This window comes from Giraffa tippelskirchi, chromosome 12 (assembly GCF_054371585.1).
Source record: "Giraffa tippelskirchi isolate mGirTip1 chromosome 12, T2T-mGirTip1v1.2.pri, whole genome shotgun sequence".
In the NCBI taxonomy this organism is placed as follows: domain Eukaryota; kingdom Metazoa; phylum Chordata; class Mammalia; order Artiodactyla; family Giraffidae; genus Giraffa; species Giraffa tippelskirchi.
Window position 1 is genome coordinate 148,501,578 of NC_137286.1, and position 143,533 is coordinate 148,645,110.

General features: G+C 51.0%; 3 long non-coding RNA genes across 3 annotated transcripts; 2 read left to right on the plus strand and 1 right to left on the minus strand.

Annotated features, from left to right (window-relative positions):
• Nucleotides 1-19,185: 19,185 nt before the first annotated feature.
• Nucleotides 19,186-27,333, minus strand: LOC145530490 (uncharacterized). The gene is made up of 3 exons (XR_014071831.1): nt 27,163-27,333; nt 20,255-20,425; nt 19,186-19,795 (listed from the first exon to the last, which is right to left on the minus strand). It is a non-coding gene; the product is annotated as an uncharacterized LOC145530490 (long non-coding RNA).
• A 112-nt stretch (nt 27,334-27,445) lies between these two features.
• On the plus strand, nt 27,446-82,337 carry LOC145530491 (uncharacterized). Its single transcript, XR_014071832.1, has 4 exons — nt 27,446-27,574; nt 50,237-50,421; nt 81,458-81,568; nt 81,671-82,337. It is a non-coding gene; the product is annotated as an uncharacterized LOC145530491 (long non-coding RNA).
• Nucleotides 82,338-121,948: 39,611 nt separating this feature from the next.
• LOC145530494 (uncharacterized) lies at nt 121,949-125,598 on the plus strand. Its single transcript, XR_014071838.1, has 2 exons — nt 121,949-123,071; nt 123,486-125,598. It is a non-coding gene; the product is annotated as an uncharacterized LOC145530494 (long non-coding RNA).
• Nucleotides 125,599-143,533: the final 17,935 nt, after the last annotated feature.

The following is a 143,533-nucleotide window of genomic DNA, read 5'->3' on the forward strand; positions in this document are numbered from 1 at the left end:
TCTAAGGAGAGTTGGTTACTTTCCGTGGGGAGTGAAGTTTATAGACAGACTTGGGGTGTAGGAGGGCCCATCGCTCCTGGCCCTTTGAGTGGACGGGGTTAGAAGTTACATAGTCACAGATGCTGCAGCTCAAGTCCAGACCTACAGTTGTGCCTCTTTCCACGTTGTTCTTTATCATCTCTTACGGTGAGACTCTGGGTCCCCCGAGGCTAAATAAACCTCGCCTCTTTGCCCGATCGCACCACGCACAAGTTCACTTCAGAATCACTACATCAACACCACTGCCAAACACAAGTTTGTGAAGAAAAATCCCAGGTCTCTCTGCAATAACTGTTGTTACGGTAGACCTCACAAAGTGTGAATAGTCAGAGAGCTGGGGTAAAACTTTGCCTGTATTACTTGTCCTTGCTGTGAGGTTGTGTTATCAATTTGATATGCCGTTAAACTCCTTCGCTTCTGTGGGTTTCCAATTTTAGGGTATGACATTTATTACCGTATTTGATTTTTAAGAAATATGTTAAGCTTTTCAGTTCAGTTCAGTTGCTCAGTTGTATCCAATTCTTTGCGACCCCATGAATCGCAGCATGCCAGGCCTCCCTGTCCATCACCAACTCCCGGAGTTTACCCAAACCCATGTCCATCGAGTTGGTGACGCCATCCAACCATCTCATCCTCTGTCGTCCCCTTCTCCTCCTGCCCCCAATCCTTCCCAGCATCAGGGTCTCTTCCAATGAGTCAGCTGTTTGCATCAAGTGGCCAAAGTATTGGAGCTTCAGCTTCAACATCAGTCCTTCCAAAGAACACCCAGGACTGATCTCCTTTAGGATGGACTGGTTGGATCTCCTTGCAGTCCAAGGGATTCTCAAGAGTCTTCTCCAACACCACAGTTCAAAAGCATCAATTCTTCGGCGCTCAGCTTTCTTTATAGTCCAACTCTCACATCCATACATGACCACTGGAAAAACCACAGCCTTGACTAGACGGACCTTTTTTGACAAAATAATGTCTCTGCTTTTTAATATGCTGTCTAGGTTGGTCATAACTTTCCTTCCAAGGAGTAAGTGTCTTTTAATTTCATGGCTGCAGTCACCATCTGCAGTGATTTTGGAGCCCCAAAAAATAAACTCTGCTAGTGTTTCCACTGTTTCCCCATCTATCTGCCATGAAGTGATGGGACCGGATGCCATGATCTTAGTTTTCTGAATGTTGAGCTTTAAGCCAACTTTTTCACTCGGTTTCATTTTCATCAAGAGGCTTGTACATAAGCTTAAACAACAAAGCTGTATGAAAAATTGTGGTCAGAGAATTCTCACTCCCATGTACATCCCGTTTTGTTTAGTTTCTATCCACCAGCCCCTTGGGTGATAATTTTTATTAGTTTCTGGTCTGTCCTGCTGTATGTATGTATATGTGTGTGTCTATATATGTGAGTGTAGATGTATACAGTATATATATATTGTTTTTAACATTTCATTTATGTCTTCACCGTATTTCCAGCTGTGCTGGGTCTCCATGCTGTGTGGAGGCTCCTCACTGTGGTGGCTTCTCTTGCTGGGAGCACGGGCTCCAGGGCACAGGCTTTAGTAGTTTGTGGCTCACGGGCTTCGCTGTCCCACAGCACGTGTGATCTTCCCTGACCAGGGATCAACCCGTGCCCCCTGCGTTGGCAGGCAGATTCTTAACCGCTGAACCACCAGGGAAGTCCTTTATTTCTGATTTAACCTTCTTCTGTATGTACACAGAAGGTAGTATCCTGTTTTATAATCTTTTGTATTTTGCTTTTATAAAGTATATCCTGGAAATTTCTCTATTGTTGTTCAGTCGCTCAGTCATGTCCAACTATTTGTGACCCCATGGACTGCAGCACGCCAGGCCTCCCTGTCCTTCACTATCTTCTGGAGCTTGCTCAAACTCATGTCCATCGAGTCGGTGATGCCATCCAACCATCTCATCCTCTGTCGCCCCCTTCTCCTCCTGCCTTGAATCTTTCCCAGCATCAGGGTCTTTTCTAATGAGTCAGCTCTCTCCATCAGGTGGCCAAACTATTGGAGCTTCAGCTTCAGCATCAGTCCTTCCAGTGAATATTCAGGGTTGATTTCCTTTAGGATTGACTGGTTTGATCTCTTTGCAGTCCACTAGCACCACAATTGAAAAGGATCAATCCTTCAGTGCTCAGCCTTCTTTGTGGTCCAGCTGTCGCTTTTTATTGCATATAAATTATGTCACAGTTTAAAAAGTTTCCTTCACATCTTTCATTATAAAAGAATCAATCCATATTTTCTTCTAGAAGTTTTCCTGTTTAGATCACTGATCTGTTTGGTCTTTATTCTGGTATATGGTGTGAAGGATAGACTCATTTATGCCTTTTTTAAACAGCTACGCAGTGATCACAATGTTACTGAAAGTGGGGTCCATTTGACTGCTCAAAAGCCAAGAAAGAGGCAAGGCTGGTGGAGAGGAAAGTCTGCTTTATTTTGGAGGCTGGCAACTGGGGATGGGGGGCAGGTAGGGCAGACTCCTGTCTGGGGGTTGGCCCTCACCCCCACCCACCCCAATCAGTGGTCCAGGGCATTTATAGACAGACGGAGAGGGAGGGCTCCATGCAGAGTAGCACAGTCGGCTCTGACCGTCATCACAGAATCGGTCATCGGTGGTCTGCCCAGTGATGTCTGGGTCGTCTTCAGAACAGCTGGTCTTCAGGCCAGGGTCATCTTGTTTCCACTTCCTTGAGGCCACTTCCCAGAACTGCGGCAGCTTATGTCATGGCTAGAGTCTGGTCATCATGGCATTAACTTCTTCCCCCTGGGGTTTCAGCATCTACAGGCTATGGCTCAGAGTATTATCCATAGCCCTTGAGAAGGAGCTGCAGATCCTTGCTGACTGCATGGCTATTTTCTGGTCTACTTTGGCCCTTTCCCTTTGTGTCTGGGTGTTCTCACTTCTCTGGTTGAGCGTATTCTTTGGCTAAACTTTTTCCACGGACAGAAGGCAGGCAGAGGACATGGGGGAAGGACCGCGGGTGTGCTGCGTGTCAGCAGCGTCCTTTATCATCACAGACACTGTCTGTTCCCAGATCTGAGACGCCACCCTCACCAAGCACTGGATTCACATTTGACTTTGGGCCTCTGCCTGGACCCGTTGTTCAATTGGTTGGCTTGGTCATTTGCCAAGATTACGGTTTTAATTATTGAGGCTTTTTAGTACGTTTTAATATCGAGTAGGACTAATCCTCCCTCACTGCTCTGCTTTTAGAAGTTTCCTAGCTATTAGCTGCATTTGAATAATATGCAATATAATTATGTTGAAGGCTTAATTTTTCATTTAAACTGTAGAATCAACTTGTGTAAGTCCACAATAAAAACTTACTGGGAGTTTTATTTCCATTTTGTTAAATTTATATAGTATCTCTAAGGAGGATTGATGTTTTTTATAATATTGAATTATCCTCTGCAAGAACAAAGGATTTTTTTTTCATTTGTTCAAGTCACTTTTGTGCTCTTTGGGAGTAGTTTGAAATTATTTTCACGTGCATTCTGCATATTTCTTGGTAAGTTAACTCATAAGCACTAGACCCTCTTTGTTGCTTTTGTAACAGTGAGTTTCTCTCCCACACAGACACATGCTATTTGTTTTTGTGGATTCATTTTACCTTCTCCTATTTTTAAAAATTCTTTTATTGTTTTTGTTATTTTCATTGAGTCTCTTTGGTTTTCCAAGTATATTTTTACCTTGTGTGCATATAAACTTTTATTTCTTTCCAAATTTTTAACCCTGTAATGGCTTTTCCTTATCCAGTTATATTCATTGTATTTTCAATATAGAGTTAAATAGTAGTGTGTGTGTATGTGTCTGTGTTAGTTGCTTAGTCAGGTCTGACTCTTTGCAACCCCATAGACTGTAGCCCACCAGGCCCCTCCGTCCATGGGATTCTCCAGGCAAGAACACTGGAGTGGGTTGCCATTTCCCTCTCCAAAAGGAACTATAGAAAGAAAGAAAGTGAAGTCGCTCAGTCGTGTCCGACTCTTTGCGACCCCATGGACTGTAGCCTACTAGGCTCTGCCATCCATGCAATTTTCCAGGCAAGAGTACTGGAGTGGGTTTCCATTCCTTCTCCAAAATAGTAGTGTGGAGAATGGGAACTCTTGCCTTCTTTCTGACCTTAGTGGGAAATACTTCTATTGTTTTCCTATTTAGAAAGATAATAACCTGAAGGCTGACTTTACATCTGTGTATGTGGAGTTGCAGTGAGCCGGACAGAACTGAGCAACTAACACTTTCATGTGTATACATGTGTATGTGTGTTCAGTTCAGTTCAGTTCAGTCGCTCATTTGTGTCCGACTCTTTGCGACCCCATGGACTGCAGCACGCCAGGCCTCCCTGTCCATCACCAACTCCCAGAGTTTACCCAAACTCATGTCCATTGAATCGGTGAACCATCCAACCATCTCATCCTCTGTCATCCCCTCCTCCTCCTGCCCCCAATCCTTTCCAGCATCAGGGTCTTTTCCAATGAGTCAACTCTTCGCATGAGGTGGCCAAAGTATTGGAGTTTCAGCTTCAACATCAGTCCTTCCAATGAACACCCAGGACTGATCTCTTTTAGGATGGACTGGTTGGATCTCCTTGCAGTCCAAGGGACTCTCAAGAGTCTTCTCCAACACCACAGTTCAAAAGCATCGATTCTTCGGCGCTCAGCTTTCTTCACCATCCAACTCTCACATCCATACATGACCACTGGAAAAACCATAGCCTTGACTAGACGGACTTTTGTTGGCAAAGTAATGTCTCTGCTTTTAAATATGCTATGGTTAGGTTGGCCATAACGTAGATAGTGATGACCTAGCAGTTATTTTGGAGCCCCCCAAAATAAAGTCTGACACTGTTTGCACTGTTTCCCCATCTATTTCCCATGAGGTGATGGGACCAGATGCCATGATCTTAGTTTTCTGAACGTTGAGCTTTAAGCCAACTTTTTCACTCTCCTCTTTCACTTTCATCAAGAGGCTCTTTAGTTCTTCTTCACTTTCGGTCATAAGGATGGTGTCATCTGCATATCTGAGGTTATTGATATTTCTCCCGGCAATCTTGATTCCAGCTTGTGCTTCTTCCAGCCCAGCGTTTCTCATGATGTACTCTGCATATAAGTTAAATAAGCAGGGTGACAGTATACAGCCTTGACGTACTCCTTTTCCTATCTGGAACCAGTGTGTTGTTCCATGTCCAGTGTATGTGTGTATTTAAGTACAAATGCGGGCTTCCCAGGTGGCTCAGTGGTAAAGAGCAGCTAATGCAGGAGACACCGACACGGGTTCAATCCCTGGGTTCGGAAGATCCCTCGGAGGAGGAAATGGCAACCCACTCCAGTATTCTCGTCTGGAGGATCCTGTGGAGAGACGAGCCTGGCGGGCTTCAGTCTTCAGGGCTGCAAAGAGCTGGACACGACTGAAGTGACTTAGCACAGATGCACACAGATATGAATGGAGATGGATCTGCACGCCTGTCTAAGAGTCTGTCTGTGTATTTAGAGAAATATCTGTGAATTCTTATTGAAATTGCTGAATTTTATTGAAGGCTGTTGTAGTATTATGGAGAAAATCATACCATTTCTTCCTTATAGCTGTTACTAATGTGGCAAATTATATTAATGGATTTTCTAATATTGATCCAGTCTCACGTTACTAATAAATTCTACTTACACATGATGTTTTATTTTTTAATCTGCTTTTGGATTCTCTGTGCTAGTAAGTTTTGTAGGATGTTTTGCGTTGATACTTATAAGAAATATGGGTCTCTGGTTTTCCTTTTGGGCTATCTTTATTGATTTAGATATCAATGTTATAGTTGCTTCAAGAAAGAATTTGAAGGTTTCTGTCTTTTTGTATTCTGCAACAATTTAAATAATGTTGAGATTATCTTGTATTTATATAATAGAGTCCCAGTAAACCTTTGAGTTTTTTTTCTTTTTAAAGGAATAGTTCTCTTAGATAACTTTCTGTACTTTGTCTCTGGGAGTAGGCCTGCTTAAGCTTTCTATCTTTATTTGGGTCAATTTTAGAAAATTGTGTTTTCCTAGGATATTATTTTGGAGAAGGAAATGGCAACCCACTCCAGTATTCTTGCCTGGAGAATCTCGTGGACAGAAGAGCCTGGCGGGCTACACTCCATCACGTCACAAAGAGTTGGACACGACTTAGTGACTAAACTAGGATATTATTTGTTTCATCTATATTTTTAAAGGAATTTGCATGGAGTTGTATAAAATAGTTCTTAGTTTTTTATGCTCATATTTTTCTTTGTTATTTCTCCCTTTCTTTTTTTCCTTATTTTCTTGTTTAGGCAAATTATAGAAGTATGTGTTCATTTCTTCTAGGGGAAATGACATTTTGATTTAATACTTCTGCTTAATTTTCTATTATATTCTATTAATAGTTATGTTCAGAATTACTAAGCAAATATTAAGTAAACATGAAATTGGTTTCTATTCTGTCACATTTACTTTTAGCTTTGTTACTTTTCCCTTTTGCTTTTTCTTGGCTTATTTTATAGCTGTCTTTCTAGGTTTTGAGTTGGGAACTTAATTCCTTTTATTCTATTGGTATAATTTTTTAAACTTACACAGTTTTTCCTGATCACTGTTTTAACTGTATCCCATACATTCTGGTATGCAGCACTTTTATTGCCCCTCAGTTCAGTTCAGGTCAGTTCAGTCACTCAGTCGTGTCCGACTCTTTGCGACCCCATGAATCGCAGCACGCCAGGCCTCCCTGTCCATCACCAACTCCCGGAGTTTACCCAAACTCATGTCCATTGAGTCGGTGATGCCATCCAGCCATCTCATCCTCTGTCGTCCCCTTCTCCTCCTGCCCCCAATCCTTCCCAGCATCAGGGTCTTTTCCAATGAGTCAGCTCTTCGCATCAGGTGGCCAAAGTATTGGAGTTTCAGCTTCAGCATCAGTCCTTCCAATGAACACCCAGGACTGATCTCCTTTAGGATGGACTGGTTGGATCTCCTTGCAGTCCAAGGGACTCTCAAGAGTCTTCTCCAGCACCACAGTTCAAAAGCATCAGTTCTTCTGTGCTCAGCTTTCTTTATAGTCCAACTCTCACATCCATACATGACCACTGGAAAAACCATAGCCTTGACTAGAGGGACCTTTGTTGGCAAAGTAATGTCTCTGCTCTAATTTTTAGTAATTCTACAATTTTTATTTGTATTTTTCAGCTAATGACTTTTTTTTATTATAGAGTTTTTTTTTTCCCCCCAAGAAAAAGAAAAAAGGTTTTTGGTACAGTACTTAGATTCTGTGTTATAGCTTTTTGGCATTCCTAATGGAGATTTATGTTTGTATTTCATTATTAAAGACTTACTTGTGGCTAAATGTGGTATGTCTCTGTGACTATTTCATGAGCGTTTAAGAGGGAGCGTGTCCTGTGTCCAGAGGTAAAGTTTACTGCGTCACCACGATCTCCGTTTCCTTCCTGATGCTTTGCCCTTTGCCCTTTCTTGGACGGAGAGGAGCGGTCTTCCTGGAGCTGAGCGGGTCCCTTCTCTGCGTCTTGTCGCTCCTGCATCACAGCAGGTTCCTGTGCTCCACGAGGGTGTTCACAGCAGACACGGCATCACGAGCTGTCGCTTTAGGCACCCAGGGTGTCCTTTCCGTCTGTCTTAATGCCGTTTCTGCCCCGGAATCCTGCACTGATCCTTCCCAGCTCTCCTCTCCTCCTGTGCATTGGCAGAAACCGTTTGCCCTTTTGGTAAAAGGAGACACGTTGTTCTGGCCGCGTCTCCTGGATACATGTGGGGTTTGAATTTACTGTGTGTATTGTTGTGACACGTTCTCTTTATTTCATTGTTTGCTTTCCTTCCTGTCTGCTTTTTCTCCATTAACCAGGAGGCTTGCTTCTTTGCGCCGATGGTCAGCGTCTGTGTGGACAACTTTATGAGGCCTTCGTCTCCCCCCACCCGCCCGATCACCCCCCACTTTTTCAGTAGCCTTCGCCGTCTGCCGACTCCTCTCCGTCTGACCTCCCGGGTGAGCTGGGCCTCGGTTTCTCCCCAGACAAGCTCGCTCGCCCAGGAGGTGTGAGTCCACCCCTGCCCACCCCCCAGCCAAAGAGAAATTCTTCCTCTTGGGGACAACTGTCCTGTCCTCCAGAGGAGCTTTCCTTTCCTCATTTGCAAGGTGTGGGGCTGACCTTGACCCCAGCCCTGGGGTGCAACATTCAAGACCCAGAGGGGGAAGGTGGATGCCCCAGGCCCCCATTTAGGACATGGGGGGGACAGGCCTGCCCCCAGGCACAGCCTCCCTCTGTCCTGGGAGGCGGGAACCACACCCCAAGAAGGCCCAGCTCCTGGGGTCGGGGGCAATCTCATCACCCTTATCTGCACTTTTTTTAAAAAATTCTAATTGGAAATAGGTATTACAATTAGTGAATCAATCTTTGAAGTTTTTCTCTCTGAACTTTCATCTCTGTCTTTTTCATTACCCAGACGATTTTCTCTATTTCTATTCCTTCAATTGAACAGGAAAGAAAGTTTAGTATTCTCTGCATTTCCTCAACAATATGTCTTTTATGGCATGCTCTTCTTGTCCATAAAATCAACGTCTCTTATCTCTTTGACGTTAGCTGTACTTTAAAGAAGCTTCCCTGCCCCCTTTATTGTTTCTGTTTCCTGAGTTAATTCTTCTCTCCCTCCCTTTCCCACCTTCCTGCCTCTGGGTTTTGTGTTGGGGACTTTCCCCAAGTTCCCGGAGACTCTGACAGCGGATATAGGTCTGGACACGGTTTCTGGGATGAGGCCTGTGGGCTGGAGCGCAGTTGGTGGAGACCCCTGAGCAGCAGCTGGCGTGTTGGTTTTCTGAGACAGCGCTCCTGCCTGATGAGACCTGGCCGCTGGGGCTGGGGGGCCCGTCGAGAAGGATGCTGCGTCCCCCGTGTGCCCACCCTGCTGCTCTGGCTGTTAGGACCGCATCTCAGCTCCACCCCCGGCTGCGCCTCTGGTCCCGCACCGCAGAGTTGACTGATCTCGCCTCCTCAGAGACTGCTGCAGTGGGCGGGGGGGGCCGCTTCCTGCCTGCGGAAGCTGGAGGAGGGGCCTGGGGTCCAAACGAGCCTCAACAGACCCTGCTCTCCACACCCCATGTCCCCCCACCGGAGTCTTGGGTGTCTCCCGCCCCTGAGCCTCTCGGGGGTCCTTGGGTTGCTGCAGCCAAGTGTTGCTGCGTTCTCCACCCTGACGGCGCCCAGGTTTCATCACTGCTGTATTTTCCCTGTCAGTGGCCACTGTGTATTTGCTTTCCATCCTCCAAAAACGCACTGACGCCTCGAGTCTGCCATCGGTGCCTCTACCGTTCCGCTGGGGAGCACCACCTCTGTTCCGTAGGGATGACCTCAGTGCTGGGGAGCAGGGAGAGAGGATGTCGTCATCTCCTGAGCCACCCGAACCTGCCTTCTCTGCCTCCGTCCAGCGCGCCTGTGCTTCATACGTTTACCTCCCCCGCCCTTCCTTTCCCTTTTTCGACTGTCCATAAAGAAGCCTGGGCACCGAAGGATTGATGCTTCTGAACTGTGGGGTTGGAGAAGACTCTTGAGAGTCCCTTGGACTGCAAGGAGAGCCAACCAGTCCATCCTAAAGGAGATCAGTCCTGAGTGTTCATTGGAAGGACTGATGCTGAAGCTGAAGCTCCAATACTTTGGCCACCTGATGTGAAGAACTGACTCATTTGAAAAGACCTTGATGCTGGGAAGGATTGAGGGCAGGAGGAGAAGGGGACGACAGAGGATGAGATGGTTGGATGGCACAGGGAGGCCTGGCGTGCTGCAGTCCATGGGGTCACAAAGAGACACAACTGAGCAACTGAACAACAACAAAGATGTTTACATTTGAAGAGTTGTCATTTGTTGTTACAAAAATGCCTCCTACCTGGAGAATTTAGACCTTTCTCAGTGAAAACAAGAATGAGTTGGTAGAGTTATTTCTCGAGGCATGAGTGTGTGTGTGATTGTGTAAGTGTGTGTGTGTGTGTGTGTGTGTGTGTGTGCGCGCAAGGAGTGGTGGGAGGCAGACGAGAGCAGAGTGTCCAAGTAGAGGGACAAGTTCACAGACTGCCCGCAGCCCGGCTGTAGCTGGGTGCTAATTTGCTCAGAGGCGTGCACGTCACTGATAGCGAGCTGTGCCCGTGACATCCTGACACTGTCTCCCGGGAAGAGAAGGACCTGGAGGATGCTCGTGGAATCAGAGAGCCAGCTGAGACCCGGGTGGCTGGGGATGGGTCGCCGTCTCTCTGCACAATGGCGCTGGCGGAAGGTTGTGTATAAGGTGGCCTTATTAAAGTGACAAGGCAATTTAATTTCTTTGTGCGCGATGATTCTACTTCATTGATTTACAATGGGAAGGATATAATTTTGCTAGTGTTGGCAAAAAGCTCAAATGTCAGCCTTTTCAAATTGCCATACTTGCCTTGTTCAGGATGAATAATGAATAAGTCACCTTTTGTCTCCAGTTAAATATTCTTGAATAAATACAAAGAACATAAAAGACATAAATGATTGCCTGATTTATATTTAAAATAAAGATCAACATTGTGATAAATGGTTGAAAACGCTGTGTGTGCAGCGTAGGACTTTCCTGCTAATGACATTATCCATGAGGAGCGCCAGGTGTAGACTGTGGCCGGGGACCACGCTTCCCTGGGAGCCACCTTCAGCATCTCCATGAAGGAAGCTCGGGTCCCCACGGGAGGGCCTGGGCTCCGCAGACCCCTCCACATCCACTAGGGCAGGGCAGGGCAGCCGGGGACCGGACCTCGGGAGGGCTGGTTCCCGCTGGGCCACGTTGGAAGGGGTTTTATGAGAAACACGGGTGAAGGGTAGTAGGCGAGCTGCCTCATCTGGAAAATCAGCAGATCTTTGGCTGAATAACTGGTGTTTCTGTACAATTCTATGCAGCTGCTGGAATGTGCGGGGCAGGGAGGACTGTAGTGATGAACAAATCTATCCAGGTGGCTCTCAAGTGAGTGAAACCAGGGGTCGGTCAGGATGAAGATAAGAGTCGATGTTTATTAAAAATGTGTGTAAATTCACATATCAGTCAGGGACTAATTTTCTATAGTTTTCTGGAGGAATAAAACAATAGAATGTGTGGGGGGGGTTATGCATGTTTGTCTACAGTTATATATATATATATAATATTTTGTTTAGGGAGAGAGAGATTCAGTTTACAGAGTTGGCTCTCCTGACAGTGGGGCAGGCACCCTGGAGACCCAGAGAATAGCTGACATGACAATTCACCTCCAAAGGCCGTCTGGAGGCAGAATCCCCTCCTCCTCAGGGAATCGCAGGCTGTTTTCCTTAAAGCCTTCAGCTGCTTGAATGAGGCCCACCCACATTTTGGAAGGTGGTCTGCTTTGCTCAAAGTCTGCTCATTAAAATATTAGCCACATGAGAAAAATGACTCCATAGAGGCTTCCAGGCTGACTGACTTTTGGGCAAACATCTGAGCACTGTGGTCTGGCCAAGATAACACATAACATTAACCATCATTTATATATATATATATATATACACACGTGCACACGCACATGTACGTACATACATATAAACCCATACATATGCAAACATATACACACACATACATACGCATAGGTACACACAGATATACATAAACATATACACACACATACATACACATAGGTACACACAGATATACATAAACATATACACACACATACATACACATAGGTACACACAGATATACATAAACATATACACACACACGTACACATAGGTACACACAGACAGATATACATAAACATATACACACACACGTATACATAGGTACACACAGACAGACATACATAAACATATACACACACACGTACACATAGGTACACACAGACAGATATACATAAACATATACACACACACGTACACATAGGTACACACAGACAGATATACATAAACATATACACACACACAGGTCCACACAGACAGATATACATAAACATATACACACACACGTACACATAGGTACACACAGACAGATATACATAAACATATACACACACGTACACATAGGTACACAAGACAGATATACATAAACATATACACACACACGTACACATAGGTACACACAGACAGATATACATAAACATATACACACACACGTACACATAGGTACACACAGACAGATATACATAAACATACACACACACACGTACACATAGGTACACACAGACAGATATACATAAACATATACACACACGTACACATAGGTACACACAGACAGATATACATAAACATATACACACACATATGTTGTTGTTGTGCAGTCACTCAGCTGTGTCCGACTCTTTGTGATCCCATGGACTTTAGCACACTAGGCTTCCCTATCCTTCACCAACTTCCCTGTCCTTCACCATCTCACCATCATCCACATATACGCACATAAATATATATATGTACACCCACACACTGTCATATATATACACACACATATATATATACTCACACCCATGCACGTACACACATATATATACACACACATACACACATACACACACACATACATATACACATGCACACACACACATATACAGACATACACACACATATACACACAACCATATATACACACACACACATACACACATATATACACATACAAATACACACATATATACACATATACACACATATACACACGCACACACGTATGCACACATGCACACACATGCACATATACATGCATACACATATACACATATATGCACACACATGCACTCACACACACATACACACATATACATACATACATACACATGCACATATACACACACATATATATACGCACACATATATACACACACACACATACCTTGTCCTGGGTAGGACCAGGGGAGCTTCTCCAACAGAAGGGAGTGCTGTCACGTGACTGATCTGCTCCCCCAAGGAACGAAAATGTGTCCTTGAAAATCAGAGACTTTAGGGCCCTCTTTTTTTCTGACCAGAACTACGTCAGAAACGAGAGGAGTGATGGATGCGTGAGAGCCTCTCTGGGGGAGGTCAGCCCGGTGGTCAGTCTGCTCAGCTGTCAGCAAGGATGGCGGTTTTGAGTGGTTGCCCATGGACCTGGGGACCATCATATGATGCTCGGGTGAGTCCACGTTAGACCGTGGAGACTGGAACCCAGAACTCTGGCTCTACTCACCGCTCCTTCTTGAGGGAACCAAGCTTTCTCGCCCTGAAGTCTTCTGCCCCCGGGATGCGTGAGTAGAAGCTGCTGTAGGCTGAGCTCAGACTTTGCCGCAGAGAAGATGAGTGACTTTAGAATTCAGAGTGAGCGGATGCTGCGATGTCAGGTCTCCGGACATGGCCACGTGCACTTTCAGCCACCTTCTCAGCTCATCCCAGATCTGCGGGAGCGGCTGGCAGGGTGGGGCCTGGTCTGCCTGCATCAGGAGTTCAGGAGGAGAGAGGCTCGAACTGGGCCAGGTGCTCCCGGGGGACCACCCATGGTGAAAGATGGGTTCTGATTGTTTCCGCTACAAACAAAAAATTTGAGCCCGCCACACAGGAAGATGATCCTTTCTGCTTGCATGGCTCCTTTTCCCCCAAATGTCAAACTGCTGTGCAGATACGCTTCCTCCTGGCTCTGTCTCTGGGAAGACAGGTCTTTGGCAGGAATGGCGGTTCTTTCACAGATGGAGAGTTTGGGACATAAAGAAGGGTGGGTGCACTCTGCTCCTCCCTTCAGCTGAGTGGAGATGGGAGCTAGGTGTCCAGGATCTGGGGGGACTGAGTCTGTCTGCACCATCCCTGGGGTGCAGCAGGTGCGGAATGGGGCGGTTCCAGGCTCTGACCCCAGCTGGGGTTCTGGGTGCCGCGGCCCACCTGAGCGTCTGGTGACGGAGGGACGTGTCTAGTGGGAAAGGCATGCCCGAGAAACAAAGCAGAGGGTCTGAGTGGACCCACCGTAGAGGCCGGCCAGGGGGGCTGGTCCGGGCTGCTGTTGGCTGAAGGAGAGCGCGGGGTCCGGGGGACGGGCTGCTCTGGCAGTCAAGCCCTGGGGGTCCTGTCCAGGCTGTGCTGTGGGTAAGGAAGGAGGTTAAGCCTGCTGATGAAGGTGAACGGTTAGGTGGGGCGAGGAGAGGCTCAGGGGGCTGGGCAGCTCCCTGGGCGTGGGCCCTCTGACTCCAGACAGCACTGTACGCTGACCCACTGTGTGTGTGTGTGTGTGTGTGTGTGTGCATGCGCACGCACGCTCAGTCATGTCCAACTCTCTGCAACCCCATGGACTCTAGCCCTCCAGGCTCCTCTGTCCATGGAATTCTCCAGGCAAGACTATTGGAGTGGGTAGCTATTCCCTCTCCAGGGGACCTTCCCTTTCCAGGGATTGAACCCCTGTCTCCTGCGTTTGCAGGCGGATTCTTTACTGCTGAGCCACCAGGGAGGCCTGGATGGAATTTTATGGCAATGGCCTCAGGGAACCGAACTGAAAAGGCAAACGCATGTTGCCAGGGGATGTCCTGGTCACGTGTCCTGCTGGCGGGGTCCCAGGTCTGGGGACCTGGCGGAGCAGTGGTGGGCCGAAGCGCACAGCTGTGCGGCTCCTGGGCTCTGGGCGTCTCTGGGCTTCCGGGTTCTGCTCTGCCATCCAGAGGGGCTGTGCTCTTTACCTAGGGGTCATTAAAAGCCTAATAACCCCCTGCATGCCCTCATGCCAGCAGGGTCCCGACTGCTCTTAATTTTTTTCCTACACGAAATGGTCAACCTTTCATTACACTAAATGCATTTTAAAAAATCTGATTCATTTGGACTAGACAGAAAACAAATGAATAGAAGAAGGTTGTTTTATTTAAAGATAAAGGAGCATTGCCCGCTGTGGAGGGCTTCTGGATTCACTGGGATGAACGGGAAGCCAACAGCCCTTTCCTTGGGCCCGAGCAGGATCAAGGGGACCCCGAGCGCCCCGTGTGCCTCTTGGCCTCAGCCGTGGGTCCTTCCTGGTCTTTCGTGCACCCAGCCCTTTTTCACTGTTTAAAGACTCCTCACCCAAATGCCCCTCAAATGTGACCGCATTACATATAGACACCTCCTCTCTCAGTCATCTGCAGGGCTGTGCACAGAGGCTCTGCCAAGTACGTGCAAACCCAGGGCACAACCTTTGAAGGCCTTATTTCAAAACATGGGGGAAAATCACTCCCGGATTCAGGTGATTTCATAAATAAGTAAAAAAACAAAATAACAAATATATGAAATGAAAATTGACTCCACTGGCCTAAGCTTTTATTCTTGCTCTCCAGGCAAAAACACCCAGAAGAACGACCTCTTCCCAACTCCCTCCAGGGCTTTAAATTGAAAACTGAATGGCTCTCCAAATCAGGCCTCCCCGCCTCTCTCTGGCCCCGTGGAATCTGGAGGCTTTGGGGACATCTTGGGTTTTCTGTGCTTTTTGGCGGATTGTACCACGCTTGTCCTGCCACCAGGGCTGGGGCTGTTTCCCCTCCTGGCGCCTGGGCTGACCCTTGGTTGGCTGTGGCCGCACACGAGGGGGACTGTCCTCATCCTTGCCCTGAGCCCAGTCCTTGAATCTTCCTGTCCCTCCTGGGGCTGCTGCTGCCCCGTAAGCACGCCCAGGCCCCCTGCTGGAGGCTGGTGCCGGGCACCCCAGACACACCAGCAGAAGCAGCGCCAGCTGATGACCGCGGTCTGCAGAGCTGAGACGTGCCCCAGCTGAGCCTTGCACAGAGCGCTGGCTCCCAGAACTGAAATCTCAACCGGCAGCTGCCGTGCAAGCCGCCAGCTTTCGGTGCTGCGTTTTGCATAAACTCGTGGTCACGAGTCGTGTGTGGTGCTATCCCCGTGTGAGGGCCATGGTCAGCACACAGAAGAGGTCCTGCAGTGGTCAGTGATGGACCCTCCCTCAGGGCCCCGAGTCCCCTCTGCCACCAGCCCTGGTCCCCGTGGCCATCAGTGGGGGGTCACGACCAGCAGGTCAGGGCTCCCAGGCCCCTCTGTTTCTACGATGCTGCCCCTGTCGGATCGCTGGCCCTCTGCTGGGTAGCGGTTGAGTGTCTTGATCATCACTAGTGAGTGTGAGTGGGTGCTGTGTGCAAGGCGACTGGCGGTGTCCTGCTGGGCCGCCACCCCTGACCTGGGGGGTCCCCACACATCCTGAGCCCAGGCCTTTGTCCCCCTCCCACGTTCTCTGAAGTAGCCCACGTATGACACAAAGGACAGGGTCTCCAAAGGAAGCCCCTCACGTGGGTGGGGCACAGGGGTGAAGGCGGGCTTCTCAGGGGCCGCGTGTGTCCCCCTGAGCCTGGGGGTCGGAGCTGGAGTCGTGCTGCTGGGCTGTGGCTCCAGGCCTTGCTTCCCCATCTGTGCAGGGGTGACACTTCTGTCCCCGGCGCTCAGGCGCGGGGCTCCCTGCGGACGGAGAACGATGAGGCGGGTCGGCTGATGGTGATGAGCCAGCAGGTGGAATTTGTCTGAACCCCTCAACTGTCCCTCCCTCACTTTCACTGGGCTCCTGGCCCTCCAGCACCATTGTGCCCGGAAGGTCTTGGAGCGGCTGAGCGGGCTCCGCCCAGTCCTCCCGACCGCCGCGGAGGCCTGCGTGGAGGCGGCCCCCCCCTGCGTTTTCTCGAAGCCCCTTCCACACGCTTGCCGCCCGTGGCTGCTGCCTCCACGGCCGTCTGTGAGCCGCCCTGGGCCTTGCCTTTCGCTCCTGGTTTCCCTGGGTCTCTCCGCTTTCTCCACATCGTGAAGCAGCGCGGTGCTCTCACACACGCTGCCCACCCTCCCCACCTTCAGCCGTGCTCATTCCTTGCTTGGATTTGGACACACAGGAGCATGCCTGGCACCTTCTAACCCTCGTGTGTGTGCACATGTGTGTGAGTGAGTGTGCATGTGTGCATAAGTGAATTTGCATCCATGTACCATTCCCGCTGGTTCCGCACCAGCTAACCATCATCTCATGGCTTGCTTACTGGAAGCTTGGCTTACGAGGGTGACCTTGACTTTGGGGTAATACTCTGGTTTCCGCAGGAGAAAGATGCTTTCGTCTTGGAGCGCTGCCTCCTCCAGCCCCTCCCCCCGAGGTCGTCGCCGCGTCCTCCTCCCCCGGGCCCCCCCATCCCTGGTCCCCAGCAGCTCACCCACCTCCCCCGGCCCGTCCCCTCCCACCTGTGTCACCTCCTGTCCTCGCCCGTGTCTCCTTGTATCCGACCCTCGTTTCTCTTTGCCTCTTCTTTCCGCATCGTCACCGCTTCCGTTTCCCTGGGCTTTGTATCTTATCTAGATTTTTCTTTTTTTCTTGGTGAAAGAAAACACCTGTAGCTGGTCCTGATGCCCCAGCTGGTCATTTTCAGAGGGGATGTATATTTAGACACAAGGAGATTCAGACCCAGGCGTGACCTGCAGGACTGGGCGTGTCGAGGACGAGGGGGGTTTCTGGAGGAGGTGAGGCCCCGTGGTAATCGGGAGGGAGGCTCGAGCAGGATGGCGTCCCTCCGGGTGAAAGAAGGGAGGAAACGCAGGTGCCGCCTGACATGCCCGGGCCAGCCCTGGAGCAGGGCCCCCGGACGGGCCGCAAGGGGACACGTGGACCCTCTCCCCGCGGAGCAGGCCTGGCTGTGGGTGTGCCCGGGCCGCAGGGCCAGGCTCAGGGTGGGCTGTGTCTGCCGTGGCCGCCGCTCCCAGCCCTGCTCCCGGACGGAACACTCGCTGCGCCCGCACCCGGGACCCGTCCACACAGCTGCAGAGGGCCCTGTCCTCACGCCAAACCAGACCCCACAGTCAGACACTGACCCCTCCCTCCTTTCCCTGAAGCCTGTGGGCATCTCTGGGCAGCTTGACCTGACCTCAACTAGACCCCCTCTCCCCTGCCCCTCGGCCAGCACAGCCTCCCCCTCCCTCTGGACCAGCTGCCCTCTCCTCCTGCTATGGCTGGCTGCGCCCACCCCAGCCTGCCTGGCCACCCGGGCAGGAGCCGCCCACCATCCATGGCGGGAGTGAGGCTACAGGAACCCTTAAGACCCAGCGTGTGTGCTAAGTCACTTCAGTCGTGCCTGACTCTTTGCGACCCTATGGACTATACTCTTGAGGGTCCCTTGGACTGCAAGGAGATCCAACCAGTCCATCCTAAAGGAAATCAACCCTGAATATTCACTGGAAGGACTGATGCTGAAGCTGGAACTCCAATACTTTGGCCACCTGATGTGAAGAGCTGAGTCATTGGAAAAGATCCTGATGCTGGAAAAGATTGAAGGCAGGAGGAGAAGGGGTCGACAGACGATGAGATGGTTGGATGGCATCATCAACTCGATGGACATGAGTTTGAGCAAGCTCTGGGAGTTGGTGATGGACAGGGAAGCCTGGCGTGCTGCAGTCCATGGGGGTTGCAAAGAGCTGGACAGGGCTGAGTGACTGAACTGAACTGGACTGTAGCCCACCAGGCTTCTCTGTCCGTGGGATTCTCCAGGTAGGAATACTGGAGTATTTGGGGGGTATCGGGCTCCCTTTGCGGTGAGAGGGTGCAGCTGGCCTTTGAACTTATTGATGGCCATGGTCCAGCACGACCTGAGAAGACTTGGAAGTCATAATGCTCATCCCTGGAGCAACACTTCTGGATCAAGTTCGGAAGATTCGCATCAAAGTCCAGAAGGATTTTAACTTGAGATTGCCTGCATGAGGCAATTTGTCCTTTGGGTTGAGTCTGGCTTGTTTTCTTGCTGTTTTATATATGGAAATAGAGGCTGAAATGGCTCATACCCATCTGGATTCTAATTTTTAGATGTGCATTGATTGTAAGAACTTGTAAGCCAAGCACATGAGGCCAGTCTCTATTTTTTGATAATCGGAAGAGGGGAAAAAAGAGGAGAGTAGAGGGGGGAGGAAATTGAGAGCGTCTGGATTGTAATTTTGAAACATGAAGTAGAATAAGATAAAAACTGGACAGTGATAAAAAATGGAAAGTGATTTTTATCCTGGTGTGGCTCAGTGGGTAAAGAGTCTGTCTGCAACACAGGAGACACAGTAGATAACTATTTGATCCCTGGGTTGGGAAGATCCCCTGGAGAGGGAAATGGCAACCCGCTCCAGTATTCTTGCCTGGAGAATCCCATGGACAGACGAGCCTGGCAGCTACTGTCCGGGGGGTTGCAGAGAGTCAGACACAATTGAATCACTACACAATTTTTAGATTTTCTTCTTGAGCAGCGGATGGTCATCAAGTTAAAGACAGTGTCCCCTGCTCCTTAAATGTCCAGTGACAACAGAGAGCCTCCTCTGACACCATCAGACTGGGGGGAAACACCTTGGTGAGGTCCTCAGAGCCGTGGAGGAAACCTGAGCTCTCTTATGGCAGCTTTTACCAATGGCGTGCACACCGGTCACCACTTGTCACTGGCCGCCCAGGGCTGAGCTCACAGGTGAAATTTCCCGCTTGAACAATGTGGTTCTTCTGCTTCCATGGCCTCCTGACTTAGACTCTGGTCCAGAGCTTTGCTTCTCGGGGGACTGGACTTGGCTTAAAGGACGAAGCCTGAGGACAAGGTGTCACGGGCCATTCGGGGCCCGGGAGACCTGATGAGCCTTCCTGGAGCTGGGACCACACAGTCGTTGATTTCAGATTGTTGCAGGCCTGATCACGGGGGAGGCGCTGTCTCGCTGGGCAGGGCTCCTGTATGTTCATGGCTGGACCCCAGCGGTCAGCTGGAAGTCTTCAGTCGAGCAGGATCTCGTGGGTCCGGATGATGACGAGGGAGGCAGGAAACAGACTCAGTACGGCTGAAAGTGAAGAGAAAGTGTCAGTCTCTCCATCGTGTCTGACTCCGCGACCCCATGGACTGTACCTGCCAGGCTCTGCTGTCCATGGGATGTTCCAGGTGGGAATACTGGAGTGGGATGCCTTTTCCTTCTCCAGGGGATCTTCCTGACCCAGGAATTGCACTCCGGTCTCCTGCATTGCAGGCAGATTCTTTACTGTCTGAGCCTCCAGGGAAGCCTCCCAGTGTGGCTGAAAGATGTTCTAAATCGTGTGCAAAGGTGGGTGGGCCGCCCGGTTCTAAAGGTGCCGTTGTCTCTGGTGAACAAGCTCGGAGCACGGAATCCACGTCGCCCTCCCCGCTGACGGGAGTTCCTAGCATGTGACCTTGGCTGACGTGTGATGAGGCCCTGGGGTTCCAGCCCTGCTGACTCTCCAGTGAGTCGTGAGTAATGCTCACGGCGTCTCACGCTAATACTTACTTGAGCTCCTACTGTGTGCAGCTGCGTGAAGTCAGGACAGGTGAGCAGCCCTGCTGATCTTCGAGGAGCTCGGAGGTTATTGGAGAGACTGAGAAACTGGCCCCCGAGCAAGGGCAGGTCGGCCTGACGCCAGAACTGGACCTTCGCTGGCTCTCTGGTCGCTGCCACAACCTGGGGAAAAGCTTTATTGTCAGCATTTCCTCTGTTTACTTTTCTCTTTTTACTTAAAAAACCCCATGTAATTGGAAAGTAAGTGTCCACTTTTAAACGATGGGTGTATCTAAGAAGCCGTAAACAAGGAAAATTAGAAAATATTTGTAACAGAATAAAAATGGAAAGAGAATTGACCAGAATTTGTTGCATGCAGCCAAAGCTGCGCAGTTCAGCTAAATACCATGTGGAACCTTGAATAAGGTATGAAAGCAAATAAAGGACACGAGAATAAAATTTTGTTAAATTTGAACAAAATCTGTGCTTCAGTTAATACCGTATCACATGTCAACTTCCTTATTATTTTTGTTTTTTACATCATGGTATTTCTTTATATTCTCAGAATTGGATTAGAAGTTTCAAGCCTCATTAAAATTTTTTTTTTAAATCATAAGACAACAAACTTTCTAGTCTTTTAGCAGTAATATTAGATGCCATCTCTGTGTTTACTTTGGAAGAGAATGTCATTTCTGCCCATTCTATGGGTTCCTTTGTTCCTCGAAGCTGAGACTTGTTCAAGGTCCAGAAACGCTTTTCCTGGTTAAGCCTCGGCAAGCGTACCCGAGGGCAGCTTCCGGAGGCGCGCGTGGCTGTGCACGCGGGTGTGCAGATGGCCTGGGCCTGGTCACACCCAGGTGGGAGAGCTGCGGCTGCCCAGGGCTCGCTCCGAGGCCCCATCCTGCTCTGCACGCTGGGTTCCCTCAGTCCTTCTCCAACCGGCTCACTGATCGCGGTATTTTTCTGACTTAATGAGGATGGGGCTCACCTGGGCAGGTGAGGCAGCGCGCAGGCTCCATGGGCCCTACAACGGGCCAGACCCCAGACTTCCGCTTCTGAGGACGCTCGGCGGTGTGACGGCGGTCGTGATGTCAGGGCTCCCAGGCCCACGTTTTGAGAAACTGGCCCCTGGTGGGTGGGCCCCGGGGCTCCTGCAGGCCTGGCTGTGGCGGGTGTGTCCCCTGAGCTGCGGGCTGCCGCTCCCACCCCCTCGGGGTCTCGCTGAAGCCCCACGGTCTGCGCCTGGAGCTGATGGACAGCAGACACTCACTCGTGGGTCTCGGTGGACTGCAGACAGACGTCTCTGCCCCGGTTCTCATCGTGTCTTCGTCCGCTCAGGCTGTCATGACAGAGCACACGCCGGGTGGCTTAAACACAGGTATGGATTCCTCCCAGCTCTTGAGGCTGGAGGTGTCGGGGGCTGGTTCCTCCCGAGGCCTCTGTCTGGCTTGCAGTGGCCACCCGCTAGCCGTGTCCTCTCAGGCCTTCCCTTGGCTTGTGCGCTGAGAGGCAGAGTTCTCTCTTCCTCTTCTTAGGGGGCCCCCGGTCCTAGAGGTCTGGGCCCCATCCTTCTGACACTGCCCACCAGGCTCCTCTGTCCATGGAATTCTGCGGGCAGGCATACTGGACAGGGTTGCCATTCCCTTCTCCAGAGGATCTTCCAACCCAGGGATTGAACCTGCGTCTCCGGCATTGCAGGCAGATTCCTTACTGTCTGAGCCATCTATGAAGACCTTCTGACCTCACATAACCTTTTCGCTCCTAAAGGGTCCATCTCCAAATACAGTTACATCAGGGTTGGGGCATCAACACTTGCATTTTGGGGGGACAAATTCAGCCCATAGCTTTCTGGACACAACTGCAAACGGCCTTGCGTCCAAAAAGAAACAGTGAAGGTGATTCTCATCCGTGAGTCTGTGTCTGTGAATTCGCCTGTTGGCTCACATTTATTTGTAACCTCAGAGCCATACGCATGGTCCTTTTGAGGTCTTTCATGGATGGATGTGTGGAGCATGGCAACAAATATGTATCAATCAGCGTACGTGTCCCCAGCTCAGGTCAGATAAGACGGTAGCGGATTCTTGATTTGAGTTTCTCACTGTGACCATGTGGCCTTTTCACAGTCTTAGAGCCACACGTTTCAAGTGTTTGTGGGTTTCGGGTGGTTTCTGCTGTCTTAAATGGCCCCCAGGCACAATGCTGGAGTGAGCATGGTGTTCCAAAGTCTGAGAAGCCTTGCTGGGCCTCTCGGGGACAGTACGTACGTTAGAGGAGCCTCCTTCAGGGCTGGGTCACAGGCTGCGGGCTGCAGGCTCCATGTGAAGGAAGCATGGACACGTATCCTGTAAGGTGTCTTTAACAGAAACACACACAAAACAAGGTCACGTGCTGATGGGTTGGTGGACGTGTTGTGGCCAGAAGCTGGCCGGAGCCTCCCTGTTCATCCCCAGGAACCGGGGTCAGCGTTTGCTAATTCAGAGTTCATGGTGACTTAACAGGACACAATTACTGTGAATGTTTGACCTTAGGTCTTACAGTCAGGAAACCCCGAGGAAGGTGCCACTGGCATCAGTTATTTGGACTTTTGTTGTCAACCGAATTCTGAACGCTCAGGTGTCTGTAAGGACATGAATACTTGGCAGAAGCTTGGCTTTTTAATTATTAGCTTTGACATCATCAACCTCCACTGTTGATGGTCATACACGGTGATGACAGGAAGGTCATGGAAAAAGACTTATTACAAGTGGAAACCATTGCCCCTACTGGACAGTGAAGCTCAGAAGCCTGACTTGGAGAGAGGAGAGAAAACCTTTGTATCCGTGTTTGAGTTCAACAGTCTTTGAAAAATGTGGTGGCCAATGGGGGGTCGTGTTACTCTCTGGTTAGTTTGTTTTAAAATATCAATACCGTTTTCCAGTAAAACATTGAGCATGACACATCCTTTACCTGTAAACTGGATGGTGCCGGGTAGACAAGTGAAGGGGGTGGCCTGCTGACTGGCCAGTAGATTTCTTGGGGCATCTGCTCAGTTTTGGTTGGTGCGATCCCGCCGGAGCCGTCCACGTGAGCCGGCCGTGGCCCCAGCACCTCCAGAGCCAAGTTCTCACACCACAGACTCTATTTGCATAATGTCAAGCGCAGGTTCCTTTGGCAATCCTGCCGCTTAGGCGTTATTACTCGAATTTTAATGAAAAGAGGAGTGCTGTGCATGTGGAGAGAGACATTTTAGCAACAACAACCTGTGCTATTTAAACACTTGCCTCCAAACCACTCTTGTGAGCCACTGAGCCCTTGCAAACTTCACGTGTCCCGGAAAATGGAAGCGACAAGCCCACAGACATGCCCCCTCCAGGGCAGCCCCAGGGCGGACGGCCCCTCTCGGAGCAGGCGTCCAGCCTCCAGGACTCTGGGCCATTGTTCCCAGCTGAAAGTCTCTTCCGTTTTAAATGCTGAAGATGGACAAATATTCCGGTGTGTGTGTGGGTGAACATTCTCCCGCACAGAGCCCAAATCACGGCTCTACACACTAAGAGCTCATGGAGCCTCTTCCCAGACACCCGGCTGCCCTCCGCTCCAGCCCGAGAGGCGACAATGTCTGCCTGAACTCTGTCCCTGGGTGTGTGTTTTTGGAGCAGGCTGGGGTGACATTCAGCCTCTGCACTCGTTTTTATGATAATTCCAAGTAAATTGTGGTGCAATAAACTCTTCAAGCCTGTCTTTCTTGTGAAAGCCGTGAATCAATCAGCTGTGGCTTTTTTGGGGGCTTTTCAATGTATGGTGATCATTTAGATTTGACGTGCATTGTGAGACCTGGGCTCGCCGCCTCTTTCTGGTCTGTCATTAATTCCAGCCTCTGCTATTCTGAAGTACAGTGAAGGATGGCTGAGAAATCATTGCCCTCTTCAGCTCCGTGCTTGCACAAAATAGCAGCCCAATAATTTTTTGTCAATGTTTTACTCTAAAAGCTTTCTGCGTCAGTTTTGAAAAGGAAGCAATAAAGCCCATTCAATGGTATGAATAAAAATCCTTTGAGGGTTAGGAGCGGAGCGTCTTTTCTTCAGCTGGTAATCAAATTGGAGCTAAAATGAAATTGAGTTTTCTTATGAAAATAGCCTTTGTTGCTGGGAAGGCTGGTAATTCATAAACAATAACCTGCTCTTTTGTGTGGATAATAATATATTCATGTTCTTTCAATAGGGTAAAAGCCAGACCTAGTGCATTATGGTACAGTAAAAGCAGCAGAAGGAGCCGGCGGGAGCCATCCGAGGAGGAGACGCAGCGTGCGGTGCCCAGCTCTCGGGAGCCTCCAGAAACTGCCCTCCGCTCGGTTTGCTTGTTGGTTTGTTGCCGCCGCACAGCATTTGGCTCCTCGTGGATGGACTCCAGCTGTGCCCATTGGCGCCACGGCCACAGCAGCCGGGAGACCCTGCCTGCCGCCCCCGACGCCCAAGAGGCTCCGAGCCGCTTCGCGGCCCCTCGAGGATCTGGAGCCTGGAACAGACAGCTGCTGGACGTCCGCGCGGGAGGTAGGCTCTGGTCCCCCCTACAGGAGGGGGTGTCCTGGGGGGGTGGGGGCACCGAGGGCCGGGCCTCTTCTGCTGAGCGCTGGGGCTGGAGGCAGAGGGTCGGGTCGTCTGAACCACGGTGGCCATCGCTGGGTCGGGGGTCCTGGGGAGCCACAGCAGCTCTGCCCTGGATCCGGCGTGGAGGGAGCCAGGCCGGGTGTGCTGGCCACTGGGGCTGAGCTGGGGTCCGCAAGGGCACGCTGTGAGCTGGAGGCAGAAGGGCTGACTCTCGTGGGCAGGAGGGACCTGCTGCTAGATCGCCACTCACATCACTGTTGCCACCTGGGCAGCTGGGACATTCGCTCTCTGTCTCAAGTTGGTGAAAAGTTCTGTTCTGGGGATTGCAAAAACGTGTGCCAGCCCCACCCTTGGTGTTCGCTGTGTTTGTGGAGATGGCCCTGGGGCTCCCGGATCCAGACTGGGGGAGGGCGCTGGGCCAGCCACGGGGGGAGATGTTCCCTGGAGATCGCTTTCTGTCCCCCTTTCCCAGGGACTGTGAGCACATCCCTTCTGATAGAATGCCCTCACTGTCCCCGGGGAATCATTCCTGGCTCTGAGTATAGTTCCCAGGAGAAACAGGAAGAGAGGAAGACCCTCTGGGTGCTGAGAAGCGTGCAGGGTGGAGCGGGCAGAGTCTGCCCGGGTTGGAATAAAGTCCTTCTCGCTGGGTTTTGACTGTGTGATGGACGGTGGCAGTCTTTCTCAGGGTAACCTTTATTTTGAGGTGAGGGTCCTGCGGAATAATGAGTATCTTTTGGCTCGCCTGAGTGCTTTGCAGACCATCCTTGGTTCAGAACAGCGAAGGGAGACACTGAAATGAGACCATGGCGTGTGATTTTAAACGACTAAACTTTGAGTTTTGGGGAAACGGGATCAATAAACACTGAGCCTGCCTCACAGAAACGAACAGAAAAACGGCAGCAGCGCAGGGGGTCACTGGCTCTGAGATAAGGCGGGGCGTGTGCTAGGTTCAGGGCTGGCTCACAGGTACTTTTGCATTGTTTTGGTGTTTTAATGATGAAATTGTGTGCTTAACAAAAGGAACTTTTAAAGGCACAGTGGAAGCTGACAGTGGGGATAATATATGTCATTATCCAATTAGTTTACAGGAACATATGTTTTGGTGCTTTACTTAACACACCTCGATGTGTTTTCAGCTCTAACAAATATTACTTTCTTTGGAGTCTTTCAAAATGAGGATTCTAATTGTATGTATTTTATTCTGCTGCGGTTAGTGTTCTGTGCTTTTCAATATCATGAGCAGCTAAGTAAATTCTGATTTTTAAAATCTCTTTCACATGCATTTTGGGGGAAAAAAGCCAGGGTTCTTCTGGCTTTTATTATGTACTTCGTCAGAGAAACCCTGACAAGTTCCTTCTTACTTTCCCCCTCTGACAGCTGCATTGAGTGGGGCTTTATTCTTAATGCTAAACTTAAATTGATGCAAAAGAAAAGATTGCTAATTGTCAAAGAATTGGCTTTCGACTTCATGCAAAGGAAACGATAAGGAAAAGTTCGTGGAGTATTTCCACTGTGGGAGACATGGTGCAGAAAGAGATTTTATTCATGATGGAAACTATTGATCATATATCACAGCACGTTTTCAACCTGAAAACTCTGATTTCCTGTGTTTTAACTATTTGCTGGCCTTGATGAAAAGTTCTCTGTAATTGCTGTTGTAGCCTGCGTGGCTTTGTTCTCTCCACCTGAGAGGTGTCCGCTGAGAGTGGGGACTGAGGGGTGTCTGATGGGGAGGGCGGGGGGCCTGGCCACCCAGCGGGCAGGCACCTGGGCCCTGCCTTGAGCCTGGTTTCTCTTCAGTTCCTTAAAAACTAGAAAAGCGAGTGGTCTGTCTCAGCCCCCGCTTCTGCGGCCAGTGCATCTCCTCCGCATCCCCCTCGAGGGGCGCTGTCAGGCCTGCAGGTCATGGGGGACACCCCCGGGCACTGCTGCTACCCCAGCCCCTCCCCTGCCCGGGGCACCTAAACGGAGCCCGATGAACGTTTGGCCCGAGAGGGCCTTTGGGTGGGAGGCGGAGACCAGGTGTCCCCGGAGGGGTGGGCGCCCCCTAAGACACAGCAGAGCGAAGGCGCCCTCCCCCCACCCAATGGGGTCACCGGGGTCAGGCCCTCTGGCCACCTTGCACCCACCCTCCCAACTTGCTCTGACTCCGGCTTCGCCTCGGCCCACACAGTCACCTGCCCCTTGACCCCGTGGCAGCCTCGAGCCCCAGGCGGCGTGCCCTTCACTTCTCTCTGAGGGTTCGGGCCTCCGGGGTGAGGGGGTGAGCAGCTGAGGGACGCAGGGGGCTGGCCAAGCTCTTCTTGCAGAGCTCGCGCAGGCCAGGCCCCACACCTGTCTCCGGCAGCGGCAAGGGTCCAGCTCGAGCCCCGCCAGCTCCCCCCGGGAGCCGCTCAGCTCCCGCATCACGACCACGTCACCTCCATCCTGCCTTGCATGGTGACGCGGAGTCTTCAGTCTCCCGTTGGGAGAACCTCCAGGGTCGAGTGTCCACCTCAGCCTCAAGGTCCAGTCTTGCTGGGACTGCCTCCTGACCAGCTTCCTTGGTTTCCATGGAGACAGGGAGGCAGACTTCCCCACCCCCACGGGAGCTCACCTGGAACCCAGGTAGCCGCTCGCCTTGGACGACCCCGCGTCACTCTGGGCAGATGGCTGGATTCTGGGCTGGGAGACCCCACGGCCTGGTCCCATCACGCAGTCTCTGCCAGGCATGAGATGAGTTTCCTCTGACGGTATTTTAAAAACTGTAAGTTGAATATGAACGTGGAGGAGGGGGAATGAAGGGAGGGGGGATGTCCACTGAGGAAGGGTCAGTGTCCCACATGACCTGCCTTGTCCACACACGTGACCTAACACAGGCGAATGGATTCTGTAAATGAGGCAAATAACCTGGATTTACACTGAGGCGAATGTCAGTGGAATCAAAAGGAGACCTTTTTCCCTCCCATCAACATCACTTCAGCCTTTTAATTTTGGATTGTCGAGTGGCTTGTGGTCACCTCAGCCATACTAGGTTTTCCACAAGGCAAAGAAATATATATTCATCTGGGTAGGATTGGGGGCAGGAGGAGAAGGGGACGACAGAGGATGAGATGGTTGGATGGCATCACTGACTCGATGGACATGGGTTTGGGTAGACTCCGGGAGTTGGTGATGGACAGAGAGGACTGGCGTGCTACAATTCATGGGGTCACAAAGAGTCGGACACGACTGAGTGACTGAACTGAACTGAATAGGGATGTTTGAATGTATATTTTTTATTTTTCAGGGAAACAGAATGTAGATGAAAACAAATGAGTTTTGATCATTAGAAACAGAGACAAGTAAAAATTGGCTTAAAAAAATAGGCTTTTTTTTTTTTTTTTTTAGTGCTGGCAGCCAATGTCAACCATTTCAAAGGGCATCATGCAGACAATTATCTGTCAAGAATTGCATTGCGAGTGTTTCTTTTTTTCTGTTTTAGTTTGTGCTACTCGACTTTCTTCTCTAGAACATTGGGTGAAGTGCTTTTCTACTGCTGTGTGCAACCGCCTTTCCAAGCTCACTGGCCTGGGATGAGGCCATCATGACTTGGGACATCCCCTTTGGTCTTCTGCTGCGGAAAATTAAGAGATTGCTTGCAGATGGTTGTTTCTTGTTCATGGCAGACATGCAATGTTTTCAGATCCTACTTATACTGTGTTCTTACCCCGAGCATACATCTCAAAAACCTAATGCCTAAATCTTCCTCCAGCTAGTTCTGAAAAACTTCGTAGTACTGAAAGATAAACCTGAAAATATGCAATTTTATATTTTACCTCAGTTTTAGTTTTTCCTTAGTGTATATTATTCAGAGGGCCATCTGTCAGGTATCTGAGATATTTTATCTTGACAGTGAAGAAACGTCTCTAGCATTCTTTGGAAAGTGTTAGATAAATTCTCAAAATATCATTTTTATTCTTTTTGAAAAATTAAAATATAATGTAAAATATAATAACCAGGACAGTATATTAAAAAGCAGAGACATTAGTTTGCCCACAAAGGTCCATATAGTCAAAGCTACGGTTTTTCCACTAGTCACATACAGATGTGAGAGTTGGACCATCAAGAAGGCTGAGCACCGAAGAACTGATGCTTTTGAATTGTGGTGTTGAAGACTCTTGAGAGTCCCTTGGACTGCAAGGAGATCCAACCAGTCAATCCTAAAGGAAATCAGTTCTGAATATTCATTGGAAGGACTGATGCTGAAGCTCCAATCCTTTGGCCACCTAATGGGAAGAGCCAACTCATTGGAAAAGACCCCGATGCTGGGAAAGATTGAGGGCAAGAGGAAAAGGGGGTTACAGAAGATGAGATGGTTGATAGCATCATTGACTCAATGGACATGAATTTGAGCAAACTCCAGGAGATAGTGGAGGACAGAGGAGCCTGGTGTGCTGCAGTCCATGGGGTCGAAACAGTCAGACACAGCTTAGCGACTGAACAACAACAATAAAATATAATATAAAATATAAAAAGATATAATTATTACATCAAAACTCCTGACCCTGGGAGAAAGCATTCAGTTGGTGGGGGTCTTAGCATTCTAGAAACATTCAGTGTGTTTCCAACACGGAGAACATGTCTCTCCTACATTGTGGTTTTGATGTCCTTTAGACGATGTTTGAGGGCTTATGAGTTTACTTATTTCTGGAGATAATAATTGGGATTATTAGAGCTAGTTTTAATTCTTTTCTCAGTATTACTTTATAATGAAGTTATCTTTAATTTTAAAGAAAATGTATAAAGTATGTTTCATAACATGAATCATCTATACAATCACTCTTACTTAAATAATTGTAGTCGAGTTCTGCTGGACAATGTTTTTGCTGTTATTCTTGGGTTTAAAGCAAAGATTTTGAAGACATAACTTTACCGGAAAAGGAACTGAGGGAGGCCTGACAGTGGCCCCAGTCACATCTCTGGGTGTCAAGTAAAGACCATGCGTTGGTTACCCCATGTCATGCTCTTGCTTTAAAATGGATGATTACCTTTGCATAAACACATCTGCTTTTCCTCCTCTTGGATTTGTGGATTATTTGAATCCACCCACCGCTGCCATTCCTGATCCTGGCTACTTCTCTGGGCCTTATATCCTTCAGCTGAAAATAAAGGGGTGACTTGCTTCTGGGGTCATTTAAATCCTTACATCCTTTTTTTCTGGGCTTCTCTGGTGGCTCAGAGGTAAAGAACCTGCCTGTCAATGCAAGAGACAAGGGTTCTATCCCTGGGTTGGGAAGATCCCCTGTAGAAGGAAATGGCATCCCACTCTAGTATTCTTGCCTGGAGAATCCCATGGACAGAGGAGCCTGGCGGGCTACAGTCCATGCGGTCACAGAGTGTTGGATACGACTTAGTGACTAAGCCACCACAATGACCATGCTTGATTCCCAGGGTTAAGCACTCAACAAGCATACAGCCAGGCCCCAGGGCACGCGGGGCTGGCTCCCCATTTCTAGTATTTATGGGGCCAGAATAAGAGAGCCAAGGCAGCCCCCCAGGCCATGTGTCTCAGTGTTTCAGCTATAAATCAAGCCACCAAATGTGGGTCCTGCCTCCTCCTTGAGAAAATGCCCTAAGGATCACTGCAGGCCTGGTTTGCACTTACAGGTCTCACCTTCGGGGGCCTGGCAAGGGACCTGGTGGGTGCAGGTAAGTTGGCTCCAGAGCCATGGCCGTGCACCCCACTCCTGCCCCATGGACCCACCGATCGGCACCCCACAAGTCGCTGCCGCTTCTCTCCTCGGGAAGGCCAGCTGGGGAAGCGGCCCACGCAGGCCTGGGCTGGGGCTCGTGGGTCCCTCTGCATGCGGGACTCCAAGGTCTTAACACCTGGTGTGGGGCGTGGGTCGAGCTAGTGGGCGTGTCCCCGGTCACTGTCCACTGGGGTGGGATTGCCTGGGGTGGCTCGGCAGGTGCCCTGCAGCCCTGGTCCAAGGGCAGAGGACTCAGTGGCCCCTGGTTGTGCCGTTTTCAGAACATGGGTCAGGGTGTGGAGGCATGCACTGCATCTCTGTGGGCCAGCGCAGCCCAAATATTAGGGTGTGCCAATATTTATTCAACTCCTGGCAAGTACTGCCCTCAGCGAGGGCTATTGCTCTTTACAATGGAGTTTAATTCAAGTTAGCCAACAATCGGACTTCGCTGAACCTTAATGGGGCTTCCCAGGTGGCGCTAGTAGTAAAGAACTTGCCTGCCAATGCAGGAGACATAAGAGAAGCCGGTTCGATCCCTGGGTTGTGAAGATCCCCTAGAGGAGGGCATGGCAATCCACTCCAGTATTCTTGCCTGGAGAATCCCAAGGATAGAGGAGCCTGGTGGGCCACAGGCCATAAGGTCGTAGAGTCAGACACAACTGCAGCAACTCAGCATGCACGAACTTTAATTAAAACTGGAATTTATGTCCAATCTGCCTTTAGAGGGCGGATGTACCTTCAGGGGGAGGCAGGATGACAAAGATGAGGCTCAGGGGTCCCCCTGCCTAGATACAGCAGGCATTGGCCACCCTTGCCTCCTCAAGCCTAGCTCTCCCCATCTGGGACGATTGGACAATGAGATCCACCCCCTCGGGCCGTCCTGAGGATGAAATGAGCTAACACTCCTGGTGCTGGGAGTTCCCTGAACACATGAAGAGCTCTCAGTCCACGCCAACTCTTACTCCTGCACCTCGGCTTCTAACGTGAACCTCCTTATACTTCAGCACCTCTGATTTGGTGGGTCACGGTATTTAATCTGTTCGACTCTTCAATAATTTGGGAATTATCTGCGGATTTGTTGACTTTCTGAGGAGGGAGGGATATCTGGATTAATTATTGATGAAACTCCTAGAATCCTTCTCCCAGAGATGCTCGAGGAAGGAGGAACCACAGTGAGTCTGTTGGGGTTGATGTCGGTCAAGTCTCTCAGACTAAGATGTGGGACACGCAGCATCTTGAAGCAATAAAGCCACATAATCACCCCCAGAACACTGGATGTTCAGAAAGACACAAAATGCTGCATTCTGAAAGGGACAAAACATTTTGTCTCGTATTCTGGGCACAAACAGTCTTTACAAAAAGAAGATAATTGACTTGAAATCTCTCGCCCTTCCCTTGGAAGGAGATCATCTCTACTCAGGATCCAGCGTCAAATCCAAACCAAACGTTTTCTCAGAACCGCCGTCTTTCCCGTTACATTTGCAGAACGCCTTTCGTCCTAAGCCGCTTCCAGACGCGTGACGCCCAGGCCGGACCCAAGGGCGGCCCCGGGCCGTCAGCGGCCTCGGGCGGCCCTCGCCCAGGCGCTCAGCCCCGGCACGGCCGGCTCTCGGGACCTGCGAGCCCTCCATCTCCCGCCAGAGAGGCAGACCACGCTTGTCGGGTGTCTGCTCCTGCTGCCCTGGCGTCATCAGACAGCCTGGTTCCTTCCTCCAGAGAGCCGGGTTCTGTGACCAAGGATGCTCCAAAAAATGGTCTGTGCAGAGACGAGGAACGGGTGCTCCCAGACGGTACCCGAGGAAGGAGGGTGGCGCCACCCTGTGAATTCGCGGCAGGACTCTGCGGCCGAGGACGCTGGCCACACTACCGGGGAGAGGCCCTCACGGGGTGGGAGTGGCTCCTCACGGGGTGGGGGCGGGGTCCTCACGGGGTGGGAGCGGCTCCTCACGGGGTGGGGGCGGGGTCCTCACGGGCTGGGGGCGCCTCCTCACGGCCTGGGGGGCGGCTCCTCACGGGCTGGGGGCGGCTCCTCACGGGCTGGGGGGCGGCTCCTCACGGGGTGGGGGGCGGGGTCCTCACGGGGTGGGGGCGGCTCCTCACGGGCTGGGGGGCGGCTCCTCACGGGGTGGGGGGCGGGGTCCTCACGGGGTGGGGGCGGCTCCTCACGGCCTGGGGGCGGGGCCCTCACGGGCTGGGGGCGGGGCCCTCACGGGCTGGGGGCGGCTCCTCACGGGGTGGGGGTGGGGGCGGGGTCCTCACGGGGTCGGGAGCGGCTCCTCACAGGCTGGGGCGGCTCCTCACGGGCTGGGGGCGGCTCCTCACGGGGTGGGGGGCGGGCCCTCACGGGGTGGGAGGGGCTCCTCACGGGGTGGGAGGGGCTCCTCACGGGGTGGGAGGGGCTCCTCACGGGGTGGGGGCGGGGTCCTCACGGGCTGGGGGGCGGCTCCTCACGGGCTGGGGGCGGCTCCTCACGGGCTGGGGGGCTGCTCCTCACGGGGTGGGGGGCGGGGTCCTCACGGGGTGGGGGCGGCTCCTCACGGGGTGGGGGGCGGCTCCTCACGGGCTGGAGGGCGGCTCCTCACGGGCTGGGGGGCGGGGTCCTCACGGGGTGAGGGGCGGCTCCTCACGGGCTGGGGGGCGGGGTCCTCACGGGGTGGGGGAGGCTCCTCACGGGGTGGGGGGCGGGTTCCTCACGGGCTGGGGGCGGGGTCCTCACGGGGTCGGGGGCGGCTCCTAACGGGCTGGGGGGCGGGGCCCTCACGGGCTGGGGGCGGGGCCCTCACGGGGTGGGGCGGGGTCCTCACGGGCTGGGGGGCGGGGTCCTCACGGGGTGGGGGAGGCTCCTCACGGGGTCGGGGGCGGGGCCCTCACAGGGTGGGGGCGGGTCCTCTCTAGGGTGGCATTCAACCTCGGTGTTGGGAAAGTCCCCTGGAGGGCGTGGGGCCCAGTCTCCTCCTCAGCCCTCTCCCTGCCTGCCAGGTGGTCCGTGGGGGCTCTGATGTGCCATTAAACTCTTTTATTGTCATATAAAATTTACCCTGTAATCCTTAACTTTCAAAAGGCTACTTTGTTTATAAGGTAATACAAGCTCGTTAATGCAAATTTAAAAATGCTCAAAGAATAATAAAAATCACCCCAAAGCAGTTGATCTTAATATCTGATGTGATCCTTATAGTCTCTTTTTTTTTTTTTTTTTACCTGAAATCTCTTTGCTTTCATATGAGAAAATTATGAATAAGCAGATATTCATTCTATCTGGATCTCTTTGGGCCCGGATTTCCTGAGCGCACAGATCTGTCCTGTGTCTGCTGACCCTCCCTGCCCTGTCCTGCCTTGAAACACGCTGACCCGTGCAGCCGGGTGTACCGACGGATGGCCCCTCCTGACCATGTGTGCGTGCTCAGTCATGTCTGACTCAGTGTGATACCCTGGACTGTAGCCCGCCGGGCTCCTCTGTCCGTGGGATTCTCCAGGCAAGAGGACTGGAGTGGGTTGCCATTTCCCCCTCCAGGGGATCTTCCCCACCCAGGGATTGAACCCGTGTCTCTTACATCTCCTGCATTGGCAGGCGGGGTCTTTACCACTAGCACCACCTGGGAAGCCCATGCTGCTGCTGCTGCTAAGTCGCTTCTAGCCAGAAGGAAAACATCCTCACCCCGTGATGAGGACTGAGACTCACACCGAGGGCTTCACGCCTTCCACACGACCTGCCACACTCGTCACTTGCAGGTTTACATGGCGAGTACGGCATCTTTGCAATACCTGCTTTTGCCTCAGGGAAAAGTGAAGTCACTGTGAACAGATGCACAAGCTAAAACATGTGGCTACTGACTGTTGGAGCAGGTCATCCACTGGCCAACCCCCTGGACGTGGGCAATCAGACGCCCCCACCCCTCCCTGGCCTTGGCAGGCAGGCTCTGCCCAGGGTTCCCGTAGTGTAGTCTGGAGAGGTCACGATGTGCCCAAGACCCCTGGTGCTGTGCCTGAACCCCGCTGAGGCCTCGGAAACATTTAGGATGCTGGCGGCGGGGCTCCTTGCCTGTCACACCCACTCCACTGATCTGGGCAGCCCCCTTCTCCCCAGCCCCCATGGGCCGGCCCGGGTGAGAACTCTTAAGGAGGAGGTGGGGAGCCCCGGACAGCGCGTTGATGAGGCCACCTTGGGCCTCTGTGCGCCTGGAAGGGACCAGGGCCCGGAGCTGGGGGGTTCAGAGTTGGTGCCCGAGCTCAGGAGTTGGGCTGAGTCTTTCCATTGTGTCTTGGTTGTGTTGCTGGCTTGTGGAATTGTTGACTTCGTATCCATGTAACGGTCATCCTGGGAGCTGGGGGGTGTCCTACCCTCTCCCTGCCCCCTCGCGGTGAGGCCCTCTGCTCTGGAGTGTCCCCGGGAAGAAGGGCACAGTCTCCCCCCTGGGGACCATGTCCCTGCATTGGGGGCACCAGCGGGGGGCCTGGCCCTGGTGAGTGTGGTCACCATCCTCACCTGCCCTCCCCAGGACACAGCTGTCCCCAGAACTCCAGCTCCATTTGGCAAAGGCTCCCCGTGACATCCACTGATGTGTATAAAGCTCAGGATTTCTCGTTAAATCTCGAATTCCATAATGGGGGCTCTGGGACGTGAGGAATGCCCCAGGAGGCAGGTTTAGATTTCCCTGGGGTGCAGACACAGAAGCTAGGGCCGGGATGCTCGTGAGCCCGTTCAGGGTGACCCCGCTGCAGGACAGGAGAGCAGATTGTGGTCAGCACAGACCTCCACTTCAAACCATGCGTCTTGAGGGGCTTTTCGGTCAGTCAGCTTTGCAGCACCGTCTTTTGTTGAATGCAAATCATCACCATTAGCAACAAATTCTTAAAATGCTACCATGAACAACAGGCTTGCGTCAATGTTTGGAAATGCTCTTCAAAAGCAGAAGCCAGCACTTAGACAGATGCCAGCGTTTGGAACAGATTGCCATTGGCCCCTGCATTGAACACAGCACCTTCCTCACAGTTGGTACTGATAACTATTTACCAGTCTGCATTCTTGCTCGTTGCTTTCCGAGGAAAACAGTAAACATTCAGGACACATGGCGCTAGCGATTTTAAACAGACGAGATGAGCTGAGGGAGAAAAATGTGCTGCAGCCGTGACTGGGTGTTAGGTCTAGAAAGAGTGGGTACTAGTTCATACTAGTGAGTGAGTGACTACAACTTTGAGGGGAGTGTTATCTACTAAAGACTGCATCATCAAGAGTTTTCAAGGGTGTTCATTATCTTCAGCCTGCGATGTATGCTTTTTGTCCACGTCAGCCAGAGAATGTACCATTTTAGGCCTTGAGGACAATTCTGGGTTTTCCATGGATAGACTAACCATGAAATTCTTGAGCAACATAAACCAACTGAAGGCAGAATGAGTAAAACATCCCACAGAGTCTCCATTTTCCTCCGACAGTAATATAATTTGAGTAAGGGAATACACTACTAGAGTTCACTTTCCGGACTTGACATAGAAATGAAAAATAAAGCAGCTGCCACCCTTTCGTAAGAAAGAGCAGAGAGAGTACTTAGGACCAAAGGAGAGACAGACGGTTCCGCACACACTCCCTTCCTCCTCTGTGCATCCAGCGCTCTCTCTGTGGGGGGATCTTCCTGCCGGAGGTTGGTTTGACAGCTGAGGGAGTCAGAAGGCTGAGGTGCTAAGACTTCCGAAGGCAACAGCACACTCAGAAGATTTTCCCATCATGCCACATTCCGGTCCCTGCCAGCGTAAACAGTGCCGGAGGAGCCTTCCCTCTGGTGGATGATGGTTGTGCGGGGGAGCTGGGTCTGGGGGGCGGGATTCCTCCTCTGTGGGAGGTGGTCTCTGCTGCCAGCCTGGTGTGTGCCGCAGAGGATAAAAGCCACCCTGCTCTCAAGGGCTGAGCTGAGAGGTCAGGACCTCTGTTGGCGGAAGCTGCCCGCAGGGCCTGAGACCCCCAGCCAACGGCCAGTGGGGAGCCCTCCCTGTGATGCCGTGTTTCCCGACCCCCGCGAGCAGGGGGAGTGGTCGAGTTTGTCTCCACTCTCTCCGTCTGCAACCTGACAAGGGACAAAGGCAAGGGGGCCTTCTGGGAGCAAGAGGAATGAATGAATAAATGAATGATAGAAGCTGGGAGGGCTTTCAGCTTCTGGGCATCTTCAGGCTGGGTGCGTGGCTCCGCGTGTCAGTCCTGGCTTGCCGCAGCCGACTGGAGGGGTCACGGGGGCTCTGGGGGCCCGTCCCTCCACACGCGGATGGATGTGAGGGGGATGCATGGACCAGTGCGCCCCACGGGACGACTGTGGTCCGGGAGACCCCTCCCGCTCTCTGCAGCCAAAGAGCCTGCAGAGGCGATTCTGGGTGCAGGTCCACGGTGCCCCGTCCTCTCACTGGGGGGCTCAGTGTGCGGCTGTGCGGGTTCCACGCTGTGTCCTTACGTCTCCACGTCTGAGGGAGGCACAGGCCTTAGCCAGGTCAGAGCCCTGGGCCACCTGCTTGTGGGGGCCCTTGGCACAGCCCTCAAGTCTCCCCAGGTACAATCCACGACCTGGGGACAGACCCGCGTGCACCTCCGCCCATGCCTGCGGCTTCGCCCACCTTTGCTTTCTGTCCAGCGTTAACTCTGGACTCGAACGAGCGCTCTTCCTGCACAAATCTCCCCACGCTTTGTAACGTTGCTTCTCAGACCGCTTGGTGCGTCTGATCTCAAAAGCAGAAAAAAGCCTGTGCAATTTTCCCCACAGGGTGTGGGGGCCGGGTGGTCAGTTCATAGAGAAACAGCAGGCTTTCTCTTCTTTATTGCCAGCAGAATAACAGGGCAGGTCATTAACGGTGTTGCGTGATGATCAGGGTGGAGGCATAAAGTGGAAATCCCTCCAGACTGAGGGCTTGCACCCCGAGCCGTCCACTCCGAGTGTGGGCTCTCGGAGGCAAAGTGGCCTCTTGTCCCAGAACCGGCACCTGCAGGATGAGAGGTCACTCTCAGTACCTGCCGGCTGCTTGGTACTCGCAGGAGTGCAGCCACTGTGTGTGCAGGTCTTTAGATGGCTGCAGACGGGACAGGTGATTTGGGCGGCTTGGCGATACCTTGTCAGGGGTGTGGAAGGAGGAGTCATGGGAGCAGTGGAACCTTTTAGGCCCTGGCGTCCCTCTCTCCCGAGTGATTACAGAACAGCCTGGTCTGCAGACATCCTCCTGAAGACACGTGAGCGCAAGCCCGCGGATGAAGTACAGGGACATGATTTACCTTCTGCACTGCTCTTCACCAGCTGCTCTCTCTACACACTCACACACTCACACACATAAGCACACATGAACACACGCGGGTACACATGCACACACACGCATACACCTTTTCAAACCATTTAAGTTGAAATCAAGTCAAGTCCCTCCACTCCAGTGTATTTAGTAAAAACAAGACATTCTTTCACAACCAAATGGTTTAATAATCAACACTGGGAGATTTAACCTTGACCCCTGGAATGTCATTAATCCGATGGTTGGTTCTCCAAGTGGGGTCCCTGCACCATGTGTAGCCGCAGCGTCTTCTGGGAACTCCTTAGAAATGCAGATTCCCAGCCCTGCCCCCCCAGACTCTCTGAACCAGGAATCCAGGTGATGGGCAGGAAGCTTCCGCAAGCCCTCAGCAGGCGTGGGGCACCACCGCCAGGTCCCTGGAGCCGCTGGTCTCATTCCCAGACTGCCATGTGCTGCCAATCGACTCAGCAGCGTCCTTTTCAGGCGTTCGTTTCCCATCAGAGGCTGATCCTGGTCGGGAATGACGCTGAGGGTCACATCTCCATGGTGTCCTTCCGTCTGGAGCAGCTCCTCAGTGCTTCTGGTCCGTCCTGACCCTGACGTCTTTGAAGAGGCCGGGCAGTTGCTTGGACTGATCAGTGGTGAAGAATCCACCTGCCAGTGCAGGAGACGGGGGTTCGCTCCCTGGGTGGGGAAGATCCCCTGGAGAAGGGAATGTCTACCCACTCCAGTATTCTTGCCTGGAGAGTCCCATGGACAGAGGAGCCTGGCGAGCTATAGTCTGTGGGGTCGCAGAGTTGGACACGACTGAGTGACTAACATTTTCACTTTTTTAACCTTATGGAGGAAGCCATACAGCGCAGGAGAGGTTGTTCTGTGATTGACTTGCTTTCATGACTTGGCTACTTTTACATATTTAAATAGTTTACACCCGCCACCATTAATTCTGAGCACACCGCTCTGCTTGTTTGTCACACACAGCACGTGGGTCCCCCCTGAGGCTGCGGCAGAGACTCTGTCCTGAGCCCCCAGCTTCTGGTGTGACTGATAACCTTCGGTTTGTAAGCACATCACCCCATCTCTGTCGCTGTCTTCACACTGACGTTCTCCTCCGTGTGATCGGGGTCACACCCCTCATGGTTTCGGTGAGGTCATCAAAACCAATGCATTAAACTGACCAGCAGCAACGCCCATCGACAGCACACGTTCAGATCCTGTCCTGTGTCTCGGTCGTGTCCCCTGCCGATATGTTTTCTTCATCCACAGTCATCTCTGCAGATCTGTAACTGTGCTTCCCACTTTTTGTCTCTCTCGATTCTCCTGAAGACGACAGGCTAGTCACTTGGTAGAATGTCCCTGAGTCTGGGTTTGTCCGGTGTGTCCCCTTGTCACATTCCGGTCACGCGCTCTGGGGAGGAAACTGTGACGTGTCGCTCTGCCCTTACCAGGATGTCCATCAGGGAAGCCCGGGGAAGAGAGGAGGCAGGGGGCGGCCTCCGGTTGGTCCCGCTGGGGTCGGAAAGGCAGGTCCTGGCCTCCCGCCTGCTCCTGGCCACAGCTCTTCTGGTAATTAAGTTTAGAGCTGAAGGTCTGCTCCCCGGGCGCTGCCCCCTGGACTCCCCGCCCCCAACCATCCCCCTGCGCCCGTGAAGACCCTCCGAGGACGCTCGCATCGCCCGTACCGACGACCGGTGCTGAACCAGCCCCAGCGAGGGTGGGCAGGGAGAGCTTCTAGGCGGACCACAGGGCAGAGCACCTCCAGCTAAAACGGACAGGCGGTCCGAGAAACAGAGTAGGTGAGAGAGACACCGGACACACGTGAGTCGGAAACAGAGCGTCAGCTGGGTGAGGACAAACGTAAGGGACGAGAGCGACGTTCTGAGTAGGCGCTGCGGATCAGCGTCAGAGACGCCGAGTTAGACAGCACTGAGGCGGCGGCTGGCCGCCGGTGTCCCGAGGCTGTGGGGAAGGTGCTGGTGCGGATGAGCCGCAGAGGGAGCCCGCATCGCTGCTGGACCCTGACCGCGGTGGGCGTGGACTGGGATTCGCAGACCGGGGGAGGGCCAAGCGCTTCGTCTTCCCGTGGGGGTGCAGCATTTTCATAAGGTGCCCCTTCCCATAAACGCACTCTCTGCCATAGTTACTGACAAGCCTGAGAAGGCTGGGCTGAAGGCCCAGGTCACCATCTAGGAAGACGTCCACCTGTACACACGCCTGGGGGAGGGGCGCACCTGGGGGAGGGGCACCTGGGGGAGGGGCGCACCTGGGGGAGGGACACATGGGGGAGGGACACACCTGGGGGATGGGCGCCTGGGGGAGGGACACACCCAGGGGAGGGATGTGTGGTTTAGCTTTGCTAAACTTAAGTATTCTAAGCCACAGGTCAAAGATAAGGCTTTATGGAATGTTATTAAGAGTATATGTGATAAATGATACATATGACTTATCACATATGTTCCTGGAACATAGTCAGCACTTGATGAACCCTGGTTATTATTACCATGATGATCGTAACACTACAGTGGAATTGAAAACAGACAAAATGAGCGACTACAAGAACACTGAACCATTAAAAATAGGCGGCTGGGTGGCCTTAGGGGCACTCATGGTTCTGGTAGGTTTGTTTTGAGTCTGGGTATTTTGTTAATTCCTTATTAGTTAAGGTAGTTTTATTATTGTAGTTGCTGTTATTGTTGATTCCCTTAAAATTACTGAGCCTATAATCATATTCATATCTGAAAATAATAGTATAATTTTCAGTTTTTAATATGGATACTTGTTATTTCAATTTCAAGCGTCATTGCATTGGTTAAAGAGTGGATTTCAAGGGCATAATCATCAACTTTGCTGAGAAGATCTCCTATTTTAAGAAACATTCAGTGATAATGTTACATAAGCTATTCCAGAGCACAGAGCAAGATGAAAAGCGCTCTAATTCTTGTTTTGTTTTATGAGTTTTAAATGCTTTTTCACCATGACTTTAAAAATTCTTTTATTTTTATCTTCTGTTGTTTAGCATGTATATGTCTCCAATTATTATTATCTTTCAGCTCTTTAAAAACTCCTCCTGTAAACATGCATTTTTTTATGATTAAAAGAATAAAATACTGTATCTTGATTCCACTTTTATCATATGCCCCCTTCCATGACTTTTCACCTCATATTTCTTTTAGTTATATAATCTGTGCTTTGAGACTGAAATGACTGTTCTTAATTTATAATTCTTTGAAAACGTGACCCATGTGGTCTCATCTCATAGAAAACTTGAGGTCAAAGGAAGGCATCCCACCAAAGAAAAATTTATTTGAAAGTAACCAAAATTCCTACTCAGACTTTTCAAATCCATGTTGTGGCTGTGTTCAGTTCAGTTCAGTCGCTCAGTCGTGTCTGACTCTTTGCGACCCCATGAACTGCAGCACGCCAGGCCTCCCTGTCCATCACCAACTCCCGGAGTCCACCCAAACCCACGTCCATCGAGTCAGTAATGCCATCCAACCATCTCATCCTCTGTCATCTCCTTCTCCTTCCGCTCCCAATCCTACCCAGCATTAGGGTCTTTTCCAATGAGTCAACCCTTCGCATGAGGTGCCCAAAGTATTGGAGTTTCAGCTTCAACATCAGTCCTTTCAACGAACACCCAGGACTGATCTCCTTTAGGATGGACTGGTTGGATCTCCTTGCAGTCCAAGGGACTCTCAAGAGTCTTCTCCAACATCACAGTTCAAAAGCAGCAATTCCTCGGCACTCAGCTTTCTTCACCGTCCAACTCTCACATCCATACATGACCACTGGAAAAACCATAGCCTTGACTAGATGGACTTTTGTTGGCAAAGTAATGTCTCTGCTTTTAAATATGCTATCTAGGTTGGCCATAACCTTCCTTCCAAGGAGTAAGCGTCTTTTAATTTCATGGCTGCCATAACCATCAGCAGTGATTTTGGAGCCCAAAAAAATAAAGTCTGACACTGTTTCCCCATCTATTTCCCATGAAGTGATGGGAACAGGTGCCATGATCTTAGTTTTCTGAACGTTGAGCTTTAAGCCAAATTTTTCACTCTCCTCTTTCACTTTCATCAAGAGGCTCTTTAGTTCTTCTTCACTTTCTGCCATAAGGGTGGTGTCATCCGCATAACTGAGGTTATTGATATTTCTCCCAGCAATCTTGATTCCAGCTTGTGTTTCTTCCAGCCCAGCGTTTCTCATGATGTACTCTGCATATAAGTTAAATAAGCAGGGTGACAATATACAGCCTTGACATACTCCTTTTCCTATTTGGAACCAGTCTGTTGTTCCATGTCCAGTTCTAACTGTTGCTTTCTGACCTGCATACAGGTTTCTCAAGGGACAGGTCAGATGGTCTGGTATTCCCATCTCTTTCAGAATTTTCCACAGTTTATTGTGATCCACACAGTCAAAGGCTTTGGCATAGTCAATAAAGCAGAAATAGATGTTTTTTTGGAACTCTCTTGCTTTTTCGATGATCCAGCGGATATTGGCAATTTGATCTCTGGTTCCTCTGCCTTTTCTAAAACCAGCTTGAACATCTGGAAGTTCACGATTCACGTATTGCTGAAGCCTGGCTTGGAGAATTTTGAGCATTACTTTACTAGCATGTGAGATGAGTGCAATTGTGCGGTAGTTTGAGCATTCTTTGGCATTGCCTTTCTTTGGGATTGGAATGAAGGCTGACCTCTTCCAGTCTTGTGGCCACTGCTGAGTTTTCCAAATTTGCTGGCATATCGAGTGCAGCACTTTCACAGCATAACCTTTGAGGACTTGAAATAGCTCAACTGGAATTCCATCACCTCCACTAGCTTTGTTCGTAGTGATGCTTTCTAAGGCCCACTTGACTTCACATTCCAGGATGTCTGGCTCTAGGTGAGTGATCACACCATCGTGATTATCTGGGTCGTGAAGATCTTTTTTGTACAGTTCTTCTGTGTATTCTTGCCACCTCTTCTTAATAGCTTCTGCTTCTGTTAGGTCCATACCATTTCTGTCCTTTATCGAGCCTATCTTTGCATGAAATGTTCCTTTGGTATCTCTAATTTTCTTGAAGAGATCTCTAGTCTTTCCCAATCTGTTGTTTTCCTCTATTTCTTTGCACTGATCGCTGAGGAAGGCTTTCTTATCTCTCCTTGCTATTCTTTGGAACTCTGCATTCAGATGGGAATATCTTTCCTTTTCTCCTTTGCTTTTCGCTTCTCTTCTCTTCCCAGCTATCTGTAAGGCCTCCTCAGACAGCCATTTTGCTTTTTTGCATTTCTTTTCCATGGGGATTTTCTTGATCCCTGTCTCCTGTACAATGTCACGAACCTCTGTCCATAGTTCATCAGGCACTCTGTCTATCAGGTCTAGTCCCTTAAATCTATTTGTCACTTCCACTGTATACTCATAAGGGATTTGATCTAGGTCATACCTGAATGGTCTAGTGGTTTTCCCTACTTTCTTCAATTTAAGTCTGAATTTGGCAATAAGGAGTTCATGATCCGAGCCACAGTCTGCTCCCGGTCTTGTTTTTGCTGACTGTATAGAGCTTCTCCATCTTTGGCTGCAAAGAATATAATCAATCTGATTTCGGTGTTGACCATCTGGTGATGTCCACGTGCAGAGTCTTCTCTTGTGTGTCTGTGTAGATGTCGGCAATTTTTAAAAATTGCCCCTTCATCTTCCATCTACTTGCCTCCCAGCAGCCTCTCTGCTATCTTTTAAATTATCTGAAAATTCATGTTTTCATTCCCAACCTTCACATCATTTTTCCTTCTGTTTCTTCCCCTGGACTTGCTTTTGCAAGTACTACCCACTCACCGAAACCCATGCCAGTCTAACCCATGCCAGTCTAACCCATGCCAATCTTACCATGCCAGTCTTCATGGGAGGGCGAGGGAGAAAGATAAAAATTAATGGGCATAACCAAACTTGTTCCTTGGTTTACTCCTTTGTTTTTCTGGAACATATTCTCAGCTTGTTGGCTTTTTTTTTTTTTAAGAGTAGACACCAAGGTAAAGTTCTTTATATTTACATTTATATTTCCATGTGATTGTAGCTCAGCTGGATATGCAAGCCTAGCCTGAAGGAAACACGCCATGGCTGACAATTTTGTCTCCGTTGTTCTCTGATATCTGGTGGTTGTAAGAAGGCGGGCAGCGGTTTCTTTCCTGGACATTTTGAGGATCTTTTCTTTATCTTTGACCTTCTGACAGTTCACTCTCATTCTGCTGGCACTTGGTGGGGGAATGCACTTTCTGAAATGTCCTGAGGTGTTTTCTTGTGTTAATATTATTTCTTGGGTGGTTTTCGTTTTTCTTTCTTAAATGCGCATTTATTTGACTGCACTGGGTCATGCGGAATCTCTGGTCTTTGTCTCCGCACCTGAGCTCTTTAGTTGCAGCATGGGGGATCTAGTTCCCTGACCCGGGATCAAACCTGGGCCCCTGCGTTGGAAGGAGGAGTCGTAGCCACGGACCCCCAGGGAAGTCCCTGGACGCCAGGATCAAACCTGGGCCCCTGCGTTGGAAGGAGGAGTCATAGCCACGGACCCCCAGGGAAGTCCCTGGATGACTCTCTCTAGTCTTCCTTTCTGGATCTACTTGTCTAATACAGATTATTCCTCATTTTTTCTTTAGCTTTCGAGTTATGATTCTTTTTCTTATTGCTATTGTTCTATTTTCTAGAAGAATTCCAAAGCTTTACCTCCTTAATGTTCTGTGTTAAGTTTTTGCTTTTAATTTCTGCTTTCGTTTCCACTTTTAAAGGCTCTTTCCTCCTGTTCAGTACTTTCCTTATAATATCCACTTTCCTCTCCCCACCCAGGGGCTCAGTGTTATACTGAATCTTTTTGAAAATAGAAACTTTTAAAGCCCTGGTATTTTTTTTTCTGAGTTAGCTGTGTCCGCTAATCGCTCGTTCTCCTTTGCGCTTATCTGGCACTTTATCTCTGGTGTGGCTGGATCTCCTCAAATATCCGGGGATCCATGGGTCTCCCTTTGCTGGGTGCTCCAGGGGGCCTCAGGCGCATCTCCTGTGAAGCTCAAGGATGCCTCCCTGCTCTCCTCTGGCTCTTACACAACCACGTGGGGGCCCAGGAGGGACCCCAGGGAGGAGCGGGGACCTGCAGGGGGCGTGGCTTCTCTGTTTCCCCCATTTCGGGGTGCAAGAGGTATTCTTGTCCTAGGCCTGGTTTTCTCTCCTTTATCTCTTCTCACCCACCAAGCGGCAGGTCTAGGACAGTGGTCCTCAGTGGAGGCAGCTCTGCCCCAGGGACACTTAGCAGTATCTGGGGTCACTTGGGGCAGTCACATCAGGGATGGTATTGGCACCCAGCATACAGAGGCCAGGGCTGCTGCTATGATGCACAGGACAGTCCCAGCCAAGGGCCACCTGGTCCCGGATGTCAGTAGTGCAGGCACTGGGAAAGCCTGGTCCTGAGGATGGAGGTCTTGGTTAAATCGTGCACCCTGAGTCTGGTCTCCAGGCCAGAGGAGGAAAAGGGCATCTGTGCCTCCGTGTGCCTCTCCAGTGCGCGCACACACACACACACACGCAAATACAGACTCCACACACAGAAACTTTCAGACACAAACACACAGATGCATATATACACACGTACAAATACACACTCAGGCACACACAAAGTACATACATACACAGAAGCTTTCAGACACAAACATGCACAAACACACAGGTGCACACATACACACAAGTACATGCAAACACCCCCAGCACCCACACACACCACGTCCAGCGTCTGACAGCAAGTCTCCCAGGACGGCCCCTCGTCAGTTCTGCTGGTGCAGACCCAGCGAAAGCTGGGAGTGGCGCACAGGGCAGGTGGGCAGTTGGGCCTTGGGCCTGCTGTGTGGCCCCCTGGCAGAGGGTCAGGGGTCTGACAGCCTGGCGTGTGGTAGGCCGTTCCTCGGGGGTCCCTGTTGGCGCAAGTGGGTCTGCTCCACTCGCCTCCTCCTGTGCTGATCTGGGAACTGGATATGAGAGAGGGGCTGGCTCTCCAGGGCCCAGAAGAACTAATTAGGTTTCTCTCTGTATCTCATCATATCCGAGTCATTTGTCTCGAAACGACAGAGAACTTCTTTTGTGCATTCTGCTTCCATCCCAGACGCTAACTAACCCGTGTGCAAACAGAGAGAACGCTTGCCATTGTTGTATCAGAAACAACAAAGGTTCTGCCAGCAGCCACCCAGCAACACATCCAGAGGCCGCTTGCATCCCGTATTTTCTGGCATAAAAACCCACATCCCACACTCAGGCTTTGTTCTTTCTGGGCGTCGGTTCCAGAATGTTTTGTGTCTCTGCATTCAACAGCCCAGGAGCTGCTTGCCAATCTGTTTGTCCCTGTTTGATCTTGAAAACGTGCTGTGGTTTCTCCAAAGGCCGATACCTGACATCCCAGAGCCGAGAACGGCAGGGTTCTGACCCTGAAGACCATGGGACTGGATTCCCAGGGAATGTTTTAGAACAGAGTCTGCAAGAAGCAGTGTCTCTTCTGCTGCTATGTGTTAGTCACTCAGTCGTGCCAACTCTTTGTGACCCCATGCACTGTAGCCCACCAGCCTTCTCTGCCCATGAAATTCTCCAGGAAAGAATCCTGGAGTGGGTAGCCATTCTCTCCTCCAGGGCATCTTCCCAACCCAGGGATCAAACCTGGGTCTCCTGCATTGCAGGCAGATTCTTTACCATCTGAGCCACCAGGGAACCAGACAGGCTGCCAGGATGTCACCAAGCAAATGTTTCTTGAGATGCCGTGAGGGAGGGAGGGCCCTGGTTTGGGAGGTGAGAACCTGCTGGACATGGCGAGGCCCATGGTTTGAAGCGCATGTTGGTGTCTGTGTCCGCAGACCTGGCTTCGGCCGAGTCTCTCTGGGGAGGCGTGGGGGGCCCTTCAATAGCTCTGTATCCCTCTGGTGGAGCGCGCTTGCAGTCGTGGGAAGGCTGATGGCGAGCAGGAGCTGTCTGTGAGCAGAGGCTGCAGGGGTTCTGTCGAGATCGGCCCTGAGACTGCGGCCTGAGTGAGCATCCCTTGAAAGCACCCCGTGGTCCTTCCCTCCAAGCTCCGTATGTCCCGGGCTCTCAGAGCGGAAACACTCTCCGCCAGGGCGGCCCTCCTCCAGCAGGAGGGGTCTGGAGGCTCTGATGGCAAGGCCCGGCCCTGTGGTCTCCAGAGCGCTTGCCTTCTCCGCCTCCACTCGCTGGTGGTCCTGTTGGTCTGGTTTCTCAGGTCCAGTCTGGTCTCATACGCAGGAGCACACGGATGTGGATAAGCCCCTCTTCCCAGGTGAAGCATGTTTCCTTTAACTCTTGTTCGTACAACACACCGGGATGGTTTCCATGGTGACCCACCTCCAGACGTCTCCCTCTTGCCCACGTTTCTCCTGAAATCAGGGGCCTGGCCGGGCGTCTGGCTCCAGACATGGGAGAGCAGAGAGGGCTGTGTGAGCCGAGGTTCAGAGCCTGTACTTCTCTCAGCTTAGCCTGTGGCTTCCTGTAACTCCCCTAGGCTCTACTGATGGTCGGCAAGCCCCACGGGACCTATTCGACAAGAACCACCACCGCGTACGACGCTGACACCCAGGCTGAACTTACGGAGTGGATTTCTAAACCTAACATCCATATTTTATGTTTGTTCCTAATGAACGTGCGCTCCTTAATTTTGGGCTAGCATCCTCGTGTAGTGAGATGATTCTGAATCATGATCTTGAGCTGCCAGCTGTCGTTATGTGAATTGTCTGTGAATTTCTCAGAGCACGTCTGCTGTGTCAGGACCTGAGTCATTTCAAGGCAGGAGAAGACGGTCGAGAAGACAGCCTCTGCCTGTCCTTGACCCGGTCTCCTGTGATCACCTCCTCACTCCACCCCCCGCCCAAGTTTCCCACCAGAATCTGCTCAGGGTTGAGCAATACTCACGGCCCCTCCTTTCTGACCCTGTGAGAAGGCGACGGTCTCAAGGGCCTCGCTTCCCTCCCAACCCCTCTGTCCTCTCCCTGGAACTCCATGTGTTTGGGTCAGTGGAAAATTTAGTTCCAACTTATCAAAGGATTTTTTAAAAGCAACTTCTTTTGAGGCTTGATTCATAAAAAATAAAGTGTACATGTATAAATTGTAGTCTTTGATAAGGTTTGACAGATATATAAATGGGAAACCATCACCACGAAGAATAGAAGGAATGTATTCGCAGCTCCCCAAAGTTTTCTGGCTCCCCTTCATAACACTCCTCCCCCCCGCCCCCACCAGCGCCCTGTGGCTATAGATTAGTTTATATTTACTAGCATTTTATGTAAGTGGAATAATAGTCAGTATATGCTCCTTTCAGTCTGGCTTCTTTCATTGGGATTCCGATGGGATCTATAAAAACAGCTGTTGGAATGACTCAGTGAGTGCAGTAAGGCTGATAGGATACCACATCAATACGCAAAGATATATTGGATTTCTTTGAGCACATAAATTGAAACAAAAAATACTATTTACAATAGCATAAAATACTATGAAATACTTGGTGATAAATCTGACAACTGAAAATTATAAAATATAAATGAGAGGAATTAAAGAAGGCCTAAATAATATGAAAGATGTGCCATGTTTGTGAGTCAGAAGATTCAATATTCCTAAAATGTCAGTTTTCCCCAAATTGATCTGAGAATTCAATATGATACCAATCAAAATTTGAACAGATTTTTTTTTTTTAATAATTGACAAGATGATTTCCATGAATCTGCATTTATGCGAGTGTCAGGAAGCAACAGTTAGAACTGGACATGGAACAACAGACTGGTTCCAAATAGGAAAAAGAGTACGTCAAGGCTATTTATTGTCACCCTCCGTATTTAACTTATATGCAGAGTACATCATGAGAAATGCTGGGCTGGAGAAAGCACAACCTGGAATCAAGATTGCCAGGAGAAATATCAATAACCTCAGATATGCAGATGACACCACCCTTATGGCAGAAAGCGAAGAAGAACTAAAGAGCCTCTTGATGAAAGTGAAAGAGGAGAGTGAAAAAGTTGGCTTAAAGCTCAACATTCAGACAACTAAGATCATGGCATCCGGTCCCATCACTCCATGGGAAATAGATGGGGAAACAGTGGAAACAGTGTCAGACTTTATTTTTCTGGGCTCCAAAATCACTGCAGATGGTGATTGCAGCCATGAAATTTAAAGATGCTTACTCCTTGGAAGGAAAGTTATGACCAATCTAGACAGCGTATTTAAAAGCAGAGACATTACTTTGCCAATGAAGGTCCGTCTAGTCAAGGCTATGGTTTTTCCAGTGGTCATGTGTGGATGTGAGAGTTGGACTATAAAGAAAGCTGAGTGCCGAAGAATTGCTGCTTTTGAACTGTGGTGTTGGAGAAGACTCTTGGGAGTCCCTTGGACTGCAAGGAGATCCAACCAGTCCATCCTAAAGGAGATCAGTCCTGGGTGTTCGTTGGAAGGACTGATGCTGAAGCTGAAACTCCAATACTTTGGCCACCTGATGCGAAGAGCTGACTCATTGGAAAAGACCCTGATGCTGGGAAAGATTGAGGGCAGGAGGAGAAGGGGACGACAGAGGATGAGATGGTTGGATGGCCTCACCGACTCGATGGACATGGGTTTGGGTAAACTCTGGGAGTTGGTGATGGACAGGGAGGCCTGGCGTGCTGCAGTTCATGGGGTTGCAAAGAGTTGGACACGACTGAGTAACTGAACTGAACTGAAGGTCCTAGAAGACACCAAAAAACTGAGAAAGAGAAACAAATTGCAGGCCTAACACTCCTTGGTTTCAAGACTAATTATAAAGTTACAGTGATCAAACCTGCGTGGTTTTGGTATCCAGGTAGACAGATAAATCAATTGAACAGAACAGAGAGTTCAGAAATAGACACACACATATACAGATAATTGATTTTCAACTAAGGTACAAAGGCAATTCAGTGCAGAAAGGATAGCTTTTTAAAAATGGTGCTAGAAAAAATCTGGGTATCCATATGCCAGAAGGGAACTCAGTCCATACCTCACATCACAAAGATGAACTCAAAATAGGTACACACCTAAGTGTAAAATATAAAATGATAAAACTTCAAGAAGAAGACATAAGTTAAAACCTTCATGATCCTGGATTAAGCGAAGATTTCTTTATATACATCATCAAAACACAAATGTAAATGAAAGAACTGATCATTTGGCTTCATCTTTAGAGGTTCTGTTTTTCAAAAATTCCTTTCAGGCAATGAAAGGTCAAGCTACAACCTGGTAGAAAAACGCACAACTGGTAAAGAGCTTGACTCCAGAAATACAAAAAGAATTCTTAAAGATGTGCAAATGGAAAATGGGTAGTTTCTCAAAAGGTTGTACATATTCCTACCATGTGGTCGGGTCAATTCCGCATCTCGGTATCTACTCCAAATTAAAAAATCATATGACCAAAGACTTGGATATGTTTGCAGCATTTGTGATAATCCCCAAAGTGGGAGTAACACAAACATCCCTCAGAGGGTGACTGGCTGAGCCCACCCACTGTGTCATGGGCACAGGACACTGCTCAGCAGAGGACAGGGACGAGTTCCTGACGCACACGACGCCTGGATGAGTCGCTAAATCGTCCTGCTGCGTGAAAACGGCTGGACGGAAGGTAAGTCCTTTATGATTTCATTCAGATAAAATTCTGAAAAGTGTGAGCTAGTCTACGGTGATCTAGACACAGAAAGTAGAGGTAGACTTTGGGGGGAGATGGGGGAAGGCTTACAAAGGAGAATGAGGACATTCGGGGCGATGATGCATGCGCCGTGTTCATGGCAGTGAGGGCTTCACGGGTGTGTATTGATGTGAAAACTCATCACGTTGTCACTTTAAATATGTACATGCAGATCCCTGTATGTCAGTGACAAACTTCAATAAAAAACAAACTATGTCCTCTCCAAAGAAACCCCCAACCGTGCGTAGAGAAAAGCCTGTAGACAGAACCTCAGCGAGGCTGTGTGTCTCTTGTCTAGCCCGGCGCCCAGCGGAGCGTGCGCTTAGTGAGTTACTTTGCCTTCCGCCTTCTCCACCCGTGATAGAAGCTCAGATTGCGTACAACTAGCTACATCATCAGCTTGACATGTCCCCTGTGTGGCTGATGGTGGGGCAGGGTTTTGTACAAAGACACTTGGGTCTGGGAAGAGCCCACGATGCTGAAACATTCAAACGCTTCCATGTTATTTGGAACAAGGCGTGCTTGTCAGACAGACAGGTAGTTAAATGCTGAAATTCCTGTCCGAGTGAAATGTACTCGCATAAGGTTTTAAAGGTGTGGTCATATTTGTGGGAGTCCACAGGGAGGTAATCTCAGCCCATGAAGTGTTTATGGAGACTCCCCTGAGGTCCCTGTGAGGGCCCGTTGACGCAAGAATGACGGCCGGGACCACCTGCATCGACCCGGCTCTTTGCTCTGTTGTCCGTGGTGACCCTGCTCTTTGTCTGCCTGCCGCCCTGTCCCCCTGCCCCCCACGGCAGCCCTGGACTTGCCTCCATGTAGCCTCTTTTCCAGAGAAGGCAATGGCACCCCACTCCAGTACTCTTGCCTGGAAAATCCCATGGATGGAGGAGCCTCGTAGGCTATAGTCCATGGGGTCACTAAGAGTCGGACACGACTGAGCGACTTAGCAGCAGCAGCAGCAGCAGCAGGAGGCTCTTTTCTGTCCCCATCTTTCTCTCCATCCCTGTCACCATGTCTGTGATCTCCAGGCCGGGTCACCTTTGAAGGACGTATTCATTTCATCACTTCCAGAGTCCCCTCCTCTGCGGGTGACACTGGAGGTGCTGAGAGCCCGCCCAGTGAGCCGCGTCTTAGAGGGGGCTCTGGAGGAAAAGGCTCATCCTTGGGCCCACTTGCAGGAAACAGTGTCATATTTGACTCCTCTGAACAGGGTGAGACAGGATGCAAACTGTACAGGCACATGTGGGTCTGTTTGTGAGACCTGTGCTGGGAGGGCATCCAGTCGTGACCACAATCTGGATGAGGTCACCGGCACGAATCCCCAGTGTTTGCAGATGGAGCTCCAGCAGTGTGGGGAGGATTTCCCGGAGGGAGCCGTCCTCTCCTGGAAACTGGTTGTGCTGTGGACACCACCGCAGGAGGGGGAACACTTCGGTGGGTCCCCACATCGGCTCCCAGGGCATTCATCTTCTCTCACCCCGGGAGATCAGGCTGAGGGGCGGTGTCTGACTGTGGGTGACTTAAACATTCGAGATGGATTTTATAAGCTAAAGAACCAAGTGGAATGGCCCCCAAGCCCATGACAGAACCGTCAGCAGATTGAAGCTTAGCTGATGTCCAGCTCACTTGCTGTCGACCCGCAGTGAGCCTGATTTCAGGGGGGCAGAAAGAGTTCTCTCCTTTCTCCTCCCAGAAAACACAGCTGAGAACTCCCCGGGAAACGGGGTGCTGCTCCCGTCTGCCGGGAAGCACATCTCTGAGCAGGAGGGACCAGAAGTCAGAGTCAGAACCAGGAATAATCTCCGCCGATGTGTGGGGCCAGCCCGTGCTCACGTGTGCTCCCAGGGAACTCGAAACTCTTCTGTGAAAGATGACAAGATGAGATAATAAGGCCACAAAAATACATGTTAGACTTCCCCCAATTATTTTCTTTGAAGTGACGTTTACACAACCTGGACGAGCCTCTTTGGGGTCCTCACATGCAATGAAGACCGCAGCTTACCTGCATGGAGTCGCCAGTGCCCGCAGTATGAATGGACTCTGGTGTTGATTACACAGGTATCGCTTGGTTTCATGGTTCCTAAGTAGTGCCTCAAATCACCACTCCTTCTTGACCACATAAAGTTCCCCTGCAGTAAGTACTGCTTACGTAGAAGCAGTACTGTTCTGTTATTTTTTTAAGTTGAAGAACAGTTAATTTATAAGGTTGTTTAGTTTCAAGTGAACAGCAAGGTGACTCAGTTACACATACACGTACACGCTTCCTTTTCAGATTACTTCCCCTTACAGGTTATTACGTGATAATGAGTGTAGTTCCCTGTGCTATACAGTAGGTCCTTGTTATTTACCTACTTTACAGAATGCTGTTCTTGTATGGGGAATTTCCTGAATTCTGTAGTGACTCACCATTCTTGTGTTTAATTTGTAATTTATATTGGAGTAGAGTTAACAATGTTAGGTTAGTTTCAGGTGTACGACAAACTGGCTCAGTTGTATGTAATACATGTATCTCTTCTTTTTCAAGCTCCTTTCCCCTTTAGGTCACTACAGGGAACACGAGTTCCCTGTGCGGAGCAGCAGGCCCTTGTCGGTTACCTGTTTAATATACAGCAGTGTGCTCGTCAACCCCAAATCTACCACTCTTAAACTCTTAATATTCATAGCCGTGTCTTCTTGGGTTTCCCCACATGTCGTATTGTTAGTGGCTCCCAGTAAAAGCCTGCTGCTCCCAGGTTCCTGGACCACAACCTCTGGGAGGGCAGAAGTGGGGCGTTCCCCATCGGAGCACCGTGACAGGTGCTCGGCACACAAGTGTTGAATCGATGACGAGACTGCATCTCGTCAGCACGGGGAGAGGACTCGGGTCCCAGAGGGCCCCCTGAGGACGGACCCAGACTGGTGCCATGGGCAGCTGAGTCCTCTTGGGCCCATCCCAGCTGGCTGGCTCCTCCCAAGAAGGTGGGTTTCACTGGGGTCTGGCTTCATGTGGCAGCTGGCCGGGCATCCTCCTGGGGAAGCTGGCCGGGAGCACGTGGTCCAGCCCAGAGGCACGTGGGAGCCACTAGTGGAGGCCCAGCACCTCCTCCACACTCAGGTCAGCAGCTGGCACCTCCTTGGTGACTCGGGAGCAGATGAGGGCGACCTTGCTGAGCGAGCTGGGATCTGGAGACAGGCTCCTGTGAGAGGACGGCTCTCTCCTGAAATGCTCCGGCCATGTGTGAGTGGTCACTCACGGGGACATTCAAATGGTTTCTAGAAGTGTGCTTTTATAAAACTGAAAAACAGTGCAGGCTTGAAAACATTTAACCACTTTGGCACAAATCAAGTCTCAGTTTGGTCCAAACCTTCATTCTGCTAAATGCTGCCTGGTCTGGACCTGGCTTTGCGCATATAAGTGTTCAGACTTAGTGCAGGGCAGGGCGTTTGCTGAACCACAGTTACTGGGAATACTGTGGTTCCTGGGTTTGACTCTTGACCTTGCGTATCTGTGGAATCACAGTCTCAGGGCTTGGAATTAGGAAAGAAGGCATCCTGAGTTCCCCCTCCTCCTGGTTCTGACTCGCTGTTGACACAGCCCTGGCAGAGCTGCCCCCAAACCCCAGCATGGGCTGCCATGATCCCCTGGGTGCAGGTTTGCCTGGGAAGGTCCCAGGGACGAGCGGATGGCGGGATCAGTAGAGGCTGTTTGCCTGCCCTGCTGGCTCAGGGGCCTGCGTGGCCTGGGCTCTCCCCCAGGTGAGTGGCCAGAGGATATATGGGGGTGGTCTGCAGGGGGCACCCTTTCAGAGGAGGTCCGATGTCTGTCAGCACCTGTCAGCGCAGATGGTTGGCACATTTTTTTCTCAGAGGATAGAGCTGAGTGACCAGCCTTGATCTAAGCTCAGGCCCCTTTCTCAGGCTCCCAAGTGAAGCCTGGGGGTGGGGCAGTTGGTGGATCACAGAGGATTCCAGGCGGGGCAGGGTGGAGTGGGGAAGGAGTGACAGGGGCAAAGAAGGGGGGACCACCGCAGCCTCTGAAGACGCCCCTGTAATCCACAGGCCAGATGGCCACGTGAATATTATTTCCTGGGGTTCATATTATTTATAGGATATTTTAAATTACCAACTGTGAACCATGCAGTCTTCGTAACCCAGATTTACTCGTCATGGCCACAAACAGGTCACAGACAAGTAAGATTTCCAAACTCGGTGAATTCTATGGGGAGAAAAATGCTTGCATTCATACAAGAAGCAGTGGGCGAAAATGTGGCAGGGAACAGCAAAGAGTGAAGCACCCTACGTTCTCTGCTTTCTGCCTGTGTTCTTAGTGAAATAACTCACGGATGTTTAGAGAGAAAGGAGATGGTGTGTGTGTGAGAGAGAGAGACAGAGACACAGAGAGACAGAGACAGACAGAGATAGAGGCAGAGAGACAGAGACAGAGAGAGAGACACACACACAGAGACAGAGAGAGACAGAGACACAGAGAGAAACAGAGAGATACAGAGGCAGAGAGACAGAGACAGAGAGACAGAGAGACAGAGACAGAGATAGAGAGACAGAGACAGACAGAGACAGACAGAGATACAGAGAGAGACAGACAGAGATAGAGAGACAGAGACAGACAGAGATAGAGGCAGAGAGACAGAGACACAGAGAGAGAGACAGAGACAGACACAGAGAGACAGAGAGAGACAGACAGAGATAGAGAGACAGAGAGAGACAGAGAGATACAGAGGCAGAGAGACAGAGACAGAGAGACAGACACACAGAGAGACAGAGACAGAGAGACAGAGATACAGAGAGACAGAGACAGACAGAGATAGAGAGACAGAGACAGACAGAGATAGAGGCAGAGAGACAGACACACAGAGAGACAGAGACAGAGATAGAGAGACAGAGACAGACAGAGACAGACAGAGATACAGAGAGACAGAGAGAGACAGACAGAGATAGAGAGACAGAGAGAGACAGAGAGACAGAGACACAGAGAGAGACAGAGACAGACAGAGATACAGAGAGACAGAGAGAGACAGACAGAGATAGAGACACAGAGAGAGACAGAGACAGACAGAGATACAGAGGCGGAGACACAGAGACACAGAGAGACACTCAGAGACAGACAGAATCAGACAGAGGAGAAAGGTCACTGGCGGCGGTGGGTTAGCCTGGGCCGTTAGCTCTGTGTTACAGGTGGAATCTGGTTTCCCGCCCCTGGCTGCTCCCCTCGCTGCAGAATTAGCCTTGGGATCTTCTGCGTCCCCGGCCGCGGCCAGGAGGTGCTCAGAGTGGCCTGGGGAGGGCGGCTCCTGCGGCCGTAGGCTGGGTTTTCCCGGCCGGGCTCCGTCGGAGACGGCCCAAGCCGGCAGGCAAAACGCCCCACGCGCTCCGATTCCCTGAGGAGCCGCCGGAAACCGGCGCGGGCGCAGGCGGGCCCGGCGCGCCGAGGAACCGTGCGGGGCGCGCCCTCTAGCGACGGGACGCGGGCGAGTCCGCTCCGGCGGCCGCCCCGGCGACGAGGCGCGCGTCCGGGGCCTGAGGAGACTGGGACACAGTCGCCGCCCTGCTCAGGACGCGCCGTGAGGGCGCACAGGAAGGCTAGGGAGGCTTTCTTGCCTTTTGAGACGCGAGCGGGCAGACGCTGTTGCCCGCAGGTGAGGCGAGGGTGGGCGCCTCTGAAGACGGCAAGACTGCCTGTGAAAGGCTGGGCCGGCCTCTGCGCGGGCCGCTCCCCGCCGGCCTTGATGGCAGACGGTTCACATCATCGTCACGGGAAGAGGCGTCGGGAGGTGGAAGGTGCCTCTGGGAACCGCGGCTGAGGTGGCCCTTCCCGGGGCACCCCGTCCCCCGGAGCCCGGGGGTCAGGTCTGGAGGCCTGGGGGCAGCGGCCGTGTCCCTGGGCCCACCGCCTCTCCAGCCCCGCAGGCCCGGCGGCAGTGGGCAGGGCGGGACAGCCAGGGCCAGGCTGGGCACAGGTTGGCAGGCGGACAGGACCGTGTGGGCTGCTGCCCTCAGCTTTCTCTCTCCTGGGCCGTTTGGAAACATCCAACAAAGCACAACCAACACCTAGCTATGCTTGTCCTAGATTCAGCAGTGGCCTTGGGCACAGCCGTTTTCTGTCTGTCCGTCTCTCCCTCCCTGTCATGTGTGTGTGAGCACCTCTGCCATCTGTCTGTATCAATCATCTATCATTTGTCTGCCCGCCGTCCATCACCTCTCCCCTATCTGTATCTGTCACCTGTCTATCATCTCCCTATCTTTGTCAGCCATCTGTACCTATTGTCTGTCATCTATCTTTACCTGTTATCTGTCCTCTCTGTCATCTCTGTCTGTCTGTACCTGACTTTCTGAACAATAGTAACTAGTGGATGTTCTGACACCTCACCTCTGAGAGCAACAGGCTGTGTCACCTAATAAGGCCGTGTTTCCCCGTGACCACAGGAACGTGATTGCGCTTGAGAAAGTTACTGCCAACTTCCTGATATCATCTAAGAACATGGGCTGCAGGTTTTCATGCCTTAAACTGAGACTGTCTTTGTATCTCCAAGTGGACCTGCTCAGGAGATATCAATAACCCTCACACGCATTAGGAAGGCCTCTGGTAAATAACCAGAATATCAAGTGCCGGCAAGGACGTGCAGAAAGGGAACCCTTGGGTGCTGTGGGTGGGAATGTAAATGGTGCAGCCATCTCTGTAGCCATTTACTACGGAAAACAGTATGGGGGTCCTCAAAAAATTGAAAATAGGATTACTGTATGATACAGCCATCCCACTTCTGGATGTGTAATCACAAGGACTGAAATTACAGAGATGTCTGCATTCCTGTGTCCATGCACCTGGTTCACGGTGGCCAACATATGGAAATAACCCCAGTGTCTACCGAGGGCCGAATGGAAAAACAGTTCCTTCCATTGTATTTACCAACTCACAACATTGCTATCCAGCCATCAAAACGAAGGCGATTCTGACACCTGCTGCTCGTGGATGAACCCTGGGCACACAAAGCTGAGTGAAATAAGCCGTCATAGAAGGACAAAGGCTGTCCGATTTCACTTATATTAAGTACTTAGAGTAGTCAGACTGATAGAGACGGAAGGTAGAGGGGGTGGGTGCCAGGGGCTGGGGGAGGGGTAAACAGGGAATTGGCATTGTTTAGTCACTCAATCATGCCCAACTCTGCGACCCCATGAACTGTAGCCCATCAGCTCCTCTGTCCACGGGATTTCCCAGGCAAGAACACTAGAGTGGGTTGCCATTTTTTTCTCCAGGGGATCTTCTTGACCCAGGGATGGAACCTGTGTCTCCTGCTTGGCAGGTGGACTCTTTACCCCTAAGCCACCTGGGAAGCCCAAGCAGGGAGCATTGAGTGTGAAATTTCAGTTTTGCAGAATGGAAAAGTTCTAGAGGTCTCTTGCACAACGATGTAAACATAGTTAACACTTCTGCACTGTACACTTAGAAATGGTGAAGATGGCAGATTTTATGTGTTTTTTAACTACCTTTTTTTGAAAAGCCCACATTGGCATCCGGAGGCCCCCAGCTTTGGACCGAAAAACTGCCTCTGATAGCTGTCACGGTTCACATTCCTGGTCTCAGTGTCCTCTTCCGTAAAGTAGGTACAGAAATCTCTGCCCCAAGCTCACGAAGCTGACGTGTTGAGAGATCTCAGAGCACACCTGCTCTGGGGAAGTGTGTCCATCACAGGCTGGTACCCTGTGACCATGTGCTCCTGCCGACTCCTCCATCTGAGGGGCACAGGTGTTCTGGGTTGATCTAATTTAGATGAGAGGGCCATTAAGCACCACATGGCATTTTTTCAGACCTCGGAGTCTAGAAAATCCTGATTTAAAAATTTTCAGTGGAGCTGCTGTGAGCATCTTCCTGTCGACTCAGACCCCAGGTGGAGGGGATGTCAGCGAAGCTTCAAATCAAGAGCAGCCTCAGCATTCTGGGAAAAACCAAGCACTTGTTTGAATAAACGGCTTTACCTGGAGCACCCTGCTGCATCACTCCTCAGGGCTGGGTGCTTCCGGGAGCCCCCGGGGCTGCATCAGACGAGTCCTTCAGGATGCTGAGAGGAGGCGAGCATCCCCACGAGTCCGCTACAGCCTCGGGACTCTGAGTGGTCAGGCTACCAGAACGCGTGGTCCTGACTCCGGGCTATGGTGTGTCTATTCACTGTGGAGGATGTAGGACAGAATCACGACAAGCCAGCTCGCGTCCTTGTTTCTAGAAGGTGCAAACTAAGCTCACCCTTGTAGCCTACGGACTCTGCCTCCTGCTGCATCGCTCCTGGGGGGGTCAGTGGGCGCCTGATAAGTGGTGCTTCCCATCTTCTGTTGACCAAAAAGCCAAGGTGAAGTCGACACGTATCTAGAGTCAGCGGGGGTGGCTATTTTTAGTTAAATGTGGGTGGATATATGCATACATGCGTGCCAAGTTGCTTCAGCCCTGTCTGACTCTTTGCGACCCCAGAGACTATAGCCCACCAGTCTCCTCTGTCCACGGGATTCTCCAGACAAGAATACTGGAGTGGGTACCATTCCTTCCTCCAGGGGATTTCCCAACCCAGGAATTGAACCCGTGTCTCTTATGTCTCCTGCATTGGCAGGGTCACTAGCACCACCTGGGAAGCAATTCTCTCTCTCTCTCTCTACACACACACCTATCCCTCTCTATATATTGACGTATACACCTATATACCTATGTATATATGAAATATGAAGATATATCAGTTCAGTTTAGTCGCTCAGCCATGTCCAACTCTGAGACCCATGGACTGCAGCACACCAGGCCTCCCTGTGCATCACTATCTCCCAGAGTTTACCCAAACTCATGTCCATTGAGTCAGTGATGACATCCAACCATCTCATCCTCTGTTGTCCTCTTCTCCTCCCACCTTCAATCTTTCCCAGCATCAAGGTCTTTTCCAGTGAGTCAGCTCTTCACAGCAGGTGGCCAAAGTACTGGAGTTTCAGCTTCAGCATCAGTCCTTCCAATAAATATTCAGGACTGATTTCCTTTAGGATGGATTGGTTGGGTCTCCTTGCAGTCCAAGGGACTCTCAAGAGTCTTCTCCAACACCACAGTTCAAAAGCATCAAATCTTTGATGCTCAGCTTTCTTTATAGTCCAACTCTCACATCCATACATGACTACTGGGAAAACCATAGCTTTGACTAGATGGAGCTTTGTTGGCAAAGTAGTGTCTCTGCTTTTTAATATGCTGTCTAGGTTGGTCATAACTTTTCTTCCAAGGAGCAAGTGTCTCTTAATTTCATGGCTGCAGTCACCATCTATAGTGATTTTGGAGCCCCCCCAAATATGTCCGCCACTGTTTCCCCATCTATTTGCCATGAAGTGATGGGACCAGATACCATGATCTTAGTTTTCTGAATGTTGAGCTTTAAGCCAACTTTTTCACTCCCCTCTTTCACTCATCAAGAGGCTCTTTAGTTCTTCTTCGCTTTCTGCCATAAGGGTGGTGTCATCCGCATATCTGAGGTTATTGATATTTCTCCCGGCAATCTTGATTCCAGCTTGTGCATCATCCAGCCCAGCGTTTCTCATAATGTACTCTGCATGTAAGTTAAATAAGCAGGGTGACAATATACAGCCTTGACGTACTCCTTTTCCTATCTGGAACCAGTCTGTTGTTCCATGTCCAGTTCTAACTGTTGCTTCCTGACCTGCATACAGGTTTCTCAAGAGGCAGGTCAGGTGGTCTGCTACTCCTATCTCTTTCAGAATTTTCCACAGTTTATTGCGATCCACACAGTCAAAGGCTTTGGCATAGTCAATAAAACAGAAATAGATGTTTTTCTGGAACTCTCTTGCTTTTTCGATGATCCAACGGATGTTGGCAATTTGATTTCTGGTTCCTCTGCCTTTTCTAAATCCAGCTTGAACATCTGGAAGTTCATGGTTCAAGTACTGTTGAAGCCTGGTTTGGAAAATTTTCAGCATTACTTTGAAGTGTGTGAGATGAGTACAATTGTGCGGTAGTTTGAGCATTCTTTGGCATTGCCTTTCTTTGGGATTGGAATGAAAACTGACCTTTTCCAGCCCTGTGGCCACTGCTGAGTTTTCCAAATTTGCTGGCATATTGAGTGCAGCACTTTCACAGCATCATCTTTTAGGATTTGAAATAGCTCAACTGGAACTCCATTACCTCCACTAGCTTTGTTCACAGTGATGCTTCCTAAGACCCACTTGACTTCGCATTCCAGGATGTCTGGCTCTAGGTGAGTGATCACACCATCATGATTATCTGGGTTGTAAAGATCTTTTTTGTATAGTTCTTCTGTGTATTCTTGCCACCTCTTCTTAATATCTTCTGCTTCTGTTAGGTCCATACCATTTCTGTCCTTTATTTTGCCCAGCTTTGCATGACATGTTCCCTTGGTATCTCTAATTTTCTTGAAGAGATCTCTAGTCTTCCCCATTCTATTGTTTTCCTCTGTTTCTTTGCATTGATCACTGAGGAAGGCTTTCTTATCTCTCCTTACTATTCTTTGGAAATCTGCATTCAGATGGGTATATCTTTCCTTTTCTCCTTTGCCTTTTGCTTCTCTTATTTTCACAGCTATTTGTAAGGCCTCCTCAGACAGCCATTTTGCCTTTTTGCATTTCTTTTCTTGGGGATGGTCTTGATCACTGCCTCCTGTACAATGTACCGAACCTCCACCCATAGTCCTTCAGGCACTCTGTCTATCAGATCTGATCCCTTGAATCTGTCACTTCCACTGTATAATCGTAAGGGATTTGATTTAGGTCATACCTGAACGGTCTAGTGGTTTTCCTTACTTTCTTCAATTTAAGTCTGAATTTGGCAATAAGGAGTTCATGATCTGAGCTACAGTCAGCTCCTGGTCTTGTTTTTGCTGACTGTTTAGAGCTTCTCCATCTTTGGCTGCAAAGAATATAGTCAATCTGATTTTAGTGTTGACCATCTGGTGATGTCCATGTGTAGAGTCTTCTCTTGTGTTGTTGGAAGAGGGTGTTTGCTATGACCAGTGCGTTCTCTTGGCAAAACTCGATTAGTCTTTGCCCTGCTTCATTCTGTACTCCAAGGCCAAATTTGCCCGTTACTCCATGTGTTTCTTGACTTCTTACTTTTGCATTCCAGTTGCCTATAATGAAAAAGACATCTTTTTGGGTGTTAGTTCTAGAAGGTCTTGTAGATCTTCATAGATCCGTTCAACTTTAGCTTCTTCAGCATTACTGGTTGGGGCATATGCCTGGATTACTGTGATATTAAATAGTTTACCTTGGAAATGAGCAGAGATTATTCTGTCGTTTTTGAGGTTGCATCCAAGTACTACATTTTGGACTCTTTTGTAGACTATGATGGCCACTCCATTTCTTCTAAGGGATTCTTGCCCACAGTAGTAGATATAATGGTCATCTGAGTTAAATTCACCCATTCTAGTCCATTTCAGTTCTCTGATTCCTAAAATGTTGACGTTCATTCTTGCCATCTCCTGTTGGACCACTTCCAATTTGCCTTGATTCATGGACCTAACATTCCAGGTTCCTGGGCAATATTGCTCTTATAGCATTGGACTTTGCTTCCATCACCAGTCACATCCACAACTGGGTGTTGTTTTCACTTTAGCCCTGTCTTGTCATTCTTTCTGGAGTTATTTCTCCACTGATCTCCAGTAGCATATTGGGCACCTACTGACCTGGGGAGTCCATCTTTCAATGTCATGCGTTTTTGCCTCTTCATACTGTTCATGGGGTTCTCAGGGCAAGAATACTGAGGTGCTTTGCCATTCCCTTTTCCAGTGGACCACGTTTTGTCAGAACTCTCCACCGTGACCCGTCTGTCTTGGGTGGCCCTGCATGGCATAGCTCATAGTTTCACTGAATTAGACAAGGCTGTGGTCCGTGTGATCAGTTTGATTAGTTTTCTGTGATTGTGGTTTTCATTCTATCTGCCCTCTGATAGATAAGAGGCTTATGGAAGCTTCCTGATGGGAGAGACTGACTGAGGGGGAAACTGGGTCTTGTTCTGATGGGCGGGGCCACGCTCAGAAAATCTTTAATCCAATTTTCTGTTGAAGGGCGGGGCTGTGTTCCCTCCCTGCTATTTACCTGGGGCCAAACCATGGTGGAGGTGATGAAGATAATGGCGACCTCCCTCAAAAGGTCCCACGCACGCACTACTACACTCAGCGCCCCTAGCCCTGCAGCAGGCCAGTGCCAACCCCTGCCTCTGCCGGAGACTCCTGGACACTCCCAGGCAAGTCTGGCTCAGTCTCTTGTGGGGTCACTGCTCCTTTCTCCTGGGTCCTGGTGCACAAGGTTCTGTTTGAAGATATATGGGGAGGTATATATATGTGGAGAGAGATATAGGGAAGTAGGTACATATAGGTATAACCTATATCTCCATATGGAAACACTTATATACCTGTATCTGTAGACAAATATATATATATATATGGGTTTTTTTCCCACTTCCACACTGGCTGCATTTTGTACATATCCTCCAAGTATAAGAACTTCATGGAAGTTTTTGCAAGTAGGACTTTTCTGTAGCTGCTGTCATTTATTTTCTCCTGCAGGTCACCATCCTTTCTGGGTGTCATACTGGAGAGAATTATTTTCCTCCCACTCAAGATTTCTGGAATATTCCCTCTGGGAGTTTCACTTCTGTCTGCCTGTTTTTGATTTCTCCATCTTTCTCACCTACATCTCCATGTGCCTGAATCATTGCTTTATTCATTTCCTATGTTACAGTGTTATGCCTTAAACTATTTATAATATACATTTAGTTATTTGTGTGCTTATGAATATATTTGTTTAAAGTTTTAAATTATCCCATAAGAGTTTCCAGAGATGGAACAGGCTCACCAGGGTACTCACCCCATTTCAAAGTTGCCCGGTTTTGAGGGGCGCTGGTGGACCCTGGAGAAGTGTTGTCCATGTGAGGATCATGCAGGTTTCCCTCTGGCCCCAGGCCGCACGGGGCTCCTTAGGGGGAAAGCTGTAGATGGGCTTGAGAATTGTCCACGTTCAGACACGAGTTTAATACAGTGGTCTTGCTTGTATTGTGTTTGGGATCACAGTCACAGGCATTTCAGAAGTTATAATCCCTATTTTTTATTCTCACAGATTTTAGCTTGTTACAACTTGAAATTTTGTAGAGGCTTTACCAGTAAAAGCATTATTAAAGATTATATTTTAAATAAAATCTTTCAGGATGGAGGGGACTTGAAAACGATTCTTGGTGGAGTTGACTGTCTGGGACATTCCTGTCTTGCTCCGTGTGACTGCTCTGGGGGGAGAGTCCAGATGCTCTCATGTGGACAAAATAGGAACCTGTTCGGTGGACTTGGAAAACCTGGAGATTTACTCGTTATCTTGTCTCTGCCACCTCTGGGCTTTTCCTATTATTTAGGCCCAATAATGATATATGTATGTGTGTGTATTTTATGAATACATAGGTTTTATGATGAATATGTAATTTTAAATGGGATAACTTTTATTTAGCTTTCTTTGGTCTTTTAAAGTTAAGGTTTAAAAACACAGAAGAGTTGCGTGTGACGCAGGAGAAGTAGGCGGCTCCCCACGTCCACTTCAGCCTCTGACGCTCACTCATCTCCCTGGTGCTAATGACGCTTTTCCCGTCCTTCCAACTTCCCAGCGGAGCTGTAAGCAGAGACCCAGATACAGGCGAGGACGTGGGTGTGACACACACACACACACGTGCAAGGCTTTCTTCTTTGCAGAGTTGTACTGCTGAGCGTAGGTGTGTACATACATGAAGGTGTGGGGTGTGAGTGTGCAGGCGTGTGTGCTGTGTGTGTGGTGTGTGCACACATGAGTGTGTAGGCATGTGTGTGTGTGGTGTGCATACGCACTTGTATACAGAAGTGAAGAATGACTCCGGCTCACCTCCAGAGCTCGGCTGGGAGGAGGGTGGGTGGCTGGCAGCGGCTGGCAGTGGCTGGCGGTGGACGTGGGCGAAGGCTCCGCAGAGGCTCGGGGGGCACATCCCCGAGAGGAGTGGGGAGCGTGGTGGGAAGAGTGAGACGGGCCTCGGGTCTGGGCTCTGACTTGCAGCCGCGGCTGGTCTGTGGCTGAGTGTCGGGTCCCTGGCTGGGCCGCTGGGCTCCCGGCGGGTCTGTGGCTGAGCGCTGGCGCCACCTATTGGCCACAGGCTCCTCTCGAGCCGGCCGCGTGGCAGGTGAGCACGTGGTCCAGAACTGCCCGACCAGGGGCCCCCCAGTACAGGAGCAGGTTAAAACCTGCTGTCCACACAGGCTTTGTTTTCTGCTTTTGTTCCGATAAAAGTTACGTATCATCACTGTAGACAATTTGGAAAAAATACGAATGTAAAAAGAGGAGAGTTGTCACTCATAGGGACACCTGCCAAATACTACTGGAAACATCAGTGTGTCTTCTTTGAGTGTCTGGTCCAAACATGTATGAATGAGTGTGTATAGCTTTGTCCGCTGTTTGCTTTGCCCTGTTTGTCAGTTAGGGCTTCCCTGGTGGCTCAGATGGTAAAGAATCCGCGTGCAATGCAGGACACCTGGGTTCGATCCCTGGGTTGGGAAGATCTCCAATGGCTTGAACACTTGAGAAGGGAATGGCTACCCACTCCAGTATTCTGGCCTGGAGGCTTCCATGGACTACGTAGTCCACGGGGTGGCCAAGAGTCGGACAGGACTGAGCGACGTTCAGTTCACTTGTTTGTCAGTTAAAAAGGAAATCTCTCACTTTGCACTGAAACTGCTACTTTTATCCAACTCCTCTTGCGTTTAGGGGAGATTCTAGCTGATGCCTGTAGAGCTGCCGAGGCGGGACCATCCTCTTCAGGCCGATCGTTGATAAGTGACTTGTAACGACACAGATGCTGACATCTCCACATCTCTCTGCTGGAACAGGAGGAGAGCGAGGCTCGGCCCCTGCCCCAGGGTGGCCCGGTGCCCTGGCCAGGTGGCTCTGCCACTCACACTTGCACTGTCTGTCTCTGTGACCTGGTGGGGTTGGTGATGGACACATTCGAGTGAACTCCGGCCGCTCCAGAGCCACCGGGAGGGCTGGAGGAGGAGGAGAAGGCCCAGTGGGTCAGAAGACAGCTCTGGAGGTCCAACCTGGGCCATGGGCTTGCAGAGGGTTTTGCTGTTAAGCTGGAGATGATCCCAGGATTGGACTGTTTGCTTGTCACAAGTGTTCAAACCTGCGCTCCTGGCCCCTGATTTATTTATCGTCTGGACCCCGGGGCCTGGCGCCTGGGGAGGAAGAACAGGGTTTGCCTCCCCCACTCCCTGAGTCCTCAGCTCCCTCTGGGAGCGCGGGTCTGGCTGCCACTGGGATCCAGCATCTGGGCGGGAACTGCAGGCTCTGCACACGGCCTTTTCATTCTGGACTCACAGCCCCTGATGCAGGCCGGTTAAATCTCTGCACTCGATTTCTCTAAAAGTGAGATCTCCCCAGTTGCCACCAGATGTCAGTAAAATCCCTCCTAAAATAAATGTGTAGCAGGCAGGTTGATGAGAAGCTGTGGGACGCGCCTGCTGGCAACACGTTTCGCTCCATCGTCTCCGCCTCCACACTCCCGCTGCCCCTCCTCCCATGCTGGGGGTGCAGTGCGTGGTGGTTTTCTCTGGCTCCCCACTCCCCGCCCTGACCTTTCGCAGCACTGTTTTGGGGAGTCAACCGTGAGGGATCAGAGCAGAGCTGACCCAGAGACAAGCCAGCAGAACTGTGACCGTGGCGAGGGCTCCTGAGGCCACTCTTGGGGGGACCTGTGACCCCAGGCTGGGGCTTCTGCATATCACACCCAGGAGCAGCCGGTGGGCCTGGGTGCGGGCACCGAGAACAGGGCAGGCTGGGGCCAGTGTAACAGCTCTGGATGCCCTTCACCGCTGAGCAAACACCCTGGGGACGTTGCTGGCAGCAAAAGCCCCAGAAGCACCAGCATAATGGATGGCCAGCTGCTAAGATGCCGGGTCACCCGCTGAGCCAGGCTGGCTCTTCTGCGCACCCGTCACCCCTGGACACAGCGGCGGTGACTGTGGCTAGCGGCGCTCTCAGGTCACTCTCAGACCTTGCTGGGTTGGGTTTCAGGCACCAAGTTGGAAACTGGCAGAGGTGGGGAGAGGTGGGTGGGAGGTGATGATTCCACTTTACCTGCACTGATGTCCGGGGGCTGATTCACGTCAGCCTGATCTGATGCGGACGAAGGAGCATCTCGGGTCCTCAGTCCAGGGGCCACTTCCTCTGCCTGCTCCAGACCTTGGCTTCCTGCACCCCCATCCTCGTGACTTGAATGCTCACACACACGACTGTCTTATGTCTTTGCTGTTTTTTGGGTGGATGGAGATGCGCACTGGTGCAGACAGCCAACTAATTGGAAAAGACCCTGATGCTGGGAAAGATGGAGGGCAGGAGGAGAAGGGGACGACAGAGGATGAGATGGTTGGATGGCATCACCGTCTTAATGGACTTGAGTTTGAGCAAGCTCCTGGAGTTGGTGAAGGACAGGGAAGCCTGGCGTGCTGCAGTCCGTGGGGTCACAAAGAGTTGGACACGACTTAGTGACTGAACAACAGCAACATGGAGATTACAAACCTAGACTTTTTCTGAAAACTTGAAACAACTTTGGAAACTCTCACACTGCACACTTTATGGTTTGCTGGAGTTAATCGAATGTTACTGTAGAACACTTAAGATACTTAGATTCTTGGAGATCTTGAATCTTACGTGTTTCTCGTAATACTTGTCTTGGAGCACCTTGGCTTGCTGTGAGGTTACGATGGTGAACCCTAATTCAGCTTGGATGGCCCCTCAGCAGTGCGGCGATGCAGTGCTGGGAGGCGGAAGGGGTTACCACGGGGAGCCACCGCCATCACTCGAGAGACACCGGACCAGTGTCTCAACTCGTCACAGCCTCTGTTACAAGGGGACAGCATTACCCACCTGACAGTGTGGTAGGAGAATTAAACGCAATTCTGCAAGAAAAGTGCCCAGGGGGACACCTAGATGGAACAATAAATAGTAGCAACTAACTAGTAATGGATCAGCTTTAGGAAATTGCAAGACCTAAGATCTGACTCAGGGATGTCGCTGGCGGTCCGGTGGCTAGGAGTCTGATCTCCCAATGCAGGGATGTGTTCCATCCCTGGTCGGGGAGCCAGATCGCACATGCCGCAGCTAAAGACCCTGTGTGCTGTAGCTAAGACCTGGTGCAGCCAGATAGGTTTTTTTCAGTTCAGTCGCTCAGTCGTGTCCGACTCTTTGAGACCCCATGGACTGCAGCATGCCAGGCCTCCCTGTCCATCACTATCTCCCAGAGCTTGCTCAAACTGATGTCCACTGTCGGTGATGCCATCCATCCGTCTCATCCTCTGTCGTCCCCTTCTCCTGCCTTCAATCTTTTCCAGCATCAGGGTCTTTTCCAGGGAGTCAGTTCTTCCATCGGGTGGCCAAAGTATTGGAGCTTCAGCTTCAGCATCAGTCCTTCCAGAGAGTATTCAGGGTTGTTTTCCTTTAGGATTGACTGGTTTGACCTCCTTGCCATCCAAGGGACTCTCAAGAGTCTTCTCCAACACCACAGTTCAAAAGCATCAATTCTTCAGCGCTCAGCTTTAATGGTCCAACTCACACATTCATACATGACTAATGGAAATATCATAGCTTTGACTAGATGGACTTTTGTTGACAAAGTGATATCTCTGCTTTTTAATATGCCGTCTAGGTTGGTCATAGCTTTTCTTCCAAGGAGCAAGTGTCTTTTAATTTCATGGCTGCAGTCACCATCTGCAGTGATTTTGGAGCCCAAGAAAATAAGTCTGTCACTATTTCCATTGTTTCCCTATCTATTTATATATTTCCCCATTTATATATTTTAAAAAATCTGATTCTGACTCTTGAGTTCTCTCCATTATTCTTGCCTGGAGAATTCCATGGACAGGGGAGCCTGGAGATGGGGGGTGATTACAATCCATGGGATCACCAGGAGTCAGATTTGGCTGAGAAGGTGGTGATATGGGAGGGTTTAGAGGAGGTGGGGATGACTTCTGTCCCTTCTGGAGGTGGGGAGGCTCTGGGGGGTGCAGAAGGATGTGTGGGGACTGAGGACCACCCAAGGACCTGCTAGCCCCTGGAGGCCCCGGCTGCCCATTTAGCATCCAGGTAGGGTGGCTCCTGAGGCCAGGGCATTGCTCACCGCCGCCCAGGACCAGGAGAGCAAACTTGGGGAGATGCCCCGTTCCGTCCAGATAGGAGACGGGAGGGGGGTGTGGAGCTGCCCGCCCTGATGCCCAGAGCTGGTGCCGGGAGTGCCCAGCACCCACTGTGGGGAAACAGTGGCAGGCCCTCCACATGGCCTCAGCTTCCCCTCCTGCAGCGGCTGCGGGCCAGCTCGCTGTGCCCGGGGCTGAGGTCCGCTCGTGACGTCTTCCGGGGGCCGGGCTGTCCCTCCCCGGGTGCCAACCCAGTGCTGGCTCCTGTGCCCGGCCCCTGCCCGAGGCCCAGGCTGACCTCCTACTGTGGCTCCCCACCCCTGCTGCCAGTGCGATCCGCCGGCCTGAGGGGTGGCCTGTGTCTCAGGGAACACGGCCCCCTTCCTGGGTCCTGTGGCTGGCGGGCGGCATCCAGGCTGAGCCGCGGGCCCAAGCACAGCGCAGGGTGGGATCTAACGGGGTTCATGCGGCATTGTTTCCTGAGTTGCGACCCGTCAGGCACCTCCTGCCGTCTCGTGGCGCTGGAGGCTCTGCGAGGTCAGCTGGCACGCAACAGGGAACCTTGTTCAGTCGCTCAGTCGTGTCTGACTCTTTGTGACCCCACGGACTGCAGCCGCCAGGCTCCTCTGTCCATGGGATTCTCCAGGCAAGAACACTGGAGCAGGGTGCCGTTTTCTTCTCCAGAGGATCTTCCCGACCCAGGGATCGAAACTGCGTCTCTTACATCTCCTGCACTGGCAGGCGGGTTCTTTACCATTAGTGCCACCTGGGAAGCCTTACTAGTTGAGTTCTCTGGAAAACCCCCAGACTTTTCTAGAATCCCAATTTGGGAGGAACAGACCACATATCATCACCCAGCATTTCTTCCTTGTTTTTTGGATCCTGTGTGGAGAGGGATTTGTGTGTCCGCAGGGCCCCAGGATACAAAGGCTACCGTCAGGGCGAGGGCAGGAGCTCCTGGTTGGAGGGCGAGTGTCGGCCGAGGGGTGCATGGGCCGAGGGGTTCCCTGATGGGACTGCCTTCCTGTTGTTGTGTTTCCAAATCTCATGCCGAGTTTTCGAGGACCTGCTCTGTGCTTGGGGAGACTTAACCTGAAAGCGGGTTGTGTTAACCTTTCCTTCCTCTTGTAAATCATATTGTGATTTAAATTAACTCTAAGAATGTGTCATTTACAGAAGAAGCATAGTCTTAATAATTCTTTTTGTGTAATAGTCTGGTTTCTGAGTTTACGTTTTTGGCAGCCTGGGTGTTCACTTCGATATCAGGTCCTCCCCACGCCGTGCAGGCATCCTCACGAAACGCGGTATTTTCCGGCTCTAAACGTAAACACACGGAGCGCGGGGACTGGAGCCGAGGCGAACAATGGAGTTGGAAGTGAGGCAGGCGCTGGTTCTCAGCTCGGGTGTTTCTCATTACAAGTTAAACTGTTGAAAATGATGGCTTAATAGGCACTACCTGGGACGTGGGTGAGATAATGAGGATGAAAGGCTGCGCTTCTGCATTTCCTGGCTTCTTTGTGTTGAAATTAGTAAATGCACGATCATGGCAAAATGGTTTTCTGAATTTAATTTTCACTCCTTCTACGCCCTCTGCCCTAGAGATAGACGGAGAAGAGGTGCCTTCTTAAGCGCCTTGTTTTAAAGCCACCTCGGCGGCTCTTGGGGCCCCCGCTGCCCTGGGGAGCGGTGCGATCTGAGGACAGATGGACACAAGGTCCAGCTCAGGTTGGGGGGTGAAGGCTCAGGGCGGTCAGCGCTCAGCTGGGGGCTGAGGACGCGGAGGAGGCGCTGGGTCCACCGCGAGGTGGGGCTTTGGAGGAAGGAGACTCAGGAGAGTTACAGGCAGGGGGCGGCCAGCGGAACGGCAGGGAAAGGGGCGCCCAGACCCTCCCCCGAGGCCGCCCCCCTGTCGGCCAGGCCCTCCTGGGCGCGTGGAGTCTGCGTTCGGCTGACTCGGGTTTTACGGGGCAGTGGGGTTCAGCAGCAGAGCACACAGCCACTGACCTGCCCACTGATCTGATTGGATCGGCCGGGTTCAGGGCCCGGGTCCGGTCCCTGGTGGGGGAACTGAGATCCCAGAAGCAGCGCTGCCTAAAAAAACACAACAACAGAAACCAAAGCAGCCGTCCGGGGTGACTCGCCCTGCGCTCACCTCCAGTGCCTTCAGGGGGGCTGCTCGGGCGGCTTTCCCGGGGCAGGTCAGTGTCCAGAAGGTGCCCGTCTGCCCCCGGGGGCCGGGGTCACGGGCCGTGGGGCCTGACCTCTGCCTCCCGGAGTGTCTCCAGCCACGAGGTGTCAGGGCCCAGCTCTGCTCAGGAGCCTCTGACCTCTGCTCAGGTCAGCCCCCACCAGCGGCTCCGGCGCTGGGGCTGGGGGGGGACCGGCCGTGCCTGGCTCCTCGTGGCAAGCCCTGGACCTGCCACCTCAGTTCGGTGGGGCTCGGCCTCCCCAACAGGGGGCTGGCGCAATGATGGCCACCTGGATGACTCCTGCAAGAATTCAGTGAAACAGCACCCGTAGCAGTGAAAGCCTGTGGGGCCCCTCCGCAGGCCGGCACATTCTCAGGGCTGGGCACCCTAGCTGGAGGGATGTCTGGCTCAGCCAGGGGCACAGGAGCACCTGGCATTTAAGAGGGCGGCTTTACCAGCCAAGGCGGCATCGCAGGGAGCCGTCCCACGGCCTGTCCTGCTCTCAAGGCTTATGGAGCAGAGCAGAGGGGCGATGAGCGCGTCTTAGGGGCGGGTCCTCGCTTGGGTCCCACAGGGGACTTTGTTTAGTGACCACAACCCAGCCCTCCACTGCCTCGGCCTTTGAACCTCATGTGGGCCCTCACGGAAAGGTTGTCCTTGCTGTTATCATACCCACTGGAGCCCAGGACGTGGTGGAGGGCACAGAGCTCTCTGCACAGGGAAAACCAAGTGTATCAAACAGGGAGGGCCTCCCAGGTGGCTCCGTGGTAAGGAATCCACCTGCCAATGCGGGAGAGCCGGGTTTGATCCCTTGGGGGGGTAGGTCCCCTGGGGAAGGGCATGGCAACCCCCTCCAGGATTCTTGTCTGGAGAATCCCAGGGACAGAGGAGCCTGGTGGGTTATGGTCCATGGGGTCGCAGAGAGTCGGACACGACGAAGTGACTAAATGTGCTAAGTGGTTCCGTTGTGTCCGACTCTCTGCGACCCCATGGACTGTGGCCCGCCAGGCTCCTCTGTCCATGGGATTCTCTAGGCAAGAATCCTGGAGGGCGTTGCCATGCCCTTCTCCAGGGATCTTCCTGACCCAGGGATTGACCCTGCATCCTTATGTCTCCTGCGCTGGCAGGCGGGTTCTTTACCACTAGTTGCCACCACAACAGCTAAATAGGAAACTCTCCCCGCATGATGGCCCTATTCAACTTCTGTAGTGTAGCCTGTGTGTAAGTTTTTGTAGAACAATGCATTTTAAAGAAAGTTCATATACATGTAATATCCCCCCTTCCTCCCTTCTTTCTTGCTTCCTGCTGTAGGAAAAAAGACAACTTTGGGGAACTTCTTGGATTCTATGCACCTACTCTTCAAACTTTGCATTAATATACATTTTTCTTTATATTTAATTTCTGTGACAGACAAATTGCATGCCCTTAATTGAATTAACACAAATTAGACCTGAAAGGAATTGAGGAATGAACATCTGGGATGTTTCTTGAAAGCTTTCTTATTGCTCGAAGTGCTCTGAAAAAATCCCTCTTCCTTAACGACACCAATTAAAGACATATTAGAGTTAGTACCGGCAGCGTCTTTCCAAAGCAGGTGTGATCCTGATGGCTTCTGATCCTATTATTTCAGAACTCAGAAGCCAAGTATTTAGAAGCAGGACTGGTCTCCGGGAGGCGCCTGGAACAGGAAGGACAGATGGAGTCTGGTGCCGGGGAGCTGACCGTCCTAGAGGGCGACCTAGGACGGGTCTGCCTGCCAGGGGAGGCGCGGGACTCACACCCGCGGGACTCTTGGGGCTGGGAGGACCTTCCAGGGCGACCGGCACACACCTCCCCGCCCCCTCCCAGCCCCTTGCTTCAGTTCTTCGTCTTGTCTGCAGATGACGCTTGCCCGTCTCCAGTGGCTTGTGTCTGGTCCTGAGAGCCCAGGTGCCAGTCAACAGCTGAGCCACTAAGTAAATGATTCCCTCAGAGAAGCAGGACCTGTGTCCCCAGGCCGCACCTGCTGGTCTGGGCTGCACCCGAGAAAGCTTCCTTCTGTGCCCACACTTGCGGGTCTCCAAGTGTTCGAGGGCGGGGCGCCGTCCATCTCTTCAGCTGCCACCCCATCTTCCTTACGTGTTTCTGCTCTTTCACGTCCATCGCTTCACCCTGCTATGAGACACGGGTGGCTTCTTGAAGGCGCTGGCCCTCAAGTGAGGTCTGCAGGCCAGCAGGGTTAGCAGCGCCGAGGACCTTAGAAATGCAGGTCGACTCCACTCAGGCCCGCTGAGCCTGACGGGGGTGTGGGCAGGGCTCGGCTCGGTGTGGTGACAAGCTCTCCAGGTGGTGCTGGACGCTCCGGGACCGCTGGGTTGGTTTCCTGATGGGCCTGATGCCAGTGAGTCAGGAGGGACCAGAAACGCCACCTTCTCAGGGTGCAGGGTGGGGCTCAGGAGGGCTCCGGGGAGGACCTGTGCATGCTCACTGGAGGACCAGCCGTCACCCACGGGAGCCATGTAGGACCAGCCCCCATGGGAGCCTGCACACCCTCTGTGCAGGAAGGCATATTTAATGTTAATCTCAGAAAAAATGCTCTGGGAGACCTGCTTCCCGCTACCAAGGGCCCCTGGTGGGCAGCTGTGGTGGCTCCTTCATGAGGTTGGAATTACCCTTCGTCCTCATTGGAAAATGGCACTTTCCATTTTTCTGGAGGTGGCGAGATTGAATGGAGTCAGTGACTGTGAAGTGTGCACCAGACCTCTGCATTCGTGAGTTAGGGGGAGAGGCGGGACATTTCATCCCGAGCAGAATGGGATAAATATTCCATGCAGGTTGTAAGTGGTCCCTGAGCAGATCACAGCTATGCCCTCTCCTCGCAGCTGTGACGGGGGTGTCTCCAAATCCCCGAATGGAAGTTTGACCGGTGATTTCTGTGCAATGATACACAAATGAGGGAATCCAGGTCTCTAATAAAGGAGAAGACTCCGTCTGCTTTCCTCCTCCTGTTCCCTAGGATGCTCGTTGGATAAGGGGTCTCTCCGCGGGGCTTCCCTAGTGGTTCAGTTGGTAAAGAATCCGCCTGCAATGCAAGAGACCCCGGTTCGATTCCTGGGTCGGGAAGATCCGCTGGAGAAGGGATAGGATGCCCACTCCAGTATTCTTGGGCTTCCCTTGTGGCTCAGCTGGTAGAGAATCCACCTGCATGTGCTAGGCAGACCCACTGCCAGTGTGAGGACAATTCCAGGGGAAGATGGGACCCATCCCAGAGCTCTGAAGGAAGGGGCAAGAAAATAAACAAACAAAAAATAATCTCGCAATTCAGGAGACCTGGGTTCAATCCCTGGGTTGGGAAGATCCCCTGGAGAAAAGAAAGGCTATCCACTCCAGTATTCTGGCCTGGAGAATTCCATGGACTGTATAGTCCATGGGGTCACAAAGAGTAGTCTCTGTGAATCGAGGGCACTTGAGTGGGCAGACAGGTTCCTCTCTTACCTGCCCCCTTGGCACGCAGCACCCCTACACACACCCTGCCCTCTGCTGGATCATCTTCCCCACAAGCACAGTGAGAAAGCAAAGCTGTAACCACCGAGCTTCCTGAGGATGGAGGCTGGTCTGTATAACAGGGACTCGGGAGCCCTCTGCCAGAATGTCATCTTAAAGATGTTCATCGTGTTCTAATCCGTAGAAGTACGCAAATCCCCATCTCCTAACCTTGGGATGGACACGTACACACAGCTCTATTTAAAACAGATAACCAACAAGGACCAGCTGTGCAGCACAGGGAATTCTGCTCAAACCTCTGTAACAACCTGAATGGGAAAAGAATTTGAAAAAGAGTAGGTATGTGTATTATATGTAGCTGAATCACTTTGCTGTGCCCCTGAAACTACACTCCAGTGTAAAATAAAGCTTTTAACAGTACCTGGACTGCAGCGTGGCGCTGGTCTTGGCGGTGCTCGGATGAAGTCTGACCCTTCATCCTAGCGCCACTTCTCAAAAGGATCTCTGGCTCCTCGGGGGAACCCCTCCACTTTCCTCACCCATCCCTCACCACCGGGCAGCACTAGGCTCTGCCTTCTTCACCGTCCCTTGGGGATTTGCTAGAATGTGGTTCACATGAGGCTCTGTGACCTGCTCCGTCTTCCCGGCACCTGGAGGGAGAGAGACCGAAGACCCGGGCTTGGCGCCACGCCAGACTGCCGGCCGTGGGAGAGTGAGAACGAGGGCCCCCGTGGGTCACGTCCCCCCCCCAGGACAGCCGGGCCTGGACAGCGGAGTTGCTGCCTCCTCTTCTCCACGTTCCACAGGAGAGGCACCCTGGGCGGGGTCTCTGTGCTGTGGAACATGGAGCAGAGCGGCCACGGCTCCCCTCCCTGTGGTCCCCCCGTTCCCCCGGAGGGCTGGGACCTGTGCTGGGACCCAGAACAGCAGGCCGCCATCCCGCGCCCGGCTCGCAGGAGCACGGCTCTGGACCCCAAGAAGAAGCGGGAGCCTCAGCCCGGCAGCTGGACCAGGTGATTTTTCATCCGTTGGAGGGACTGTCAGCACTCACGGTCCTGGGAGAGAGTCTTTCTCCCTGTCACGGGTGAGATAAACTCCCCCAAACGCTACAGCGGCGGCCAAGCTGTCAACTCCACATTTGCATTTTGTAGTTTAGTTACAAATCAAAGATGTTGCCAGGACACTCTGGTTCGGTTTGGGAAGGTAAATTGTAGTCATTATACGGGGGCACAGAAAGGCATACTAAACTTGAGGAGCGGCACACTGCCAAGACGGGGGCCAGTCCTTCAGGGGTGACTCCACGTATGTGCACAGCCCCAAAGGCGGCGTGTTTGCAAACGGGTGTCGTCTTCCTCCAGACGAAGGTGCCGATTTAACCAGCTCGCTGTTGATAGGGAGCTACTGTTGGCAGGGGCATCTCACGGGTGGGGGGAACTGCAACACCATCTCTAAACATTGAGGACCACAGAAGGTCCTCCAGGTCTTGCCGGGGATGTTATCGAGGGTCGCCAAGTCTTGGCCAGAGGAAGTGCAGTCTTCACGAGGGCCCCGCGGTCAGGCCGGCGGTCGATACCGGGACAAAAGAGCCCCAAGCGGGGCTTTGTCTGCTTACTGTTCAATAAAAGTGCTTTGCTCGGAGAAGACAGTGCCGCTCTCAGTTTTGAGGGCTTGATATATATGGATATTAAACTCGTCATCAGAACTGAGTGCCCACTGCTTCTGTTTCCTTTGAGAGCCGGGCAGGGTAATTGGAAAGCCGCGGCGGTCCTTGTGCTGAAGCAGCATAAATCTCCGGGGGGTGACGGGCTGACAATGGGCACCCTCCTTCGCTATCAGGGTGGCCCTTGTCTGAACTATTTATTAACCGAGATGTGAATGGACCAATGAAGGGCCAATTTATATGTAACCACAGGAGATGTATTGCGACTGCCTTAAACATCGATTTCCTTCCTGCGTTTGTTCTTGGTGGGGTATAGACGCGCAGATGTGCAATAAAGCGGGTCTGTCCTTATCAGATCTTGGATATTTCCCCAGACTGTCTGCAGCCATTAACCTTGCATATTATCTGACTTTGGTGATTAGTACCGGGCACATAAACCCGTATTGATGGCCGGTCTTGGTGGAGAACAGTCCGCTGAGTTATTGAGGGCGGATTTTGCTGACTCTGTGATGCAAACGATACTATTATGCTGGTGCCGCGGGATCGCTCATTTGTCATCTGTAGGTGTGCGGTGTGGCCATGTGCGGCTGGGCTACGAGGAGAAGCTTGTTGGGAAGCGTCAATCCCAGCTCACCGCCCTTCCCAAGGCTGCACTGGGGCAGCCGCACGTGCCGACTCTCGTGAAGACCACCCGCTGTGCTCTCGTTTCCTCATCCTAGCTCTGCTACTGCTGTTGTTGTTCAGCCGCTCAGTCATGTCCGACCCTTTGTGACCCCATGGACTGCAGCACGCCAGGCTTCCCTGTCCATCACCAACTCAACTCCCAGAGCTTGCTTAAACTCATGTCCATTGAGTCAGTGATGCCATCCAGCCATCTCATCCTCTGTCCTCCCCTTCTCCTCCTGCCCTCAATCTTCCCCTGCTTCAGGGTCTCTTCCAATGAGTCAGTTCTTCACATCAGGTGGCCAAAGTATTGAAGTTTTAGCTTCAGCATCAGTCTTTCCAATGAATATTCAGGGTTGATATCCTTCAGGATTGACTTATTTGATTTCCTTGCAGTCCAAGGGACTCTCAAGAGTCTTCTCCAACACCACAGTTCAAAAGCATCAATTCTTTGGCACTCAGCCTTCTTTATGGTTCAGCTTTCACATCCATATATGTCTCCTGGAGAAACCACAGCTCTAACTATAGGGATTAGACAGTAACAGAGTGTGGCCCTTTAAACAATTGGACCATGAGTCCATGTGGATAAGAGTTCAAAGGCATCAATTCTTTGGTGCTCAGCCATTTTTACGGTCCAACTCCCACATCCATACATAACTACTGGAAAAACCATAGCTTTGGCTCTACAAATCTTTGTCGGCAAAGTAATGTCTCTGCTTTTGCATGTGCTGTCTATGTTGGTCATAGTTTTTCTTCCGAGGAGCTAGTGTCTTTTAATTTCATGGCTGCAATCACCATCCACAGTGATTTTGGAGCCCAAGAAAATAAAGTCTGTCATTGTTTCCGTTGTTTCCCCATCTACTGGCCATTAAGTGATGGGACCAGAGGCCGTGATCTTAGTTTTTCACCTCTGTTCATCCTGCTCTATCTGCCATCTCCGCCGGGCAGACTAGTGGGGTTACACCTTGACCATATGCACTCGGACTCAGAGGATTCCTGCCCTGCTGATGATAGTCTGAGCGGCTGATTCCTGCATAGTCCTTCTTAGCCCCCAGCAACTTGGGTCTCCAGACCCCATAGAAAGTGGGCTCCCTAAGGTTGCTCATAGAAGGGAGCCCTGAACAATGGCATCTCCCCTAAAAGACACAGGATTCCACATCCTCAGTGTGGGGTGATGGCTGAGCCCATTTATTATGTGTGTGCGCTCAGTCATGTCTGATTCTTTGCCACCGGAGGGACTGTAGCTCGCCAGGCTCCTCTGTCGGTGGGATTTTCCAGACAAGAATACTGGAGCGAGTTGCCATTTCCTTCTCTAGGGATCTTCCCGACCCAGAAATCAAACCCGTGTGTCCTGCGTCTCCTGCCTTGGCAGGCAGATTCTTTATCACTAGTGCCACCTGGGAAGCCCCTGGTCATTATGATCAGGACCAAATACCCAACCTGCAAGTGGCATGGGTAAAGCCGACTTGGAGTTTCGGCACTTTAAAAGTTGGGAAGGGCTGGAATGACGGTCTTGCCCAGAAAATCATGATGTCAGCAGTGGGCCCACTAGAATGGCATCAGGTCTTCACACTTTTAGCCCATCCCTTCCCGTCGCTGGTCATGTGAAGATGCTAGAGGCAGCGAGTTGCGAGCCTACAAACCTTGTTCAAGGGCTGAGTCTGCCTAGACGGTGTTAGACGTGGCCGGCTTCTCCCTGCGCCTTGCCTGTGAGGCCACTCGTGAACAGCAGTGCTCGGACCTGGGGCAGGTGGCCGAGATTGTCCCCACTGGCAGCGAGGGGGAAAGCACCTCCATCAAGGGATATTTCGTTCTAAGATATTTTCAATTGACATAGGCATTAACTGTGCTGTATACGGTACTAATAAAACTCCTAAGTATGAAAGATAGCAACATATAAATGAAATTATCATGGCATGGTGGAAGGAGTTAACAATGATCATAGTTTGATTTTTTATTCTACTAAGGCGGATTCTGAACCAGGGAAGTGCTGCACAGTTTGGTATTTTAAACTTTGGCTTGGACAGCCACGCTGGGTCTCTTTCTGAAGTCAGAAGCCTTCTATGGATTGTGATCTTGGCTCTTGGGTGTCCCGGATGGGACCTCGGCTGAGTCCCCTCGGTTAGTCTCTCTGGTCCTTGGTTCCCTGCTGACTCCTCGGGGACTGACCTCCCGGGGTTCTGATGGCTCCAGGAATCATCTGCTGTCATCAGCACGGCCACACTGTGAAATGAGAGAGATGTGTGGCGTGCCTCCTTCTTTTCCTTCTCATTCTAGAATTCTGAGAGCTAGACTAGACTGGAGTCCAAGATGGTGAGCAGAGACAGCCCGAGGGGAGGTGAGGAATCTGAGCTGGGCCCTCCCGGGCCGGGGGGCTCCTGTGCTGTGAGGAAGGCCCCCGTGTCTGGGGGGTACCACCCACCATGGTGGTCCTTGGATGGGAGGAGCCCGGGTTGCAGAGGAGGAGTGCCTCAGAGACGCTGCCCGCGGTTTCCGGGAGGTGGAGGTGGCTCAGGCAGAGCCCAGGGCCGAGGCTGCTCTGCTTGGGCTCTGACGAGCCATCTTCCTCCTCAAGCCTGCCCAGGTCTCTCCGTCCAGCCCCAGAGGAGAGCTGGGGTGGTGACTTTTGACCACCTCGATGAGGGAGGGAATGGTTAGGCTGACCGCCTCTCCCGAGACCCTCCCGGGGGGCAGGCAGGAGCCAGCCCTGCTGGTGAAGCAGCAACGGGCGGGACGCGCCTTCTACCCAGGCTTGCACGTCATCGGGGCCGGCAGGCACGGAGGTCCTGTGGAGTCGGAGACCCGACCCGGGGAGACGCCTTCCTGACCTCCCACGTGCACGAGCCAACCTCGCTGCACGGAGGAAGAAGCAGGGGCCTGAACCTCCTCAGCCTTTGCTGAGAAGCCGGGTGCCGTCCGAGCCTCCGCCTCACCTTCCGGGTCTGAGACGGTGGCGTCAGCGTCAGCCCAGAAGACTCGGCTCCCCAACCTGTGTCTCCTCCAGCTGCCCTGCTGCCCACGAAGGGTCTGTGTGTCCCTCCGCTTGGGGGGCGCCTCGCTGTTGCAGACGTGGGGCTTTCCGTCTGCCTCCTTCCCAGCGGCACCAGGTGAGGCGCTTGGCGACGTGGCGCCTATTTCCGCCGAGCCGGCGCGGAGGCTCCCGTCTCCCCTCCGCCGGCGGCGCCCTCTTACTTTCCTGCTTCACGCTGCACCCCCCCTTGCCCAGACTCACTTAGGGTGAGAGGTTCTTTCTTTCCTTTCCACTTCAATCGGTCCCCAGGAGTTGAAAATTTCTGGAAGTGCAAGAGGTGGATAGTGTTTTCCAGAAAACGCTGAAATTTTTAAGTGTTCTGCCGCTGCTGCTGCTAAGTCGCTTCAGCCGTGTCCGACTCTGTGCGACCCCATAGACGGCAGCCCACCAGGCTCCGCCGGCCCTGGGATTCTCCAGGCAAGAATACTGGATTGGATTGCCATTTCCTTCTCCAGTGCATGAAAGGGAAAAGTGAAAGTGAAGTCGCTCAGTCGTGTCTGACTCTTAGCGACCCCATGGACTGTAGCCTACCAGGCTCCTCCGTCCATGGGATTTTCCAGGCAAGAGTACTGGAGTGTTCACCATTCATTAATTTGCTGTTTAATAGTATCTGTATTTGCACCAAACTGCTAGAGACTGCAGGTAACGCAGGGAGGGCCAATCGCGAACGTGTGTTTCTCTGAGGGAGCATGGTCCCTGGCGATGTGTGGGCTGGAGCGGCTCTCACATCCTCTCCTGAACTGCAAGCCAGCTGAAGGCCGGGGTTGCCCAGGGAGCCTCAGATGCACTCTAAACTGTGCGGAACTCCTGCGGCTGTGTCTTCCTCCGTGACACTCTGTGCTTGGGTCCCGTGCAGCGGTGCTGCTGCATTTCTGGGGTTTATCTTCTGGAATTGTCTTCGGTTTGGGCTTACAGGCACCAAGAACTTACTTTCCTTATGATTTGCTGTTGTTCTTCAGTTGCTAAGTCGTGTCCGACTTTGCGACCCCATGGACTGCAGCCTCCAGGCTCCTCTGTCCATGGGGATTCTCCAGGCAAGAATACTGGAGTGGGTTGCCATTTCCTACTCCAGGGGATCTTCCCGACCCAGGGATTGAACCTGTATCTCTTACGTCTCCTGCATTGGCAGGCTGGTTCTTTACCAATAGTGCCACCTGGGAAGCCTGACCAGGGATTAAACCCAGACCCTCAGCAGTGAGAGTGCCAAGTCCTAAGCACGGTGCCACCAGGGAATTGCCTCCCTTCCTTCTCAAGGCTGAGCAGTGCCCACTGTACAGGTGGACCACACGGTTTATCCATCACCTGCTGGCAGATGCTGGGTTGCCTCCGGTTTTGGCCGGTGTGGATGCTGCTGCCGTGAGGACCTGTTTGAGTCCCCGCCGTGGGTCCTCAGAGGCCACACCCATCCTTCTAGGCTTTCTCAGAGGCTGTCCCACATGGGGGCCAACCCTACCACCTCCCTTTCCAGGCTCAACACAAGTGTTTCCATCCTCCTGGGCCACCTGGTGGACACACCTGTGTGTTGCCACCATGCCCTAGCCCACCGATGTGCCCTTTTATTCAGCCCCGCATCTCAACCTCAAGTCACTGAAAGACGGTATTAGGTGTGAACCTTATGCGACCCAACAGATAGGTGTGTACTCATCAGATGAATGAAGAGGGACCTAGATGCTTGGACAGCTTAGAGATGACTTGTCTGTAAATTCACTTTAACCTCTGCTCTCACCCTGCCCTGCCTCAATGTCTCTCCCTCTTTTCTCTTCAGAGCCCCAACATTCACGACACCCTTATTGACAAGGAGTTGTTGGGGAGCTCCGTCTCCTGACCACAGCATCTTTCTGTGGATGCTGAAAACGTTACCTGAGTCCAGTGGTTGGTGAGTGAGCCAAGGACGTGGGGCTCCATGGGCCGGGGAGCGGCTCTGGGGTGACTGCGATGCCTTTGTTTGGAGAAATTCCAGGCTTTTCTTTTCTTGCAGTAGAATGTGAACCCGTCCACAAAGGGAGAAACTGTGCTGAAATAAATAACGAAAACCGCTTTTCATTGACTTCTCAGGTCATTGACCTGACCCCACACCTCAGTGGTCAGCCCTTTGGGTAACTACTGATGGTGCAGGGAGATTATTTTCGCAGTTTCGTGCAGAATTCCTTATTTGTCAATTTCTTGGTCTTATGTTCTCCGGTTGGCCCTGGACCCACAACAAAAGCTTGGCCCATCGGGACAAAGGCACCCATTGTCACTCGCCAAACCACATACCCAGGAGAGGAGCAGTCACCGATGAGCTTCTCTGGGGACCACACCAATCAACCCAGCCTGACAGAGATGCTCGTTTGACCCCCATTCTACCCATCCACCCGCATCTGTCTGCAAATCCTCCCATCCCACGAAAAGCAAGACGTGCAGCCCCAAAGCCGGAGGGATGCTGCCAGTGGTTATGAGAAGCCCACCCTGGTGGTTAACAACTGTCATTCCGGTTACCACTCCCACCTCCCATCCCTTCTCTCTATCTTTTACTTTAAACCCTTGAAAGCAAATAGAGAGAACTGTGCTTTTTCTCCAGCGCATCTGTGGGTGGTCGCTAAGGTGACATATTAAATGGCCTCCCCAGGAGCCAGTTTTGTAATAAACCATTTAGCGCCTCGCAAGTCTATGTGTTTCTGCTGGGTGGTTATTTGTTTCACTGAGATTAAAGAACTCTGAACTTTCAGCGTGTGCTATTTATTGTGTTGAGCTGTGTTTAAAGGAAATCTACTGCTTTGCCATTGATGGGAGGCTCTAGCTAACAGCACTTTAAAGAAGTGGAAAATGCTCAGTTATCACCCAATGTGAGTGGGATCAATAGTAGTTCAGTAGTGTCTGATAATTGGAGGAGCTGTTACACACAAGAGCTGGTGTCTCCTTGAGTGACTCTTATCAATCTGTTGTCCACCATCCTCTGATAATCAGACCGAAAATATGGTGGGGAATTTTCCTTTCTTAAAATCAAGCTTGTGAAGAACATTAGAAATATGATGGAAAAAAAAACCCCTCATTGTTCAACTCAGCAGGGAGGAAAATCCAAGAGGTGGGAAGCCTTCTGCTGGACAGACGGAAACCAGAGAGACAGAAGGTGTGGCGCCGGGAGGGCGCCTGAGAAACGCCAGCTCAGAGCCTGGCACAGCTGCTGCTCGTTGGCCCTCCCCTGGCCCTCCTCCCCACCCCCGAGCCCCGGCAGTGGTCACTCCAGCTTTCTGACCGCGCCACAGGGCTTCCACGAGCCCGCTGCCTGGGGCCCGGAAGGCCTTCAGAGAGCAGCGTTCAGACACGGTCAGGAGGCCCAGTTGCTGTTCTCGTGGTCAGTCGCTCAGCCATGACCACTCTGTGACCCCAAAGACCGTAGCCCACCAGGGCCCTCTGTCCATGGGATTCTCCAGGCGAGAATCCTGGAGTGGGTTGCCATTTCCTTCTCCAGGGCATCTTCCTGACCCAAGGATGGGACCCAGGTCTCTGGCACTGGCAGGCTGGTTTTTGACCCCAGAGCCACCTGGGAAGCCCCAGGAGGCATCAGAGCCCACGCCCCAGCCTTGTCTGGGGTGAAGACTCTCAAACCTTCTGAGCTCGTCTTTTGGTTCATCCTTCACCGAGTCAAGGGATCCTCAAGCCCTGGCCGGGGGGCGACCCTATCCGGGGGTAGATCTCAGCTGACATTTCCCGCCTCCTGGGGCCCCTGTGTCTGGCTGTGTGCCTATTCTTCCTGAGAGGCAGGGGGGAGCAGCATATGCTGCTGACTTGCTCTCCAGGCCTATGGGCAGAAGCGTGTCTGGGCCCTCGTGACCTGGGGACCCGCGGGGCTCTAGGGGCAGGTCAGCCCTGGTGGATGGACCTTGTCTGGTTCCCTCCGGTCGCTCCGGGCCAGCGTGCCAGACCCGGGCCAGCTCTGTTTTGCTGAGACTCTGTGAGGTCTCAGTATTTCACACTAAATGCCCAGTGTCCCCCTGGGGTTGACGGCCTGGTCGGCAGTCGCGTCCACACCACCCACTGCTGGACTGTGGGCTGGTGGAGAAGCAGGACTGCAGTCTGCCTCCTGTGCCCGGGACGCCTAGCACTGCTGGTGCCGGGTGTCTGGGGACGCATTGACCTCCAGGTGACGGACCTGCTCTCTAGAATCGCTGCTTTCTAGAGTGGGAATGTTTGCATCACTAAATAACCTCGTGACTGAATACCTGTCGGTTTGCGCTCACTTCTGGTGATTCCTCAAAAGACATGTCAGAGCTTCACTGGATACCCAGGAGCTGCCTCTAAGGTCAGACCCTGACCTTTGGGTTGGATGGGCCAGTCCGCTTCCTGGATCAAATCTGCCATGGTGGGGTTTGCTGAGAATTTTACCCGAAGAAGGGCTGCCTAGAGCCCTTCAAGAGGAGCAAGTTGCTGAATTTCTAATAAGACTTTCCCCTCTGAAAATCGAGCTGCATATTTCGGTTATTAGCGTGAGGGACTTCCCTGGGGCTCAGCAGTAGAGAACCCGCCTGCCAATGCAGGAGACGCGGGGTGGATCCCTGGGTCAGGAAGATCCCCTGAAGAAGGAAATGGCAACCCACTCCAGGATTCCTGCCTGGGAAATCCCATGGACAGAGGAGCCTCGTGTCCACAGGGTCCATGGACACAGTCCATGGGGTTACAAAGAGTTGGACACAACTGAACAACTCACACTTTCACTTTCAGTGTGGGGTGTACTAGGGTGAGGGGTACTTTGTGAGGGGTGCTGTTTTGGGGGAACCAGGCACCTGTACAGGCTGGTTGGTGTGCTCTCTGGGCTGGTCTAATGGTCTCAGGATGACAGTTCATTCTCTGGTGTTAATGGTCCAAGTTGAGTCACAAAGGCAGATAATGGCTGTTTTCTGACATTTGTTACTGAAAGGAAGGCTTTTTCCCAGTCTCTGCCTTAGCTTCCCCCAATCAACAGAAAATCTCGATTTTTTCATGCACGTGTGAACAGGTAAATGCAATTCCTTTTACAGATGACTTTAAAATTTATTTATTTGTTATTTGTTTGGCTGCGCCAGATCTTAGTTGTGGTACGTGCGAACTATCCACTTAGTGTCTTCAAAATGCTTTGAGGACCAATCTGTAGCCAGACCCTGAGATATCTTTCCATATCCTTCAGTGGCATTTTTCCAGAAAAGCACAGAAATTTATGAGCGTGTCTGTGTAAAATGGAACTTCCAGATGGTGTGAGCCAAAGGACGCTGCCAGCATCCACGCGCCGTCTCGGTGGAGGGCAGAGTCAGAAAGAGACTGGAGCCGGTGTCACTGCGGGTTCACGGGCAGGGCTGCTGCCCGCCCGCCCGCCTGGCCTGGCAGCGTGGCTCAGAGGAAGGCCTGCGTCCCGGCCTCCAGAACAACACACTTCCTGTTTGTTTGAGATACCCTAGGCGCAAGGAGTGAGATGAATGAGATGCGCATCCTGGTGTAATTGCTAAAATTGGCCGAAGCAAGTTGCCTAATGAAAGCAAGTGGGGGAAGCCCTTCGGCCGGTGCCGTTGAGCTGAACGGAATGGTTTGGGGACTGAGTAACGCCAGGGTTGCTCATGAGACCAAGACGGTTCAACAGGGGGGCCGGGGGTCTCTGCAGATCATTGTCCAGCACTTACGGACGGTGCTTGGGGGTGATTGTAAGCCCCCCTGCCCTCCCCTTTCTCGTCTTCTGCCCGCTTCCTCTGATGCTTCACGGGCGTCCCATGGAGAGTGAGCAGCATCAGAAGACTTAATCCAACTCTCAGTAGAAAATAAGAACGGCCACGCCCCCGCAGAACACACGGAAGGGGAGGTGGCCCCCTCCTCTCCTCTGCACGGCCGCAGACACCTGCCCGCCTGCGCCGGCTCGGCATTTCCTTCGTCTGGGCTCGGTGTCCTGTCAGCTGCATTCAAATGACCAAAATCAGTTCCGTGTTGCACTGTGCTAAGTGGCTCAGTCGTGTCTGACTCCCTGTGACCCCCTGGACTGCAGCCCGCCAGGCTCCTTTGTCCATGGGGTTCCCCAGGCAAGAAGACTGCAGTGGGTTCCCATGTCCTCCTCCAGGGGATCTTACCAACCCAGGTATTGAACCCAAGAATACTGGAGTGGGTAGCCTATCCCTTCTCCAGGGGATCTTCCTTACCCAGGAATTGAACCAGGGTCTCCTGTGTTGCAGGTGGTTTCTTTACCAGCTGAGCTACCTGGGAAGCCCTCTTTGTTGATGTTGGCAGCAGCCAAATGGGTCAGCCAGAGAAGGACAGACTGACCCCTTACATTATGTTTGTTGCATTACAAATGCAAATTTGCAGGAATTTAACAAAAATAGCAAACCAACTCCTAGCCAAGAACATGATTTTCCTGCATCATTTACTAATGAGTCTCCTGACTCATTGTCCTCTTGATGAACACAGCCCCGAGTGTCTGCAGAGGAGACCACCGTCTTCCCAAAGCAGTGTCCGTGCCCCACAAGGCAGGGCAGGTGCCTTTCCGGGTGATCGTGGAAAGCCTCCAGCTTCCAGCTCCCCCTCCCCCTTGTTGTCATCGGGGAAGGGGCTTTGTTGGCCTCCCGTCTTCCCTGCTGCCCCTCCACACGGGACAGGACGTGGGTGCGGCAAGGAGAGGTAGGGGCCCAGCAGAGGCTGCCCTTGACCTGCTGGGGCTGCGGTCCTCCTGGCCCGTCACAGCCATGGCCCCCAGGTCCTGCTTCAGTAGAGCCCGTGTGATCTGAAGTGCAGTCTTAGGATGAACTTTGAAATTTGCTCTACGGAATGGGAGGATTTTTCCAAATTAAGTTTTATTTTTTGTAATTGCTTTCTAATTGTGGTGCTGAAGAAGACTCTTGAGAGACCCTTGGGCAGCAAGGAAATCAATCCAGTCCATCCTAAAGAAAACCAGTCCTGAATATTCATTGGAAGGACTGATGCTGGAGCTGAAGCTCCAATACTCAGTCCACCTGATGCGAAGAGCTGACTCTTTGGACAAGACCCCGATGCTGGGAAAGATTGAAGGTGGGAGGAGAAGGGGATGACAGAGGATGAGACAGTTGGATGGCATCACCGACTCAATGGCCATAGATTTGAGCAAACTCTGGGAGATGGTGAAGGACAGGGAAGCCTGGCGTGCTGCAGTCCATGGGGTCACAAAGATTCAGACATGGCTTAGCGACTGAACACACACACAATTACCTTCCAAACCTATAGAAAGTGAATTGATAGACTCTCACAGATCTTTGCATTTTTCTTTGAAGTCTCTCCAATCTTAATAACATGTCAGAAGCAGGGCAGGCACTTCATTCACCCCAAAACAGACATTCCCACGTTTGACGGTTGACATCAGGTGCGTCGCACCCCCCCACAGCACCTCGTCACGACGCCTGGCTGCATTTTTCTTCCTGGTGGTGTACAAGGTGTGTCTTGTGACTGCCGGGGTTCTGCATTTAGTCGGAAATTATGATGTGCCATCTCCTGTCCCTGGAGACAACGTTGATTGCTGTCGCTCCAGCCTTGCCCTGGGCTCCCGGGACAGGGGCGGGATAGCCCGGCCTGTAATCTCCGAGGCTCACATCAAGATCCTGATCTTGTAGGAGCCAGTGTTATTCTGCAGTGTGTGTGTGATTTTTAGGGGGATCGTGCGTTGATCACCAAATCCTTTTCTGGAAGAGCCCTCCCTCCCTCATCTCCTCTCTCTCCCTCCCCCTCCCCCTTCCCTCTCCCCCCTGCCCCCTTCCCCTGGCCCCTGCTCTTTCCCTACATCCCCTGCTCTCATGCTCCTAGCTAAGCTCACTGCCCATAACAGCTCTCGTCTGCCCCTGCTTGGTCAGAATAAAATGTGTGTCTTCCGGGTGTTAAATTTGGAAACCTGACTCAAGCTCTCAGCTGCCTCCCCTTGAAGCCTGAGCTGCTTCTGCTGCTGGGTTGTTGCGGGAGAACGTCTTGCAGGCACCCCAGCTCCAGCTCCCTGTCTCCTCAGGTCAGGGCACTGGTCACGCAGGGTCCTTGCTCCATGGGCACGCCCCGGTTGTTTTAGGGGCTCCCGGGGCTAGCACTTCTCTTGGGGGGGTGAGCACGACCAGACCCCTGGAAGCCCTCCCTGCTCCATCTGCCCCTAAACTCCCTTCCTTGGCTGAGGTGGAAGGTGAAGGCAGGAAAGAGCCAGGTCCTCTTTCTACTGACGCAGTGGAGAGGGAGGCAGGGTGGGAGATGCGTCCTGGGGAGCCCGGGGGTCTCGGCCTCACTGAGCTGGGGGGAGGACCAAGGCCTCCTAATGGTTGCTGGCCCCACGGACGTCTGGGTGGCACAGCACACACTGGCCCGGGGACTGGCTCGGTCAGGGTCCACTGTCTTCAGCTCCCCGGCTCCTCTTCCTAGAGAAGAGGCCCTCCTCCTGACGTCTCTCAGAAAGGCAGCCCACCCCGTGGGGTGGCAGAGGACGGGAGGAGGGCTCTAGGCCTGCGGCGTGGACGAGGGGGTCAGGCGGGCTGGCTGTCTGCCCCCCACCACGGGCAGCCCTGCCGCCCGCCAAGCGGAAGTCCCTCGGGGCCTTCTTCTCGCTGACTGAATACCCAGGTGAATTTCCCCAGGGTCGGTTTCTGACAGATGAGCTGGTGGACAGTTTTCCTCCGACCCTCTCTGCACACTGGCCAGCAGGACTGCTGCACAGACCGGCAGAGGAGGCTGGAAACCTGCTTTCACGTTCCCTTTCAGAACCGTTACCGGAGATTACGAGTTGACCTCAAATCTGAGCCTGTGTTTACGCGCCTGGTTGAAGGCAACCGAGCCGGCTTCCGGGCACCCCCGTTCTGCGGGGCAGCTTCGGGCGGGGGCACAAAACTGGTAGCCAGCGATCAGGTCTGCCGGCCTTCCCTCTCGACACACCGCCGCCGCGTGTGGAAATTGCTCTGGGCTTAATCCTACTTACAGAGAAAACCATCTTTTTAGGGATGTCGGTGCCATCCTGCTTCTGGGGCTTAATCTTATGTAGGAGGAATATTAGAGTTTGGGATTCTTCAGGAGAAAGCTTGTGTTTTGTGACAGAAGGAAAAAATGTTAAGGTAAATAACAATAAGGAGGTTTGGAAGAATTTGAGCTCCATAAATGGGCTTTCTGCCTTCCATTCCCGGGAGGAAGAGGTTTCCTTTCTCTTCAGAAAATTCAAAATCAGAAAGCATTAGAGACAGTTCTAATTTTGAACACCGCTTTTCTTATTGGCATTTTCCTCCAGCAACCATTTAAGGATTTCCACTGTTAGTGTTTTGTTATAGAATTAATTTCTACTGTGTTACTTAAAAAGTATTAAATAATTTTAAAATATCTAAAGGTAAAATGCATTCATTCTTAGGTGATGTTTTATATTACACATTTTTTTGGAACTGGATACTGCTCCTGTTTTTACTAAAAAATGTATAGAAACAGTTTTAAATAGAGCCTCGGCACTAGTTTTGTAAAATATTTTACAGGGTGCACGTGCCGGGAATGCATTTTCTTTTATGTATTTTCGTGCCGTGGCTGCTCTTCCGCTGTTGGACCGATCCACTTCTGGGTCTGCTGTTAGCAGTGCCGGAGGCTCCAGGGCTGGGACTGGCGGTGGAGGGATCTCTCCCTTCCGAGCTCAGTTGCATTTCTAGCTTTTGCAAATAGATGGCACTTTCCCCTTACCCAAGAACAGCCCTCGCAGGGCTTCGCACAGGGAACACACACAATGGTCCCTGTGTAAGTCAGACGTGTATTTGTTACTATTCACGTGGAAGCTGGAGAGATTAAAATTAAACCTCTCCGAAGACAGCAGTATTGCATCTCTCTTAACTGCTAAAACCTTAAACACACAACTACCCCAGGTATGAAAATTAGCACATTTTCTTATCTGTTTCTCTGATTTTTATTCTGCATTGGTGCATGGCGATCTTTGATCCGGAAGAGCAAAAGAAGATAGTGTAATGAAAGTTAGATTGGAAATAGCATTGTGTGTGGCTGTGAATGTTTTTGGTGATTAATTTGTTGCAAAAGGCCCTTGTGAATATCTTAGCTTCCTCCTATCTGCACACACGTGTGTGCAGGCACACGCGCACACGTACGCACACACACACACACAGAGGAGGCTTACAGCCCCTCACGCACACAGAGGGGAAAAAATCCGGCTGTTGTCTTGCAAGTGTTACTTATCATATTAATTAAAATCTGGTGACACGATAACACCACCAGCTGTGTGGGAAAGCGAGGGAAATTAACAAACGTTTGATTTGTTGTCTTGCTAATGTGACACTTATTATACAGGTCAGAGTAAAACAATACCTCAGCCAAAATATGCTAATGTGCGCGGAACTGTTGCGGTTGTAAAAACATTGGTGTTTATTATAATGAGGCAAAATAGCACGCTACCTTTAAGAGAATGAAGTGATCTTAGAATCTAACCGCAGAACTAAATTTTCAACCACTGAGTCGTTGGAAGTAAAAAAAAAATGCATTTAAAAACTTGTCCTATGTAAGTTTCCAAAAAGCAATATAAGAACTTGTTTTAAATAATTTGAGTTCAAAGACAACACATTTGCTGTTTCCCGTTAAAGTAGTTTTATTAGGATAAGAGGGGAATTCCGTGGAGCGCGAGCAGACTGCACATGCTGCTGGTTCTCTGTCATCAGTCAGTCAGATGTGTAAAGATGGGGGTGGTTTACTGTTGGGTGTTGCTTAAGGTGAAATATGAAATTCTTTTGTTCATATGCATGCCCCTACTAAGAATGACAGCTGAAATTTTTTTTAAAATAGTATAAAAGAGTGTAGTACCAAAGAGTACAATTTTAAAGGCACTTGCTGCTGCCTCAGGCCCCCTTCCTCCTCACTTGGCTCCACACCCACTCTCAATCCTGCAACTAAAACAAAGCATACTTTTTCAAAATGCCAGGCAGACTTCTTCCCTTTCTCCGTCACTCTCTGAGTCAGCAGTTAGAACCTGTGTCTGTAAGTCCAAGCTGGGGCGGGGGTGCGGTGCAAATGCAAAGATAAGTCACCTCAGACATTCCTTGGAGGTCACGTTCAGCGTTTTGCATCTATGAGCTCACACGAACATCCGATTTTTACCTTCCTCGGCGCTTTCTTACCCCAGCACAGTTTATTTTCCTTCGTTCCCTTCTGGGGTTTGATCATGGGGTGTACGAAGTCGATCATTTGTTTGACAGTCCTTGACAGCAGGTTATGTAGATTTTGCCTAAGAGAACACCAGTCATTGGGAGCAGAATTTTGAGCGAGCCTTCTACATCCAAGGTCAGATGGTGGGATCAGACGGGACGGGATGGGGACCCCTTTCCCACCTAGGGGCAGGGCGGTGGGAGCCCAGGAAGGCTCAGGTGCCCTGACCGGCCAAGCTCACCGGCAGGTTCAGAGCGCCTTGCTTCTCTTGGGGCCCTGTCCTTTTAAGTGTGAATACTTCCCACAACACGGGTCTAGAAGCTGCGTGAGGTGGTATGTGGGTCCCTGTGAGGTGACCTTGGGTCTCAGCACTCACCCCCTTTGGGGCCCCCCTGTAATGAATGCATCACTGTAGATTCCTTTGGCAGAGGGGAAATTGCTTTGTATCTGTTTATCACAATATCCTGAATAATTTCACTCAAAAAGCAAATGCCTGATAATTAAGTCAAAATGGCAATTTCCGAATGCTGGGGGTTCTGGGACAGTTTGGGCTCTAAGTTGTGAGTTTAGAAATGCTGCAATAACACTTTGCTTTCAAGCCATCTAACCAAGCTCCACGGAGAGGGACCCTTGTCGCTGATTAAATCTATATAAATAAACACGTCTGCGTCTGTGGGGAGCACGGCGTGATTAGGTTCAGAATATGACACTGTGCACACATATTCTCAGCCATTGGGAGGTAATTTTCAGCTCTGTTCAAACTGACAGAGCAGGCAGAGGTTAGCACGCCAACTAAACTTCCTTTTCTCCAAATCCAGTAGCTTTAATTAAGTCTGTGCGACAGAACTGGCATTTCAACATACAAAGACGTTTAACTCTGACCTCCCAAAAAAAGAGTTTATTTAGCTTTGAATGGATTTTTTTTGTGCTTTGAAGAGCTTTTTTTCCCCCCCAAACATTAAATTATTAATGAAAGAGCGAAAGCAGTAAATCGCAGACAATGATACACGTTAGAATTGTGGCTGCCAGATACACATGGAAGCAGAAGAAAATTTCCAGTATTCTTTAGGTTTTTGTTTCCCGCTCGCACCCTGGAAGATATGTATAGATTCGGGGAGCAAGCTTTTGTGTAAACTTCCCACTTCGGGGTAACCAGGGGCAGGCCCACAATATATTCAGTCACGTTGAGGAGAGCGAAATCAATAGCAGAGACGTGCCGGGACAATTTGAATCTATTAAATAAATGTCATCCAAACACCATTACATATATTAAAAAACACACTTAACGTTGATGAAAAAATCAAGGTATGTTATTCTATTAGGGGAAGATGATTGAACAGGGAAATGGACCTTTCCGGCAGCATCACTAAATAGTTTCTGAGCCTGAGCTCCTCAGCAGGCCCCTTACCTGCCCCTTACCTACCCCACAAGGAGGCCAAAAAACAACAAGAAAAACCTATTTTCAGGGGCCATGGGAGTGAGGTGAGTCCTCGGCGTTATGAGGCAGGCTGATTTGCCGAGGCTGTGTTAGGATGCTGGGACTTTGTGGAAGCCAGGGGCTGCTTAGTATCATCTACTTAAAAAAATCGTTACAAATCACCCGGAGGAAGGCTGCTGGGGCTCGGGGGTTTCTCTGTTCAGCTCACGTGTGCGCTTTTCCCAAAGCCTCCAGCCATAAACCTCAGGAACATTCCAGGGCAGGAAGCATGCAGATTCACCCTAGAAGGAAGGGCCCGTGCGTGTTTGCCCAAGTCCTGGGACAGATCTACACCGCGCTGGCTGGGTGTGCGGTGTGAGCGGCCCGGCTGTAGCCGGCACCTTTGCACGGTGTGTTTACACTTTTCCTCCCCTTCAGGAGGGAAAGCAACTGGCCCCAGGCAGATAGATGCACGCCCCGATTTGAAAGAGTTTTGTCAGCTGGAGAGAGCCCTTGCTTTTGTGTGTCTGTCTCTTTTTTAAATAAACCTCCTCGGTTTGTTACCCGCCCTCCTTCAGTTTTCTGGGCCCCTCTTTGCTCAGCTAGCTGCCACGAAGGCTGCCGGCTCTCCGAGCGCGTTGTCTGCCCTGCCCCTTGCTCTGGGAGGATGCTCTGAGCACGTCTCTGATACCTGGCTACTGTGCCTCCTCTCCTTCTCGTAACGTTAATCTATGCGATTCTGCTCACGTTCATGTTAATTGTTACTTGCATGAGACCTGAAACAGTCCATCCTCACGACGCAGCGGAGTCTGCTGTGGTTGTCAGCCTGCCTAAGGAGTTTGGAAAGCCAGCATATGAAAACGGCCACTGCCCCAGGCTCCCGTCCCTGCCGCAGTCACCGTTCAGCCCAGAGCAGCTACGGGCCGCAGTTCCTGGAGGGACAGGGCGCATCCCTTTTAAACTGTGCATAACGTAAGACCAGATGAGACCAACCAGCTTTAGCATGTAGGAAATATACCCCTCGGATAATTAACTGTTCAGTGCGTGACTCTGTTGTTCCCTTACTCAGAAGGGAGACAAGGACACATTTCTGACGTTCTGACGTTAACGTTCGCTCTTCCATCTGCCTCGGAAAACACCTGAGCCCTGGACTAACCTCCTTCTGCCTCAATAATGGTTAAACTGAGCGTTATTCTGGTTGCCCTGCTCCCATGCCGTGGCAATGTGGCATTAATATATTATTTATTTCCTCTAATTCTCACAAATACCGGGGAGGGTGTGGTGTAGAGAAAAGAAATTCAAAATATACCATTTGGGTTTTAAAGACAGTTTTTGAAAAAGAGCAATTTCCATATATCAACACTTTTTGGTGAGATCCATGAAACATTTTGATATGATTTAGCAAAAACAGTTTTTGCATCAGGAACGTTCTAGCTACCTCATCTGCATATGTAAAGAATGCAAAATGGAATCACATTAGGTGTAAATTCAATGCAAGAAAAAGACGTCCTTTAATGCAGCATTACTGTCGGAAATTCAAATGCCCCGAAGTCATAAAAGCCAGCCTTCCGGTTCTCAGCAGTTACAGCTGGTGGCTTTGCACAGGTGGCATTGTGTGTGCTGAGAGGGTCCCACCTCGAGAGGGGAATTTCGGGTCCGCTCACCCCAGTGGTCTCGGGAGGAAGGCCTGGGGGCCGCAAATCAACGGTGAAGGGAGGTTTTTCTCAGCTGAATCACAGCTTCCATTTCCAAACTGAAACTGCGGGTAGATGGATCTTTTCTTATTAGAAGAGATGCCAGTTATGACCCTGGGGAGAATATAAGCCACAGGGTAAAACAGATGAGTCCCCCTCTGTCCACGAGGAACGCTGGACTCTGCTTGGGGTGTGACGACAGGCTTGGTTCTCTGTCCAAACCAGAGTGAATGTTGTGATTCTCCGGCAGGGTCGTTGGGCAAGGCTATTGTTTGTTAAATGGTTTGGAAACAGATTCCCTAGGCCAAGTAAGGTTGCCCACAGCACGGCCTGTTCCGGTGCTGGCCCCGCCCTAGAACTGAAATCTGTAGCACGCTCAGGTGGAGTGAGCAGTGGACCTGTCTTACGTGATCTCCGGCCTTCAGGCATGTTTTTCCATCTCAAACCTGGGGAAACTGAGACTGGGGGGCTGTGAAACGTTTCAGAGACCTTATCCAGCGGGCCAGCCTCTGAACTCAGAGTGGTCACATCTCCTTTGGGCCGCAGGATTCCTCTTCTCTTTCTTCCTCCTCCTTCTCATCTCCTCCTTCTCCTCCTCTCTCTTCTTCCTCTCATATTACCATTACCAGCATCATCATCACCATCATACTCACCACTGTCAAACTCTCCACCATCATCATCATGACCACCACCATCATCACCATCACATTTACCACCATCATCACCACCCTCATCATCACCATCCACCACCACCATCATCATCATCACCATCCACAACCACCATCATCACCACCACCATCAAAATCACCATCATCACCACCACATTTACCATCATCACCACCACCCTCATCACCACCCTCATCATCACCATCACCACCACCATCACCACCACCACCATCATCACCACCACCATCATCACCATCACCACCATCACTACCATCACCACCACCACCACCACCACCATCAGTATCATCACCACCACCACCATCACCACCCTCATCATCATCATCACCACCACCATCATCACCATCCTCATTATCACTACCACCACCATCATCATCACCACTACCACCATCATCACCATCACCACCATCATCATCACCACCCTCATCATCACCATCCACCACCACCACCATCACCACCACCATCAACATCACCATCATCACCACCACATTTACCACCATCATCACCACCCTCATCATCACCATCCACCACCACCACCACCACCCTCACCATCACCACCACCCTCACCACCACTACCCTCACCACCACCAGCAGCACCATCACCACCACCACCACCATCACCACCACCACCATCATCACCACCCTCATCATCACTATCCACCACCACCACCATCACCACCATCATCACCACCACCATCAACATCACCACCACCACCCTCACCATCACCACCACCCTCACCACCACCACCCTCACCACCACCAGCAGCACCATCACCACCACCACCACTATCATCACCACCATCACCATCACCACCCTCATCATCATCATCACCACCATCACCACCCTCATCATCACCATCTACCACCACCATCATTACCACCATCATCACCACCACCACCCTCATCATCATCACCAACATCACCACCCTCATCATCACCATCCACCACCACCATCATTACCACCATCATCACTACCATCACCACCACCCTCACGACCACCATCATCAGTCACCATCATCACCACCACCATCAACATCACCATTATCACCACCACCATCATCACCACCATTAACATCACCACCACCACCCTCACCATCACCACCACCATCATCAGTCATCATCATCACCACCATCAACACCACCATCATCATCACCACCACCATCACCACCACCACCATCACCACCATCACCACCATCATCACCAGCCTCACCACCACCACCACCGTCACCACCACCACCATCATCACCATCACCACCATCACCACCAGCCTCACCATCACCACCACCGTCACCACCACCACCACCATCATCACCATCACCACCATCACCACCACCACCATCATCATCACCACCATCACCACCACCACCATCATCATCACCACCACCACCACCGTCACCACCACCACCATCATCACCATCACCACCATCATCACCAGCCTCACCATCATCACCACCGTCACCACCACCACCATCATCATCACCACCATCACCACCACCCTCACCACCACCATCACCATCAGTTACTATCACCATCATCCTCATCCATGCACAGCGTGCTTTCTGAAAGAGTCACAAAAGGCTTTCTCTCCATGGATCTCAACTCAAATCCTTGGGAACTAGAAGGTGTTGCTCCTTTTATTTTTGACTTGTTCAAGGTCAGGGCTGAACCAGCCTTGAATCTATGAGTTCTGACTCTAAACTCCTCTTGCTTTCAGCCTCCTGCTTGCAGGTGATGGTAACACACAGTACATTTGTCTTGCGGAGGCAGAAGCAGTAAAGTTCACAGCGGATTTGGGTGCAGACGGGAGAAAGGGAGCTGCAAGGTTTCAATACCTGTCACAGTTGGACTTGAACCCAGCTGCTCAGAAGCGACCACAGAACCATCTTCTTGTACAGCTTCTCTGGGGTGTGGGGAGGGAGAGTCCCCAAGGCCTACACCCCCACATCAGGGAGAAGCCAGGGGCCCCAGGAGCTGGTGGGAGATTGGAATGCCTCCAGAGCCCTGCATCCTCAGGACCAGGTGCTCAGGACAGCTCTTCCTCGGAAGGAAACCAATCACGCTCCCCACTAGTAGATTAGGGGCAGGTCGGGTCAGAGGCTGATGCTGCAGGCCTTCAGGCTGCCTCAGCCCTCACCAAGCTGAGCTGCAGCTGCAGGAGCCCTGGCTTCTTGCCCGCTTCCCCTGCACCCAGCGGTTCTCATCCATCATCACCCTTTATGATGGTGGTGGTGATGGTGATGATGGTGATGATGGTGGTGATGGTGATGATGGTGGTGGTGATGGTGGTGGTGGTGGTGGTGGTGGTGGTGGTGGTGGTGGTGGTGGTGGTGATGGTGGTGGTGATGGTGATGGTGGTGATGATGGTGGTGATGGTGGTGCTGGTGGTGGTGGTGGTGCTGGTGGTGGTGGTGGTGGTGGTGATGGTGGTGGTGGTGGTGGTGGTGGTGGTGGTGGTGGTGGTGATGGTGGTGATGGTGGTGATGATGGTGGTGATGGTGGTGGTGGTGATGGTGGTGGTGATGGTGATGATGGTGATGATGGTGGTGGTGGTGGTGGTGGTGGTGGTGGCGGTGGTGGCGGTGGTGGCGATGGCGGTGGTGATGGCGGTGGCGGTGGTGGTGGCGATGGCGGTGATGATGGTGATGGTGGCGATGGTGGTGGTGATGGTGGTGATGGTGGTGGTGGTGGTGGTGGTGATGGTGGTGGTGATGGTGATGGTGGTGGTGGTGGTGGTGGTGGTGATGGTGGTGATGATGGTGATGGTGGTGATGGTGGTGGTGGTGGTGGTGGTGGTGATGGTGGTGATGATGGTGGTGATCATCATACCCTCCACACCACATCCTGGTTCATGCTCAGGTCCAAGGGGCCTGGGGCTGCCTGCCGCAGGCTCACTCTCTCAGCCTCTTCACAGCCCCGGATTCCACGAGCACACTTTCCTTTGCGGTCTGTGACCACTGCACACAGCATCTCAGCTGCAGTTCTACGCCAGCAGAGGCTCACTTCTGGGCAGGAGAGGACGAGGTCAGGGGTCAGAAAGCCCTCACTTTCTCCCAAACCAGCCTCTGAGGGACCAGCCTGGGTTTTTGAACATGGGCTCAAGGGGCACCTCCTTGTTCACCTCTCGGCCCACGTGACCTCTGCTACCTCTGCAGCTGCCAAAATCTGTCTTACAAAGTGCGCGCCGCTCAGGTGAGTTCAGGAAGGCCAAGCCTCCCTGTGCGACGCTGAGTGAGCAGGCCACCTCTCCCTGCGCTGGTCTCCCGCGGAAGAGACCGCGAGGAGACTGAGGTCAGGGACCTCTGTGAGGACCCCCGCATGGGGGTGCTGTCTGTGGAGGGGATCCGGCCTCCGACTGGATGGAAGCTCTGGGGATCTGGGGCGTGGATGATGACTGTGTAAGGTCTGCTGGCCTGGGGGGCGCCCGAGGAGCACACAGGGGCTCAGGGGCAGGCGGGGGGTCCCACAGCAGGCCTCTCGTTACTCCTCTTCTTCCGCCCACCCTCCCGGAAGCCACGAAGATCTGGAGACCCCGCCCACCCTGGAAGAGAGGCTCTATGAGCCTTTTTGTGTCCTTTTGTTTTAAAAATCATCATGAGTCCTAACACAGGCGTGGATTCAGGTGACCACCACCAGTGTAGCCAGGGCAGAGGACCGCTTTGCCTCCCCCGTCTTCCCCAGGCTGGCCTCGGCATTCACACCCGCGGCAACCAACCAACCCAGTGTTTCCCGCATGTGGAACGTTCAGCGCTGAAACTGGAAAGGGCCAGGGAAACCGAGACCCGTGGTCACCCTCCCACATCGCCCCTGACCCTGGGGCCCTTCGGTCTGTTTTCCATCATTAGTGGTTTTTGGAGAATCTGAAATAACCTCTGGGGCTGTGTCTCTAAGGGTGGTGCCTCTGAGCTTTGTCCAGGTTGCCCTATCCCTTGACGGGGGGCTCTCTGGCCACGGACAGTGTTATTCCCCCACGTGGACGCACTGAGGTCTGCTTGTCCACTCCCCTGCAGAAGGACATCTGGCTCGTTCCCAGCGTTCGGGCTTCACGCGTGCAGGTGGTCGTGGGCGTTTGTTCTCGGCTGTCACACGGGAAGTGCACTCAGCCTCCTAAGATGGGCCAGAGTTCCGGGGAGCGGCCCCAGGCCCGCCCGCGTTCCCGCCGGCCCTGCAGGAGCTCCCGGAGGCTCTGAGCCTGTGCTTTAAGCCCAGGGGCCTCGCGGGGCCCTCCTTCGGGGGCGCTCAGCTCCAGGCCACTGCCCCGGGACACGGCCACCTGGGACAGTGCCCCCGGGGCCTCGCGGGCAGACGTCAGGGTGCTGCTGCCCACCCCTGCCATGCACGAGATGAACCCGCGTCTCCTGTGTCTCCTGCGTTGTAGGCAGATTCTTTACCCACCGAACCCTCTCTTTTTACTTCCCAGGAATTGTTAATGGGCTTTGCTGGGGACTCTGGGCAACTATTTATATAGGATTTACACTGTATTTACAACTATTTACACAGCGCTTGAGTTGTATTGGGCTTCTCAGGTGGCTCAGTGGTAAAGAATCCACCTGCCAATGCAGGAGGCGTGGCTTTGATCCCTGGGTCGGGAAGATCCCCTGGAGAAGAAAATGGCAACCCTCTCCAGTAATCGTGCCTGGGAAATCCCATGGATCCTAACCTACCCGGAAAAGGGCTGGGGGGAGCCTACAGGCTTAACTTAAAAAAATTAGTTCTCATTTTTAACTAAAATACTGCAAGATGAACAATTTGAGGGCACGCCGTGAACTTTGGCAGCTTAGTCCTTGTGGAGGCCCAGGATGGGCCCATAGAGCTTTTGTGTTAAAATGCGGACTCTTCTGGGTTCTCAGATCCTCCTCGCTCCCCAGCCAGGGATCTGATGGATGTGGAAAGTGGCCCAGTGGCTTCTAAATTGTGGTGTAAAACGTAGCCAAAAATGAACAAAAGTAGCCAAAAAAAAAAAAAAAAAAACTGGGATATCTCAGTATCCTTCCCCCAAATGGAACTGATTCCCTGAGTTTTTAGTCAGCGTAAACTGGGCAGTGGAAAGCATAGCAAGCCTATTTATCTTTCAGAGCCTGAATTCACTTAAGGATTGCTGGAGGAGAGGCAGGCAGAGAAACGACGGGTATTTAATGAACACGCAGGCGAGGGTTGGCCAAATCAGAACGAAGAGAAAAATATTTGGAGGAGATACACACAGGTCAGAAGGCTCCTCAAGCCCCCCTCGGTTCGGCTGAAATAGATCCAGATGCGTGTCCGGCAGTGTTAGTTGGGCAGTTTCTGAAATAGCCGACCCGCCCACAGGGCTGCGGGACTCGGGTTGTCCTGGTGGGTAGCTGAGAAAGCACACGTCACCATTTGGTGCCTGAGGCTTTAGGTACTGAATCCAATCATTTTTTTTCCCCCTGAAAAATGTAACTTTTAAATAGCAGCATATTTATTCATTTGATTCTAATTTCCAATAACTGAAACGACATCCAACTTAGAAGACCGCGTCAAGTGAGGCAAATACCCGAGTGCCCTTGTAATTAAATGTACTTTATCAAGCGCTGCCTGATTGACCATTGACCCTCTTGGTTGCCCGGGGGCCCATGGCTTCCGGCTGGCCGTGCGGCCCCTGGTCCGCCCGGGGGTCTCCAGGCTCGGGCAGTGGGTCACGGCGGGTGGATGCCAGTGTCCATGCGGTGAGCAGGCACAGGCCCCTCCTCGTGGAAGCTGACGTGTCTGCTCTTGGGGAACCTGGTGCCAGGCCGTCCAGTAGGACAGGAGGCGTTGGGGCGGGGTGGGTCAGACAGGCCCTGAGCTGTGTACGACTTTTTATTTTTTCCCAAAACAACAGCAGCTGATCTCCATCCTGGGGCAGGGAGGGCAGTGGCGAGATATGCGTTCCTTCTTTTTCTCTTTTTTTGAGAGGTGGCTTTGGCCAGTTTGCAGACATGCATAGGAGGGCCCCAGAAAGGGTCGCTCGTTTCTGGCTCCTTCCTGGACTCTTCAGTCCAGCGCCCCACGGACGGGCTGAGGACTCCGCCTGGCTTTGGCCGCGATCTTTGACTTATGACTAAAGAAAGTTCAGAATGCCCGAAGGAGCCAGGAAGCCCCCAGAACCGCATCTGCGGCTCAGATTCACTGCGTGTCGGGCACCCGGGGAGCGGGTGGGCCCAGGACCAGCCCCGGGGTCTGCTGGTCAGCGGCCCTCGCCGTGGAGGCCTGGCTGGGGGTTGTCCTTCTCTCCGTGTGGTGTCTGGAGCCTTGCTGTAGACCAGACAGGGAACTTGGGAAGATGGCCAACGGAAACAAGACCACCTGTGCCCCTGGGGCCGCAGCCTCAGAACCACCTCCTCGTCTGGGCGGATGCAGGAGACCGCGGCCCCCAGCCCCGCGCAGCCCCCAGCCCCGCACGGTCCCCCGGCCTTAGGAAGAGCCAGGTCAGCTGGCGCAGAGCTGCTGCGAGACCCTCGGAGGTCAGGCCCTGTGCGGGCTGTGTCCTTAGAGCAACTGAAACCACTGGCTCTGAACCACACACAGGGTTCAGTGAAAGGTCTGACGTCATCTCGAGAGCAAGTGTTCAGTGTTCAAAACAGGTTAATCACATCGTGTCCATGAGAACTTGGTAGCCTCTTGAGAGAAGAATTCAGTTCGAGAGGGGAATGTATGTGTCTGCACACGTGTGTATATGCATGTGTGTGAACACGTGCTGTGCACAGCATGTGTGTACACACATGCCCACGAGTATACACATGTTAGCATGGAAATATGCACACGCTTAGATGTATGTGTGCCATGCACATGTGTGTACACACATGCCCACGTGTATACACACTCTAGTATGGAAATATGCATACACTTAGGTGTATGTGTGCAGCATGTGTGTACACACACAATTATAGATGAAGCAGCAGAGGAAGCACTGGCTGGAGCCCTGGGGGTGGGTGTGATGATTCCTCAGCGTCTGCCTCGCAGGGAGCCCGGAGCTTGGCGATGCTGTTTTAGGCCCGGGCATGGCAGCTGGTGGGGGGAGCTCTCCAGCGTCCTTGTACCATTCTGGCAGGCGGGGGCCCCGGGGGCCGGCAGGTTAAGTGGTCTGACTGGGGCAAGGCCTGAGGCCGGTCAGCGGGGTGGTGCCCTCCTGCCCTGCCCGTCTCTCCAGAGCCTGTGCTGCCAGCACGTGACCGCTGCTCCAAGACCTTGTAGCCTGAAGGGCAGCGTGCATACTCCCTCGTCAAAACGTCTGGGGATGACTGCCTCTGACGCGTCAGGGAGCCTCATGGCTCTCCGGAGCATAAGCGACCCGGTGCCTGCAGGGCCCACGCGCTCCGTTAGGGGCACAGACCGCCCAGAGCAGGTGGTGGTGGCAGACCCGCGGCGGTGGGTAACTTCTGGACCTGCGGGAGGGCTTCCCCAGATGACGTTGTCGGGAAGGTAAGTGTGTGAAGCAAAAAGTGGTAGATTCATGGAAAATAATTGATCCTTAATTTCTGGAATGTGAATTAGAATTAAGTCCTCTTTTGCAAGTGACTCTTAGCATTTTATGGTGAAGTCTCTGGGGCAGAAGTACACAAAGGACGTTACGCTACCAATGCGTGTGCCCATCACCAGCCGTAACGAGTAAACCGTGGCGCGCGGTCCCTCTGCCTCCCTGCTCTCCTTCCCTAGAGGTGACCGCCATCCTGAACTGGGTGCTCTGAGACCAGAGGCAGTACTGATGTGCGCGTGGAAAGGCTGTGCAAACAGAGCTCAGGTACCTTTGTGCTCCTTGGTGATGCTCAGCATCCTGTTTCAGAGACTCCCGTATGGTGGCAGCAGGTAGCCTCGGCTCATTTGTCTCACTGGTCTTGTTTTACTTCATACAAATGGGCCAGAGCTTGTTTCTCGATCGGCTAATTGATGGACATAGAGGAAGTACTAACTTTTGCCAGCGTCCGCAGTCCGGTAGTGAGTAGCTCTGTACATACAAGTCTCTCTGGGTCTAAGCTACACCAGTTGCTCGGTCTTGGAGACAAAGCTCGTCACCTTTTCTAAGTACCGCCTTTGTTTTCTAAATCCTTGGGAGAGCTTCAGTGCTGGAGTCAAGGGCCTGTGCCAATGAACAGACACACTTCAGAGCAGCCTCAGGAAGGAAGCAACTTCATCCCTGATACCTCGTAAATGATGAGCCAGGTGAAGATGTGGTGAGTCACAGGCTGCTGCCGCCAGCACCGGGGTCCCCCAGCTGTCTGCTTCAGAGCACGAGCCCGGTGGCTCACCCGCTCCCCGACACCCCGGGTCCAACCCCCAGCTGAGTGACTCTGCAGGGGTGGTCACCAACAGGGCCCTCCTTTTCCAGGGCTGGTGTTGACATCCTGCCAGCCTGGCCCTGCCCATCTCCTGGGGCTTGGCCCTCTGCAGACAGGAGCAGCTGGCAGAAGAGCCGAACCCCACACCCGAGCTCCAGGGTGGGGGCACCTGAGCAGCCCCGGAGCAGGGCCTTCTGTTTGCGGCTCCTGTCTGTCTGCTCCGACGGGCTGGGCACTGTTCTGGGGGTGGGCCAGCCTGGGCGGCCTTGAATCTGGGCCGAGGCCTGGCTTGGTCACTCACTCTGTGAACACAAGCGAGTCACCCACTCTTTCTCAGCATTTCCTCATCTGTGGAACGGGGCCAATAATGGCATCTTTCTCGGACATTTTTGTAAAGAGTAATTGAGATAATCCACCGAGGCACTTGGCACAGAGCCACCAAGGATGCTGTCAATACAGTTCACCTGTTCTTGTGATCATATCCAATTGGAGGAGATGGCAGAAGCCAGCCTCTCCCTCCAGTTTATGGAGGAGGAGAATGAGAAAGTAAAGAGACTCACCCACAATTACAGATTTAATGGCGGAGCCTCAGTTCAGTTCAGTCACTCAGTCGTGTCGGACTCTTTGCAACCCCATGAACAGCAGCACGCCAGGCCTCCCTGTCCACCAATTCCCGGAGTCCACCCAAACCCACGTCCATCGTGTCGGCGATGCCATGCAGCCATCTCATCCTCTGTTGTCCCCTTCTCCTCCTGCCCTCAATCTTTCCCAGCATCAGGGTCTTTTCCAATGAGTCAGCTCTTTGCATCAGGTGGCCAAAGTATTGGAGTTTCAGCTTCAGCATCAGTCCTTCCAATGAACACCCAGGACTGATCTCCTTTAGGATGGACTGGTTGGATCTCCTGCTGCGTCCTCCATGGTTATCGGGCACAGGCACATTCTCCCTGCTGGTCTAACCTCCTGCCTAAAGCATCACAGGCCCGGGGGTGGCGAAGGAGCTGCCTGTGTGCTGCAGGTCATTCCAAGGCGAACCAGGAGCAGAACAAGGGCTTGGTTTTCATGAAAAGCAGGGGGAATAATACACAAGTGAGACGGCCTCTACTTCCTTCATCTGAGCAGGACTCTCCCCAAGGGAGGGGATGGGCACCATGTGCCCAGGGGGTTTCTCAGCGTGGCCTCGCCTGCGGCCTGCGTCGGGCGCCTGGGAGAAGCCTGGCCAGATGGAGACAACAGAATGAGGCCTCAAGGAATAAGACATTATTGACTCCTGAGAACACGCGTCAGATGCATTGCTCTGACAAGCAAATGTTGACCAATGAAAGGCTACGGTCAATGGTTCACCTTGAAGACAACACGCTTGGATGGCTCGCAGAAATATGCATTTCTAAGGCATTTATTAGCGATCCCTGAGAAACAGTAGTGAGTTTTCACAGGAGGGGGTGGACTGTGCCGACGTAATGAGCTGAAGTTCTATGTCTCGGCTGTGAGGTGTGGGGACAGGTGACCTCTGTGTCTCAAGGGGGCCCAGAAACCAGGGAGCCGGAGCCCGGGGGAGGGGCCTCACGCCTCTCCGCTCACCTTCCTGTCCTGAATCCATCCCCTGCTCTGCCTTTTCTGACACCAGTTTCCCAAAGAAGCAGAACCAGGTCAGCGGACACCCTGCCTTCAGGGGGGGTGTCACCTTGGAGGAGCCTCTCGGTGGCTTTGTGGAAGCGGAGGTGGCCGTGGGCAGTCACAGACATCCCGTGGAGCCCAGCCAGTCCCACCCGACTCAGCTGGGTCCCAAGACACACAGCTTTCCTAAGGGTGCGAACCCTGCTTCTGAGCGCCTGACCTTTGGACCTGCTTCTTTTTCTAAAGCATTGTCAGAGCTCTTGTATGAGTGCCCAGCTGCGTCCAGCTCTTTGCAACCCCGCGGACTGTAGCCCTCCAGGCTCCTCTGTCCATGGATTTCCCAGGCAAGAGTACTGGAGTGGGTTGCCATTTCCTTCTCCAGGGGAGCTTCCTGACCCAGGGATCAAATCTGTGTCTTCTGTGGCTCTTGCACTGGCAGGTTCTTTAGAGCCACCTGGGAAGCCCTTCACATAGTTCTAGTTCACGCCAAAATTTCCGGAAACGCACATGTGCTTAAAATGAGGGAAGGTTATTCTTCATGCTGTTTGGAGCTTTCCCGAGAGTGGGGTCACCATGTGCCTCCCTGTCTCCAGCTGTCACGTTCTCCGCAGTGGGAGTGTCAGTGCAGACATGGGTGACCCCACTGTGACTTTGGGGAGGTCACATCCAGGAGTTTACGTGTCAAAGTGCATAGTATATGCATTATCAGTATCTTCTTTTTATGCTATTAGGGCATTGTGTTGATTTTTGAAGCTAACTGGGGTAGATTTTACTATGTATTCTTTCTTTCCAAGATGGCACAGGAGCTTGTAAAACATTTTCATAAAATAGGGCCTGGGGTCTGAGTGGGCTGAGCCCCTCTGTGTTGGGCTCCCTCTAAAGCAGGTGGGCAGTTCTTGTCTGCTTCCTGTCGTCTGCCCAGGCCCACCTCCTTCTGGAACTCAGAATGTGTCCGGAGTGTGTGATGGGGCGGGACGCTCCCTCCCTCTGGGAACGGGTTCATCTCTGTCCTTCTCCTAACTGCGCTCTGCTCCTGCCTGAGCCTCCTTCTTCCCTTTCACATTCACACCGTCATCCTCATTCAAATACCTGATGAAACAGTCTTTCGTTTTACATCGTATGTTGTTGTTCAGTCACTCAGTCGTGGCCGACTCTTTGAGGCCCATGGACTGCAGGACGCCAGGCCTCCCTGTCCTTCTCCATCTCCTGGAGCTTGCTCAAACCCATGTCCATCGAGTCGGTGATGCCATCCAACCATCTCATCCTCTGTCATCCCCTTCTCCTCCTGCCCTCAATATTTCCCAGCATCGGGGTCTTTTCCAACGAGTCAGTTCTTTGCACCAGGTGACCAAAGTATTGGAGCATCAGCATCAGTCCTTCCAGTGAATATTCAGGACTGATTTCCTTTAGGATTGATATTTATTATGTCATATATGTCAGCTATCACGACCTCATGGGACAGTCATATTCCCCTCCTTTTTGGTCTATGTGGTCACATTGTTATTATAGAATGTGTATGTTTGGTTCTTCTGTTATTTATAGTTTCAGACATTTATTATCTATTCTCATTGACCTAATTCAAATTATGTCCATTCTAAGAAACACATAAGTAAGCATTTAGTTGATGACCTACATCAGAATTTAAATCATACTTCACAATAAAGTGGCAAAAATGTAAGCTGGCTGATTCATTATAAAACTGCCTTTGATTTTACTCTTATATGTAGCATTGGATATTTTTAACTTAAAAGGCTTCCTTTGATTCACTTTTTCTTTCAAAGTGTGTAAGGTCTTTATCATGGATCTCCTATAATGCTCAAGACAGTAGGCTGTTTCGCTTCGTGAATTCCTGTTGTCAGTAAATAGTACCCTCTTCAACCTCCAGCCTGCGTTTCCATGCGTTTGGTGACGGGAGAATGTGGCCCCATGAATAAACAGAAGCCAGAACGGAGGAGGCCCGTACGAGGTGTTTTCTGGAAGAGACTCAGTGAGCCTCTGCCTGCTGGTCTGAAACCTCAGTTGCCGGCTCGTCCTCCACGGGAAGGAGGACTGCCTCCCTGCTCCGCTGTCCTGGGCAGGGTGGTCTCAGATGAGGGTGGGCGGGCTGGGTGGGGTGGCCTCCTGCAGCGTGGAGGTGGTGGCCTGTTAGCCCATAGCCACCTCCCCATCTGTGCAGCGCGGGCGGGACCAGACCCCGCGTCCCCGGCCCAGACCCCGTGGTGCGGCGCCTGCGGCTGCCTTGGGCTCAGGTCCCAGGTGGGAGGACCAGAGCCGGGCGGTCAGGAGATGCACCACGAGCGCCCCAGGTGGCTCCTGAGTCCCTGAGCTGATTTTTAAAACAAGCAAGACTTTTCAGGCAGAGAAGCAGGAGCCAGGAGGCATGCTGGGCGAGTGGTGGGGGCAGCGTGTGCAAAGGCCGGGGGTCCCAAATGGGGCAGGCGCCTGGTGAGAGCAGGGCGGTGAGAGCCGGCAGTGAGCCTGGGCACGCACCTGGATGAGCAGGGTCGAGGTGAAGGCAGCCTTCGTGTCAGGAGGAGAGAGTCTAGGCGGCCTGGGGACTTGGAGCAGGGAGCCGGGAGCAGAGGACAGATGTGTGAGATGCCTGGGAGGCGGATGTGGCCGTCCATGCTGGTGTGTCTGGAGATGGAACGTGTAGGGGACGGGTCAGGTTGGCACCCAGGATTTTGCCAGGGAGTCAGATGAGTTTCCAAGTGTCCCCCCAATTTCAAGTCCTGTCCTCAGTTTGCCATCCTGACGTGCGGGAATTATCCTTTACAACTTCATCTCAAATGTCTGGTTACCTTGTGGAATTTGAAGACACCCTTTGTCCTTTTTTTCACCCACGGTGTGGATGTGCTTAAAGATGTCACCGTCCTCCAGAGTCTTAGTGAGTCTCAGAAGTGGCTTCTAACTTGCCTTAAAGAAGTACACCCTCCATAAATAGCAAATTTGGCAGAAAAGCTGGGCAAGGTCCCATGACTGCATAAAAACTAGGGTTCCTTTTACATAAAATATCAAGTTGGTCTTTAAATAGCAGTCTCAGAAGCACAAGCCATTTTATTATCCATTAAGTCATTTAGCATCCACTATCCAATTTTTCAAAGTTATTTTCCCCAGAGGGGCTGCTGATACACAGTATTCTTGCAAGAAGGGTGGTGGGAGGAGAGGGGAGAAGTTGCTGAAAGAATCAGTGAGCCGTCTCTTGTTGTATTTGCTTTTGAATTTAGGGAAAATGCAGACATCAAATCTGAGACAGGAAGTCAAAAAGAAAACCCTTAGGTGCTATTGTAAGGCTGTGTTGGGTGCAGTGCAGTGAGTTTTCTGCTTTGCTGCCCCAGTCGTTTCTACCTGTGGCACCTGCCATCATAAATCCACTACCCGCCCCCATTGTGAGTGGGACCCTGATGCAGGTCAGAAAGAAGCTGTGATCCCCCGGCCGGCCAGAGCCCTGTCCGTCTGGGAGACTGTGCCTGCCACCACTTACTTAAAGGAGCTCACAGACCCTCCAAAGAGCTTGCTGGAGGCCCTTGGACCTGGACACCTTCTTGCTGATAATTTTAAAAGCCCGAAAAGGCAGGGGCCAATTTTCCAGGGGTTTTCAAATACCCTAAATGTGCATGAAAGATTGAGTATATATCTTCATAGGCTTTCTATGTCTTGGAGCAAGAATCCAGTATTTACCAGATTCTTTAAAAGGTTAGTTCTTTGCACCAGAAATGGGGAGGACACAGCACCAGAGTGTTACAGTCTTGTAAGAGGATAAATGAACTCTAAGCGCAAAGCTGTAGGTCATCCCAGCGACCCCTGTCAACGTGCTGCCCACGATGGAGGGGTCATGGCGTCCCCGATGAGCAGAGTTGGGCTCACCGCAGCGCCGGTGGGGTGGCTCCCTCCCACAAACTCCCTCCCAGCGTGCCCTCTGAGGCTGAGCCTCAGCAGTTTGAAACGTGCATGTGTCTCAGACTGCGGGGCATCTGTGGATGGCGCGTCCTGGGAGGCCCAGGGTCCCCGACACAGAGGGAGGCCTGTGTGCGCTCCCGGCCGCCTCGGGGTCATGGACATTCAGGTTTGCCTGGGGCTGCGGGAAGCCTCCTTCCGCCTGTTGACCTGCCTCGGGACCCTCTCTTTTGGGGTGTGGACGACTGGGTGAGTCGGAAAGAGCTTTAGAGGAGCTGGAGTCTTTTGTGTTCCTTTAGTCAGGGATCAAACGCCAAGGTCAATCCTCAAGGTCAAGCAGGACCCATGTGAATTGGGGCACGGGGTGCCCCTTCCTACCCAGTGAGCCTGATGGCCAGAGCATCAGTCTGTGCATCTGGTTTAATGCTTTGGTCTGGTTTAATGGTCCTAATCTTTCACTGGGGCTTCCCAGGTGGCGTTAGTGGTAAAGAACCTGCCTGCCAAAGTGAGAGACGTGAGACACAGGTTTGATCCCTGGGTCAGGAAGATCCGTTGGAGAAAGTGTGGACTCAGAGATGACAGCTGTCGAGTCCTTGGGTGGCCTCCACACTGGGGAGTCTGGAGGGTCACAGTGGACTTGGTCCTAGGGTGGGAGTGGGCATTCCTCAGAAGTGGGACCCCAAAGGCTGTGAGCAGGGGGACATGGCCTCTAGGCCAGTGCCGCCCAGCAGGGGCGGCTCCCTCTCCCCCTCCATGTGGCCCTTCCCCTGTGTGGACAGCCCTCAGCCTGCTGGTGACCACTGACCACTGGCTGGTGAAGGCTCAGGGGAGACGCCCCCTCTCCTGCCCCACCCCAAGGCTAAGGGGAGACGCCCCCCTTTCTCACCTCCACCCCAAGACTCAGGGGAGACGCCCCCCTCTCTCACCTCCACCCCAAGGCTAAGCCCCCACCGCCTTTGATCTCTCTCTCAGCCCCTCGCGGGGGCATCACTTCCCACCGGACTCTGGTTCCTCCCCTGCAGCTTCCGGCCCTGACGTGTGGTGATGCTCTGAGTCTAAGATGCTTGCGAGGATCTTAGCATTTCTTGGGAAGGCAGCATACCTCTGGGAAGGCAGATGTTTTATATGGTGGGAAACCAGGGGAAGGACAGGCTGATGGGAGTTTTTGCCGTTTGCAGCTGATTGACATTTTGTGTATATGTGTCCACCTGATTTTTACTGCCTGTGAGCCAGGTTTTAATGGAGTTTTTGTATTGGATAAACTTTGTAATCTAAGCAGATTGTAGGATTAAGTTTCAGAATCCAGTGGAAGCAGCTGTTATCGGTGGCTGAATGAGTCTTTGATAAACTTGAAGACTCACGCCAGTGGTGATCCTGGCTTTAACTTGACAGATTGTGAAACGAACTCTTTTTTTTTTTTTTAAGCATTTCTCCTAGTGATTATTTTGGAGTGTAATTTCAGGTCAAGAGTTTTATAAAGTATAAATATGTGTTATGTTTCAACCTAGCAATTTCTTGTCCTGAAAATTATAGTAGGAAGAGAATCAAGAACATGTACAAAATTTATATGATAATATATTCATAGTGTTATTTATAATTGTTAAAAATTAGACAGCCTAAATGTTTATTTAAAAGATAAGTGAAGATTTATGACATATCCATGAAGACCTATGTTGCTGCTGTTCAGTCGTAAGTCATGTCCAACTCTTTTCGACCCCATGGACTGCAGCACACCAGGCTTCCCTGTCCTTCACTGTCTCTCAGAGTTTGCTCCGACTCATGTCCATCAAGTCGGTGATGCCATCCAACCATCTCATCCTCTGCTGTCCCCTTCTCCTCCTGCCCTCAATCTTTCCCAGCATCAGGGTCTTTTCCAATGAGTTGGCTCTTCCCATAGAGGGGCCAAAGTATTGGCACTTCAACTTCAGTATCCGTCCTTCAATGAATATTCAGGGTTGTTGTCCTTTAAAATTGACTGGGTGGATCTCCTTGCAGTCCAAGGGACTCTCAGGAGTCTTCTCCAACACCACAGTTCAAAAGCATCAATTCTTCAGCACCCAGCTCTGACATCCGTACATGACTACTGGAAAAAACACGAATTTGTGGGGGGACGCAAACAAACTGCAGCCCTTGACAATAATGCTGTGGAACATTTCACGGAAGGGCTTGAAGGAAGGTTCAGACTCATGATGATGCGATGCCTGGGCGTCTCAGCATAGCCGCTTCTCCTGGCGTTTCTACCGTGGGCAGCCGGAAGCACTGTGCTTTTGGCTGCCTGTCAGCACCCGCAGCTTGTTCCAAGCAGCTCTGCTGGAAAGCCCACCTGAGCTGAGGGCTTCTCCTGAAGGCCAGCTCTGAAATCCTTTCCATTGTTGGTGCAAAACCACCCTGGGGAGGAACCCCAAGCTCTCCATCTAAATAACAATTTCTGCTTCTCTATTTAGAGCCGCTGGTGGTGCTATCGAGTGAGGCCAACGTGGTCTTTTTCCCCTCAGGTTCTCTTCTTTATGCCGCCTGGGGGGTGGGGGGCCGGTGGGGTGCGGATCTCAGGGCTGCGGCCCCAGGCGGGAGGTGCCGAGCTGTGCATCTGCCTTAAACGCTCTGTGCGCGACAGCGGCTGATTATACACTATTTACCAACCGCCAAACACAGAGGAGGAGCGGCTCAGCGCTCGATAGGTTAATTTGGAATGTTTATTTGTTAACAAACAAATCTTTGAAAAGTACCAAATAAAGCAAAAGGAGGAAAGAAGGAAGGCCCTGACAATCTGAGTTGTCTCTGCGATGTCTTTGCAGCGGAGGAGCTGCCCGTCTCCTGCTCTAGAATTCAAATGAATTTTGAGAATCCCCTTACAAGTGACAGCCCAAAGTGTGGGAATGATAAACGGCTCTGGCCTTGATAATTTTTATTAAGCACTAAATGTCACATTTAACCTGCATTACTGGAAGCAATTACCCGTGTATCAACAGTCAGGCAGCGCTGAGCAGGGCCTGGAGCGGTGTACGGGCCTCCATCTGGGAATAAGGATTTTCAATTAGGAAGCAGGGAGCTGAGAGGGGCTGGGGTCCTCCCCGGCTCCCAGAGGGGACCTGCCAGGCGGGGGCCTCGAACGTGTCATCCAGGCGGGGTGAACGGATCGGCGCCAGCCATCTGCTGCCAGAGCCGCACTCACTTTATCAAATCTCAATATTTACAGACGCTGATCAGCTCGTGGGGCCAGGATGGCTCCCTGCCAGGGAGTTCTGGGAAATTCATTTTAAGGTGTGTTTCAGGAGGCTAATTAATTTACAAGCACCTGTTTCATTGCTGGGAGCTGTTAGCACAGCAGATGAGCCTCAGCCCGGGGGGAGAGACTTTATCCGGCTAAATTGATTTCAATTGATTTTAATTTGCTGATGGCACAGTTGTAGGTTTAACATGAACATAGCCTGGAGCCCCATTTTTTTTCCCTTTCTGGAGTCAGTCCGTGGCTGGCTTATTCCTTGGCCCCGTCATAGCAGGGAAGTGGCCTCTGAAGGAGGTTTGCATGCAGACACAGGCTGGCACTCTTGAAAGCGATATTCACTGCATCTAATCAGATGTTGGGGTCGAGTCATCAGTTAACGTCAGGTTTGGGTTTCTTATAAACCATGAGTAGATTTTTAGTGCATGTGTGTCTATGAGACATAGTTATTGGTTTATCTGAAAGTGTTAGTCGCTCAGTCGTGTCCAACTCTTTGAGACCCCATGGACTGTAGCCCACCAGGGTCCTCTGTTCATGGGATTTCCCAAGCAAGAATACTGGGATGGGTTGCCATTTCCTTCTCCAGGGATCGAACCCAGGTCTCCTTCATTTCAGGCACATTCTTCACCGTCTGAGCCACCAGGGAAGCCAGGGGTCCTGGATTTTACCGCCTGACCCCGGCCACCCCAGGTGGGCCGCTGAATTGTCCAGGAGCAGGCTGCTCCCCCCACACCCAATCTGGGTGGTCTCCTCTGCTGCAGAGAAGTTCTTGTCACAGAAACATGGTTTTCATGTGTGCCTCAGAGTTTGGATCAAAACTTCTGCCCCGGGCCGTATGTTATGCTGATAATCGGTATAAACACACCCTCAAAGTGAGAACCAGCCTTCTCAGAAAGCTGCTGTGAGTCTGCAGCGCACACTGTACCCCCCAACCCCTGCTTCCTGTGGGGAAGCCCCAGCTCCCAGGGTTAGGAGGTGAGGCTTTGGGAGGTGATCAGAGCACAGGGGGCAGCCTCATGGCGGGGTTGGTGTCCTTCCAACAAATACCGCAGAAAGCTTCCTCTCTCCCCTATCCACTTGGCCCCGTCTGCTCCCACATGAAGACACAGAGGAGAAGGCGGCCGTCTGCAAACCAGCAGGAGGGCCCTCACCAGAATCTGACCACGCCAGCACCCAGATCCTCGACTTCCAGCCTCTGGAACCCGGAGAAGTGAGTGTCTGTTCTTGACAAGCCTCCCAGCTTGGGGTACTTTGCGGAGGCAGCCCTCGCGGACTAAGAACCTGACAGATTAATTAGGTCTTGCTTGGTGCTGCACAACTAATCAGGGTGAAGACCAGGTCCCTGGCCGGCACTGCCCTCAGGTAACGAGCAAGGCTTCTCTCCTTGGCACGATCACACCCCACGGGCACCACTCACACTGCCTTCGCCCCAGCCCTCGTGGAAACAAGTTGGGGTCCTCTGGCCTCACCTCACACCAGGTCTTCGTTTCTATCACAGGACGGTCCTAGTTGTTACAGACTCTATCAGCATCACCCAACTCTTAATGAAAAGTTCTCTGCTTATTTTTAAAGTATTCAAGCTTATTTTTTAATGTAGTTTTGTCATTTATTCCAGACTTTTTTTTTTTTGCCTATCTGCTCGTACAAAATGCTGTGCTACACTCTTGAGGGATTCAAACCAAATGCGGGGCCTAGATCCATGTAACAAACATGCACCTACCCATGTGCTCAGTGGGACTTCACCTGGTGTTAAGACTTAAGAGAAAATTCCCTTGTGTGGCTTCCTGGAGAGCTGAACGCCATCCTGGTAGTGGCCACAAGGGCAGCTCTCAAGAGTTGTTTCTCATGATGCCCTTTCGGACAGGCTACTGGTAAACCCAAATCCAGTGTGGTAACAGTCCTGCGAACAGGGTCCTGAAACAGTCCTGGACGTGCTCTTGGTCTGGCCGGTGCTGAGCAGAGCAGCAGATGAGCACGTCCTTCACCAGCCGTCCTAGTGGTGACGTCTCTGGATGAAGTGTTGACAAACGCCAAGTAGCAGTCCAGGCGGGTTTTGCTGCCTGAAGGAGCCTGCTGCAGACACCTCATGTGGCTTAAAATGGAGAGCCAGAATCAGCCATTTCCCCAAACATCTTCATTTCTGCACTGCCTTCCTGGAGTTTTCACTATCCAAGTGCCACTGCCATATAATTAGCACTTACTAATTTCTGTTAAAAAATTTAAATTACTATTTTAGCTTTTAAGTAAGCAATACCCTGCATGGAGTCATGGGTTTGACCCTTGTTCACTTTTCTTGTCTTGTTACTTGGTCACCCACAGATCACTAAAATCACCCTGTGAGTCCTGAAGATGGTATAATCCCAGAGTAGAAGAGTCATCAGAGTCCTTCAGAGAAAATGAGGGGTCTGGGTTCCCTGGGGAGCCAACTCTGAGGGGGGACCGCTTGCAGGACATTTGTTCTGGGAGAACTCTGGGGACCTACAGCTGAGGGCGGGAAGAAGGTGAGCTTGGGCCCGCAGGCAGTGGGGCTGGACACAGAGTCAATGAAGCTCCAGCCGGCCCCACTGGGGGCCTGAACTCGGATGGCCCTTTTTCCTGAGCTGGGGCAAGAGGACCAACACTTTTCACCTGGCATAGGCCGGCCTTGGGATGCGGGCTGCACGGTGAGGGGTGCCCTTCGGCAGGGTGGCTCACTCCAGCTTGAAGCTTCCTGAGCCAGGCTGCAAGCTGCAGGCTGCCCGCCTGTGGGACCCCCTGTGTCTGCAGGTGGGCCCCCTGACACCTGCCACATGGATGGGAGACAGGTGGGTTTGAGGGCTGATGCTTCTTCACCACTCACAACATGCCACAAGCCCTTTAGATACTTCAGCATAAATCCTCACAAGACTTCTGAGGAAGGCATTTTTATTACTCTGGTTTAATATCTGATGAAACTTTCATCCAGAAATGGCAAAGAGCTTAGTGCAAGGCCCCACACCTTGGGGAGTGGATGAGCCAAAAAGTGAAGGTTGGTGGGATGACTCCCAGTTAAGTTCCATATCTACATATGTGTCCATGCACATGTATATATTGTGCACATACATGTGTGCAATTGCACATATATATGTACATATCACATGGTATGGGCTTAGGTATATAGGTATATCTGTGACTACATCTAACTTCCCCTTATATGCTAGGCCGGATGCTATTGGAGGTGGTGTTGCTTTAAAATGTGCCTTGGTTGGTGGATGAGAGAAAAAGAGAAAAATCACTCCCTGCTGTGAGCTGAGAACCATACATAAAGGAGGGCCCCTGAGTGTAGACAGTGTGGGTGGGTCACCCCAGATGATGAGAAGGCAGGGGTCCAATAGCCAACGCCCTGGAGTCCAGGACTGTTGCTGCCACATTGCTGTCCCTGCTTCCTCCCTGGAGACGGTGAAGGAGCACTTTGAACATCCCCCTGAGAAGGGTGCATGTGGTACAGGCGACCTCCAGCTCCCAGACGGGAAGCGCACAGCCCACCTGGTGAAAGACTCCTCCTCCCCTCGCTCCCCGCCTCCCCGCTGGCCTCTCGCTGGAAGCAGAGCAGAGGGAGCTGCCCACAGACCCTATGAGGCGTGTCCCTGTTTGCACGGGTTCCAGGCGGACTCACCATGGATTAAGGCTCTGAAATTCAAATGCAGTTCAGCTTGGCTGCAGTATTTTCGCCTGGAGAAAGCCCCGAACCACTGTTATAACAGTGCGCATCTCAGCCATCTGGAAAAAATGCAGTAAATGATCTGTACACATAAAAAACGCCATATTATGAAACTTCCGAGATAACCAGGTGGCCAAATGCTCTCAGCGGTAACAGAAGGAGTTAACTTGCCTCAGGAGATCATTAATTATAACCCAGCTGAATAATGGCAATTGGCATCAAACACGTGAAACTTAACTGTGGAATATATCAAGTCCTCTTGGTAATGTTAACGCTGTGCCGTCTGCAGTGGGAAATCCTTGTGTTTTAATTTTCTAGGGGATGAACTGGGAGCAAGCACATGGGCAGCTCATCCCAAAACACATGAGGTTAAAAATATTCTTGTTTGCCACACTAGGAGTTATCACGCGAGGCATCAGAAGAATTTTGCTACCCGTGTTGACACTGAGGTAGCATTAAGGGACAGATTTTGAATAAGTGTTCATCAGTAGCATTTCTAAATGGAGCACATATAATTTAGCCTGGATTGGGTTACTCTCATGTATGCAAAGGTTGAGGATAAATCAATAAAAGCGTAAATATATTTGCTTTATTCCAGTCTGAGTTCTATGAAAAGATGAGGAAAACAACAGTCATCCACAGATAGGATCTGGCAGGCTCTTCTTCATGGACGTTACTGTCCTGAGAAGCAGGGCTTTCCTAGAAGAGCAAATGGGTGACTACAGAGGTAACATGACTTGCATCGGGAAAGGGTAAATGGGTGACTGCAGAGGAAATAGGACTCGCATCGGGAAAGGGCCGCAGTTCAACATGGATGGTGTGATTTCCATTTTAAGAAAGACCCGGATCCCACCAGACAGGGCTCATTAATTTAAGACAGTTGAACTCACAAGCATCAGAGTTCACAATTCAATTATGGGGGAAGATAATCTTCCTGTGGTGGTTTATTTAGCTTGTGATTCTTAATTAATTCTGCTCCACGAGGGAATGCCGCCGACAGCAGCCTGGGCCGGTAATCTCACGGCTGTCGATCTCATTTTAGGACGCTGCAGCCAGGCGCACACAGCGTCAAGGCTGGGTCCCAGCTCTGCCGCACGTGGCTGCCTCACGGGAGTCCAGCGAGCGTCAGCGCTCTGATGCTTGAGCAGGAAGCACTTTCGAGAGACAGTTCTGTCCTAACCCTGTGGAACCTGCTATCGGCACCTGACCCCACTCCCCCTGCCATGGTGGATGCTGAGGCCAAATAATAAAGCTTCACAGTTTCACTTCTGGCTCATCAGGAGGATTAGGCAGTTCACTAGGGCTCGGCTTTTTCTGTTTGTTTTTCATTTTAGATAATGATTCTATTTGTAATTTAGCTGTGGAAAAGCAGTACTTAGGCATAATACTTAATTCACCAAGTAAGCCTGGTTTGTTGCATTTTCACATGTGGGTTGTGGGTTCATAGTTTCAGTTTGAGTTCATTTCTTTGGGAAGGCATATAGTTAACTTGTAATACTTTAATTCAAAATGCAAGGTTCTTGAAAAGCAAGTAGGTGTATACTCTGTTTCTCCTTTAGACACTGGCTCCCTTTCCTTCTCACCTTCTGTTCATTGTCCCACCTTCGATTTGTCTTCAGGTCAGTTCAGTTCAGTCGCTCAGTTGTGTCCGACTCTTTGCAACCCCATGGACCGCAGCACGCCAGGCCTCCCTGTCCATCACCAACTCCCGGAGCCTACACAGACTCATGTCCATGGTGTTGATGATGCCATCCAATTCACTATTTTCTTAGTTCCCTTGAATGTGAGTGGTTTTACAGAGTTGACTTTGTTTCCTGGGGTATATCACATTCTGAAGTCTTCTCTCATTTCTCTTGTATGTGTATGATCTCCATTTTTTTTGTTGTAGTAAAATTTTTGCAGAAATTTCACAGCAATTTTTTTGGTCTGTTTCTTACTTTTGACATTGAGGGGAGACTGTTCTGCTGGAGACTGTAGTTTGCTGCCCAGAGTAGGTGATTCTCTGGGGTTCCCATGTCATCCTCTCATTCATGCGTCTGTGGGACCCTCACACCAGGTTCAGGGTGCAGAGGAGGAGTGCTCGGTGTCCAGAGCTGCACCCCTGAAGTTGCCGACCATCTGTACTGGGCTGAGTCCTCCAGGTTGGGGGTGTATCCACTCTTCTAACGAGATACCCCCAGATTTCAGGGTTCCCCAATTTGCTACTATTAGTCCTGCTTCACCATGGGAATAACCACCTCCCCCAGACCTTGCCTCCTGGTTCCCAGCCTGCCGCCAGGGCTCAGAGCGCGTCCCCCTCGGGGAGGACGGGGCCTGGGTGGTCCTGCCCATCCTTCCTCTGCCCACCCACCCCCCCCCAGCTGCACTGTAGCTCCTGCTCATGGGCCTGGGGCTGTGGCCCAAGGGTCTCTACCTCCAGCTGCTGCAAATCGCTCTCTTCTGGAGGGAAACCAGAGACCCCGTTCTGAATTGTATTCAGTTTGCACAATTGTGTTGTTCAGACCACATTCCTCGAAATTTGCGGTGGTCATTGGAGCCGTCCTGCTGGAGACCAGGCCTTCACTACTTCTGCTGCTTTTCCAAGTTCTGATCACTTTTAAGGGTGGGAAGTCCTACACCGTTTGCAGGCACTATCACCCCTCCTGGAGGCATTCGGACACTGGAGACGGTTCATCTGAAGGAAACCCAGGGTCCAATATAAATAGTTTTGTGCAAGTTGAGATTTTTGTGGCTTTCACACATATATGAGAGGTGAATTATTAATCAGCAAGAGAGTAACTATGATGACTTTTCAGTAATATCCTATACAGATCGAGTGTTTTGATCACTGGAAGAGGGGGAACTGGGACTCATGGAAATGCTGAGCAACTACATGGACCAACGGCATCAAAAGAGATGCAGAATTCTTCAACTGTCAACTCCTACCCCACGGAGTGGGAAACACAGGAATTTTACCAGGAAAAACACCTAACATTCTGGAGAAATTACTGTAGTAGCAGAACAGGAAAGAAAGCAGAAAAAGAAAAAAATTTTCTGATACAAAGTGCCTTAGCCAACACAGATGGACACGGCAGCGTTTGTCCTTCATGAAGTTAGAGTTGGGCTAGAAATGCAAGGAGGCAGCTTGATGCCCAGATTTGGGGGTACATGCAGATCTGATCTGAGAGAAGAACCCGCAGTGATTCCATCGTCATGAACCCAGGGGACAAAATCGGGGCCAGAGCAAAGTTTGTTTCTAAATAATATAATTAATGAATGAAAATTGACTAATCTCCAAGTTGTATCTAAGATGCACCATTTAAAAATCTTAACTCCGTACATGTGTTAAGGTTAAGGTGATGTGTGTGCGTGTCAGTCTCTTCAGCTGTGTCTCTCTATGACCCCGTGAACTGTACCCGCCAGGCTCCTCTGTCCATGGGATTCTCCAGGCGGGAATACTGGAGTGGGTTGCCATTTCCTCCTCCAGGGGATCTTCCCGACCCAGGGATCGAACCTGTGGTGTCTCCTGCATTGCAGGTGGATTTTTGACCCACGGAGCCATTGTGGAAGCCCCATTTGAAGGTAGACCTATTAGTAAAGTGTAAGGCATACATTTAAAGCAGAATTCTGCTTTTATTAGAATAAAAAACAAACCCCCCAATACAGGGTAAGGGACAGAGGCCCAGAGAGGCTTGGCAGGCCTGCAGCTGGGTGGCTCAGCTGAAGAGTCATTTTCGAGGCTGTGCTCTGCATCCCCCGGCTCAGGGGAAGGTCTCAGAGACCTCCTGAAGACTGAGCTCTGCAATCCTAAGCTTCTGAAATGACGTGAGCAGGATGGACGTTTGCGTGTCTGTAAACCCGTTTAGAGCCCCCGGGCACATCCTGCCGAGAGTCACAGGACTGATGGGCCATACTTCATGCTTCCTCTGGACGCCTCCTCAGCCGAGGGCCCGGCGTCCCAGTCTGTGGCTGATGGGGGGAGGCAGTTATGGGACCGTAGCCTCTGACCCCACACTCCCCGTCTCCTCCCGGACAGCACGGTGGGGTAGGCCAAGCTCTCTTTCCTCCTGAGCACCTGGAATTGTGTTTGCCTACGTGGGGTTGCTTTCCTGAGCGAGCTTGGTGTCTGGAGTGTGACGTGCTGTCATAGAAAGACATCGTCATGACAGTGTTGGACTCTGAACCAATTGCAGGGCCTGGAGGCCTGCGTGCACACATCGTACGAGACTTTGGGAGCTAATGATGTGGTTCCATGTGCAAAACTAGGAAAGTTATCTAAATATGTAGCATTTGAAGGAACAGAACAATCGGGACATCTTTGGGGAGGGGATGAGGATGACTAATTGTTTAAACTAGACAAGCAGCTTTGCCAGGAAACCACGTGCCTCAGGCATCTTACGGCTTCCCCGTTCAGCTGGTTTATTCATGTCAGCAGGATGGATTTCCAGCATTTGTATTTTTTTACGGATTAAACAAGGTGTCTAGGTAACACTGTTGGAGAAACATGCTCCTAATTTTATCTGGAAACCATAAGCCTTCTGATTAACAATATTAACTTGAGAAATAATATTCCTTTAAAAGCAGGGAGAGAAAAATAACCCTAATGGAGCCTAGGGCAGGGATGAGGAGCCGTCAGGAGTGACTCGGTGCTCGAGCTCCTGGGGGCTTAGGTCTAGCTGCAGTTTTTACCTTCTGGTTTCTTCCAAGTTCTGGCTTTTCATGTGTGGGGTCCACGGCTGGAAGAAGGGGGGGGCAACAGCCGGGGTCACCTCTGCCCTCTGCTGTGTGGACTGTGCAGATGTCTTGCACTTTTATTTGTAAGCCCTTTAACGTGTAAAGCGGCGTGTGATGGGTGATCCACCCACACCTGGCCGTGAGGAGCAGCCCAGCGGCGCGGCTGCCATCCTGCGTGTCGGCCCCCCTTCAGAAGCCGCAGGCTACAGGGCCCCCGTGGGTGCTGGGGCCGCTGGGGCTTTGCCACCCTTGCTTGGCCCCCGGATGCTGGGCTGCCTCTTCTGGGCGTCGGTTCGGGCTCGCTTCCAGCTCAGGTCGCCTTTGCCGTCAGGGTGCTCGGGCAGCGATCGCGTGACCTGAGACAGACTTGTATGTATACGGCTTCCGTGTAATCCCTGTGTGTGTACACGTGTGTGTGCTCTTGAGAGTGTGGGATGAGAGTGGACTCAAGGTTAGAGACAGTGGACGGATGCAGAGATAGGTTCCCGGAAGGTCGGTGGTGTGCCCCGGGCAGCACGGCCCCTCGGGATGCCCTGGCGCCTCTGTGGGGCTCCTCACGGAGGCTTGGTTTCCGTGCTCGTCAAAGGCGGCCCAGTCTAGAATCCTGGCCACAGAGTCCCTTTTTGGTCCATGACTGTCTGCGGGTCTGCAGAATCCCTGACACCTCTTCCCACACCCCACAGCTGCCTCCATCCCGGGGTCAGAGGTCCTTCCTCTTTCTCCATTTCTCATCCCCCAATCAACACCTGGTCTGCCTCTGTCCTATTTGGGCTTTCCTGGGGGCTCAGTGGTAAAGAATCCGCCTGCCAATGCAGGAGATGCAGGTTCGATCCTGGAGTCAGGAATATCCCCCGAGAAGGGAATGGCAACCCACTCCAGTATTCTTTCCTGGAGAATCCCATGGACAGAGGAGCCTGATGGGCTACAATCCATGGAGTTGCAGAGTTGGACGCAACTGAGCAACTAAGCATGCACGCGTATTACACTCAGGCTGCAGCGTGTCTCTGAGTTTCTGAGCTGCTCCTCACCCTGCTGTCAACACCTTGCAGTCAGAAGTTCTCGAGGTCAGTCTGCACGCAGAGGCTGACTCGGTGGGTAAAATCGCCCGCCTCGGTCACCACTGGAACGTGCACCCTCTCTCCTCGCTTTGGGCCTAGACTGACACCGCGAGTCACCAGAGGCTGGAGCAAGCGGTGATCCGACCCATACCCGGCCTCTCTCAGCACCTGGGCTGCACCAAGCCCCGAGGTTTGCTGTGCTGAGCTTGGCACCTCAACCCAGCTCCATTCGAGTTTTCCAAGAAATAGAATACGGGTTTCTCACCAACGCTTCCAGCATGAATCCCATTCCCAGACTTCCCAGGCACAGGACCGAGCTGCGGTTCTCCTCCCCGACAGGAGAAGCGTGTTTGCGAGCGCACGTCTTTGTTTAGGCTGGGAGGAAGAATGAGATGCCCTGCAGGGGCTCACAGACGCTTGCTGCTCCAGATACACGTGTATTACCGCGTATCATGTAACGGTTCACTGTGGGGAATAGTAATGAATAGTTGGGACCACAATAATGCGCATTGTTGATGTTTGTTAAAATAAAGATATTCAATTTATAATAAAGGGGATTAAAAGCTTAATTCATGACTATGTTAATATTTGCCTGCAAGTACACAGATAAATGGCGGCGCACCTTATCACGCTGAGCACCTGCGCACGCAAGTTCCTCCGCGGAGATCTCCGTGGGGTTGTACGTTTCGCGGAGCTTAAACTTCCATTTCCCAAAATAATGATATCATCCATTTACAGATATAGATAGGCTCTCCTCACTCCAGCTCCATCCTGAAATGAGCATTGTGACTGCAGCTACAAACATACGGGATTAATTGCCGGCGCCATACGCACGGTGCGCGCGCCGCGAGAGCAGATGGCCTGCACGGGCGCGCGCAGCGGCTGCACGTCGGGCCTCGGGGCGGCGGGCGCACCCGCAGGGCTCTTCCGCCCGCGGAGGGAAGCAGGGGCACCCGGCTCCGTGGAAAGTGGCCGCCGCAGATGCCGGCAAATCAGGTCCTATTTTTAAATGTTCTGCGGGAGTTTGCCCTTTGAAAGAGGTTTATGATGAATACTTCGGATGACGTGTCCTGATGGAAAATTAACGAGTGTTTACGAGCAGCTCTGACTTGATCATCCCTGGGATAATTACCTGGGAGACGCAAAGATGTGATCAGGCTGTGCTTTCATCTGGCTTCAGAAAAAACAAACAAACAGGAATAAATAACCAGAGGTTCTAAGTTACAGGCTTTATTTCTCAGGAAATATGCTGTGTAGGTGATCTACCACCTGTGTGCTCAGTCTTAGCTGCCTCTTTTTCGACCTCATGGACGTAGCCCACCAGGCTCCTCTGTCCATGGAATTTCCCAGGCGAGAATACTGGAGTGGGTTGCCAGTCCCTTCTCCAGGGGACCTTCTGGACCCAGGGATTGAACCCATGTCTCCTGAGTCTCCTGCGTTGGCAGGCGGGTTCTTTACCACCTGGGAATCCTGACCTGTTTAAGGCTCTTGCTGAATCAGCTTCCCAGGGCCACTGTAACAAGTGCCGCAGACTGCGTGCCTTCACTCTTTCACACCCTCTGGGCAGAAATCAGGGCGGCGGTGTGGGCAGGCCCGATCCCTCTGCAGGGGTTGGAGGGTCTGTCCCCCCATCTCCGAGGTCTCTGCCGGCTCCTGGCTTGTGGCAGCACAGGTCCAGTCTGCCCATGGCCTCTCCTGGGGTGTCCTCTGTGAAGACTCCCCTTTTATAAGGATGCCGGTGAGAGGATGGAGCCCTCCCGCCAGCGCAGGACCTCCACCGCTCCCGCTGGCACTTGCTCGGTTTCCAAATCAGGTCTCTTCCGAGGTTCAGGGCAGAACGATGAGCTTTGAAGGATGGATGCGGGGGAAGAAACACTTTCAACAGAAGACACTACATTAGGAACAGATATCCTGTGAAGAACAAGCAGCCGTACACCCCTGATTATCCACAGCTCCCGTCATTTCTCATCATGTAATATTTCCTGCAAAGAACCTACTGCATGTGCCTTTGAAGGTGATGGCAGAAAATAAACCTTGGGCGACTTAGCATGTGAACAGGTTCACACATCTAGGGAAAGTTGTGGGATCGTGTGTCCTGTGGTGTATTTCAGTTTGCAGCTGAGAAACATATGCACAGGAGGAGACGGATGGGGAGATGTGAGCCAGCGTCGTGTCATGGGTGGGGAGCCTGGAGACAGACAGACTCGGGAAGACTGGCTGGGTTTGGGGGGCGCAGCCTCAGGCAAACACCAGCCACAGCCCCCCACGTGACGCCCCGACACATGACGGCCCGGAACTGATCTTGAGCTCCAGAGATCACGGGTGGCCTTGGATGGGTGTGGAGCCCGGAGCCTGAGAGGGGAGAGCCCAGAAGCAGCAGGTGAGCCCCAAGCCCAGGTCAGGAGCTGTGCTTGTTTCCCTTTGTTAGGCTGGACGTGGACAGGCCGGAGGCCCCGATGCTGACTCCGGCCCAGAGGACGCGGGTGGACACGCAGGCGGGCCGCGCTGCCTGCTGACGGAGAACGCAGCAGCGGGGCGGGGACCCGTCCCCAGGGGCCGCGGAGGCTGTGTCCAAGCATGGACGAGGCCCAAAGCAGCTCCCCGTCCGCAGGTCTGAGCGTGTAACAGGACACAGGATCTGCCAGCACTGCTCGGAGGTGAGAACCTGTCACATGCGGAGTTGCACAGTGTTTATTTTAAAGTCCCCTTTAAATGCCTCTGAAATAGTGCATTTGATACTTTGCAGAAAATACTAAACAGTGTGCAGTCAGGATATCTGAACAACCCAGGTGGCCCAGCGGCTGTTCTCTGCGGTGCGTCTGTTTGAAGGGAGGCAGACAGGCAATGGAGGGGCAGCTTTTGGAGGCCGAGTGGCCTTTGAAGGGACAGTGGGGATGGCCAGTGCGACATGCCCTCCAGGCCCTGGAAGGTGGCGTCTGTGCAGCTTGGGAGCGTCCATCCAGAGGCTGGCGTGCGCGTCTCTCGCCCCACGTCCTGCCCCGCCGCCGCTGCCCGGGGGCCCGCCCTGCTCCGCTCCCGGGTGCCTGCATTACCTGCCACCTCACTCCCCACGCAGAGCGGCCTGCCGTCCCCAGACGGGAGCCCCACAGATCCCTGATCGCCCGGGGGTCTTGGGGACCCTGCTCCCCGGCTCTCTCTTCCTTTGTTCTTTCATTTCTCATTTGTTTTTCTGTGTTTCCTTTTCGTGATTTCTTTTCTCGATTCTCAATTTTCCCTCCCTTCTTAGCCTCCCAGGGCCTCCATTCCAGCGCCTCTCAGTGGACTGGGATCTCCCTGGACATAAACAAAGGTCCGCATTTAAGAGAAGGACAGAGGGTGTTCACAGGCATTGGTTATCATATTTATTATTTAAGATGGTGTTTTTAGGATGTAGATGAAGCAGCTGTGTAGTTGGGCAGATCAGCTCTGAATGACATGATTTTGTATCTTGCAGAGTTGCACCATCCAGTGCGTTAGTACCTGGCTGTTTGCAGCTGTTCAGTTCAAATCCATTCAAATTAAATTAATTACACTTTAGTTCTTTAGGCACACTCACCAGCTTCCAAGTATCCAACAAGCTACAGGTGGCCCCTGGCCACTGTTACGGATGAAGCAGGCACGTGATGCTTTTCACCATCACAGGAGCGATGCTAAGCATCGCTCTAGGGGACCACGTTTATCTGCCAAAGACCCAGAAATACTGTTTTAGGTAAATGTTATGATTAGCTGATTGTGTCGTGAAAGAAAACCAAGCTCGCTACACCAGTCTTTCTTTTCGCTTCATGCTTCTCTATTTTTACTGTTCAGTTAGAAAAGATCATTTTTTAAAATCTATTTTAGATACAAAAATATCAACTTAGATTTTAAAAGAGTCTGTTTCAGCTCTTTGGGTAGAATAAGACCAAAGTAGAATTTGGCGCTGGTGGGGCAGGACACTGAGTAATTTCGACAGGACTGAAAGGACCACAGACAAACTACAGTGTAAATACGGCCACGCAGGTGGTTTTCTCCTTTTGTGTGGGAAGAAGGGTGGAGCTGAGTGGCCTTCAAGTTCGCCCAGGGAATGTGACAACACGCCGTGGCTCTCACGCCACAGGCGGGCTCGCTGGCCAGACCGCCGGCAGCCTCTGCTTCGTCCTTAGTTACGTCCTTAGAATCGTGAACCCTGATGGAGCCAGTGCAGGTAGAGATGACATCGCCCTGCCTTCTCTGCAGCCCACGTTGTCACATCTCTGAGTTCTCGCTAATAGTATCCAACACACGTGCGTGTGATGTGCAGACCAAACTTGGGTCTGCTGGCCCCATGTTCATTAAAGCCATTGCTGCCGACACCAGCATGTGGTGGAGGAAAGTAAGGCGCTTATTACAGGGCCGGGCAGGACCGCGGCCTGCTGATGCTCAGGTGACCCAGTTCCTCCAGGACTTCCGGGGCAGAGTTATTAAGGTCAGTGTGAGTGAGGCGGTGGCAGGTCAGCTCATGGACGTTCCAGTTGGTCAGTGGTGAGGTCTTGTCTTTTCGACAAGAGTTTGGTCCAGTTTACCTGTTAAACAATTACTTAATTTCCATGAACATCAGTTTCCCTGTCTGTGGAATGGGAATAATAATACGGCTTTGAGAGCTGGTCATGAGAGTAGCCTGGCGGGGCGCCTGGCGCACGGGATGGACTCAGGGCAGCGCTGATGCGACTGCAGTGTCATTACCGAGCTGCAGGCATCTGCGTGCTCAGTCGCTTCAGCCCCGTCCGACTCTCTGTGACCCCCTGGACTGTAGCCCACCAGGCTCCTCTGTCCGTGGGATTCTCCAGGGGGTCTTCCCCACTCAGGGACTGAACCCACGCCTCCTGCATTTCCTGCTCTGCAAGTGGATTCTTTACCACTGAGCCACCAGGGAAACCCAACTTCAAGTATATTTTAGGATTAAAATGGGATGAGGAACGGGATATTTTGCTTTCCTGACAAAGATCTAACTCTATTTTCCTTTGGTTTTTTAATGGCTGCTCATTCTAGTAGCTTTTAATAGATTTGAATAATAACAAAAATAATCAATGTTTTTTGATAAATAGGGCTAATCTCTAAATCCCTGGTATAAAGTAAATTCCCAAATGTGTCCAGTGTTGTCTTTATTTACTGGACTTTTGAATTTTGGTTAGTAAACCATGCTAAGCTTGCCTTTCAGTTCAGTTCAGTCACTCAGTCGTGTCCAACTCTTTGCAACCCCATGGACTGCAGCGCGCCAGGCCTCCCTGTCCATCACCAACTCCTGATACTTACTCAAACTCATGTCCATTGAGTCGGTGATGCCATCCAACCATCTCATCCTCTGTCGTCCTCTTCTCCTCCCGCCTTCAATCTTGCCCAGCATCAGGGTCTTTTCCAATGAGTCAGTTCTTCGCATCAGGTGGCCAAAGGATTGGAATTTCAGCTTCAACATCAACCCTTCCAATGAACATTCAGGACTGATCTCCTTTAGGATGGACTGGTTGCATCTCCTTGCAGTCCAAGGGACTCTCAAGAGTCTTCTCCAACACCACAGTTCAAAAGCGTCAATTCTTTGGTGCTCAGCTTTCTTTCTAGTCCAACTCTCATATCCATACATGACTACTGGAAGCTTGCCTTTGGTCTCCTATAAAGTAGGGAAGATACATATGTGTGTGTGTGTGTGTCCATGTGTGCCCATTATGCAGTTTTAAATAGCTGGGCAGTCCCCATCCTCATAAAAGAGGAGTGAAGGGGTGGGAGGGGCTCCTGGGAGCCTGTGTCTACAGGAGGGGTTCACCCCTCTGCCCAGATCAGTCCAGGCTGGAGGGAAGCTGGGCCTCTCCCCCTCACCACCCCCTTCATTTACACAGAATGACTTTTTTCTTTAACCATGGAAACGTTTGTTATGCTAATCAGGCAGGGCTGGTTTCCAGTTCAGTTTCACCTGGGCCTGCTCGGCCAGTCCCGCCTGTGGCCGCCTCTGGGGACCCTCCGTGCCTTTTCAGCTGTCAGTGTCCTGTGCCCACTCCCTTGGGGGCAGCATTGCAGATACTTCGCCCTGTGGTGATGCAGGCTCAGAGGCGGCGTGTCCCCAGCCTGGCCACTCTCCCGCCCCAGTCCTCCGGGCCACAGGGTCCGGCCTCTTCCGGACACCCTGCTTTCTGCCGGTTCTCCTCGAGTCTGGGGCTGGAAGCTCGGGTCCACGGAGACCCGTCCAGAGGCACCACTGCTCACCAGTTAATTAGCGATTTCACCGAGGGGACCGGGCTGGGGTCACCCCTGCCACCACGCTCGCTCTGACCGTCTCAGGAGAAATGAGATTGTAAACCCACTGCTTTTAAACTCGGCACAAGAGACCCAACTGCTAAGAGTGTTTTGTGATTAGTTTTTATCACAGTTACCAGCTGTCATGAAATCAACAGGGACCTTCCTGTTCAGGGTCCTGTATCCAGTGCCTGGTGGTGGGAAAGGGGAGAATACCAGCCCGGCTGGCGTCTGGCTCCTGACCTGCTGAGCCACTGAGCAGGCCGGGGGAGCCGGACGGCAGACTGACCGGCAGCTGGGTGTTGGGGAGGCTTCTGTCCTGTTGGAGGGAGAACCCAGGATCTTTGGATCAGGCCTAAGGGGATCATGTCGGTCTCAATTAAGAAAGGGAGTAGCTCCTGCCATATCAGTGAACAAGGATGCCACAGTCATCAGGGGTCCCAGCCACCACGGATGGTGAGCTGGCGAGCCCTGGGGGAACTGCAGCCATCAGATTTCAGACATGCCCCAGAGCGAGCCCTGAGGAGATGCAGGATGTGAAAATACAGGACATTAGCCCAGTTAAGTGAGGTGCATATCGAAGGAGTGATTTCAGCCAGCCCAGACCCTTGCCGCTTCCCATACACAGAAAAGCACTCAATTCCTTAACTTGGGATATCTGGTTTCCTTTAATTAACAATAATTTTTGATGTTCAGACTACCTGCCCTCTGTTGCAAAACTCCTATATCTCCTACGCCCCCGCTTCCATGAAGGGTCACGTCTCCCATGACCTCGAGGCCGCCACTCCCCACTTCCAGTTGCTCCCTGCTATTCGCTATGTAGTTCTGAACTCAGTGAGGCTGTTGGTCTGTCCATCCTGTTGTTGTTGTTTAGTCACTGAGTGATGTCTGACTCTCTGCGGCCCCATGGACTGTAGCCCTCCAGGCACCTCTGTCCACGGGATTCTCCGGGCAAGAATACTGGAGTGGATTGCCATTTCCTCCTCCACGGGATCTTCCCGAGCCAGGGATGGAATCTCCTGCTTGGCAGGTGGATTCTTTACCATTGAGCCACCTGGGAAGCCTGTCTTACACCCGATGTATATGTAGCTGATTTACTTTGCTGCACAGCAGAAGCTAACACAACATCGTAAAGCAACTATACTCCAATAAGGGGCTTCCCGGGGGCACTGGTGGAAAGAACCTGCCTGCCAAAGCAGGAGACACGGGTTCAGTCCTGAGTCAGGAAGACCCCCTAGCGTGGCGACTCACTCCAGTATTCTTGCCTGGAGAATCCCAGGGACAGAGGAGCCTGGTGGGATACTGTCCATGGGGTCACAAAAAGTTGGACACAGCTAAGGCGACTTAGCACACGTGCATGCATACTCCAGTAAAAATTAATTAAGAAAAAAAGAGAATGGCTCAGGAGAGCTAGCAGTTAACTTTCAAGAATTTTGTGAGCCCATTGGTACACACGGCCACAACTAAAAATTATATAAACTCACAATTATAAATTACGCGAACCGGGAGTCATAACTACTGCAAACCGGGCTCCAGTCCCACGAGTGTGTTTTCCCGGTGTCCACACCCTCGAGGTCGTTTACGCCTGTGGACTCGGCGCTGCGCAGCCAGCTCTGCGCTCGGCGACACCTCAGGGGTGGCTTGAAGCCGGCCGCCCCCGGGGCGTCCACCCCGTGGAGGCTGGCCAACACCATGGCGCGGGGCTCTCCTGACCGCCCCTCCGCAGTGAGCCTGGCCTTCCCCACCTGCCAGCTCGCCGGCCAGGAGCCCCGGTCCGAGTGCAGAGCCGGTGCTCACCCGCCCAGAAGACGTAGCCTCCCGGGGTGCGGGGGTCACACTGAGAGCGCCGTGAGCTGCCCCGGGGCCCCCAGACTCGCGGGCTTCCCTCCGCAGTGGGCAGAGACTCTTTCTCCTTGGTCAAAGCTCAGTTTCCTCCAGGGTTAGGTCTAAACAATGACCGACATTTCGGCCAATAGTCTTTCTGAATTTCACAAAACCGTTTTGTGAAAATGTTCACACCGCAGTTTTGAAATGACTGCCCCAGAGAACAAGGCTGTTCCAGTGTAGCTTTTACTTCTCGGTAGGACTGTGGGTTTCAGTTGTTTTGTATGTTTAAGAAACTGTCGTTGTTGTGGGGTATGCACATTTTATTCTTTTATTTGAAAATATTTATAGTAGTAATTAACACTATATTCTTCAAAAAAGTGTTTAATATTTTCTATAAAGGGAGCTATAGCTGTGAAAGCACACGGCACTGTGATGTTTTAAAACACGCGGAGTGGAGAGTCCTGGAGTTAACTCAACACATCCTTGGATTATAGTTTGATTTCCTTAAAAAGTTAAAATAAAAATTAAATCATATACATATATCATTTATAACAAAACTAATACTCTCTAAGCACAATATTTTAGTCTGAAAATCATGACACTGTGAATAGGAAAATATATAAACAGCTAGAATAAGACAATCACGAAGAAATGAGATAATAGTCTTCAGATGAAACAATTAAATATGAATTATGACATAATTACAGACCCCCCGATGGGTAAAGAAGAAAGCTACTGATGATATAATAGTGTTTTCTGTAATGTCTACTGCTGTTTAGTCTAAAAAGATATTTATTTCATTGCAGATTCTTCCGTTTTGTTGCCTTAAACTTTCTCAAATGTTCCTTTAGATGGGGGGTTTATGTGTCTCAATTGAGTCAAAAATAATAATATTGAAAAAGTTTAATCAAAGTCCCAGTGGATTTCTGCATCAGAATGCTGTTCCTTAACTGTTCGACCAACACACATGGAAACACATAATTCCCCCAAAGTGATTTGGCTATAATTTCAAAATATCAATAGTGTCAACTTCAAGGATGCCAGGAACTCATTTTCTTTTTTTTAAAATGAATTTATTTATTTTAGTTGGGGGCTAATTACTTTACAATATTGTAATAGTTTTTGCCATACATTGACATGAATCAGCCATGTGTTTACATGTGTTCCCCTTCCTGGACCCCCCACCCACCGCCCTCCCCATCCCATCCCTCTGGGTCATCCCATTGCCCCGGCCCTGAGCCCTTGTCTCATGCATCGAACCTGGAATGGTGTTCTGTTTCACATATGATAATATACATGTTTCAATGCTATTCTCCCAGAACGTCCCACCCTCACCTTCTCCCTCAGAGTCCATAAGACTGTTCTATGCATCTGTGTCTCTTATTCTGTCTCGCATATAGGGTTATCGTTACCATCTTTCAAATTCCATATATATGCATTAGTATACTGTATTGGTGTTTTTCTTTCTGGCTTACTTCACTCTATATAATGGGCTCCAGTTTCATCCATCTCAATAGAACTGATTCAAATGTAGTTTTTTTTAATGGCTGAGTAATATTCCATTGTGTATATGTACCACAGCTTCCTTATCCATTCGTCTGCTGATGGACATCTAGGTTGCTTCCATGTCCTGGCTATTGTAAACAGTGCTGCGACGAACACTGGGGTACACGCGTCTCTTTCAATTCTGGTTTCCTCGGTGTGTATGCCCAGCAGTGGGATTGCTGGGTCATATGGCAGTTCTATTTCCAGTGTTTTAAGGAATCTCCACACTGTTCTCCATAGTGGCTGTACTAGTTTGCATTCCCACCAACAGTGTAAGAGGGTTCTCTTTTCTCCACACCCTCTCCAGCACTTATTGCTTGTAGACTTTTGTATAGCAGCCATTCTGACTGGTGTGAAATGGTACCTCATTGTGGTTTTGATTTGCATTTCTCTAATAATGAGTGATGTTGAGCATCTTTTCATGTGTTTGTTAGCCATCTGTATGTCTTCTTTGGATAAATGTCTGTTTAGTTCTTTGGCCCATTTTTTGATTGGGTCGTTTATTTTTCTGGAATTCAGCTGCAGGAGTTGCTTGTATATTTTTGAGATTAATTGTTTGCCTGTTGCTTCATTTGCTATTATTTTCTCCCATTCTGAAGGCTGTCTTTTCACCTTGCTTATAGTTTCCTTTGTTGTGCAAAAGCTTTTAATTTTAATTAGGTCCCATTTGTTGATTTTTGCTTTTATTTCCAATATTCTGGGAGGTGGGTCATGGAGGATCCTGCTGTGATTTATGTCGGAGAGTGTTTTGCCTATGTTTTCCTCTAGGAGTTTTATAGTTTCTGGTCTTACGTTTAGATCTTTAATCCATTTTGAGTTTATTTTTGTGTATGGTGTTAGGAAGTGTTCTAGTTTCATTCTTTTACAAGTGGTTGACCAGTTTTCCCAGCACCACTTGTTAAAGAGATTGTCTTTTCTCCATTGTATATTCTTGCCTCCTTTGTCAAAGATAAGGTGTCCATAGGTGCGTGGGTTTATCTCTGGGCTTTCTATTTTGTTCCATTGATCTATATTTCTATCTTTGTGCCAGTACCATACTGTCTTGATGACTGTGGCTTTGTAGTAGAGCCTGAAGTCAGGCAGGTTGATTCCTCCAGTTCCATTCTTCTTCCTCAAGATTGCTTTGGCTATTCGAGGTTTCTTATATTTCCATACAAATTGTGAAATGATTTGTTCTAGTTCTGTGAAAAATACCATTGGTAGCTTGATAGGGATTGCATTGAATCTATAGATTGCTTTGGGTAGTATACTCATTTTCACTATATTAATTCTTCCAATCCATGAACACGGTATATTTCTCCATCTGTTTGTGTCCTCTTTGATTTCTTTCATCAGTGTTTTATAGTTTTCTATATATAAGTCTTTTGTTTCTTTAGGTAGATATATTCCTAAGTATTTTATTCTTTTTGTTGCAATGGTGAATGGTATTGTTTCCTTAATTTCTCTTCCTGTTTTCTCATTATTGGAGTATAGGAATGCAAGGGATTTCTGTGTGTTAATTTTATATCCTGCAACCTTACTATATTCATTGATTAGCTCTAGTAATTTTCTGGTAGAATCTTTAGGGTTTTCTATGTAGAGGATCATGTCATCTACAAACAGTGAGAGTTTTACTTCTTCTTTTCCTATCTGTATTCCTTTTATTTCTTTTTCCCCTCTGATTGCTGTGGCCAAAATTTCCAAAACTATGTTGAATAGTAGTGGTGAAAGTGGGCATCCTTGCCTTGTTCCTGACTTTAGGGGAAATGCTTTCAATTTTTCACCATTGAGGATAATGTTTGCTGTGGATTTGTCATATATAGCTTTTATTATGTTGAGGTATGTTCCTTCTATTCCTGCTTTCTGGAGGGTTTTTATCATAAATGGATGTTGAATTTTGTCAAAGGCTTTTTCTGCATCTATTGAGATAATCATATGGTTTTTTTCTTTCAATTTGTTAATGTGGTGTATTACATTGATTGATTTGCGGTTGTTAAAGAAACCTTGCATTCCTGGGATAAAGCCCACTTGGTCATGATGTATGGTCTTTTTAATATGATGTTGGATTCTGTTTGCTAGAATTTTATTAAGGATTTTTGCATCTGTGTTCATCAGTGATATTGGCCTGTAGTTTTCTTTTTTTGTGGCATCTTTGTCTGGTTTTGGAATTGGGGTGATGGTGGCCTCATAGAATGAGTTTGGAAGTTTACCATCTTCTGCAATTTTCTGGAAGAGTTTGAGTAGGATAGGTGTTAGCTCTTCTCTAAATTTTTGGTAGAATTCCGCTGTGAAGCCGTCTGGTCCTGGGCTTTTGTTTGCTGGAAGATTTCTGATTACAGTTTCGATTTCTGTGCTTGTGATGGGTCTGTTAAGATCTTCTATTTCTTCCTGGTTCAGTTTTGGAAAGTTAGGAACTCATTTTCTAAGCTCTTTGGCATAAAATTTATTTAAAAGTTGAAAACAGTTTGAATAGATTGTATCAGTTTGTACAGGACTAATATAATTATCCTGGTCTTAGGGTTTAAAATTCTTTTTTGTCTTACTTAAATTCAATACATACATTTCATTCAGATGATCCTCAGAATCTGATCAAAGTCATCACTTCAAAAGGAAGGCTTGATTTCTGAAATTATGTGGCTGGAAGCAGAGGAGCAAGTTTGTTATGTGTACATGTAAAACATACACATTCAAATACACATCCACATTCATGTACATAAACTCACATATAAAAACATATACACATTCATCCATACATGCATATTTGTACACCTACTCAGGAAACATTCATATAGATACATAATCAAAAGCGAAAGCACAAATTAGTCTATTCATGTGCATGCACACGCATGTATAAACATAATCATTCGCATATGTACACATATATGCACCACATATGCAAATACATGTTTAAATAGTCACATAAACACAGAAGGGCAAGTGGGCCTTAGGAAGCATCACATGAACAAAGGTAGTGGAGGTGATGGAATTCCAGTTGAACTAATTCAAATCCTAAAAGATGATGCTGTGAAAGTGCTGCACTTAATATGCCAGCAAATTTGGAAAACTCAGCAGTGGCCACGGGACTGGAAAAAGTCAATTTTCATTCCGATCTCAAAGAAAAGCAAAGCCAAAGAACGCTCAAACTACTGTACAATTATACTCATCTCACACGCTAGCAAAGAAATGCTCAAAATTCTTCAAGCCAGGTTTCAACAGTATGTGAACCGTGAATTGCCAGATGTTCAGGCTGGATTTAGAAAAGGCAGAGGAACCAGAGATCAAATTGCCAACATCTGCTGGATCATCAAAAAAGCAAGAGAGTTCCAGAAAAACATCTGTTTCTGCTTTATTGACTATGCCAAAGCCTTTGACTGTGTGGATCACAATAAACTGGAAAATTCTGGAAGAGATGGGAATACCAGACCACCTGACTTGCCTCTTGAGAAATCTGTATGCAGGTCAGGAAGCAACAGTTAGAACTGGACATGGAACAGCAGACCGGTTCCAAATAGGAAAAAGAGTACATCAAGGCTGTATATTGTCACCCTGCTTATTTAACTTATATGCAGAGTACATTATGAGAAACCCTGGGCTGGAGGAAGCACAAGCTGGAATCAAGATTGCTGGGAGAAATATCAATCACCTCAGATATGCAGATGACACCACGCTTATGGCAGAAAGTGAACAACTAAAGAACATTTTGATGAAAGTGAAAGAGGAGAGTGAAAAAGTTGGCTTAAAGCTCAACATTCAGAAAACTAAGATCATGGCATCTGGTCCCATCACTTCATGGCAAATAGATGGGGAAACAGTGGAAATAGTGGCTGACTTTATATTTTTGGGCTCCAAAATCACTGCAGATGGTGACTGCAGCCATGAAATTAAAAGACACTTACTCCTGGGAAGAAAAATTATGACCAACCTAGATAGCATATTAAAAAGCAGAGACATCACTTTGCCAACAAAGGTCTGTCTAGTCAAGGCTATGTTTTTTCCAGTGGTCATGTATGGATGTGAGAGTTGAACTATAAAGAAAGCTGAGTGCCGAAGAATTGATGTTTTTGAACTGTGGTGTTGGAGAAGACTCTTGAGAGTCCCTTGGACTACAAGCAGATCCAACCAGTCCATCCTAAAGGAAATCAGTCCTGAATATTCATGGAAGGATGGATGCTGAAGCTGAAGCTCCAATACTTTGACCAACTGATGCAAAGAACTGACTCATTTGAAAAGACCCTGATGCTGGGAAAGATTGAAGGCAGGAGGAGAAGGAGATGACAGAGGATGAGATGGTTGGATGGCATCACTATCTCAACGGACATGAGTTTGAGTAAACTCTGGGAGTTGTTGATGAACAGGGAGGCCTAGCATGCTGCGGTCCATGGGGTCACAAAGTGTTGGACACAACTGAGCGACTGAAGTGAATGGAACTGAACTGATAAACACAGGCATATCCAAACAGACCTATCCATCAACATGTATCTATTCATAAACATGCACATTCATGGACATACCCATGTACATATATGATGGTTGGATGGACAAGTTGGTATGTTTTATGACATGTGCCATAGACTTCAAGTTATAATGTGTTTAAAGAAATCAAATGCCACTGAAGCAACTTTTCAGATTTGTGTTTTTTGCTTTAAAGGTAATGTTAGACTAGAGTCATGACTTGCGGACACAGCCTGGCACCTGTACCCGCTTTGATGCATCAGTGGGCCTGTCAGTAAATTTCTCTACGTCTGTGTTCTGCTCTGTGTTGACTTGAGAAGATTAAGGGTAAAAATGTACCTGATGGCTCATCCTGGAGCCTTAATTTATAATATTACATCATCCTTTTTAAAATACAGCTTATTTTCTTGTATTTTCCCTGGTTGCTCAGACAGTAAAGAATCTTCCTGCAATTTGGGAGACCCAGGTTTGATCCCTGGGTTGGAAGATCCCTGGGGAAGAAAACGGCTACCCACTCCAGTATGCTCGCCTGGAGAATCCCAAGGACGGGAGCCTGACGGGCTACAGTCCATAGGGTTGCACAGGGTCAGACACGACTGACCCTGAATGACTAACACGTTCACTTTTCTCACTTTCATTTTTCACGTTGGTTGTGAAAATGTGGGCGATATGGCAGAGGATGGATCAGCAGGAGGTGTTTAGCTATAAAAAGGTTACTGTAGTGTGGCATTCATCCAGAATAATGGTGTGCGTCTCTTCCTGCAAATGCTGTTTTGCAGTGCTGAGGTCCTCACGTGATACGCTCTTGTATGCTGGCCTTCCCCTAGCCGCGCTGAAGTGTAAGCATTTTCTCGTGTCATTAAAACCCTTTGCCGGCAGTTTCCAACAATTGTGAAACTTTCTAGGTTTGGTGGCCGGCTGACTCAGTCTGCCTTGGTTCTTCTGTCCTGAATTTAGCTGTGTTCCCTGTTTTGAGATGTGGGGATTAGCTCATGGCGCACCTCTTTGAATTAAGGGTGGTTTTCTCTTCACTTCTTCAGAAGTGAAATGACTCTGACAAGAGATACGAGCCATCTCCGCCTCCTGCTATGTCACCAACATGCTTCCCCCAAAAGGTCTGAATCTGCACGCCCATGGTTGATGTAGGTGCCCACGGCTCACGCACGCTTCTGCTGAACTTGTTCAGCGTGGGGACTTTTCATCATTCAGCCCTTGTTCTGTTCCATATGGACCCCAATGTGACACCCAAGCCCTCTGCTGGTGTTCTAAAAGCAAGCACAGAAAACCCATCCTGAGTCCCTTCTTGGGAAGAGGAAGCCGGCTGGAAGGGCCGCCCTTGGGTGTGGACACAGCCTGGCATCGGTCGGGTCCCTCGGCCCTGCCTCTCCTGTGCCCGCCGCTCCGCTTGCTCTCACTCACCTTCTCCTCTCACCCGCCCCAGGCGGACTCGAGGTCAGGCCTTCCTCCTCACGGTCTAGGAGCTGTCCCGGACAAAGGCCCTTCTCCCGCACAAGCTGCACCCTCTTCAGAGGGGGGTCGAGGCCGCAGCATGTCCCCCCTGCTTACCATAACTCGAGATGAATGGGATCGCGCCCCTTCTTAACCGAAGGAAATGACTTTTGGATGATTACAGACGGAGGGCGGTGCTGGGCACTGGTCACTGAATGTCTGTTTTTCCTTCCATCCTGATCTGTGTAGAACTTAAATCTCTCAGGCAAGTGCCTGCTGCATAAATAAACACAAAGTACAAATAAAAGTTCTGCACGTGGGGTGGGGATGGAGGAAGCTCTCCTGGACCTTAGTTTGCAGTGAGGGTCACACCTGATGATCAAGGGTCTGGAGGGAAGCTGCAAAACGATGGGGATAACACAGAGCGTGAGGAGCCCACGGGTGCGGAGACAGGAGGCAGGGTGTCCCGGGGGCCGCCCCCACTGCTGTCGGCTGTGAGCTAAAACGGGGTTCTCACAGGGAATGGGTTAGAAATGTGCTGTCTCAGGCCCCTAGGGGCAGGCCCTGCAATCTGCACTTTAACCGGGGCTCCTGGTACCCTCCTGACCCCTCTTCAGCACTTCGGGGCTGACGGACAGCGGCCCCAGCCTCCCGGAGGATGGAAGGGGAGACTGCTGGATCCTGGCTGGGGCATGGGGATTGATTGGGTGGGCTCCCTGTCCTGTGCCTTCCTGCAGTTTCTATGACGTTAGTTAGCATGGTGAGCAGGGTTAGGATGCTAGGGACGGCGCACTCCACGGGCGCAGCACTCAGTGATGACAGAGCTGGCACTTTTTATATAATTACAGTCCGAACTAATTGATTATTTTCTACTTCACTAGATCTATACTCCAAGTCGACGTGGGATGTAATATGAGGATATTGTGTTTGTACCATGGATTATGTGTGTACCCACCCATATTCAATACCTATGCAGACAATACACTACTAATAATGCGGTGTACCAGATTTTTAATCAAAGCATCCCTTTGTCAGGGTGCAAAACTAATCGTGTTGTTGTGTGTTGGGGGTCAAAGTTGTTGTAATAAAACATCCATCTTGGAGCTTTTTAGAGGAACCTGTTTAAAAAGGTTAAAGTGGGTAATTATCACACCCTAATTTATGACTACTTGGCAATAAGAGTCACTTTTCAATGAACCATTTACTCATGATCTGCTGCTCCACACTGCAGGGCTCTTCTTGACTAGGTTAGGAAATGTAATGAATAAATGATAGGATTATTTATGGTTCACGTGCCAGACTGGGAAATACAATGATATACAGAATGAGCTAAAATGATCCTTGCAAGCAGCCAGCACACTTTAATCCACAGATTGAATTGTCATATCACTTGATATAATGAAGTGTATCTGGGTGGAATTCACAGGACAGTTCTGCACGTTGACCTTCCTCTTTCGGGGGTTGGTGGAAAGCAGCCATGATCCTTATGCCTGTCCATCTCGGTCTGGGTGTGTCTAGGTGGGGTTGGGGGTGAGTGGTGGTAAAGGGAGGTTCATATGATTGCCTGTAACAGAGTTCTCTACACGTTGGCTTCCAAACACACAGCAGAATCATCACAAGGAAATCAATCTGACGTCCTCGGCACAGAGGGCTTCATACGATCAAATCAAATCACGTTCAGCCCTGCTACTTGGTTTTTCCAAAGGTGATTTTTTTTTTGCATGAAAACAAAAGTTTATAGTGTTGTTTGTTTTCCAAACTTGTCATGACTCTGGACAGAGGATGCACGCAGTTTCACAGCAGGTGTCCTTAAACACGGAGACGTGTGGGACCGGCCGGAGCTCAGGGTGCCTGTCTGTCCCCTGCGGGCTCAGGTCGGCCGGGCTCTGGGCAGTCCTGGGAGGGTCTCTACACTTGCCCCTGGCCAGGGCTGATGACCGCAACCATGACCAGGCTTCAGGGTTCCTGTCGGGGCCCCCACGGGGCCGTGTGCTGGGGATCTGCAGCCTTGCTCCCTCACTCGGGGTCAGGGCTGCCTGTCCAGCCCCGGGCGAGGCCCTCCCAGGCCCTGGTTATGCGGTGTCTGGGGCAGCCCAGCTCGTGTGGGTCGGACGCTGGCTGGGGACCTGCTGGGGCACGGCACCACGGGCCTCATGCTAAGCCTCTGGCGGCGCTTGGCACTTCCCGCACGTCTGCGGTGCAGCCCGCACGCTACCCCAGGAGATGGGCCTGTGTTTATGTTTATGTTCCTGCCTTTTAACAGTGGTCAGGTCGGGGAGGGCCCTGAGGACGGGGCTCCTGAGATGCCCTCGTGGGACTTGGGGCAGGTGTAGTGTCAGGTGACTGCCTGAGCTTTAAATGGTTTCTTGCAATGTCCTGTTTGGAGAGGAAAGTCTAGATTTTTTCCCATTTTCCTCCAGTTTGCGGGCTGGGTAGGAGGCTGGGGAGTGGCCACATTGAACAGAGGAGTCAGCCTGTCCACAGCACCAAGTGCCACGAGCTGAGTCCCCCAGTGGGACACACGGCCCATCTCTGGGTTTTCTGGTTGTCACAACAGGTTGGAGTGTGACTAGCATCTCCTTCTTTCAGTTGAAACTGAGACACAGAAGTTAAATATTTACCAGTTCAATGCTGAGCATTTCTCAGCATCTGAGCTGATTCCTGCGTCCGGCCACCGTGCCATCTCCGCGCGTCGCAGAATTTTATCGCTCCTTTTTCGTGCTTAACAAGGAGAGAAATGTTCTGCTCTGACAGAGCTAAGAAGCACAAATGCTTTTATGTCATAAAAAGTTTCACTTAATTTCAAACTGTTCAGGTATAAATTATACAGTTTGTGGAAGAGGCAGATTTCCAGTCCTTCCTGACTTACCCGCGTTTTCCCAAGTTTATTCATTAGCAACTTTACCAGATAGGAACAGCAGCTGGAGAAATAAAATTAGAGTAGTTAAAGCCATTATTTTTTAAAGTCCTGGTAAAATGGTTGGTGGGTGATGAAGCATGCATTTGATAAAAATGGGTGATTGGGATTTCATTCAGCCATGCCCTCCTCTTCTTACAGAACAGATGGTTTAGATGCCCTAAGTACTATTTTATGTAATAAAATAACTTGCAGCTTTTCTGATAGAGCAATATTTCTTTACCCCAAAGTCTATCACTGTGGCTTTTGAGCTTCACTTAATATTTTGAATAATGAAATAGAAGGATCTTTGTTTGGCAGCTGAGAGGAGAGCATTGCGGAAAGATGGAAGTGCTGGAGTTAATCAGGCTGAATGGCTGTGACATTTGCAAGAGATTGCGGTGAATTAGGATAGGGACGATGCTCTTCACGATGAACAGACTCTTCTGTGAATTTACAGGGAGAAAAAACTTAAAAGCACAATTAACTTTTCCTGGGAGTATTTTTCTCCATGGACTAGAATTTCTGCCTCTGATCCCCAAATTAGGATATTGCACCACCACTGCTCACCGAGCGTCTCAGACGGGCGTGAACAGAGGGAGCAGTTTGGAAGTCTTTCGCTAGAGATTTTTTAAAAAATGTATTTATTGTTAATTGAAGGATGATTGCTTTAAAATTTTGGCTTGATTTCTGCCCTAGATCAACCTGAATTAGCCACAGGTGTGCATAAGTCCCCTCTCTCGGGAGCCTCCCTCCCGCCTCCCACCCCATCCCACCCCTCGAGGTTGTCACAGAGCGCCGGTTTGAGTTCTCCGAGTCATACACCCAATTCCCGTTGGTTCTCTATGTTACGTATGGTCCCCCTCTCCTTTCTACCCCCGCCCCCCGCCCTTGACCATAAGTCTGTTCTCATTAGAGACTTTTTTTTTTTAACTGAATTCTTTTTTTTTTAGGTATAGAAGGGTTATTTGAGTTTTGTTTCTGACCTATCTGACATCCGGTTGTGACTCAGGTTTAAAAAATCTCAGAGAGGCGTCTGTCTGGCCACCCGTCCCCCACCACCCCGACCCTGTGAGCTGCAACGCTGAGGCAGGAACCCCCGTTTCTGCCCTGTTGGCCGGGGCTGTGGGGGAGCCTCTGTTTTGATTCGAACACTTGTTTTCAGGTAGGAGTTTCAATTCTGCCAATTAAGGTAGAACACCTGCTTTTTTTCTGATCTTTCAGTAGATACATTTTGAAAAGCCAAACAGGTGTTTGAATTTTATGCCATTATAATGAAATGGGAAATTGTCAATCTCACCAAAGTGATTGAAAAATTTCCAAAACGAAGTTGAATTCATGAAATGTTATGAAGCTGTGAGACCAAAGTTCCAGCATGGCTTTCAAGGAGCGATTCAGCCAGGGGCCTCGGTGGAAGGGTCTGGAGTGAGTGACACTTCACACCCTGTCACCCCAAGACGTCACGGATTCCCAGAAAGAGTTTGGGGAAAAAAAGCATTGGGGTACAATTTTATGTAGTATGTTTAATACAGCATTTTAAACATACCGTGAATAGCAAATTGTCAGGAACTCTTAGGAGCGCTATTATATCCGTGATTCTGGAGCCAGGAAGAGAGATATGGGAAATTGCAGCAATTACAGTCCCATCTCATTGATTAACGCCGATTGCAAAATAGTCACAAAAATATTGGCATTGCAGCTTCAGTCTGTTTTACCTAATAACGTTCATGCCAATCAAACCAGACTTTTCAAAGGAGAGCATGAAAACGACAGAGGCAGCACCATTTGCCATCTCAGCGTATGCAGCCAACGTACGAAAGGCCGACAGCGGCAAGCCGCTCCTGAGCTGAGCTCTTCCCAATTCTGAGACTGGATTTGCAATCACTGCTTCTTAGCTTAATCACAGACACAAAGATAGTTAACTTAAAAATGCTGCATGTTTTGATATGTAGAAAGGCTGTCAAATTAGATAGTCCTATTACATGTCCTCTGGTGAATCACTGGAAAGACAAAACCTGAAACCAGATAATTTCTTCCCCAGGAAAAAAGAAATTACTTCAAGAATTATGTTTCTATTTATATGCCTTTTCACCAAAAGGGCGAGGTTGCACTATGATTAAGTTCCTGAGCGTATGAAGGTGTTGACCTTCCCCAGTTTCATGGGTTTTTTTTTTCTAAGTGTTTTGTTTCACAAGAGATGATCTCGTTACAGGTGTTATGTAGGAACACTGGCTACACCTTGTCTTATGTCTTTTTCCTGATTTATTCTGCAACTTGTCCATGTCTTTATGCAGGAACACCTTCGGTTAAAGCAAAAGCTGTAGATATCAAATTCAAAGCACTATGCAAACGTTTCCTCTTTTCTTGCTCTTCTGCTCCAGCCATTGTCCCTGTATTACGTTAATGGTTAGAGAGCATCACTGACTCAATGGATATGAATCGGAGCAAATTCCAGGAGATAGTGGGGACAGAAACCTGGAGCCCTGCGGTCTGTGGGGTCGCAAAGAGTCAGACATGACGTAGCAACTGAAAACAACAACAACAGATTTATGTTGAACCAAGAGTGACGGGTTTGGGAAGAGATGAGACCGCTTTCTTCTGGACCTTTGGATGGTAATTGTAGGACACCGTTAGCTCTCTGGAAAGACACCCCCTGAAGCTTCAGATCTCCTAGATGTGTTTAGCCGGGATGCAGGAAGAACGAGAGAAAGTTCTTGAAAACGTTGGGGCATCACCTAGAGAAAGCTCCCGGAAGCCCTGCCATTTACTTTGTTTTGATCGAAAGCTAAGAAAAGCGTCGTTGAGGACAAGAACGAAACCAGCCTCACAAGTGAAAATTCATAAATTGCCACTGTCCTCCGGACAGGAGTGGACGTAAGTGAAATCACAGATTCTCTACTTCTTCGTGCATTTTCCAGACAACGTCTGCTGAGTAACCAAGTCTGGGGGGACACCGTTGCTCTGGGAGTGGTTCTCCCCAGGAAAGAGTGGCCGGTGAGCAGGCAATGCCGGCTCTTCCCCGGACACTCCCCACAGCGGGTGCACCGGGCGGCCCTGGGCCCGGGGCTTCACTGCTGCTCAGGACATTCCCGACGGACGCCAGCTTCCTCTCCGTCTTGCGCCTCTCTGGCTCTCGTCCCCTCACCCGTCGCGTCATCCTTGGTGCCGTGTGGCTCAAGAGCATCCCGCCCAAACTCCTACGTTGGGGCGTCACCCCCAGAACCTCAGAAGGGACCTGATTTGGAAACAGAAAGAGTGCCGGTGGAATCAGCTGAGGTCCTCCCGCGGGAGGGCGGCCCTCATCCACCGACCGGCGACCTTATGGAAGGGGCGTCCGGACACAGACGAGACCCCAGGGGACGCCACCCTGTGCTGCCACCAGCCAGGAACCAGCAGAGACCCTGGGAGGAGGCAGACCCCCCACCCCTGCAGAGGGCACGGCCCTGCCACACCACCATCCCCAGGGCGTGAGACTGCAGTTCTGGTGTGTGAGGCCGGGTCTGTGGGTCTTTGTTGCGAAGTCTTAGGACTTGACTGCACATAACGTGCACATAACGTACTTAGACAGGATACGTGTGTAGCAGTGTTAGTCACTCAGTCGTGTCCGACTCTTTGCAACCCCACGAACTGTAGCCCGCCAGGCTCCTCTGTCCGTGGGATTCTCCAGGTGAGAATACTGGAGTGGGTTGCCGTACCCTTCTCCAGGGGATCTTCCTGACCCAGGGGTCGAACCCAGGTCTCCTGCATTGCAGGCAGATTCTTTACCATCTGAGCTACAGGGGAGATCCTAGGATATGTACTGGTTGACAATCTCCCAATACAGTCAACAAATCTTTTTGTTTTGCTTGTATGCATTTTCACTTCCTTCACACCCTTTTCTTAACAGAACGTGCTTATTGGCATAAAACAGAAAGTGCTTACCATGCTCACCGGTGAGTCTCAGCTCTTCCACCTTTGCTTTCTTTAAGAAACTTGGTTAAAGCTTGTTGAGAAATAAGCTTCATTGAGTCTTTGTATCCTGCCCCGGAGAGAATGAACCCACCCCGGATTCCTGAGGTGACTGGCTTCGGGACGTGGATTCTGAA